This window comes from Pelodiscus sinensis, unplaced genomic scaffold (assembly GCF_049634645.1).
Source record: "Pelodiscus sinensis isolate JC-2024 unplaced genomic scaffold, ASM4963464v1 ctg36, whole genome shotgun sequence".
NCBI lineage: Eukaryota > Metazoa > Chordata > Testudines > Trionychidae > Pelodiscus > Pelodiscus sinensis.
The window spans coordinates 1,055,271-1,198,936 of record NW_027465931.1 but is presented as its reverse complement, the minus strand read 5'-3'; positions in this window follow the sequence as shown (position 1 = coordinate 1,198,936).

The following is a 143,666-nucleotide window of genomic DNA, read 5'->3' as shown; positions in this document are numbered from 1 at the left end:
TCCATGATTTCTGTGATAGAAATGTAGCCGTGTTAGTCTCGTGTAGCTGAAACAAAAACCAGGACTATGTAGAACTTTAAAGACTAACAAGATGGTTTATTAGGTGATGAGCTTTCGTGGGCCAGACCCACTTCCTCAGATCAAATAGTGGAAGAAAATTGGCACAACCGTATATACCAAAGGGATACAATCAAAAAAATGAACACATGAAATTTGATTTGTCCTTTTCATATGTGTTCATTTTTTTGATGGTATCCTTTGGTATATATGGTTGTGTCAATTTTCTTCCACTATTTGATCTGAGGAAGTGGGTCTGGCCCACGGAAGCTCATCACCTAATAAACCATCTTGTTAGTCTTTAAAGTGCTACATAGTCCTGTTTTTTGTTTCATGATTTCTGTGACCTCCATGAATGATTCACAGCCTTATTCATAATCACTTTCTCCCAAATAGGCCTCTACCTACAGGTTCACAACCATCTCCTCCCTGTTGGTCAGAATCAATTCTTAAATGCCTATGCCCTGGGTTACTTCCTTCAGTTTCTGAAACAAAGCATTGTCCCCATGACATTCCAAGAACTTAGTGGATATTTTGTGTTTTATCATATTACTTTTCCCACTGATGCCTAGGTAGGTAAAGTCCCTCATTACTATAAGGGTCTGGATATTTGTTTTATTTGTTCTAGAAATGCCTCATCTCCCTCCTCCTCCTGGTTTGGATGTGTTTTCCCCACTTCGTCTTTACCCAGAGACTTTCAGCTGGTCTGCCTCTTGCCTCTTTCTGGAACTCAGAACAAGTGTACAATACAACACCACCTCCCTTTTATTCCTACATGCTCTTCCTGAACAAGATGTACCCCTCTATGCCAATACTGCAGTTATGAGATTTATCCCATCAAGTATCTGAGATGCCACTTAAGCTCAGTTATGACTTGTCTATTAGTACTCCCAATTCTGACTGCTTATTCCTGTTATTCCTTGAATTTGTGAGTAGACGTCTAAAGCAGTGACACTCAAAATGGTCCATGAAACCACTTTGAGAAAACTGCTAACTGGCTACACTGGTGTGTTTATTTACTGGTGCCGCAGCCACAAAGCCTCGTGGCTCCCATTGGATCCGATTTGCTGTTTGCAGCCAAAGGGAGCCATGGGAAGCAGCAGCCACAGCTCCTTTTGCTATGACTGGCTAACCAGAGCCAAAGGGACCTGCAAGGCTCCGTGGCCTCAGTGCTGGTAAATTGTAGGGTAAACTGAGGCAGCCCTAAATGTGCTAGTAGGCCTCTAAACAGCATAACTCCATTCTAGGATTAAGGCCTGGGAACACCACAGTCAGGATAAGAACTGCAGACAGTGAAAGACCCTGGGCACCATAGCAACCACGTTCTAAAACACTCGAACTGGGTCTCAGTTGGTAACGTAACACATTTTGCTTGAGATAACATTCATAAAATTTGCTTAAACTGTCTTGCTTCACTCCTAGATAATAAGCCTGAGAACCAAGTGCTGCACCACATCAAGGCCATACCCGCCTCCTATAGCAACATCATCATCTATGGAGACTAAAATGTTATTACTGTTTTGCTGACATGTTTTGGCATTTGAACAATAACCACCTGTATATTAATTAACGAGCTGTTACTTTGCAATGGGCGGAGATATTATGTAATCTTGAGTAGTTCTATTGGCTTATGTGCTCATTTCGTCTTGCTGCTAGACCTATCAAATCATTTTTCCTCCGTCCTCCTGCTGACTATATAATCTATTGTATTGTGTTAATTAACCAGTGTTCACCAGGGTAACCCCTGCGTGTCACTCCATCAGCTGATGTATAATAAATCCTCTGCTTGTTTTCACCTGCATCCAGAGTGTCCTGGCTTATTTCCAACATAAATAAACACACCGGCGCGGCCAGTTAGCAACTTTCTCAAAGTGGTTTCACGGATCACTTTGAGAAACACTGATCTAAGGGATTGATCAAATTCCCCCCAGGGATTTCCCTCTTGTTGCTCCTGTAATTCTACTCTAATTTTCCATATCTGATTCTCCCCAAAGAACTAGTCCTCTATTAAAGATACCTTTTGAACCTAGTTGCCTTTTGTCACCTGCCCCTACTCAACTTAGTTTAAAGCCCTTCTAATAAGATTGGTGAGTCACTGCATTAAGATGTCCTTCCCTTTTGTGGTCAGATCGACCCCATCTCTTCCCAGCAAACCTCCTTCCTGCAACAGTACGCCATGACTAAGGAAGTCAAAACCTCCCATCCATCCATCTTCATCACACTATTATGTGGACATGCTTACCATTTAGTGTAAAAAGCAGAAAAAACACTCAGTGCAGGAAACAAGGGGACTGAAACTGAAGCTGTCAAGTTCACATGCTTCCATTTTCACTAACTGATACATCTGGATCTCTCAAGCTAGTGGGGATGTCCAAGGCAGACAAATATTTCTGTAGATCAGCATGTGATTATTTGTATTGCGGTACTGCCTCATAGTCCCAGTCATAGGCCAGAATCTCATTGCCTTAGGACCTGTACAAACTCAGAATAAGATGGTCCTTAACTGTCATTAAGTAATATTTATTCACAGCACAACAGAGAAGATAATTAAGCAAGAAGATAAGCCTACTTTGACCAGGTACCAACATGAAACTAGTGTAATAATACTACATATTTAGGAAACTTTCTCCCTGATTCAGGGTCTGTTGTGGCTAAGCCCCAGTTCCATACCATTGTGCAAACTGGGGTCTTATACAACTGCGCTAGATAGAAAGTGTACAGCAGTACAGTTCAAGAGTACTCCATATTTAATACATGCACAGGAGGTCACTTCCACAAGAAGCTAAGGGCATGGTCATCACAGAGACACTTCCTGTCTCTGCTAGTTTTATGCATCCCTCACTGTCTACGCCTGCTCCATAAGTTCAGGCCTTTCAAAAACACAGCATCATGTACAGGTAACTGTAACAATGCTTGTTCGTTGTATCTGTTTACATGAGAGCAAGGCATCCAATATCAGTCCACTATGGGTGGATCAGCAATAGGAATAATGTTTGTGCATGTGACAAATAACCCCAGGACCACAGAACAGATTAAGGACACCAATGTGTGTAGCAAAGTCATCACAAACACCGTGCAGACGTCAGGGAACTCATAAGTTAGCATATAACCTTCATTCCGATCTTGGTGCAATAGTATATCCTCAAAAGGAAACTTTACTTATTACTTGGTTGTATTTTACTTATCAGTTGGTTGTATTTTACAAGATAAAAAGCTGAATCGTTGGTTGAATGTTAGTTTATTTGCCCCAGGGCCAGATTTTTACAAAAACAAGTCATGTGCACATACACAACTAAGAGTTCTGCAGCAACGCACACTGTCCTGCAGCAATTAGTAGTGGGATCCTGCCCTTAGCAAGTCCTGGGCTTACAATTCACATGCTTATCTCACTAATAGGTATCAATTGATCAGCCTGTACTGAATATGGCTTGACAATTTGCCATCACTCAAAACACATTACAGTCAGAGAGGATGATAAATATACCATTTATTCACCATTATGTACAAAGTCCAACATGTCCAAGGAGGCAAGAAAACAAAACTGGTGAATACAGAAAAAACATTACAGCCTCTCTCCGACTTACAGACCAAACACTTGGCTGTAACTCGATCAGTTTGTAACTTGGACCCCATTGAGTTACACGTGACCGCGCTGTTTGTAAGCGCGGGTCACATTCGTAACACGGGGACAGCCTTTACGACTGCTCCATGGGAGCTTTGGTCGTAAGTGCAAACGGTCGTAACTCGACCATTTGCAACTCGGGGAGCAGCTGTACTGCAAAAAATAGACTGATAGCAAGAAGCTTTTGTACAATGTGCAGTAAGATGCACACCTTAATCCCGCTCAGTGTTTGACTGACTCTAATTCAACCTAAGTTTTGTCAGAGTAGGGTATGAGGCCCAGATCTTCAAAGGTATTTAGACTAATTTCCATTGAAACCAATGGGAGCCAGGAATCTCAATACCTGGGAGGATCTGAGCAAGGACGGCAGAATTTGATGCAACAACAATATGCATTTCTAGAGAGATTTTCCTTTTTAAATAATTTTACTAACTCTCTGATTCAAATATAAGCCATTATTAGCCAATAATTATATTTTTTCTATCCCTATTAGAGCACAGACAAATAGGAGAGTGGAAATAACCTGATTTATTTAAAAGATTTTAACCAGGTTCTTTCATGGAAAAAAATTAAAGATCCAGCATTGTACAGATCACTCTGCTGAGATGTGAGCCAAATGACTTAAAGCAGAATTCCAATATTACTTCTCTTTTTTGAAAGTTTTCTCACAAACTCCTCAAAATATCTGCCTCCACCTAGTGGTGTGGGTTTGTTATTTATATTCCCTGTTGTAGAAATACATCAAATTATACTCCGCATGATTCTATGATTCTATCTGTAGGGACAGGGACAGGGATAATCCTGGGAAGAGGCTCTTTTTTCCTTCACTACTCTATAGAGGTTCTTATACTGCTTGTTGTCAGCAAGACATGAGAAGTCATTCTTCCACTCTACTCTGCGCTGGTTAGGCCTCAGTTGGAGTATTGTGTCCAGTTCTGGGCACCACATTTCAAGAAAGATGTGGAGAAACTGGAGAGGGTCCAGAGAAGAGCAACAAGACTCATTAAAGGTCTAGAGAACATGACCTATGAAGGAAAGCTGAAAGAATTGGGTTTGTTTAGTTTAGAAAAGAGAAGACTGAGGGGGAACATGATAGCCGTTTTCAGGTATCTAAAAGGGTGTCATAAGGAGGAGGGAGAAAACTTGTTCATCTTGGCCTCTGAGGATAGAACAAGAAGCAATGGGCTTAAACTGCAGCAAGGGAGATTTAGGTTGGACATTAGGAAAAAGTTCCTAACTATCAGGGTAGTCAAACACTAGGGCTGTGTCTAGAATGCATCCTTTTTCCGTAAAAGGGACGCAAATTAGACACATCGCAATTGCAAATGAGGTGGGGATTTAAATCCCCCCTGCTTCATTTGCATAAACACGGCTGCTGCTTTTTTCCGGCTCGGCGCTTTGCCGGAAAAAAGCGCCAGTCTAGACGCGGATCTTTCGGAAAATAAAGCCTTTTCCAAAAGATCCCTTATACCTCTTAAAAAAAGGAATAAGGGATCTTTCGGAAAAGGCTTTATTTTCCGAAAGATCCCCGTCTAGACTGGCGCTTTTTCCGGCAAAGCTCTGAGCCAGAAAAAAGCGGCAGCCATGTTTATGCAAATGAAGCGGGGGATTTAAATCCTCGCTTCATTTGCAATTGCGATGTGTCTAATTTGCATCCCTTTTACAAAAAAAGGATGCAGTCTAGACACAGCCTGGAAGAAATTGCCCAGGGAGGTTGTGGAATCCCCATCTCTGGAGATATTTAAGAGTAGGTTAAATGAATGTCTATCAGGGATGGTCTAGACAGTATTTGGTCTTTCCAAGAGGGTAGGGGCCTGGATTCGATGACCTCTCACGGTCCCTTCCAGTCCTAGTATTCTAGGATTTTATGATTCTTTTCATCCATAAACATTTTTACAGACAAAGGGAACGTGATGCAATTGACCTGGCCTTGGGATCCCCTCCTGGAGGCCCTATGGTCTGACCATACCCTAGAGACACAATAGAAAAGTCCTCCAGACAGACTGGAGTGGCTGTGGGAGAAGCAACCAATCAGGGCCAGGAAAGTCCTATAAAAGCAGCGGAAAGACCAGTATCAGTCAGTGTCTCTGGAGGCCACAAGGTATGCAGAACCAGGAGACAGGCTGCCTGAGAGAGTGGCAGCACTGCAGACAGCTCCTTGGCTATGTCTAGACTGCAGGCTTCTTTCGAAAGAGCCTCTTTCGAAAGAGCGCGTCTAGACTACAATACGCGGATCGAAAAATCGATCCGCTTTTTCGAAAAAGAGAATTCAGACTGCTGGACGCTCTTTCGAAATTGAAAGCCACCCGGAACTGCTTCTGCCAGGGCATGGGGGCAGCATTTCCTTCCGGGTGCTGCCTGCCTGCCCTTTGCAGAGACGCGTGGTGAGAGGGACACTCCTGAACACCCGTTGCTCTGCTCCTGCAGCTGCCTTTGCTGTCCCTCGAGGAAGTAAGCAAGGCATTGCAGTGCTGCTTTGGAGTGCTCAGCTTCCTGGGACACCCCAGCAGCTTTTTTCTTTTGAGGTTTTTCGCTTTGAGACCCTTTTTTTTGGCATGGAGCCAGAGCTGCCCCTGGGCAGGCGATGGCCCCACACCACCATACTGCAGCTGTTGCTGCATCTGCATGACACTGTCATGAGGCTACTTCCCGAGCTGGACCCAGACCAGAGGTACGAGGGGCTCCTCCGTCAAGCAGCCGCACTGCTCTTGCCTCCAAACTTTTTCGTGGACAGGCGTGTTTGGAGGTTTGACACCAGCTCTGACTGGTGGGACCGGCTCGTGATGGAGATCTGGGATGACCGAGACTGGCTACGCAACTTCCGGATGCGAAAGACCACTTTCCAGGAGCTGTGTACCTGGCTCGCCCCTGCTCTGCAACGGCAAGACACCCACCTGCGGCCCGCCATCCCCCTGGAAAAGAGGATCGCCATTGCCCTCTGGAAGCTGGCAACCCCCGACAGCTACCGCTCCGTGGGACACCAATTTGGCGTGGGCAGGTCTACCGTAGGATCCATCCTGATGGAGGTAAGTCATTGTCTGGGGACAGTCACAGTTTGGGGTGGGGGGAAGGGAGACTGTCAGGAAGGGCCAAGTGGAGTGGGAGTGGGAGGGAGCTCCTCCACTCACCCTGAATTGTTGGGGGGGGGGGGGGTTCTGAGGAGGGGATTCCCGGGGTGTTTGAGAGGGAAGGTGGGCGGTGGGTTCTCCTCCTAAGAGATAAGGCACCCCTTCTAACATTTTGTTGTCTGTCTCGTTCTGCAGGTGGTGAGGGCCATCAATTCAGAGCTGCTCAACAGGCTCATCTGTCTACCAGATCTGGACAGCGTCATGGCCGGCTTTGCTGCCCTCGGCTTCCCGAATTGCGGAGGAGCGCTCGATGGGACACACATTGCAATCCGTGCACCGCCCCATCGAGCAGCCCAATTCATCAACAGAAAGGGCTACTTTTCTATGGTCCTCCAGGCCCTGGTCGACCATCGTGGCCAGTTTTCGGACATTTGTGTTGGGTGGTCAGGGCGGGCACATGATGCCCGCATCTTCAGGAACTCGTACCTCTACCGGAGGCTTCAGGCAGGAACATTTTTCCCGCATCGTGAGTTTGCGGTTGGGGATGTGCACATGCCGGTGTGCATAGTGGCTGATGCCGCCTATCCCCTGATGCCATGGCTGATGAAGCCCTACACCGGCCACCTGGATGCGAGCAAGGAGCAGTTTAATGCTCACCTTAACCGGGTTCGCAACCAGGTGGAATGTGCGTTCGGACGTTTAAAAGGCAGATTCCGGTGCTTGCTCACACGCCTCGACATGGGGGAGAGCAACATCCCTGAGGTGGTGGCCGCGTGTTGCGTTCTCCATAACCTGGTGGAGAGGAAAGGGGATGCCTTCCTACCAGGGTGGGGTAGAGGTGCTGATGGCCAGGAGAGGCACTTTGCCCAGCCCCGGACAGCTGCCATCCGCCAGGCTCACCGGTCTGCTGTTGGCATCCGGGAGGCCCTCCGGGAGCAATTCTCCAGTGGAGGCCACTGACTCTACTTAGGGGCTTCTGCCTGGGGACTGGGCCCTGGCCCAATAGAAGCTTCCCTCCACAACCCATCTCCTGACCCTGTTTGGACACATCAGTAACACCAGGGTGTGTTGCAAAATAAAATGTTATGTTTAATGTTTGTACATATTCTCAAACAATAGTATAAATGTAGCAAACATAACACATTTTTTTTTCATTTTTGTTGTTGAAAACACTATTTACAATAAAGAAACATTTTGTTGAACCCTTTGTTTGTGCTTTATCTGGGGTGATGGGGGTGCTTGAAACATGGAGGGGGGAAGGGGACTGGAAACCTGGAGGGGGGAAGGGGACTGGAAACCTGGAGGGGGGAAGGGGATCAGGTTGCATGGTGCTTGCCAGATTTCCCTCTCCTGCCTGGGCCTCGTGTTTGGGGTGCTCCACGGCTACGGGATCGGGTGGTGCACCTGTCGGTTGGCTGGCTGGGGTGCTCTTAGGACGTGGAAGCCTGGGGGAGAGGAGGGCCAGGGGGAGAGAGGGGCTGGGGAGCTGGGGGGGCTGGGGGAGAGGGAGGTCCAAGGAGGGAAAGGGATGCTGTTGTGGAAGGGGGGTTTGGTGGGGTGGGGTCATGGGGTGCTGGAGGAGCAGGACCAGGCACAGGACCAGGCAAGCCGCAGACCTCCCTGAGAGTGGCACACAGGGACGTGCGCTGCAGGACCAGCTCGTCCATGAGCCGGTCACGCCAGCGATCCTCTGCCTCCGCCCTCTCTCTGAGGATGGAGTTCAGCTCCTGCACGGCCTCCACGTGCTGCCTGAGGATGTTCGCATAGACACGCCTGTGTCTACGGCTCCCATGTCCCCGAGATGGAGATGGAGGTGGGGCTGGGGTGCTGCGGCCCTCTTCCACGGCTGGTCTGGCTGTGGAGGAAAAGAAGTACACACAATCAGTCCTAAAAACTGGACTCTGTAGCACTTAAAATACTAACAGGATGGTTTATTAGGGGATGAGCTTTCCTGGGCCAGACCCACTTCCTCAGATCAGAGTAACACGGCTACATTTCTATCACAATCAGTCATGTGTGCAACAGCTGTCCAAAAGGGCATGCCCTCTCCCTTGAGACAGGGGAATCAGACATTCTGAAGGTTACACTGTGTGTGTGTGACCTGCGCATCAGCATGAGCATGACAGGTTTCCCTTGTGCATCACCCACTGTGCACCCACCTACCTCCCCCCCCCCCCCCCGGGTGTTACACAACCTCACTGCACTCACCTGCTGCTTCCTCTCCTGCGCCAGATGACGCCTGGGAGGCCTCTGGGGTCTGGGTGACTGGCTCCAGGGTGAGGGTCGCCGTCTCCTCACTGTCCTCCTCCTCTGGGACCATGTCCCCGTCTCCAGACTGCTCTGGGTCCTGCTCGGGAGCGTCCACCATGGGGTCTGCCAATCCAGACTGTACGAACCGCCGTGGTGTGCGTGCTTCTCCACTGCCACCCAGGATCTGGTTCAGCTCGGGGTAGTAGGGGCAGTAGTGGGGGGCTGCCCCAGAACGGGAGCTCTCCTCCCTGGCTTTGACGTACCCCTGGTGCAGCTCTTTTACTTTGGGGCGCACCTGGTCCTGGGTGCGGGGGTAGTGGCCCTTCTGGGCCAGGGCTTCAGCCATGCGGCCATAAATATCTGCGTTTCGCCGCCGGCTTTTGAGGGCCTGTAAGGCCTCCTCCTCTCCCCAGAGCTCCAGCAGGCTCTTGATCTCTGCGCCAGACCAGGATGGTGCCCGGCGCTTGGAGCCCTTGGCTGGGTCCCCAGAAGGCTCTCTGGAAGGGCCAGGACGCTCTTGGGGCTGGGACATGCTGCAGCAAAGTAGCCGTGTGCTCTGGCTCCTTCTCTGCAACAAGTGGCTGTGAGGTGCCTGTCCCTTTAAGGAATGGCTGCAGCCAGGAACCACAGACATGCAACCCATGGCCCAGATTGTCCTCCAGGGCTTCTTCCTGGAGGCCAATACTTTCGAAAAAAAGGGCTCCCCCCGTCCACACTCACTTACTTTCGACGGATCTCCCTCGAAAAAGGCGTTCTTCCTTGTAGAATTAGGTGTACCGCCGTCGAAAGAAAAGCCGCGTTCTTTCGATTTACTTTCGAAAGAACGCGGCTTGAGTCTGGACGCAGGGGAAGTTCTTTCGAAAAAAGGCTACTTTTTTCGAAAAAACCCCTGAGTCTGGACACAGCTCTTGTGAAGAGCTATTGGCGAGTGCTGGACTGTGATGGGACTTTGAAATAAAGCCCTGAGGTAAGGGCAAAAATGCTGTATTTTGGTGGGGTAGCTCTGGGGACACCACTCTCTTTGAGTGGGGAACAAACTTAAAAGGACATAAGAGAGCTAACCAAGATAGGCTCCGATTAGATGTGTACCCTGGAAGGGGTTTTGATGAGCACACACAATAAGTGAGACTCGGCCAGAGACTGTGTCACCGAAGTCAGACAAGAGAGTGCAGGCACGTGTGCTTAGCCAGAAGGGGTACTCAAGAGAGGTGAATGCTGCTCTGTTACAGAGAGCAGTCCAATATTGTCATTAATTCCTGTTCATGGCTTGTTCCTTCATTAAAACCAGTTGTGTCTCTGCATATGATGTCCTTTGTGGACCCCGGGTGAGGTGAAGGGACATGGCTTCGCGCATAAGGGGTGTGGCACTTCCTCCCTCCGAGCTACCCAAAGTGTGTGGTGCTCCAGCAGCAATTGACTAGGGCCAGGACACTCTGCTTCCCGGCCACCACCATAGTGAAGTAGAGCAACCCAGCTGGGAGATGGTGGAGCACAGTAGGCTGTTGGTTGTTCCAGGTCCCACCACTGTGGTGTGTGCTTGGGGGCATGACCCCCTCTGACTGCCCTGTGCTAGATTTTCCCAGATAATTACCTGGGCACCATGGGTCCCATCCATCTGATGGTTGAGGCATCCACTGTGGGGCCTGGACAGCTCGGAGAGGCCTATATAACCGTGTCTCGCATGGGCCAATACAAACTGCCTCCTGTGTTGCATCATTTAATGAAGCATCTCTTGTACACAGGCAAGACTAGGAAGAGCTGACAATTAGGCTTACCATTTATCCCAACTGGATGGACTGGACGCCATTTACAGCAATGGTGTCCCATCCCTCTGGTCAGGAAAGATGATAACCCTAAGCTGACTCAATGCAATGGTAGCCACGTCAGGTGACAGAACAGTAGCACAAAAGAGTGGCAGGGGAAACTCAAAACAATATTTTTTTTTTAAAAAAAAGAGAAAATTGAAAGTTTCAGCAACAAGACAAAAAACAGGAGAAAATGACTCAAGTGGAGAATTAGGCGGGAGTGAGGGAGTGTCATGTCTTTCTTAGTATACCTGCGGGGCAGGAAACCCTATTCAGACCTAAAGGGAAGACACCAAGTCTAAGGGCCTTATGCCCAGAACCTCAGAGGTATTTCGGCTCTTAGGGTATGTCTACACTGCAGTGTTTTTCCAGAATAACTGCCGTTAGTCCAGAAAAAAATACTTGCGTCCATACTGCTATTGCATTCTTTTGACAAAAAGTTGAAAGAACCAAGGGGTTCTTTCACGAGGAAGACGTCTTTGTCTGAAAGAGCAGAAGAGGGAGTTCTTTTGAAAGAAGAGGCCTCCAGGAAATAGCACAGGTGCCCTGGTGGCCACTCCGTCCAAACTAATCAGAACTCTATAGTCCCTGTCTCCGGCCAGCTCTTAAAGCTGCAGGCACCTGGGACAACACTTGTGGCAGGGGGCTGGCCCAGAGAGCTGCACCTCACTGCGTGGCTGTGACTGCCACACTAATTGGGACCCATGGCCCAGCCACAAGCCTCCTGAGACCTCTCTGGCCCTCACAGGGAGCATGACCAGGGCTCCCAGGACTCAGCCAGAGGCCCGAAGAGGTTTGTGCCATAGTGGTCCGGGGCAGAGATCCTGGCCTTCCTGTAGGTGTGGGGTGAGCAGGAGATCCTGCAGGATCTCGGCTCCCAGTGGCACAACGCCGACATATACGGTCGGATGGCCGAGGCTCGGGCCACAAGAGGCCACCACTTCCAGAACCTCATACAAGTATGGAGCAAAGTGAAGGAGCTCTGCCAGGGTTATGCGAGGGCAAGGGAGCACAGCTCTCTCTCTGGGGCAGGACCCCACTCCTAGCCCTACTACGCTGAGCTCCACCACATCCTGGGGGGTGGTTCAGCCCCTTCCTCACCCCTGGTGGTGGACTTGGGGCTGGAGATGCTCATCTTTGCCAACCCAGGGCTCCCAGGCCAGGAGGAGGAAGAATCCGACGACGAGCTGGAGGAGGGGGAGGAGACAGCCAGCACAGTCACCCTCACCCTCAAGCCCGTACCCCAGGGCCTGGATGTCTTACACGCATTCTCTGAGGACGGGGAGGAATCATCAGGTGAGTGCTCTGTTTTTCACACACACAGGGCAGGGAAGGCGGGCGCAGAGGGGATGGGATGCAATCGTCGCTTGGTCATCTTGGCCTGGATATTGTGCTACACTCCGTGCACGTGGAACTACATGCAGTGCCAGTCTGCAACATGCAGCCCCAGGAGGCAGCCGCAAAGCACCTCAAGGCAGGGCCAGCCCGAGCCCTTTGGCACCCTGGGCCCAGGCATGCGGCGCCACCCCCAGGCGCAGGGTGCATGCGTGGGCCTGCCCCCCAGGGCGCTCGGCGCATGCGCGAGCTGGTCACGGCCACTGGCGCGCAGCCCGGGGCCGCCCCCAGGGTGCACAGCACATGCGCTGCCCAGCCTGGTCCGGCCAGCGCTGCTGGCACGCACGCTGGGCCGTGCAGGGCCCCGCAGCCATGGGTGGAAGGGTGCTGTTAGCCAGCGCCGCGGGGCCGGTGCTGCGGGATCCGGGCACGTGGCTCCTGATGGCAGCTGTAAGGGACGCCATGCACCCCTTACAGCTGCCATTAGGCGCCCCTCATCGGCTGGCGCCTTGGGAAGCTGCCCGGCTCACCCATGCCTCCATCCGGCCCTGTCCCCAGGGTCCTGTTCACGGGCTCTGGGGAGGCCACACACACATCTGACCCCTGTGGGAGATTCCCTCCCACCACTAACCACTGCTGGAAGCAGGCTGGGGACAAGGGCACACACGTGGCTGCACACAGACTTAGGAGTGCTGCACACGACACACGGGAATGCCTGCACACTTGAGGCACCACCCACTTCCACGGACAGCGCTGGCAGGTGTGCGTGCCGCCCCCAAGGAAGAGCAGACTGCTCCAGGCCCCTCTCCTGCCCATGGCATCCCACTGTGGCCGACCACTTCCCTTGCCCTGCCTGTCTGTGGGATGAGGATGGGGGGGAGCAAGAAGCATGGTCCCCTGGGCACCTCAGGGCCTCTGTGAGGCAGGGCCGATGTCCAGGCCACACATAGCCTTGCTCCTGGAACATCCCTGCCCTCTAGCCTGAGGACTCTTGTTCTCAGCTCACAGAGGAGGGCACGGACTCAGGGACAGTGTCTGCATGGATGACTGACCGCCTCTTCCTCTTTATTCTCCACAGCCGGACTAGCATCACTAATGGGCGATCACCGCCAGCTGAGGCAGCCGCCTGACCCTGGGGGAGCTACAAGTGCAGGAGGGTTCAGGGGGACCTGATGAGACAGCACGTGGTCATCCTCCAAGGCATGCAACGGATCCTGGCCCAGAAGGACCAGGAGGACGCTCAGGGGCCGTGTCTACATTTGCGAGATTTTGCGCAAAAACTTGCCGCCTGTCTACACTGGCCGCGAGTTCTTGCGCAAGAACTATGATGCGCCCGCTCAGGAATAAGCCCTCTTGAAGAAGTGTTCTTGCGCAAGAGGCCAGTGTAGACAGGCAACATGAATTTCTTGTGCAAGAAATCTCGATGGCTAAAATGGCCATCGGAGCTTTCTTGCGCAAGAGAGCGTCTACACCGGCACGGATGCTTTTGCGCAAAAGCACATCTCTTGCACAGAAGTACATGCCAGTGTAGACGCTCTCTTGCACAAATACTTTAATGCAAAAACTCTTGCGTTAAAAGTATTTGTGCAAAATCTTGCCAATGTAGATGTAGCCAGGGTGTGTCTAGACTACAGGGTTTTTTCCAAAAAAGTGGCCTTTTTTTGAAAAAACTTCCCCTGCATCTAAACTGCTGCCATGTTCTTTTGAAAGTAAATCGAAAGACCATGGCTGGTTTTTTAACTATGGAAAACCTCCTTTTACGAGGAATAACGCCTTTTTTCAAAAGTGCTCTTTCAAAAAAAGGCACTATGTATTGCAAACTGTGCTTTTTCGAAAGCGAGCATCCAGACTGTCTCGGTGCTCTCTTTTGAAAAAGTGGCTTGCTTTTTCAAAAGTACCGGTTGTAGTCTAGATGCTCTTTCGAAAGAGGCTTGCAGTCTAGATGGGACCCAAATATGGGCTCAGATGGTGCAGCAGAGCCAAAACATGTGTGCTACCATATATGAAATGATGGCACACCCAGCTCCTGTCCCTGTCCCTGTCCCCGCTGCTCCCACTGCCCTCCCTGCTCCTCCTTCTCCTGTTGTCCCAGGCCCCACCCACCTCCCGAGGTTGCCGAGGTCCTGAGACCTGAGGTGGCACTTCCAGCTGCACCACGCACCACTCCCAGCCCTGAGTCCCCCTCCTCCTTGGCCCTATCCAGGGAAGAAAAGGAGGAGTTGCACTATATGTAAGAGAGCACTATGACTGCTCTGAACTCCAGTTTAAAGAGGGAGAAAAACCTGTTGAGAGTCTATGGGTTAAGTTTAGAGGAGCAAACAACAGCAGTGATGTTGTGGTGGTGTCTGCTACAAGCCACCGAATCAGGTGGATGAGGTAGATGAGGCTTTCTTCGGACACCTGAGAGAAGCTTCCAGATCTCAGGCCCTGGTTCTTGTGGGGGACTTTAATCACCCTGACATCTGTTGGGAAACCAATATGGCAGTACACAGGCAATTCAGGAAGTTTTTGGACAATATTGGGGATAACTTCTTGACACAAGTGCTAAAGGATCCAACCAGGGGCCATGCGCAGCTTGACCGTCTGCTCACAAACAGGGAGGAACTAATAGGGGAAGTAGAGGTGGGTGACAACCTTGGAGGCAGTGATAATGAGATGGTAGATTTCAGGATCCTGACCAAAGGAAGAAAAGAGAGTAGTCAAATACACACCTTGGACTTCAAAAAAGCAGATTTTGACTCCCTCAGAGACCGGATGGGCAGAATCCCCTGGGATGCTAACATGAAGGGGAAAGGAGTCCAGGACAGCTGGCAGTATTTTAAAGAAGCCTTATTGAAGGCACAGAAAGTAACCATCCCGACACGTAGCAAGAGAGGCAAACATGGTAGGAGACCGGATTGGCTTACAGGGGAAATCCTTGGTAAACTTAAGCACAAAAAGGAAGCTTACAAAAAGTGGAAACTTGGACAAATGACCAGGGAGAGCTATAAATGTATAGCTCAAGAATGCCGGGGGGGTTATCAGGAAGGCGAAAGCGGAAATGGAATTGCGATTGGCTACGGATGTGAAGGATAACAAGAAAGGTTTCTACAGGCATGTTAATAATAAGAAAGTGATCAGACAGGGTGTGCGGCCCCTACTGGATGAAGGAGGTAACCTAGTGACAGATGATGTGGGGAAAGCTGAAGTACTCAATGCTTTCTTTGCCTCTGTATTCACGGACAAGGTGGGCTCCCGGACTAATGCGCTAAATGACACAAGATGGGATGAAGATGGACAGCCCTTGGTGGGTAAAGAACAGGTTAGGAACTATTTTGAAAAGCTAAACGTACACAAATCCATGGGTCCAGACTTAATGCATCCGAGGGTACCGAAGGAGTTGGCAAATGTCATTGAGGAGTCTTTGGCCATTATCTTTGAAAAGTCGTGGAGGTCGGGAGAAATCCCGGATGATTGGAAAAAGGCAAATGTAGTGCCCATCTTCAAAAAAGGGAAGAAGGACGATCCAGGGAACTATAGGCTGGTCAGTCTTACCTCGGTTCCTGGAAAAATCATGGAAGCGATCCTTAAGGAATCCATTTTGAGGTACTTGGAAGAGAGGAAACTGATTAGGAATAGTCAGCATGGATTCACAAAGGGCAAGTCATGCCTGACCAATCTGATTAGCTTCTGTGATGAGGTAACTGGCTCTGTGGACGTGGGAAAGTCAGTGGATGTGATATACTTGACTTTAGCAAGGCTTTTGATACCGTCTGCCACAATATTCTTGCCAGCAAGTTAAGGGAATGTGGATTGGATAAATGGACGGTAAGATGGATAGAAAGATGGCTAGAAGGCCAGGCCCAGCGGGTAGTGATCAATGGCTCAATGTCAGGATGGTGGTTGGTTTCTAGCGGAGTGCCCCAAGATTTGGTTCTAGGACCGGTTTTGTTCAATATCTTTATTAATGACCTGGATGAGGGGATGGATTGCACCCTCAGCAAGTTTGCAGATGATACTAAGCTAGGGGGAGAAGTAGATACGCTTGAGGGCAGAGATAGCGTCCAGAGTGACTTAGACAAATTGGAGGATTGGGCCACAAGAAATCTGATGAGGTTCAACAAGACGGAAGAATCCAAAGCATAGTTACAAGCTGGGGACCAACCAGCTAAGTAGTAGATCTGCAGAAAAGGACCTGGGGGTTACAGTGGATAAGAAGCTGGATATGAGTCAACAGTGTTCCCTTGTAGCCAAAAAGGCTAATGGCATATTAGGTTGCATTAAGAGGAGCATTGCCAGCAGATCCAGAGATGTCATTATTCCCCTTTATTCGGCTTTGGTGAGGCCACATCTGGAGTATTGTGTCCAATTCTGGGCCCCCCACTACAAAAAGGATGTGGACGCATTGGAGAGAGTCCAGCAGAGGGCAACCAAAATGATTAGGGGGCTGGAGCATATGACTTATGAGGAGAGGCTGAGGGAGTTGGGTCTGTTTAGGCTGCAGAAGATAGGAGTGAGGGGGGATTTGATAGCAGCCTTCAACTTCCTGAAGAGAGGTTCCAAAGAGGCTGGAGAGAGGCTGTTCTCAGTAGTGACAGATGGCAGAACAAGGAGCAATGGTCTCAAGTTGTGGTGGGAGAGGTTCAGGTTGGATATTAGGAAAAACTATTTCACTAGGAGGGCAGTGAAGCACTGGAATGGGTTATCTAGGGAAGTAGTGGAGTCTCCATCCCTAGAGGTGTTTAAGTCTTGGCTTGACAAAGCCCTGGCCGGGTTGATTTAGTTGGGATTGGTCCTGCCTAGAGCAGAGGGCTGGACTTGATGACCTCCTGAGGTCTTTTCCAGCTCTATGGTTCTATGATTCTATGATTCTAGGTTCTGAATCCTGCTCCTCCCTAGTTACTTTTATTATGGACAAAATACAAAGTTCGTGGTTTTCAACACAAAACTGGTATCTGTACTGATACCAAGGAAGGGGGGAAGGGAAAGATTGTTGTGGGAAAGGCAGAGAGGGGCAAGGCACAGGCCTCTAGTGGGGAGGGGGGGGTCATGGGGAGAGTTGGTGGGGTCTTTCAAAGAAACTCTCCCTCAGAGCTTCCCAGATGTGCACCCTCATTTGATGGGCCTGATGGATGGCAGCTGTGCACGGCGCATTCCACATGGATACAGGCCCTGTTTAGGTGGGTATTAAATTGGTCCCTGCTGAGGTCCAGGTGGCAGGTGTATAGCTTCATCAGCCATGGCATGAGGAGTAGGCCACATCCCCCATGATGCATAGTGGCATCTATGTTATACCAAATAAAAGCAAGCAGGATCTTATGAGGGGGATAAGGTAAAAAGCCACGTTTATTGTAAAGATAATAATAAAAAATAAAGAAAAGATAGAAGCAAACAACGTTGTTTAACTACTTAACCCTTATACATATACACATTCATTCATCCATTTATTCAGGTTCTGTGTATTTGTTATAGTTACCAGCCTGGAAGTTGCTTGTGACAGAAAAATGGCCAGGTATTCTGTACACAAGTGATGGTAGTGGGGAGCGAAGTCCTGATCAGATGTGCATCTGAAGCTCCTGGTAGGCTGGCAGCAGAACCTTGGACTCTGATTCCATAGTTTTTTAGTCCAGTTCTTATAGGAATTTTTTCCTATGCCAGTCTATGGAAATTGCTGCATCATGCTGATGTCTCCAGGGTGGCTGCCAGGTGCTTGACAGTGATCTCATCGGGTGGACCTTCAGTATTTGACACCTTTTGGTTGCACTGGCACCTGACGCCTTTTTCAGCCCTTTGTTGCTGTATTCTCAGGCTGGCACCTCTCAGAACCATTCACTCATCATCCAAGCACTCTCTCTCTTACATACATTCCTTAATTAATGTTTCCCATACAATATTTTTGTATAATAATAACTTTACATATCTCAGAGTTGTAGTTACAAAAAGTTTCTGGATGGTATTGCTTAAAACATTCTCTGAGTGCTGAATAAAGTTACAATGTTTTAAAGAGAACAGGCGTTAAGTAAGTAATAATGCCCTTAGTCAATTACAGGGCTTGGCTCCCATAGCAGAGTTAGTGGATTGACAGTGCATTGTTACAATGTATCTCGGCAATGTCAATTTCAAGCAGCCCCTTGCACAAGCTTGAGCATGCCCTGGAGCACAGAGGGGGGGCTGTTTCTGGCTACATAGGATTATATTCTTAACAGTTCTAAATTACATAACCTAATACATTATATTCTAAAGGGGCAATAATAATGATAAATCTAAACATTTAACAATCTTAACAAATAATAATAATAATAATAATAAGAAGAAGAAGAAGAAGAAGAATTAATAATAAATCTAAACACTTTAAGTTGTGGGGAACAAATTATGGGGAGTCACTTTCATTTGGGGGAATCATTTTCAATATATTAATATGTTATCCCTACATCTGCACATCCCCAACCTGACAGTCACGCTGGGGGAAGAATGTGCCAACCTCCAGCTAGTGGTAGAGGCTGGAATTCCTGAAAATGTGTGCATCGTGAGCTCTGCCCAACCACCCAACAAAAATGTCCATGAACTGTCCATGGTGGTAGACCAGGGCCTGCAGCACCATGCAGAAATAGCCCTTGCAGTTGATGTATTGGGCGGCTCGAAGCTGTGGTGCATGCATGGGAATATGGGTTCCATCTATGGCCCCACCGCAGGTGGGGAAGCCCAGGGTGGCAAATCTGGCCATGATGGGGTCCAGGTCTCCCAAGCAGATGACCCTGTATAGCAGGATGGAGTTAGGCCTTCACCACCTGCAGAAGGAGACAAAGAAATACAGAAAACAGAGAATGAGAGGGGGTGCCTGAGCCCTTGGGAGGTTCCGGAGTCCCTCTTCCTCCTTTCCCCCTCAAACACCGCAGGAGCCACCCCCTATGAGTCGTCCCCCACCCCCTGCAGGGCTGTGTGAGGGCGGGATGGCACATCCCCCCCAGGGATGGGACTTTCCCTCCACTCCCAGCCCACCCCCCACAGCCTCGCACCCCTTTCCCTAGGGTCCCCTTTTCCAAGACTTCCCCCCCCCCCCAGAGATTCTGAGAACACCTTACTTCCATGAGGAGGGCCCGGACAGTGGACTTTCCCATGCCAAACTACTTGCCCATAGACCACTAACTGTCTGGGGTGGCGAGCTTCCAGACAGCGATGGTGACCCACTTGTCCAGGGGGGTGGCGGGTCGTATCTGGGTATCCCGTCAATGGAGGGCAGGGGCAAGCCAGGCACACAGCTGCATGAAGGTGGCCTTCCTCATACGAAAGTTATGGAGCCATTGCTGGTTGTCCCACCACTCCATGACCAGCTGGTTGCACCAGTCGGAACTGGTGTCCAGCCTCCAAAACCGTCTCTTCACTGTGGGATGCAGTTGCCAGGGCCTTGCTCCGCACACAGGGAGAGGGTCTCAATGATGAGCTCGGTGTCGAGCTCGTGCAGGGCCAGGAAGCAGCCTGCACAAACAGAAGCTGCAGCAGTGTGGGGCCATCGCATGCCCACAGGCAGCTTCGGCTCCATGGCAAAGAGTATGCTGTGGTGTCCAAAAGCCGGGCAAGCAGAGCACACACTGCAAAAGCTTTGCTGTCCCTCGGAGAGGTAGGCAAGCAAGCAGCAGGGTCCCTTTAAGCACATGTCTCAGCTAGCCTTAGGCAACAGCACCCAGAAGCAACTACTGGTAAACCTCATTGCAGGAGGAATAACAGCTAATTCAATGTAGGGCTTTAATTTGGAATCCCGTTTCACTGCCGCGTGTAGACGCGGGCAGTTACTTCGGCCTAGTCAATTTCTAAAATGGCGACTGGACGGGAACATGCTAATGAAACGCGGGATATTTAAATCCTGCGCTTCATTTGCAATTTTGGTCACCCTCATTAGCCTCCCTAGATCGAACTAGGGGGCTAGTGTAGACATACCCTTCCAGAAAAGCTTATTCCAAAAGAAGCTTGCAGTCTAGACGTAGCCCTAAAGTCCATTGCTTTCAATGGATGTTAGAAGGCTAAATACCTTTATGGATCTGGGCCCTACTCCTACAAAATGATCCACACAGATAGATCTGTGTGTCTGCATTCATGTCAATGGTACTCTACACAGACACAATGAAAGATTAAGGAGTAAAGGATATTTATTTGGGATATATCTCTTCAGACACGCACATACATGCCTGCATACACAGTAGCCCAACAGTTAGTTTGTTCTTTTAAAGAAATGATGTGACACACATAAGGCTGACTCAAAGGCAGGGACTCATAAAAATGTGTAGTGATATATGCCTGTCAACTTGTACAACTATAATCATTAGGAAATACAACTTAAACCCGTTTTATTTCCTAACATGCAGAGCACATGTAGGCAGGGACTAGCAAGCACTTTGAAATGTATCCACACACTTGCTGAGCTGTCTATGGAGAGCGACAGTCTACATCCATAAACTCCAAGGCTGGCATGTCGGATCCAAAGCAATGAGCAAAAGTCTTAGTGTCATCAACTTCCACAGATGTCAGTGGGAGCTACAGATACTGAGAGCTTCTCAGCACAGTATGATTATCTATGTGTGTGGCCAACTTTAGCAGGATTTTGTTTTGTTTAGTTTTGTTTTTCCTCCAAGCCCTAGCTCTTGGATTCATGATTATGTACAACTCAGTTTTTGCCTTCCAAAAGTAAGTTTCTATCCGTCATGATTACAGAGAAGTTTAAAATATGACATGAGTTCACCCAAATGACTCAGAATCCAGAAAACAGTCCAAAAATAATATTTTTTTAAAAAACCTCATGATTTTTAAGCCAAATGAATGACTTTTTTCAGGCCTGACCTGAGATATTTGTTATGCTTGGGTTTAGAAATATTAATAACATGTTAGAAGTAATTTATATGCTGGGCTCTTGCAGTGCATTAGAAAGCCTGATGAGTGCTATCCCAGGAGAAGTACTGTTTTCCAACTGAACAGGGGAGAGGATCTGTGGGATCACGTGAGGATTACTTGCATTCCCTCCCTCTGGGGTATCTGGTGTTGGCCACTGTTGGCAGACAAGATACTGGGTTAGATGCACCTTTGGTCTGACCCAGTCTGGCCATTCCTTTGTTCGTATTAAGCACCCATGCTGAGTGAGAATGTGAATGGAGCAGACAGAGTATGTCTACTAGGGATGTTAAAAGTTGATTAAATAGGTAACTATGTGACCACTGAAAATCTCATGGGCAACATGCTGCATGCTCTTAAATAAGCATTATATTGCTGAGCCCACAGCGATGCCTCCCTGAGAGCAGGCCTGTCAGCCCCTGCTGGCCTGGCTCCCAGGGAAGTGGTTTCCCTGCCACAGTGAAGCTACATCCCTGGGAACTGCCTACATCCCTAATGTCTTCACCAGTGGCCTCCAACCTTTTTATGCACAAGAACATTTTTTAAGTATTAGGGCAACTCCCACCCTACCCCTGAGGCTCCACAGACTTCATTCCCCGCTCTCTCCATCACTTGCTCCCCCCACACACACACTTTCATTAGGCTGGGACAGGGGGTGCAGGCTCCAGGCTGGAACCAAGAGTTCTGGGAGCAGGAGGGGGTAAGAGATGCAAGCTCTGGGAGGGAAACTGGGTGCAGGAAAGGGGCTCTAGGCTGGAGCACAGTGTTAGGGTGCAGGTGAGGTATAGAGTACTGAGCAAACACCCAGGCCAAGGAGAAAGTCTCTGAATGCTTATGGGAAGCAAGGCTTTGCATTTCCCCCCTCAGTGACCCCTAGCATGCAGGACAGCTGCCTCCCAGGCTGGAGGCCCAAGGAAAAAGCCTGTGTGGGTGGGCGCACAACAGGGCTTGGTGCAGTAATTTGCTTGACCACAAGCCCTCTCATGGGGTGGTCTCGGCTACTGCCTAACTCCATCTGCACTGCTAGCCAAGGCAGCACCTTCTCCTCAGTGCGCACAGGCTCCAGCCTCAACTCCCCTGGGCAGGTGGATAGCCAATCTGTTATCATCTCCACTCCCTCCCCATCCTATCATTCCAGACTCCCTGCTGAATGCACAGGGGCAATCCCATCCCCTGAGTCTGTGGGGGCCGTTCTCAGACAAACACCTTCCTGCTGGCCAGATCCACCATATGCCACAGCAGCTGGATCAGCTCTTATCAGATCCCAATCTAGACCCCCCAGCATCAGCAGTCTTCCTGGACAAGATCACAGAGTAGTTAGGAAGGGAGGAGGGAGAAGCCTGTGGTAATAGCAGCAGCAGAAGGCAGCAAATTGACGGTGGAGACAGCTAAAAGTGGGAGAAAGCACCAGCAAATGGGTGAAAGGGCAGGAGCAGAGGTGGCAGCAGCAGGAAGGATGAACATTAGATGGGTCCCAAGAGAAGGGGGAGGAAAGAAATAGCAAAAGAGAGGGATAAATGGATGAGAGGCAGCAGGAGACAGAGGAGCCAATAGCATGGGCAAGGGCCAGCAGTACTTGGTAGGAGAAGGCACTTCTAGCAAATGGCAAAGTTGTTTATGAGATCAACATGTCTTCTAGTGCCCAAAGGAGCTCAGCTGAGACCTGGCCATCCAGGCTCTCGCTCTGCATGGTCATTGCAAATGGCCCTTCTCCCTGCTGGAGAAATGTGAACAGCTCTGACACCGCTGTGTGATCATTAAATACTGCCAATGCTGTTCTCTCCTGGGACTCTAGGGGTATGTCTACACTACCCTCCTAGTTGGAACTAGGAGGGTAACGTAGGCATACCGCACTTGCAAATGAAGCCCGGGCTTTGAATTTCCCGGGCTTCATTTGCATAAGCCGGGCGCCGCCATTTTAAAATCCCGGCTCGTTCGAACCCCGTGCCGCGCGGCACGGACTAGGTAGTTCGGACTAGGCTTCCTAGTCCGAATTACCGTTACTCCTCGTGGCCACAACTTCCCCCACAGAGTGAGGGAAAGCGAAGGGGGAAACTGAGGTTCCAGGCTTCCCATAGACCAGACTTATTTTTCTGGAGTTCTGGAGTTAGTGGATTAGACTCTGGCGTAGGGATAAAAATGAGGCTTCAGAGGTAGGTACCTTATCCACTGTGACACTGAAGGAGCCCTCCAACCTCCCTACCTTCAGGGCCCCCTTTATCCTTCCTGTGTTCAAGGGTGCCAGGTTGGTTCTCTGTGACACTGGTGGTGGCTGTCCCCAAGGGGACAGTGTGTGAGACAAGACTCCCAGCAAGTAGGATAGGGACAGGGTGCAGGATCTGGGAGGTAGCTGGGGTGCAGAAGCAGGCTGGGAGTAGGGTTTCTGGCCAGTTGGAGGGAGCAAGAACGAGGGAGGGTGCAGTGTGTGGCCAGGAGAGAGGGTTAAAGAACAAAGGAGGGTGTCGGAGTAAGCTGGGGATGCTGGGTGTTGGTGGGGAGGTAAATGACAGGATTAGGGTGTAAGTGAGGGGGTCTGGACATGAGGGGGAACCTTACCTGGCTTCGTGCTCCCTTGCAGCAATGGCTGCAGCCACGCTGTCCTTGCTGCCCCAGAGGGAGGCCCTGCTTCTGCGGGCCACGTGGTTCCGAAGGCCGGAGACACTGCGGCTGTGGCCATGCGATCCAGGGCTGACCCCGAGGCACTGCAGCCACAGGCCACCCCAGAGGCTGGAGGTGCCACTGCCGCAGCCACGCGGCCGGACCCCAGGTACCACCTGCCACAGAGGCACCATGGCCTGGGGCTGGCCCAGGAGGTGCCACTGTCATGGCTACACAGCAGGCCCTACAGGCTGCCCCAGAGGCACTGCAGTCACATGGCCCGGGGCCAGCCCCAGAGGTGCCACTACTGCGGATACATGGCCTGGGGCTCGCCCTGGAGTCACTGCTACCACAATTATGTGACCCAGGGCTGGCCCTGAAGGTGCTGCTACTGTGTCTTAGGGCTGGCCTGGAGGCACCACTACTGCAGCCAGGCCGTCCGGGTCCAGCCCTGGAGGTGCCGTGGTATCAGCGTCTCCATCCTCCGGAGCCAACCCCAGACTGTGTGGCCGCAGAAGCAGTGTCTCCTGGGCTGGCCCCTGGCTGCCTGGCTGCGGTAGCAATGCTTCCAGGCTGGCCCTAGAGAGGTGCTTGAGTCCTGGCGCTGCCTCCTCTCCAGTGGCAGTGTGGGGCATGTAGGGGCTCAGCTGAGCTCCTCCCCATCATGAGTCCTGTAATTAGGAGGAGGGGTCTGTAATTGCCTCGCGGGCCGGATCAAAGCCCAAAGCGAGCTGGATCCAGCCCGCTGAGAGACTTTTGTCCACCCCGATCTAAAGAATAGCCACATCTCCTCAATAGGAGTGAAACCCTTATGAATTTGTAGACAAAAGACATTTTCTGTGAAAAATCACTTTTTGTGAAAAATGTGATGTAATTGAGAGTCCAGCTTTCCATTAATGATTAGATTAGAGAGAAGTTTTTGACCTGCCCTAGTGAAAATGAATAGCCATTCAACATTTGAGGGAACATGTAGGCTGTGTCTGCATTGGCACGATCTTGCGCCAAAGTGGCCGCTTTTGCGCAAAAACGTGCTGCCTGTCTACACTGGAGGGGAGTTCTTGCGCAAGAACACTGACGTTCTAATGTGTGAAATCAGTGCTTCTTGTGCAAGAACTGTGATGCTCCTGCTCAGGAATAAGCCCTCTTGCGCAACTGTTCTTGCGCAAGAGGCCAGTGTAGACAGGCAACATGAATTTCTTGCGCAAGAGAGCGTCTACACTGGCACGGATGCTCTTGTGCAAAGGCACATGCCAATGTAGACATAGCCGTACTTTTTTTGCAGTATTCCACCAACTCTGCTTATACACGGAAAACATGTAGGAATCACTGTGCTAAATCAAACTAGTGATTCATGGACTCTAGTACATGGTCTCGTTTAAGGAATAAGTTGCACATAAATGAACTTCTTCCTAACCTCAGGCAGTTAGGGCACATCTCTACTTACCAGAAGATCAAGGCTCCGGAGGTCAATCTTCATAGAATCATGGAATCCTAGAGTTGGAAGAGAGCTCAGGAGGTCATCAAGTCCAATTCCCTGCTAAAAGCAGGACCAACCCCAACTAAATCATCCAAATCAGGGCTTTATCAGAGCAGGACTAAAAAATCTCTAGGGACGAAGTCTTCCACCACCTCCCTAGGTAACTGATTCCCATGCTTCACTGCCCTCCTAGGCCACGTGTAGACAGCGACATTATTTCGGGATACTGGAAGTATCCCAAAATAGTTATTCCGTGTCTTTAAATGTGCCTGTTATTTCAAAATGTACCCTTATTTTGAGGGTACGGTGCAGTGTAAATGCACCTCTAGTGAAATAGTATTTTCTAATATCCAACCTAGACAGTCCCCGCTGCAACTTGAGACCATTGCTCCTCATTCTGTCATCTGTCACCATTGAGAACGGACACATTCCATCCTCTTTCGAATCTTCCTGCAGGTATTTGAAGGCTGCTATCAAATTCCTCCCTTCCCCCTCATTCTTCTGTAGACTAAATAAAGCCAGATTCCTCAGCCTCTCCTCCTAAGTCATAAGTCATTTTGTTGCCATTTGATGGACTTTATCAATTGCATGTAAATCCTGTCTGTAATGGTGGGCCCAGAATTGGACACAATACTCCAGATGTGGCCTCACCAGTGCTGAATAAAGGGGAAGAAACACTTCCCTAGATCTACTGGAAATGCTCCTCCTAATGCATCCCAATTATCCTGCTTGGCACCATGGGCACATTCTTGACTAGTATCAGCTTCTTATCCACTGTAATCCTAAGGTGTTTCCCTGCATAACTTCTGCTTAGCCAGTTGGTTTCCAACTTAGGGAATGTCTACATTGCATTCCTCTTTCGAGAGAGGAATGCAAATGCAGACTAATGAAATTGCAAATGAAGCACGTATTTGAATTTCCTGCACTTCATTTGCATAATCGTACCTGGCTGCTTTTTCAAAATACCCTATTTCAAAAAAAGAAATGCTGTCTAAACGTGGTTATTTTAAAAGAAAACCCTTCTTTCGAAATAATCCTTACTCCTAAAAAAATGAGGTTTAACAGTTATTTTGAAAGAAGGGTTTTCTTTTGAAATAACCGTTTCTAGACAGCGTTTCTTTTTTTGAAATAGGGTATTTCGAAAAAGTGGCCAGATGCAATTATGCAAATGAAATGAGGGAAATTCAAATCCATGCTTCATTTGCAATTTTGTTCATCTGCATTTGCATTCCTCCGCCTTGCTCCAGCACCCTTCCCCCAGCCAGACACCTTCCCCCAGCTGGCTCCTGCACCCTCCCCTGCTACTGAACCCTCCTTCCTGGCCACACACTGCAACGTTCCTTGTTCTTGATCCCTCCCCCAGCCAGGCACCCTACTCTCAGCCTGCTCAGGCACCTCACCTCCCACCCAGACCTTGAACCACCATTCCTCTCACTGGAAGCCCTGTCCCACACACTGACTCCCCATTTTTGTCCTAAACCCAGGGGCTGAGGGGGGGGGGGTCACAAAATCCACTAACTCTGGAACCCCAAAGGAGTAAATCTGGGTTATGGGAAGCCCTGAACCTCAGTCCTCACTGTCCTCCTCCGCCCCCTCCCCACGCATTGGGGCTGGAGCACCAAAGAAGTGAAGCCTCTCAGTTGGGGGCTGCATCAGTGGGGGGGTTTTTTGTTTATTTGGGGTTGTTTTGGGGTTTTTTGCTTTTCACTTGTGTAGTTCCCAGTTGATTTTTCTGTGGGTCAGTGGACCCCAACCCAAAAAAAGGTTCCCCACCCCTGCCATAAATAAAGAAAACATGGGAATCTTTTGTGTTGGACATAAATGAATATGTTACTTTCTTTAAAATGAAGCTTGATAAACTAACTTAAGAAAATTGCAGTGCTTAATCAGTTTAATAATTGAAATGAATAGTTCCTTTTTACTCGTTAAATTACACTGTTCTCCCTTGCTGCAGCACTAGCAAAATGGCTTGGACATAATTATGTAATTAACAGCAAGTTTCCATTAGCAACTGGTGGCCCTTGGAAAGGTTTGTGTTGAGCCAGGTGGGTCACGGGCCAAGAGAATTTGGGAACCATTGTGTTAGAGAGATGGGAGAATGCAGGGTTGCAGTGGGGCAAGGCTAGTGGCAGGGCGGCAGGGCTAGGAGAACAGTGCCTCCACCTATGAGGTAAGGCCCAGGCCCAGGTCCAGCCCCACTGGCTGGAAGCCCCACCCACATTTGCCGAGCAGATAGAGCAGCAACAGACAGAGGCAGCCGAGGGAGAAGGAGGGCCATGGTCTGCCATGATCCCAGAAGGTATAACAAAATCATTTTACCAATTACTGTTTCCACTCAAATTCTCCATTGCATGACTATTTTGAACTCCTTTATCATTTAAAAGAATTGTTGTCCACATGTCCAAAAAAAGTACCCCTCTAGAGAAATTCCTACAGACCAGCCTGTAATGCACACAAGTGCAAGGGTACTTGGCATAACTTTGAAATAACTTTTTTAATAAAACTGCCAGGCAATAAATCTATTGTTGTTTCCTATGCAGATTTCCTCACCTAGCTTCTGTCACATTTGTTGCAGCGCAATGGTTCACGTGCAGAAAAGCACACTTATCCTTTAACACACAGACACTCAGTCCCCTCCGATCTTCTCTGAGATGACTTCCAAGTCTCTGTAATGTGGCCTCAATGTATGGGCATTCTCTAGAGCAGTGGTCTCAAACCTTTTTATGTCCAAGAATACTTTCTGCGTTTAAGGGCAACACAGAATCTACCCCTACCCCAAGACCCCATCCTTCCCCCAAAGCCCCACTGACTCCACCCCCTCCCTTGGTTGCTTTCCCACACACACTTTCATCTGTCTAGGACACAGGGTTGGGGTGCAGGAGGGAATGATGAGTGTCAGTTCTAGGAGCAAGTTTGGATGTAGGAGGGGGCTTCAGGCTGGGGCAGAGTGTTGGGTACAAGATGGGATGAAGAGTGTGGGCTGTGGGAGGGAGTTTGGGTGGGCTCAGGGCTGGCACAGGGAGCAGGCGTGCAGGCTGTGGCTGGGAGATACTTACCACAAGTGGCTCCCAATCAGCAGTACAGAAGGACTCAGGTAAGCTTAACTCTTTCTAGGCCATGGGCCACACAAGCATATGAGTTACACATATTTGCCATATCTGGACTGTATTTATGTTCTTAAAACAAAAACATCCGTAAAACATTTTTTTCGAATAAGATTTCTCATCCCTGGGATTCACAGTCAAGAACAGTTTCTAGAGAGGAATTAGAAAGAAATGTCCTCTGATTTTAAAATTATCTTAATTAAAAAAACATTCACACACATAACAAGGAAAATTGCCAAGAAATAAGGGTATGTCTACACTACAAAGTTAGTTCGAACTAACGGACGTTAGTTCGAACTAACTTTCATAGGCGCTACACTAGAACTCCGTTAGTTCGAATTTAAATCGAACTAGCGGAGCGCTTAGTTCGAACTAGGAAACCCTCATTTTACGAGGATTAAGCCGAGTTCGAACTAGCTAGTTCGAATGAAGGGGTGTGTAGCCCCTTAATTCGAACTAGTGGGAGGCTAGCCCTCCCCAGGTTTCCCTGGTGGCCACTCTGTACTATGTACTTTAGAAAGGTGTGTCTGTCTGTCTATTCTTCCGTCCATCAGTGAGTCTATGTGTTCAAGAACCTCTCCTAAACCGTAACAACTAGGACCACCAAATTCGGTAAACTGCTTTCTCTTCTTAAAGCTAGGTCAGGGTTTGATTATCTCAGGACAAGGGGATAAGCCTGGAATTCGCTTGTTTCTCATAAAATGGAAAGGGAAAGGTCTAGCAGGAGGGAGTTGTGCTGCGGATTGAGCCAGGGGACAAGGGTGGAGAAAGGGACAGCTATCCAATATATATTTCTCTGTCTGTGTGTCTGTTTGTCTGTGTGTCGGTCTGTCCCACACCCAGGGAACATGCACTGTTTTCCGGGTTGTGTGCTCACTGTAGCAGCAGCGACTATGGGTAGGCACTTCTTACCTCTCCCTCTCTTCCCCACCCAAGCTGCTGCAGTGAGAGGGGCTGGGGTTATTCTCTTCCCCTGGGGCAGCCTGCATACTGAACCCCCCACTTCCCAGATCCACCCCAGAACAATAATTTAAACGAAGAAAAATGCAATGCTCAGTCAAACTTCCAGTAATATATAATGTAATATATAATATATCCTTGCCTCTAATTTCTACTCCAACCTTTTTTACCCATGGAAGTTTATGCCCAATTACATCTGTTAGACTTTCTATCCCTGTGAGACTTGTCTCCACAAACAACAACATTCTCAACCCACTTTACAGGGGATTTGTTTGGGACCCTTTGTTCTCACTTCTTGTCCATTTTATCAAATCGGCACCAGTAGGTAAAAAGAGGAATTTTATTTATTTCTTCACATAACACATGAATTAGCGGGCACCCAATGAAATCAGTAGGTGGAAGGTTTAAAGCAAACGTAAGGAATACTTCTTCTCCACAGTCAACCTGTGGAACTCCTTGCCAGGGGATGTTGTGATGTTCAAAGTAGTAATAGGATTCAAAAAAGAAGTTCATGAAAGTCAAGCCCATCAATGGCTGTTAGCCAAGATGGTTAGGGATGCAACCTCATGCTCTGGGTGTCCTTAAACCTCCACCCATCAGAAGCTGGGACTGGATTACAGGGGATGGATTATTCCCTCTGAAGTTCCTGGCATTGGCGACTGTCGGAAGACAGTGTACAGGGTTAGAAGAACCATTGGTCATTTTGATGTAGCCCATTTGGATTGCTCTAATATTGGAGAATATTTGTATAATTAAGGCAAGTTTAGTGTCTTACCTGTCACATCCAGGTTCTGGGAGTCACTTAGAAGTGAATTCTTTTCCTGATTCTGATCATCCTTGTGCTGATACAGACAGGTAAATCTCCCTGTGTTGTTCACACTCACTCGATAGCTGTAGGCAAATTTGGTTTCCTGCATTGGCCAGCTTCCAAGATCCTTCCCATCTTTGCAGAAAATAACACGTGAAAAAGGAGAGAGGGCAGGTACTTTGCACTTCAGGACCAAGATGACTCCTTCCTCAGAGGATGTCTTGTCTAGAAGTAGCTGAGGAGCAGAGTGGTTACCTGAGTAATAAAAACATTCGGCTAAAGACAATGGGTCTATTTCCTTAATGATGGAACCTGCCAGTGCTCTAAGGACATTAGCAGAGATTTTGGCCCAATATATAAGGTCACCTGCCTGGTTTTGGGGCCTTTACAAAATCCCAATGGAAATGTTGCCCCAAAGAGCCCATAGAAGGAAAGGAAATGGGGGGTCAGTCTGTTGCCTCTGTCTCTACACAACCAGTTATTTCAAAATCATGTTGAAATACTGTCAAGCTAGAGGAGTGTTTACTCCAACTCTTGTAACCTTCAGACTGTGTCTAGACTGACAAGTTTTTTCTGCAAAATCAGCTGCTTTTGCAGGAATACTTGCCAGCTGTCTGCACTGGTCACTTGAATTTCCACAAGAACACTGACGATCTTATGTAAGAAATCAGTGCTTCTTGCGGAAATACTATGCTGCTCCCATTTGGTAAAAGTCCTTTTGCGCAAAAGCTTTTGCGCAAAAGGGCCAGTGTAGACAGCTCAGATTTGTTTTCCGCAAAAAGCCTCGATCGCGAAAATGGCGATCTGGGCTTTTTTGTTCAAAAGCGCGTCTAGATTGGCACAGATGCTTTTCCGCAAAAAGTGCTTTTGCGGAAAAGCGTCCGTGCCTATCTAGACGCTCTTTTCTGCAAATGCTCTTAACGGAAAACTTTTCCGTTAAAATCATTTGCGGAAAATCATGCCAGTCTAGACGTAGCCTCGTTGTATAAGGAGTCGGATGAGGAGAGCTCTATTTTGAAATAAGTGCTGTGTAGATGCTCCCAATTTTGAAATAAGCTGCGCAATTGATGTAGCTCAGTTTGTGTAGCTTTTTTGAGTTAAAAAACCAGCTGTGTAGATGCACCTTCAGAGTTACTTATCCAACTGCAACAAATAGTTCCAATTTATCAGCGGCCACTAAAACTAAGTGCCTTGATTTTAATTGTGCACTAGTCACACCAATTCATAAAGTCAGAGACAGCCCAGAATTATAAATTCCTGGTTAGACAGACTATGGACAGTGTTCCATACTCCTTCTTACAAGTCAGGTTCTTTCTCCCTAATTTTCCAAATGACACTGATCTATCCTTGCATCATGGGAAGTTTGGGGAGGAAATTTTTTATATAGGCACCATCTAAGACGAGCAAAATAACATATCCGGGCCCTTGTGACTGCAGAAGCTTGCAATAGGTTGGGTTTGCTGACCCGGTGCATTAACCACTATTTCCAAATGGGGTTGAAAGGCTCTTATGAAAAAGTCTGCTATATCCCAGTTCCCTATATGGGTTGCCAGAGCCATCCAAGGGGTTCAGAGCAGGTGTGGAAAACAGGCTGGACTTGGATCCGGAAAAGAAGCCTGAGGCCTTGGTTTCGGGAAAAAATTCCAGTGATTCATCTTTTTCATTATTTTTATTTTTATTCCTGCATAGACCAGGCTTTACCTTTTAGTTTTACTGCATCCTTTGGTTGTTTATACTCAAGAGCATATGTTCATTAAGAGCAATTCGCAAACTAATACTGCTGATCAGCTTTCAATCACTGTGCTGTTTGGTCAATTACGCCATTGCTATTAAATTAATTATCTGCCAAAGTATTTTGCACAGTATTTTTCTATATGTTCCTGTGGAATTTGGTAAATAAATTAATTTCCCTCAATATAGAGACCTTCATCTAATAAACAATTAATATTTTTAACCCAGTCTACATAACCCCACCCAGCTCCTCACAATTTCTGTCCCCGGAATTCATTGCTAGTCTTTCAGAAATTGCAGGCTTTTTCTGCAGTGTCAATTTATTTCTGCTCTAGGAATGTGGAGGAAATACTCACCTGGAGAGCTGCAGATTTCTTGATTTGTGAAATGAACCCCTTTAAAATAAACACACGATTTTAGTTTTAGGCACAGGCTCAAGCTTTGTTCTATCCTGCTATTGGGTAAATCCAGACTCACCTGTTGCTGGAATGGGTCAGGGCACATTCTGAGGAGAGATAAATAATACCTTTAGCTGCATATTATTTTCTCTTATGAGATATAAAGGAAATGAAATACAATGGTGGTTTATAGCCTATGATCCAGGGTCCCTTGTGGATTTGCAGATTAAATCTAAGGCTTTGTTTATGTTGCCAATTAAACAACAAAACATTTGTCATTCACGGAGGCTTAACACCCCATTCATTTGAAAGACAAATTTTTCAGTGGCAAATGGGTCATTTTCCGCAGGAGCGCTCTCCTGTTAACAATACAAATCCTTCTCATAGGTGGTGGAATGATTTTGTCAGGAAAAGGGCTCACAAACAGCAGCGTTTGCATTACTCGACTTTTATCGACACAACTGTACTGACACAGCTGTGATAGTAAAAGCTGTGTAATATTATGGACAAATCCTAACATTTCCAAAGGGATCTGCAGCTGCATTTGAATTATTTTAGGGGTCCACAAATGAAAAAAAAATGAAAATCGCTGTAATGCAGACATGATAGAGTGGTTGAGCAATATGACACCTGGATATTTCAAATACAAAAAAAGAAAGGAAATGCATTCTGCCGCTTTAACATTTTCATCATATGACACATGATGTTGAGTAATATCACATACTAGCAGGTAAATGCAGAGATATAATAACATTATATAAAGAGGCACCAATTCTCTTCAAGCCTAGATTAAACTAAGATCTCAGTCCCAATTTAACTGACTTTATACTAGTGCAAAAATTTAACTCCCTGGGAGCTCCTTGCAGTACTCTAGACAATGCATTGCCTATTAAACTCTAGAGGTGCGTCTGCCCAGCAATGTTTTTTCGAAATCTACACAGCCGGCAGTTATTTCAAAATAATGTTGAAATGCTGTAAGCTGGAGAACTTCTTAGTCTGACTCCTGTAACCTTCATTGTAATCGGAATAAGGAAAGCCAGAGGAAGGGTGCTCTATTTCAGAATAAGTGCTGTGTAGATGCTCCCCATTTCGAAATGAGCTGTTTTGAAATAAGATACGCAATTGACCTAGCTCAATTTATGTAGCTTATTTTGAGGTAATCTCTGCTGTGCACCCTAGTAGAACTTCTTCCATGTTGAAACAAAAAACAGGACTGTGTAGCACTTTAAAGACTAACAAGATGGTTTCGTGGGCCAGACCCACTTCCTCAGATCAAATAGTGGAAGAAAATTGTCACAAACATATATACCAAAGGATACAATTAAAAAAATGAACACATATGAAAAGGACAAATATCTGAAATTTGATTTGTCCTTTTCATATGTGTTCATTTTTTAAATTTGTATCCTTTGGTATATATGGTTGTGACAATTTTCTTTCACTATTTGATCTGAGGAAGTGGGTCTGGACCACGAAAGCTCATCACCTAATAAACCATCTTGTTAGTCTTTAAAGTGCTACACAGTCCTGTTTTTTGTTTCAGCTGCACCAGACTAACACGGCTACATTTCTATCACTATTCTTCCATGTTGTCTGCTTTGAAAAAAATTGAGCCATTCTGAAATTATTTCATATCAGACAAAGGCCAAGTCACCTGCAAAATTGCTGCTTCTAAAATTCCATTATATATGAATTGTCCATGTGAAAATTAGTCAGTCGTATTTTGTTTTATTGCTTGGAAAGACATGCCTGTTTTTCTGCTCTCACATAGATGATTAAAGGGATTTAAGACAAACAATTGAAAATAAAAAAATTCCTTCTAGACTGTGACTAAGAAGAGATTTGAATTTGAAAAGGAGATTGTTTTAAGGAAATTCTGAGTATGTGAACGGAGGAAGATTTTAAAAATGTGAGGCTGTTTTTAAATGAAGTCAGAACATATTCTCAACTACTGGAACTTTCACTACCATGAAAAATTCCCATTCTGCTCTCTCTTTAAACTCAGCAACTAAAGTCATGATGCTTGCCGACTAGACCACTGAAAGCATGTAAAAGGGAAAGAATGGTGCTTAAAATAATAAATACAATGTAGGTACAACAATTATTTCCAATGATTTAAATAAATATTTGGCATGGTATTTTTTCTTACTTGCCAAATAAAACTGATCATATTATTTATTATAAGAATTGGACTCCTTGTTTCTTAGATCACAAATAAATATATGTGGAAACCAGCCACCTCTAATCACTGAGGTATTCCTACACTGCAGAGCTTACCTCAAAATAAGCTACCCAAACTGAGCACTTGTACAATGAGGATTACAGGAGTTGGAGTAAGAAGTCTTTCAACTTGACAGTATTTAGATACTATTTTAAAAAAACAGCCTGCTGTGTAGATGCGGACTAAGTTATTTCGGAATAGCACTAGTTATTTTGAAATAGGGTTGCAGTGTAGACGTACCCTATGACTTCTTTTGAATTCCATTTTGGATTATTCAAGAAGATTTCACGCTCTTTATTCATGTTTGCATATTGTAGGTGTCCCAATGGAAAAGAAATTCTGGCATTTACAAAACATTAAATGATTATATCTTCAATTTATAGGTTATTAATCTTCCAAAATAAGTTCCATTCTATAGTGGTGGATCTTAAACAGAGATATCTTGATTAAATAAGTGATATTTCCTTACGGTCTCATTCTGCCCCAAATTTGCACAGTTCAAATCAAAAGTAAGTCAAGTGGAGTTACACTGAATTTGCAATGGTAGAATCTTATCCTTTATAAGTGTGTCTCAGTATGTGTATAAAATTAAGGCTGAGATTTTAAGTGTGCCCTAAAGGATCTGGACTCTCAATTCCTGTTAAGGTGAATGAGAATTGTGTGTTGAAATCCCCTAGGTAACTTGGCAAACCTTACCCTTAAATTCAATTTTAGACCAGTTATTAAAATGTTGCCTTTTAATTAAGGGGACTAGGCTCAAATATTTTGCTCTCAGTCTCAACTAAAAATAAAAGGTGGAATATCCACACTACTCACAGCAAAGCCAGAGAAGCAGCAGTGGGATCATCAGGAGATTTGGTGAGGAGAGGCGACAAGGAGACCAGAATCTGTTCTGGGTTTCCTCTTGCCCACTGGGATTCACAGAAGATCAGACACAGCCCCTCCCAACTGAGTTGCTTCTGGTAGCAGGTACAGGAAGCTGCTGCATTCACCTCTGCATCTCCTTTTGCTTCTCAGGGCTGTGGCAATAGGCAGGTCGGTTTGTTATCTCCTGTGGACTGTGTTGCTGCTGTCTGTATGAAACGAGGGTTCACTACATTCTCCCTGCACCATCCCTCAGCCCCAGCTTCCTGTTTGAAACTGAAAAACCAAGGAGTTTCCTTTGATCTGAACCACAGACAATGACAATGGACTGTGGAGGCGTCAGTCCCATGTTCTGAATGGCCAAATAAACAGGAGAAGACACATTTCAGCCAATTTTCACATTTAACAGCCCTTCCTTTCCGAGGGTGTGTAGGGGGTGTTTTAAAGTCACTTCTGCTATAAATTAAGAAAGCCTTTGGCTGTGCTTGAAGAAAACAACCTAAATTCTTTCTCTGATACCAGTGTACCTAAAAGCAGCTCTACTGAAAAGTTTCCGAAAAACTTTTGAGCAAAAGGGCCAGTGTAGACAGCAAAGATTTGTTTTCTGCAAAAAAGCCCCGATCGCAAAAATGGCGATTGGGGCTTTTTTGTGGAAAAGCGCGTCTAGATTGGCCATGGGCACTTTTCTGCAAAAAGTGCTTTTGCGGAAAAGCGTCCTGCCAATCTAGACGTGCTTTTCCAAAAATGCTTTTAAAAGAAATCTTTTCCGTTAAAAGCATTTCCGGAAAATCATGCCAGTGTAGACGTAGTCTGAGTGTGTTGGTGTGTAAAAACAGTTTGCTCCTGCTTTGCTTAGATTTGTTAGATAGTTTGCAGATTTGAGTGTTACTTTGTTTATTGTAATTAACTTAATTTGTCACTCTACCCCAGCTATTGTTTTATTAAATGCAGGGAGAGTTAAAATATGGTTACCAATGTTTGTAATTTTGTGGGAATACAGAAAAGCAGGATCTTGCTAAATTTGTTCCAAAGGGAAGGGCTCATAATTATCAAAAAGAACCTTGCTAAGCAGGGACATGACTTTCAGAGCTCTATGGCTATGGCTACACTACAGAGTTTTTCTGGGATACCCTGAAAAAATTCTGCCACATCCAGGGAAAGCATCCGCTTTTTTTGGACCAATTTCCAAAAAAGCGGGCACATGCATTGGGAAGCCCTGTATTCCTCATTTTATGAGGAATAAGGGCTCTTCTGAAAGAGGAGGTTTTTCCCGCATTTCGCCCAATGTAAACAGGCCAAATAATGGAAAAGTCTCTTCCGAAAAAAGAATCAGAAAAAGGTACACAAATTGCGATTCGCAATTTGCGTACCTTTTTCCAAAAAGCCCCCCCTGCAGTGTAGACATAGCGTATGGGAAAAAAGGGGTGAGGGAAGGTTATTCTAATCTAAATCATATTTATGTTTTCTCCAGCCTGCATGGGTTAGATGTGTTCTCCCCCACTGTTCAAAGAGAAGAGCTAAATAGGCATCTTTAGGAATCTTTTTAGGTTAAATGTGTTTCTTCTGTCCTGCTTGCTAAGAGTTGAAATCACTTGAGACTGATGGGAAGAAAAGTCCCAGCCAAGAGGTAGATGGCAGCAGATGATGTCTGATACCCATCAAGGCATAGTGGACCAGTCAGAACGAGTAAGATGCCTCTTTACCTCCCTCCGAGCTCAGAGTGGGAGGTGAAGTCTGCAGATGGGTCTGCCCTGACCGAGGGCAGCAATGGAGAGAGGGGTTCAGAGAAGGGTTGAGCATATGAAGGGGACAGTCTTGGTGAAGTAATGAAATAGCGGATTGATTCATAGTAACTACATATTCTGATCCAAGAAATATTGTCCAAGAAGTAAAAGTAGGCATTCAGAGAAGAGAACACACAGTTAGAATCAATAAGCTAATGTTCCCTGCATTCAGTAAAAGGGGTTCTCTTTCTTAAATCCCATTTAAATATTGGCTATAACAGGGATCCATTTGGCATATCTAGTTTATTGGACTTCTGCTCATAAAATGTATAAATAGACTCCCATTCATGCTTATGTAATTTGTGTTTTTGGTAACAATTTCATTTGGATTTAAAAAATGATTTTTTTTCATTTCCTCAAGTCTGAATTTACTTTCATTTCCTCAAGTCTTTTTTTAAAACTTGTCATTGTTGAAAAATGTTGGTATTTTTGACCCATTGGCTTGATTGGGGATGGAAGAAAATGTCAAAATAATGCCATTTTCCATGGGATGGAAATTCATTTTTCTAACCAGTTGCTGGGTAAAAAGAGTCACTTTGGTGCTTTGACAGTTTTGTCCAATATGTAATACTGGTGACGAGATGAAAACTATGTACCCCAAATATCAACTACCCAGATGAGAATGTATATAGCTAATGAACCCTTTTAGGGTAGCAGCAGAAATGTATTTCTTCACTTCTAGGCTTCTGTATGAGAAAGCAGGACTAGCTCATCAGCTTCAGAAAAGTTGTCTGGAGCCTGTGATAATCAGAGTTTTGATGCCTCATGAACAGAATGGGAGGGGGAAATCCTGAACCTCAAAAATACATACCCAGTTTTATTGGGTATACAATAGAGCAGTGTTTCTCAAAGTGGTCCACGGACCCACTCTGCCTTTGAAGCTTAGCAATAGCCCTTCAAAGGTGAAAGTGCCGTGTGGAGCCCAGGATCAGCTGGGGACTCCTCCACTGACCCCAGGCTCCATACAGTGCTGACACTTTGAAACTCCACAGGGAGCCTGGAGTCAAGCTCCTTGCAGCATTTCAAAGTGGCACTGCTGTGTGGAGCCCAGGACTCCCCAGCTGATCCCTTCAGTGGTTCAAAGCGGGAGCACTGCACGGTGCCCGGGGTCGGCAGGGTAGTCTCCACCGCTGACTGCAGGTTACATGCGGCACTTTCACCTTTCAAGTGTAGCATCAGCCCTAGGACTGTTGCTACACTTCAAAGGCAGAGGTGCCCTACCAAGTAATTGAATAGTCAATGCAAAACGCATTCACTATTCGATTAGTCAATTGGTCAATATTTAACATCCTTAATACTCACTTTATGTGAAAATACAGATGTTAAAGGTGGGAGAAATTGGCTTTCTAATGCGCCAATCAGATAATGTTGTTGTTCAAGACTAAGGTACCAGTGTCAGATCTGTAGATGAATTTCAAGTTCTGCAGAGTGTCTCTGTAATTGGTTAGTGAAATTCCTTTGTCAACGAATGGCTACTTTTAAATCTGTGATTGAGAGACCAGGCAGGTTAAAAGGTTCCCCTGCAGGTGTCAGCCTGCATTTTCACAAGCATTACGAGGGTTTGTCCACTGAGTCAGGCTCAGTCAATTTAGCTACCGGGACTGGAAGCCAGGCCTTTTCTGAGGTCACCACCTGGCCACAGAGTTCATCAGGTCTTAGCTAAATGAGCAGAGCTCAGTCTGTGCAGACCAGGCAGAAAGGAACATGCTTGATTGCTTCAGCAGAGCCAGTAGGTTGGCTCCTTTCGCTCGTGCAACTAGCAGTAAACTGGTCAGAGCCCAATCTGGGCCTGGCTATGGTGTGACTCCTTTAGAAAGCATGAGTAGCTGCACCCAGAAAGGCCTGTCTTCTTGGGTGCCCATCACTGTGGAATGGCCAGCGCCGGCCTGCTGCAGCCTGTAAAGGCCCCATACAGATGTAGTGCCTATAAATAGATCTGAGCTGTACAGTGGTTTTGTAGAACTGATGTAGAACCCTGTCTTTGACCTCACATTAACCCCGCTCAGAGACCCAGCCACAGGATATGGTGAGAGGAACACTAAAATAGACCGTGAAGAGATTTTGTCCAGCCATCTCCTGCCTCCAGCCACCCTCCCCCTCGTAGCATGTGTAGCTATAGGGCAGTATGGTCACGTACTGTACGGACTTGATGGTACATTCTGTGTTTCTTTCATTTGCTAGAGAAATCTGGTCTCTTTTTTCTTTAAAGTTGCTCCTTAACACACAAACTTTTCCAGGAGGCCTATGGAATGTCCACCCCATCTCAGGAGTTTTTAAACAAGAGTCAGTGGGAAATGTACTTGAATTTACAATATCATGGATCAAGCTGAACTTCACAGTTGCATCACTCTGATCCTGTGAAAACCTTCATTGGGAAACAAAAGACAGGACTATGCAGCGCTTTAAAGACTAACAAGATGGTTTATTAGGTGATTAAATGGGCAAAAATGGTTTACTGGGCAGCTTGAACCCACCCCTCCACCTTACCGTGGGTAGGCCCTTTATCCCTCCTGCCCCAGTGCCTACCGACCCAACGCCGGTGGACCAGGGACTGTATGGGCTACATGGCCAATGTGAGCACGACACACAGAGAGAACACATACGCAGACGACAACTGACAGCAGTTTTATATTCTGGAATGCAACATTAAAACATTAGACAGAAAGCCACTTTAGGAGGGAAAATAGAAAGGTTCCCTTTCAACCTGATGGCGACAACCCATTTACCTTTTTTTTTTTTTTTTTTTGTTACCCAGAATTTTGTGAAAATTGACAAGTTTCTTTGAGGTGTTTCAATTTTGATGAAACTGCATTTTCCAGTGGAAACACATTCCACTGGGAAAATTCCAGCCCTCTCTAGGAAATAGGTAATACACCAATAAATGGATCTCAGGAATATGTAGCATGGCTCATGAGTGTACTAGGACTAATAAAGCTGCCTTCTCATACATTGCAAGAGGCTTTTTGTGTGCAGCTCATATTACCATTTTTAAAAAGCCCTTCACCCCAGACAGTTGCTGCTTCCGTCCATGCGGGATTCTGCTGGAGAACACACAGCACGTTGGCTGCCCAAGTTTATCGTCCACATGATGCCCCCTCTGGGAAAGGTGAGAAGGTTGCTCTGTGGCTGTTTTGTCCTCTGGTCTCAGCTCCTCACTGGTTCCCCTGCACAGACATCACGCTCTGAAGAGCTACACAGCCCTTAGATTGCAACATTTCTGCCACTTCACCTAGCAGCATGGCCTGATATATCTTGATTTTCATCTGGCTTTTGGCATTGTCCCTCATGACATTCATATTGTAAGACTAGGGAAATGTGGTCTAGATGAAATTAGGATAAGGTGAGAGCACAACTGTTTATAGAATTTGCAGATGACACCAAATTGGGATGGGTTGCAAACACATTGTAGAATGGGATAACAATTCAAACAGATCTTGAGAAACTGGAGAATTGGGCTGTTTGAAATTTAATAGACAAATGAAAGTAGTACACTGTGCAACAACAAATCGAGTGGACAGCTACAAAACTGTGAATAGCTGGCGAGGTGGTGGACTGATGAAAAGGGGTATAGTAGGCAAGAAATTGTTTTAGAAAACCCGACCCATGGAGGAAGGTTAATAATATGGGGCATGTTTACTCTTGAGAAAAGAAAACTGAGAGGGGACCTGATCACAACCTTCAGATATGTTCAGGGCTGTTGTGAAAGGATGGGGATCAATTGTTCTCAGTCTCACTGAAGGTAGGATAGTGATAGAAATGTAGCCGTGTTAGTCTGGGGTAGTTGAAGCAAAATGCAGGACAATGTAGCACTTTAAAGACTAACAAGATGGTTTATTAGGTGATGAGCTTTCGTGGGCCAGACCCACTTCCTCAGATCAAATAGTGGAAGAAAGTAGTCACAACCATATATACCAAAGGATACAATTAAAAAAAATGAACAAATATGAAAAGGACAAATCACATTGCAGAACAGAAGGGGGATGCGGGGGGGGGGGGGGGGTGGGAAGGGGGAGGAAGGAAGGTAAGTGTCTGTGAATTGCTGATATTAAAGGTAGGGAGAGTGGGATGTTTGTGAGTTAATGGTATTACAGGTGATAATTGGGGAAACTGTCTTGGTAATGGGTGAGAAAGTTCAAATTCTTGTTAAGTCCTTGTTGGCAAGTGTCGAATTTTAACATGAATGACAGTTCAGAGGATTCCCTTTCAAGTGCAGATGTAAAAGGTCTTTGTAGCAGAATGCAGGTGGCTAAGTCATTTAGAGAGTGTCCTTTCTGGTTAAAGTGGCAAGAAACTGTTTTCTCTTTGTGATCTTGTCTGATATCTGTTTTGTGGGCATTAATCCTTTGGCGAAGTGTCTGAGATGTTTGTCCAATGTACATAGCAGACGGACACTTTCGGCACATGATAGCATAGATTATATTTCTGGATGCGCAGGAATATGTGTTCTTGATCTTATAACTCACTTGGTTAGGTCCAATAATGGTATCAGCAGAATGAATATGTGGACAAAGCTGGCAACAGGGTTTGTTGCAAGGGAAGGTACCAGGGTTGGTATTAGTGTGGTATGTCCTGTGGTGGTTGGTAAGAATCATCTTGAGGTTAGATGGTTGTCTATCGGAGACTATGGGTCTGTCTCCCAGAGCCTCTTTGAGTATGGTATCCTGTTCCAATATAGGCTGTAGTTTATTGATAATGTGTTGGACAGGTTTAAGTTGGGGGTTGTAGGTGATGACAAGTGGTGTTCTATTGTTGGTTTTCTTGGGTCTGTCTTGAAGTAGATGGTTTCTAGGTATTCGTGAAGGTAGGACACGAACTATTGGAGTTAATCTGCAAGAAAAGTGATTTAGGTTAGATGTGAAGAAAAAATGCAAACTGTAAGAATAATTAAACTGTGGATCAGGCTTCCAAGGAAGGTTGTGAAATTCCAGTCACTGGAAGATTTAAAAAACAAGTTGGAAAAACAGCTGTCAGGGATGGTCCAGGTTTATTTGGTTCTGCCTCAGTCCAGGGGGCTGGACTTGATGACCTCTCGAGTTCCCTTCCAGCCTGAGATTTCTATGAATGCAAAGTCCAGGGGGAGTGGATCACTCACAGAGCTCAGAGGTTACAGAGGAAGGCGTGACTCTCACAGGAAGTGTAGAGTAAGGGGTATTCTCTATGGTGGTGGCTTTTAAACTTTCATATGATCCAGCAGTGTCTTTGTCACTTTGTGGTGCCTTCAAAAAAAGAAAATAAAACAAAATCTAAAAGCCAATTTCCCTACCAAATGTTTGGCAACCAAAAGCTTATTTTAAATACAATACTTGAAAACCAATGTGTTTTCAAAGAGAAATCTGAAAAAAATAACAAAGACTAGCTCATTTCATGTCTACATTGTTATTTCTGTTAGATGTTTGTTATAGTAAATATTAAATCTATCTATCTATCTATCTATCTATCTATCTATCTATCTATCTATCTATCTATCTATCTATCTATCTTAGGGTACGTCTAGACTACCGCGTTTTGTCAACAGAAGTTTTGTCGACAGTATCTGTCGACAAAACTTCTGTCGACAAAGAGCGTCCAGACACATTGAGTTCTGTCGACAAAGCAGCTTGCTTTGTCGACAGAACCCTGTAGTCTGGACGCAACCCTACAGGCAATAACACCTTCTGTCGACAGAACTCTGTCGACAGAAGGTGTTATGCCTCGTAAAATGAGGTTTACCAGCGTCGACAAAACTGCTGAGTTCTGTCGACGTTATGTCGACAGAAGTCAGCGGTAGTGTAGACGCTGGTATAGTTTTGTCAACAAAAGTCCACTTTTGTCGACAAAACTCAGTAGTCTAGACACACCCTTAGAGACTTTTCTTTCTGTCTGCACATCTGTTTGTTCAAGAATGCCTCCAAAATGCTAAGAGCTAAGTCCACCAAATTTGGTATTCAGCTTCCTCTTACCCTAATTTGATTGTGCCAGAAAATGGAATGTGCCTGGAATTCGATTGTTTTCATAACATGGAATGGGAGGGGGCTGAGTGGAGGGATGCGATACTCACAGTCTCCACTAGGGGCAGTGCGACAGCGATAATGCACAGTGACCACTGGGTCCAACTGCACCATCAAGGAAGTGGCCAGCTGGGGACAGGGCCACTTCCTTCCCATGCTGACCGATCTGCGTATAGACTGCCGCACTGTGCTAGATTAGCTGATTTTCGGCACAGCACGGAGGCCATTTATATTTTAATGAAGCGGGGATTATTTAAATCCCTGCTTCATTGACTATGTCACGTAAATTAGTTTACATGGCTCCGTCGATGGAGCCATGTAGTCTAGACGTACCCTATGTGCTACCACAATAGAAATGTTACTGCACCTCAATACAGAGAATCTGGGTGAAAGGCCCTGACTATTTCAATTAGTTGGGTTTCTCCTGTTAGTTTCCCCGGATTTTACTTACCCATCAGTGAGTGTAAGGCTCAGATCAGATCAATCAATGGACAGCTAGTCAGAGAACAGAGACTGGGGCTGACCTGTGTGAAGCGCTAGGAAGTTCCCTACCACTGGAAAGGTCTCCTTGGATATTTCACATCTACACAAGGCCTTCAGTGAGACACACTTTAGCTGCATTTCATATCTGGCAATGTGCCAGGGCTCCATTGTGGGTTTTATAGACAATGTGTAAGTCTTAAAATAGGGCATAAGAGATAATATGAAATTCCTGGAAATATTTCATCTTTGACCTCTGCAATGTTAGCCAGAAGAAGGCACTTTCCCACCCGCTAAGAAGGGACTTTGTAAAATCCATTGTTTCTGTTACCTCATGCCACTAGCTATAAGCCAAAAATTATGAAGGCCAGTGTGGACCCAGACTTTCAGTAGAAACCTCCTGGCATTGGCCATTTCTGGAAAACTGGCTACTGGGGTAGGTGAAACTTTGGTCTGACCCACAATGTCCATTCTTATTTTCTTAATGTAAATCCCAGCTTTGGGGATTCTTGTAACCTTTATGCACCCCTGAATCCTCTGCTATTTGGCCTCCAGAGGTTCATGCATCACATACCCCAAAGTAATGCAATTGCTTCATGCAAAACTGCTTTCCAGAGAGCTAAATGCTCTCATCAGGTTCTCTTGCAGCCACACGGCTGCAATATCAGGCTGATGAAAACAAATGTGGTTTCACCAAGGCATGGTTGATGACAAATAGCTTTTGTTTGATATTTAAATTCCATATTTTCATATTACCCTATTTTGTAACTTCCCCACAAGCCAACAAGGCACAAGACAGGGACACAAACACTGCCAATTCCAAGGTGACCCTAACACTGTGGTCAGTGTTGCTGATTTAGCAGCAACTCACAAGATCATTTCTGTGTTTCTTAGAGCCCCAGCTCTTGGGGGATTCGGATTAGGTGAGCGTTTTGTTTCAAAAGTTACGTTTCTAGCCCTCTTGATTGTGGCAAAATCTTGGAAAAGGCTCAAACACCAGAAGGCAAATCAAAGGATGGAAAAAACATATTTAAAAAAAACCCTCATGAATTCTTAAGGCAAAATTGGGATCTGGGGAGAAGGCCACTTTGGGTTGGCAGTGGAATCTCTGCATAGAGAGGACAGGACTTGAGATCTGAGCTGTCGATATATAGAGTCAGGGCATGAGAATACAGAGTTTGGGCATCTTCCCCAATTTTATTCATAGGAAACATTTTTTTCTAAAAGGCAGGCAGGCAGCACTTGCCCTAAGAACATCCCATCTCTCCAAGAGAGCTTCAGGGTGCTGTGTACTGTCCAGCTGTGGCACCAAAATGGTTCCCCACGTTCTGGCCTTAAGGCAGCCTGTGATTTGGGGAGGTTGTGTGATGTGACTGCGCACCGACGAGCCCTGCATTTCAGCAAGTGAAGCATCAGTGACATCTTGTCCCATTGCAGAGTGTGGCCATGTACGTCGGTGTCTGTTCTCTCTAGCGCTGTGGATGCTTTACTTTCAAACATGGAGATGTTACTTTTCTGCTGAGCCAACCTAAAACCAAAAAAAGCCCTTTTGACAACACGGCTGTTAGGGGTGTGAATGGGCGCAGAACTGCTCTGGCCCTGCTGAGCCCACCGCACCATGGACTGGGAGACGGCAGCCAAGAGCCAGCAGCCATGTGGGGCCAGCAGCTGGCAGCCTCACAGAGCAGGGAGCAGCAGCTTACAGCCCAATGGGACCAGCAACCAGAGAGGGCAGCCAGGAGCCCTGTGGACAAGGGGACTATTCCAGCCAGGCTGGAGTAGCTCCCCGCCCACAGGACCCCACTTAATGGGTTAACCAGTTAAACATAAAATGTAATGTTAATTGATTACACAGGATTGTACATGCCTAACTGCTGTAGAAACAGCCCGAGCAGTTCTACTGCATGTCTAGGCCAGGAAACACCAATATCCCCACTTCCTACATAATCTCTCTCCATCTGATCCTTTTCTGCCCCTGATTAGGTCACTTTGGGGTTTGCCTTGACACCCGCCGGCTAGGCAAAAGAGCCCTTCTCCCTCTCTCCACGCCAGTCACCCCTGATGAGGTGGTGATGCCCAGTTCTCCCTGGGATGGGGCATTATTATGTAAAATAAGGACTCTTCTGTGCTGCAGGCAATTTTGTTTTTTTCTGTCCTGTTTCATATTTTAATCAATGATGTGGTTAAGGCCAATATTTATAACAGTTCTGGGCCATTTTTAGTATCCTATTGTTATCAGGGAGAGTGGGTAAAGCCCAGCAAGTGTGTCTTTGATCTATGGACAATCCCAGCACCTTGTTGAATTTGGTGGCCGTGAGAAGCACCTTCCATTCAAGCTAAATAAGGGAACCATGAAATGCCCTTTTATTCAATTCCAGCTGAAGCAATGGGAAACTACCAACCAGGAACTAGACCGCAGGCATGTCTGGGAATGGCAGGGCCAGGCTATCCAAAGGGGTTCCTCAGGGTCTGGACAGAAACACAGGAGTGGGGAGGGATGTGTGACAAAAGTAGCAGATACACCTCAGACACCACTAGAAAGACAGAGTGAGAGGAGCACTTGGAGCAGGACTCTGAGCAAAAGCTTTTGGGAAGAGATTTGGAGCCAGAAACACATGAAGCTCTATGGTTCTATGACTAAGTATTTTGTTGTTGTTGTGTGGCTCTTGTTGTGTCCAAGGAAACACGACTGTTTCGACTTTGTAAGCGAATCCACCAAGATCCCTCACACTCTTTCATCACTCTCAGCTTCTCATCCCTGTTGGAAGTGAGCCTCCTCCAACCTGACTGAATTTGCACTGATGTGACATTCCCGTCTCTGTATCCCTGCCTTTCTTTCTCTTCAAGCATCTGAGGAAGTGAGCTGTACCTCACAAACGCTTCTGTCCTAATAATTTGGTAGTTTTTAAAATGCCACTGGACCCCTTGTTGTTTTGACCTGAAGCCTGGAAACCCTGAATAAATCCACGTTCCAAGTCCACAGGTCCCTGCCGATCTGGAACAGGGAAACCAATCTTTCTTTTTTCTCTCATGACTTTGTCCTTAATAAAAGCTGCGACTCACCGTGGCTCTTCCCGGCCAAACCACTAAGGCATCTGAGGAGAGAATAACAGGTACACATCATCACGTGGCTGTAAATGCCCTTAAAGGAAGGCACCTCCTGAAAAACCCTACAGCTCCTGCCTCCCCTAGCCAGGGCAAGGCTCCCTGCTGCTGATCAGGGACACTCGAGGATACTTTACAGAAGGATTTAATTCAACTTTTGAAGATTCCCAATGGAAACTGCCTGTCTGAGTTTTCAACAGAGCTATTTTGTCACGGGCAGAGTCGACTTTTGGCAGAAAAGGTCAATGTTTTATTCAAAAAATGAGCAGCCTAAAAATGAAATATTTTGGACAGGCCCCAAAAATATTCTGACCAATAATACCAACATGGTGTCTCATGAGACTTGTAGTTTAATGGCCTTGTGTTGATAGTCTGTCTGGACTTCAATAGGCTGTCTGGACTTCAATTCCCAGGATGCACTGCAACCCAGAACAGCTTATACTGGCTACTGAGACCGAGTGGGATGCGTCCTGGGAGAGCCAGAGAGCCCAGCTCAAAGAGAAGACCAGGAGCAGGAGGTAGCTGAATGACAGCTCCCATTGTAGCTGAATGACAGCCCTTTTGCACCCAATTCAAATCTAAATATTTTATTTTACTGTTGAAATATTTCAATTTTTGATATTCCATGGAAAAGTTGAAATTTCCCACAGGAATTTTTGAGAAAAATTAATATAGATAGATAGATAGATAGATAGATTATATATAACGGTTTATCCTTTCAGGTAGGAAGAAGAGATCCTCCGGAAAAGGGCTTTATTCCGGAGGATCGGGCCAGTCTAGACGCTTTTGTCCGGCTTTTCCCCAAGCCGGAAAAAAAGTGGCGGAAATGTTTATTTAAATCCCGCGGAGGCCCTAGGGAAAATGGCACCCCGGCCCTGTGGACATGGTGCCCTCTCTGTTTCCCTTGCCCCGTAGGCACTAAGCTCCACTCCTGCCGCCCAACTACTACAAGGCCCGACGGATTTCTCTGTGGCCCCCGACCCAAAAAAGGATCCCCCCAGCCCTGTGTTAGGGGATACGAGGGAGTCTGGCTGGGACGTAAGTGCAAATAACTCTGCTCTTAGCAGCTCTGAACCGATGGGCTCTGCCCTGTGCCCCAACCAAGAACCCTAACATAAGAACGGCAGTACTGGGTAGCCTGTCTGCTGACAGTGGCCAGCACCAGGTGCCCCAAAGAGGGTTGACCAAAGACAATGATCAAGCGATTTGTCTCCTGCCATCCTTCTCCAGCCTTCCACAAACAGAGGCCAGGGATACTATTTCTATCTCCTGGCTAATGGCCTTTTATGGACCTAACCTCCGTGAAATTATCTAGCTTCTCTTTAAATCCTGTTATAGTTCTAGCCTTCACAGTCTCCTCTGGCAAGGAGTTCCACAGGTTGACAACACGCTGTGTGAAGAAGAACTTTCTTTTATTAGTTTTAAACATGCTACCCATTAACTTCATTTGGTGTCCTCTAGTTCTTCTATTATGGGAACTAATAAATCACTTTTCTTTATTCACCCACTCCACACCACTCATGTTTTTACAGACCTCTATCATATCCCCCCTCAATCTCCTCTTTTCTAAACTGAAAAGTCCCATCGCTTTAACCTCTCTTCATATGGGACCCGTTTCAAACCCCTAATCATGTTAGTTGCCCTTTTCTGAACCCTTTCCAAGGCCAAAATATCTGTTTTGAGGTGAGGAGACCACATCTGTACACAGTATTCAAGATGTTGGTGTCCCATAGTTTTATACAGGGGCACCCTGAGTTACCAAACCACATGGCAGTGCCCATTAAAAACCCACCAGGACTTACCCAGCGTTTATATGCAGAGGTCCCGCACCAGCAGCGGTCTGCACTGGACAGGAAACCATCCGCCCAGCACGCGCGGGAAATCACAGGAACCCAGCCTGGACGGTCCGATGCCCCAGCCCTGACAGAAGAAAATCAAGGTGTGCTTGAAGTGCCACGCCCACCATCCCTTGGTCCCCTGGGGCATTCGGCACATCCTGCTGGGTGAAAGGGCCGGTCACAGCTCCAGGGTCTGTCACACTTCAGGGCCTTTGGCAGCTCCTATTCACCGGGGTCAGGCAGATAATCGCCCCGAGCTTTCCCAGCACTTTTCAGCATCAGCTCTCAAAGGGGGGCAGCGTGACCCCCATGGGAGCAGGGGAATGTCAAAGAAGGAATGGGGCGGGGCAGAGGAGGCAGCCAATGGCTTCTCCTAATGCAGTGGTCCCCAACCATTTGAGGTTGCCGGGCGCCAAGGAGTGTGGCTGTTTGCCCGCAGGGCGCCCTGGAGCGGAGCCCCCCATTGCGCACCCGGGGGCGGGGACCCCCCATAGCCACATTCCCAGGGCCGCCCCCCCCCCACAAGTACCGCATGCCCAGGGCCGGGCCTCCCACCAAGCGCCGCGCGCCCGGGACCGGCGCTCTCCCCCCAAGCACCGCGTGCCCGGGGCCGGCGCACCCTGCAAGCGCCACGCGCCCGGGACCGGCACTAGCGCTGGCACTCTCCCCCCGCCAAGCACCGCGCGCCCGGGGCCGGCGCTCTCCAAGCGCTGTGCGCCCAAGGCTGGCGCACCCTGCAAGTGCCGCACGCCCGGAGCCTGCGCTCCCCCCATGCACGACGTGGCCATAGCGCGGGCAGCCAATCTGCGGCGCCCCCGGGGCCGGCGCTCACCGTGCACCATGCGCCCGGGGCCAGCTCCGGCACCGCACATGCGCCACGTGCCTGGGGCCAGGCCAGCCCTGAGCACTTGGCGGGCGCATACAAATGCGGGCACCGTGTTGGGGACCACTGTCCTAATGTTAGCAGTGGGGACACCAAGTTCGGAAGTGAACGGTTAACCAGTAAGCCGGTTATGGTTAACCAGAGGGGGCTGGAGCAGCCCTCCACCAGCCATAGGCAGAGGGCACTCTGGCACGCCACGGGTAGGGTTGCTCAGCAGTCACAGCAGTGTGCCACGGGGGTAGGTGTGTGGGCTGCTCCAAGCCCATCTTTAACACGTCCTACGTGTCCCATTTAATCGGTTAACTGGTTCAACATATTGTTTAACTGGTTAGCTAATTAAATGAGATTTTACATCCCTGGCACCAAGGTGGTTAAAAGTAGGGTTGAACTGGGACTAGAAATTCCAGGATTTTGACTTTTTTTCCTGATCACACACAGTTCTGCAAATAAATTCACGTTTTGTTTAGATTTTGACTTTTTTTAAATGTAGTACAGTGGATTACGGAAGATAAACTTTAAAGAGACCAAACAAAGAGTCATTTCAGGAATGGAAAACTACATTTTAATGTTCTGAAATGGTGGAGTTTTCCCCTTCCAAACAAAAGGTCACTAAAATCAGCATTTTCCAATGGAAAAACATCCCCTCTGAAAACTTCCTTCCAGCTGTAGTTAAAACGAAGTGTATAATCAACCTCTGGAACTCACTGCAAAAGGATATTAATGATGGTGAAGGAAAGGGGAGGGAATCATAGAATCATAGAGCTGGAAGAGACCTCAGAAGGTCATCAAATCCAGCCCCCTGCTCTAGGCAGGACCAATCCCAACTAAATCAACCCGGCCAGGGCTTTGTCAAGCTGAGACTTAAACACCCGCTGTGTACAGCCTGTCTGATCCCTTCTGGGGAAGCATGGGTGGGAAGAAAGAATTAGACAGGGTTAGACAAACCCGTAGGTCTTGGTTGACTTCGTCCTGCTTCAGGGCAGGGCGCTAAACTTGGGGACTACTCTAGTCAGACCAACATTTCAATCAATCTTGTCAAGAAACAGGCAAAAAAAACCCCCAACCCAAACCAGGGAGAAACACGTTCCTTGGTTTGTAAACACAGACACAGAGAACAGCTCCTTCCGTTAGGGGGGGTGGGAATAAAGAAAATAATCCCTCGCCCCCTCCCCTTCCTATTTGGTCCTAAAGGATGAAGATTTGTGCAGGCTGCGGGGGCAGGACTGATACTCAGGGAACGGGGAGCATGGGGGAGAAGGGGGCAGCTTGCTTACAATCCAGGGGCAACCCCGTGTCTCGGGGCTGGCCCAGCAGAGGCGGGATTTCTGCAGCGCAGGGGGACACGAGGTGAAACAAGCAGCGACTCGGCCGATTGGGGCTTGTTATTGTAGGGTCGCATTGAAGCAGACACTGGCACCAGCGTCGCCTCCAAGAGCGAGGGGAGTGCGCGGCCTGGTAACCCCGGACGGACCCGGACCTGGACCCCCCTGCGCTGCGGGGCCAGGAGTCACCGCCCCCCGCCCCTCACCTCCGCCTCCTGCCTGCTCGCAGCTCCCGGGCCCGCGGCAGCAGCTGTGCCAGCCGGCTCCGAATGTTGAAACACCAGCAACATTAGCCCTCGCTTCCCATTGGCTGCAGGGCCCCAGGGGCAGGCGCAGGAAAGGGGAAGCTCCGCCCTTCGAGGGCCACGTGGGCCGGCAGTGGAAGTTGCAAGTCAGCTGGAGGAGAGAGGGGCCCGGCCCGGCCTGCGCACGTGGCTTTCACCGCAGCGCTCACCTGCCCTCACGCCTCACGCTCCTGCTTTTCCCTCCCTGCGTTGTTCGACCCAACCCTCACCCAGGCATCCACCCAGTTCACCCCGATTCTCACCCCTTTTTAAACTTGTTCCTAAGAAACCCCGATCGGTTCCTGGGAAATTCCCAACAACTCTTATCAGTGGTGCCCGTTACATACCAGCTGGGTTTTCCCTTTGATACTTACATACCCCCTGCCTCCTTTTTTCGCCCCTCCCATTTTTTCCTCCCCTGTTCATTTTGGTTCTGGACATACAACACTCCAGTCGTCTGAAGAAGTGGGCTATGCCCAGGAAAGCTCATGATCCCATCGACACGGTTTGTTAATCTTTAAGGTGACTATATGTTGTGTTTTAAGTTTTTCCTGTTACAGACTCACTCAGCTACCCCTCTGAAACTCGTGGGCTCTGTCTACACTGCAGGCTTCTTGCACAAGAACTGTTTTGCAGAAGAGTTCTTGTGCAAAAGGTCTTCCATACGAGCGCGTCCACACTGCCATGTGCTTTTGCAGAAGAGATGTGCTTTTGCACAAGAGCATCCATGGCAGTGTCGACACTCTCTTGCACAAGAAAGCTCTGATGGCCATTTTAGCCGTAGGGGTTTTTTGCGCAAGAAATTCATGTTGCCTGTCTACACTGCCGCCTTCTGGAAGAGCTCTTGTGCAAGAGGGCTTATTCCTCGTGGGGAGAGGAATAACTCTTCCGGAAGAAGCCCTGTTTGCTGATGCTGTACTGTAATACTTGTGCAAAAACACGCACGCAGTGTAGACACTCTGCAAGTTTTTGCGCAAGAACAGCTGTTCTTGTGCAAAAAGCCTGCAGTGTAGACATAGCCTTAGAGGGGCAACCCCAACAGTCATTACTAACAAGGAGTCCTGTGGCACCTTGAAGATTTATTTGGGCATCAGCTGTTGCGGAGGAAAAGCAGGTCCAAGTGTTTTTTACCCCTGGAAGCGGATGCCCAAATACACGTGTTAGTCTTTAAGGTGCCCCAGGGTGCCTCTGTTTAAACAAGTGGAAGAGAAGGGCCTGTGTGCACCTCATAGGATGCCAGGCTAGACTGAAGATCACAATGGCCCTCTCTGGCCTGGAAGTTAATGAATGGTTGCATCTGGCCAGGCTGCCTCTCTTTATGCTTGCATTAACTAACTGGGTTATTTGCAGGTGTTGTACTCAGTCCAGCTGTGTCGGAGCGCCTGCTGCTGGAGGAGAACGCAAAAGTTCTGTTACCTGGTTTGTAAGTCTGGAGCCTTCTCTACTGCATGAGGTACAAGCCACCTGGCTCTTCGCTAAAGTTGCAGAGCCAAGTCACTATCGCTGGATGTGGTCTCCGTGCCCAGAGTCCCCAGAGACCACAAACCAGATAAGATTCGAAATCGCCCAAGCAGATTTTTTGCGTAACAACATGCAATAATAGTTGCCAGCGAACAGACTCAGCGCTGCGCCACTACACTTTATGGAAGCCGTGGCAATGTCCTAACACCCACTGAGCACCATCCAGTGCCCCCACACAGTCAGCTGGTGAACACCATTTGAGGTGAACTTTTATACATTCCTGATGTATCAGGTTGCTACCCCCTGTTACCTGGTTACCGTCCCTTACCTTGCAGAAGGGGGCTTACTTCCTAGTCTTCATACTGTCAACTTACTATCTGTTATGCTGTCAACTTTGACCTGGTCCTGAACATAGGTCGGTATGTACTTTATTTGTGGGAGGTAAATGGTACCAAGATGTTCCTTAGGACAATCCACAGAACTACAGACCGGTCAGCCTCACCTCACTCCCCGGAAAAATCAGGGAGGGGATCCTCAAGGAATCCATTTTGAAGCACTTAGAATAAGGAAAGGGATCAGGAGCAGTCAGCATGGATTCACCAAGGGCAAGTTATGCTTGACCAACCTGATTGCTTTCTATGACGAGGTAACTGGCTCTGTGGACATGGGGAATTCAGTGGATGTGATATACCTGGACTTATTCTTGCCAGCAAGTTAAGGAAGTATGGATTGGATTAATGGACTGTAAGATGGATAGAAATTGGGCTAGACTGTTGGGCTCAATGGGTAGTGATCAACAGCTCGATGTCGGACTGGCGGTCAGTTTCAAGCAGAGTACCTCAAAGACCGGTTCTACGGTCGGTTTTGTTCAACATCTTTATTAATGACTGGATGAGGGGATGGATTGCACCCTCAGCAAGTTTGCCTATGTCACTAAGCTAGGGGGAAAGGTAGATACATTGGACGGTAGGGTATATGGTGCAGAGTGTCCAAGACATATTGGAGGATTGGGCCAAAAGAAATCTGATGAGGTTCAACAAGGACAAGTGCAGAGTCCTGCACTTGAATGAAAGAATCCCAAGAATTGTTATAGGCTGGGACCGACTGGCTAAGTAGCAGTTCTGCAGAAAAGGACCTGGGGGTTACAGTGGATGAGAAGCCGGATATGAGTCAACAGGGTGGCCTTGTAGCCAAGAAGGCTAATGGCATATTAGGGTGCATTAGGAGGAGCATTGCCAGCAGATCTAGGGAAGTGATTATTCCCCTTTATTCGGCTCTGGTGAGGCCACATCTGGAGTATTGCGTCCAGTTCTGGGCCTCCAACTACAGGAAGGATGGGGACGCATTGGAGGGGGTCCAGGGGAGCTTGACCAAAATGATTCGGGGTATGGAGCACATGACCTATGAGGAGAAACTGGGGGATTTGGGTTTGTTTAGCCTGCAGAAGCAAAGAGTGAGGGGGGATTTGATAGCAGCCTTCAACTTCCTGAAGGGAGGTTCCAAAGAGGATGGAGAGAGGCTGTTCTCAGTAGTGAGGGATGGCAGAACACGGAACAGTGGTCTCAGGTTACAGCGGGGGAGGTCTAGGTTGGATATTAAGAAAAACTATTTCCCTAGGAGGGTGGGGAAGCGCTGGGCTGGGTTCCCTAGGGAGGTGGTGGAGTCTCCATCCCTAGAGGTGTTTAAGTCTCCGTTTGACAAAGCCCTGGCTGGGATGAGTTAATTGGGGTTGGTCCTGCCTTGGGCAGGGGGCTGGACTTGATGACTCCTGAGGTATTTTCCAACTCTAGGATTCTATGATTCATCCGTGCGATGTCACTGGAGACGCAGGGAGGTACACTGTGGGCGAAAACCCCGATCTTGCTTCTGGTTTTGTACAGGCGGCCGTGAAAGTAACTTTACAGTTTCTCACTGGTACTGTCCTGTTGCAGCCCAGGTCTTTGCAGTTCTTGCTGGAGCTGCGCACCAGGGCACTTTCACCTCTGTGTTCAGGATTCAGAGTTATCTCTTTTCCCAAAGATCTTCCCTGGAGCTGTTCAGAGAGAGCTTGCTCCCTCTCGCCACAGTCTCTCTTAAGGCAACCATGTTCTTCAGAGCCTCTGGCCTGACGTGGAACGGGACGGGGGACACCACAGAAGAGGCCAAATTCGCCGGGGGAAACACTCCAAGGAAATGGATGCTAAAGAGGGTCCATTCGCCAAGACTCATGTGCAGGGCCTCTTTGATTTCAGTGTTGTCACTGTAGACCAGCGCGCGCCCGTTGAGATTATGGTCCCTGAGCCTCTGTTTGTACAGCGGGACGTTTTCCTCCTTCAAGCCGATTGTGTCCATCTGGAAGAGAAGTGGGAGCACCCGTTAGTGCCGTGCATCTACTGAACAGGTCGCCAAACACGTTTTTAGGAAGGGTCCGCTATAGCTCCCGAGAGGAACCTGTCTGGGCTTGCTCAGATTCTAGCAAACAAGGCGGGCCGGCCGGCTGTGGGGCCAGGTAGGGTACCCTGCACACCCCACTGCCATGTGCTTGGATTCTGCTAGGGGCACCGCTGAGCAAGTTGGCACGGCAGGGGAAATAGCATGCTCTCTGCAGGCAAAAGCTAGCAATGCAGGGACCACTGGAGGGGTGTGTTGAAATGAAGAGGGAAGGTTTCCTGACCCTGCTTGTAGGCTGGAGGGAAGCATGCAGTCAGCCTGACGGGGGTGGAGTTGGGCCTCTCGACCTAAGGCTATATCTACACTGCGGGCCTTTGCAGGCAGAGAGTATGCTAATGAAGCACTCATTAGAAACTTCTTGGCACTCATTAGCATGCTCTCTGCAGGCAAAAGCTAGCAGTGTAGACATAGCCTCAGGGTTCTTGTGTGTTATTCTGGATAAGGGGTATTACGCTGCAGGCCTCCAGCAAGAGTATTTATGTTTTTGCCTCTCTTCTCTCTGGAGTGCATAACAGACAGCTACGGGTCTCCCAGTCTTAAAACCGACCAGTCACTTCAGAGCGTAAAGGATGAACCCGGGGAGAGCCAGCCAATGGCTTTGGGGTTGGAGGAAAGAGCTGCAAGGAACCGAGTTGTTCCAAGCAGAAATTTTTTGTGCAAACCAAGAGTCAGGAGCAGCAGAAAGTGGGGGAACTAGCAGAGCCCGGACTGTGGCCTTGCCCCCTACATCACCCTTTCCCCCTCATCCTCACTCTGCCCATTCCCCCTCATGTGCCCCCCCTACTCCTGAGGCCTCAAACCCACACTGTGCCTTCCCCGAAAGCCCCCATCCCACACCGCCTGTTCCCCTCAACATCCTACCCCCACTAGTTCTCGCTCCTCTCCCTCCAGTTATGCACCAGTTATGTGGGACAGTTTTCTCTCAGCTCTGGGGCCCGTAGTCAGGGCTGTCCCTAGGCCCATGGGAAATATGTAGCTGCATAGGGCACCGGAAAATTTGGGCACCAAATTTTTGAGTTCCCCAATGCAGCAGCCATGTGTTCTTGTATGTCTGAGGATATGCCTCTGCCGGTTCGTCTCTGGGGACGCTCTGTTCTGTCTGCTGCAAGGCTTTTCCCTTCGCTCTCCCCCACGTGCTCCTCTCAGCTGGCAGTGTAATCCACACACCTAGTGTGTGTGGTTCACTGTCCCTTCGTGTGGCAATTGGACCTCTTACAGCCAGAGATAAGAACAAGGGAGCTCTACATCCTAAGCTGGGAGCCAGCTGCCTTCATGGCTCCAGCTGTCGAGGCCTCTAGGGGTGTGTCTAAACTACATGGCTCCATCGATGGAGCCATGTAGATGAGGCTGATCGGCAGAGGGAAATGAAGCCGCGATTTAAATAATCGCGGCTTCATTTAAATTTAAATGGCTGCCGCGCTCTGCCGACCAGCTGATGATCAGCTGTTTGTCGGCAGATCGGGGCAGTGTGGACGCTCCCGTCGACATGAAAGCCCTTTGTCGACCTCCCCCTGATGCCTCGTGGGATGAGGTTTACCGGGGAGGTCGACAAAGGGCTTTCACGTCGACGGGGAAGCGTCCAGACTGCCCCGATCTGCCGACAAACAGCTGATCATCAGCTGGTCGGCAGAGCGCGGCAGCCATTTAAATTTAAATGAAGCCACGATTATTTAAATCGCAGCTTCATTTCCCTCTGCCAATCAGCCTCATCTACATGGCTCCGTCGACGGAGCCATGTAGTTTAGACACACTCCTAGAGGGCCTAGGTTCAAATCTGCTACGGGTTTCAAATCAGCAGCAGCAGCAAGCTAGCAAGCAGAGAGGATCTGCAACTCAGCTCTAGTTCCTGAGCCCTGCTTGGGGTAGGGAGGTAGTAGGAACGACCAGACCTCCAGCAGAAGCTGCATGAGGGGAAAACGCCCAGGCAATCCTGCAGAAGGGCCCTCAATTATTCAGGGCCCCACGATTTGCAAAGATGGCTCTGCCTGTAGCCATCATCTGTGGGCAGCTGCTGTCACATGAATGACATGCTTCTTGCGATGAAGAGGCATGGACATTCTATCGACAGCTGGCCCTGCTCGAAGGAAGGAAACCCAAGGGTGACCCACCTCTCGGCAGACATCCTCCACCGTCATACCCAGCAGAGTGCAGGGGCTGAGCTTGTCGAATTTCTTTGTCCGTTTCAGTCTGTGGCTGCCACGTTGCAGCTCCATCTGTCTTTTCAGGGATGGGTCCAAATTGACCGTGAAGGGGAGGTAGAAGAGGGCCTCCTCCACCCGAAACCTGCCGCACAGGAAAGTGTGGAACAGCTCGGGATCCTGGTCCAGTTCCAGCAGCTTTTCCATCTGGCCTTTCAGCATGTCCAGCTCTTCCATGTACTTCTCGTAGACCTCCCACAGAGACATGTCGGGGCGGAGCGGGCTTCCATGGCAGCTGCCCATTCGGCTCCTCTGCTCCTCATCCTCGATGCACTGCAAGAGCCAGCTCAGACGGCACGGCCACTGGTTGGCAAGGAGCACCCATTCCACCACCTTCTTCGGACACACTTCATCCTTGGGGATGTTACTCGCCAGCAGCCTGATGGTGATGGTGACGGTGTTCACGATGCTCCACATCTGCACCACGTTGTCTGTCATGAATTCCTTCAAGGCGTCATCCAGGAGGTAGTCGAAAGCATCTTGAATGAGGTCTTTGGCTCGGATACCTTTCCCGCAGCTGCCGGTTCCCAGCGCTGGGGTTCCAACCATGAGAGGTATCTGGCTGTCCTCTGCAACTGGATTCTGGGCATCGTGGTTGGCCGAATGGTAGCGAGAGATGTTGAGGAAGTCAGAGCTGGCTTCCATCTTGCCATCCTGCCGGAAGCCGACCTCTGCCTCTAGCTGCTCCTTGCGCGCGATGATATTCCTGATCAGCCTCCGCTTGGTGTCACAGTCCATCCGAGGGACAGAGAAGGGCAGGGTGACGATGCGGTTTAAGAACTCGTAGCCGTTGTTGGCCATACCTCTCATATACTTGGAGCTTTCCACGCAGTCGACAATGATGCTGGAGTCAACAGCCAGGATGGAGATGAAAGGGGCGTCATCGTCTGAGAGGAGAATGTTCATGGCATCAAGGACGCCCACCACCTTGTCAGGGCTGCATGTATCCAAGTGGGTGATCTCCAGCACCACCCGCAGCTTCCGCCGCTGGAAGATCTCCATGTACTGCAGGAACCCAGTGATTGTCCTGACTTCGCTTTTCACGCAGCTCATGAAGCCCAGCTGTGCGCTGAGAGCCGTCTGGTTCATCTGTCTCTCCAGCTGGCTCTTCTGGGTGACGATAATGTTTCGTACCACTGTGATAGTGAGCCGTATGGCAGCTGCTGCAGAGACGCTGACAGCCGTCACCCCAATGCCTTCCACGACAGCTATGGCGTCTCCTGAGGCATCCCCGATGGGGATCCCAAACACTAGGAGGAGACCACCCACCCCAATAGCTACCATGATCAAAAGGATCACAGCCACCCACAGCGGGAGGAAGAGGAACTTCTTGCTAACCCATTCCTGATCCCCTGGTCTTTCGATGATGCTACATTTCCTGTCTATGGTCCTGTAAATGCTCATGGGTAGGAGACCAAAGTGGCTTTCGATGCCGTCGCACAGTGTGGTAATGAGGCCTGCCCAGAGCTGGTCGCAGCCCGCGTACTCCCAGGCGCTGAAATGGATGAAGACGTGTTTCACGTTCCTTCTCCACTTCTGCTGCTCCGTCAGGACCGGGCGGTAGAAGATCATGAGTAACAGGAGCTTGAGTAGATCCCGGCCAGTGTTGTCACGCTGCATCTTCTGCGTCCGCTGAAATTCCTCCTGGTCTTTCTTCTTCGATTCGTTTTCCATGTTCTCTGAGATAAAAGAGGAAGATATGTTAGGTACCTGGCAGTGCCTTAAATCTCTCCTCCTGAAGGGTCTTCCAGCTTCACAATCCCTCCCTTCTGGGAAGCAATCAAGAATGGGTAGCTCTTGGCAAAGCCATCCTTAGGATTGATGGGATCCTACGCCGTACTAGTAAACTGGTGCCCATCTGCCCAACAGCAGCCCAGATGGATTTTTAGCGATGTGATTTTATAATCCTCATCCACACACTAATAAACAAACACATTTTAAACTAAGGTCCTGTCGACTCTCACAGTAAATTCAGCAAACATTTAGCAGAGGTTGGCAAATGTCTGTTAAATGGCTTCATTACTATGTCGTCAATGTTCTGCCAGTAGCTCGAGCAGACTTTGTCACTTGTAAATTAACTAGATCTTCTAGAACTTCTGCTGCTGGAGGAAGCAGAGCCACAGACCATGGATAGGAAGAGGCAGGTGGGTGGAGTGGACATGAAAACCCAGTGCTGCTCCAAATTTTCAGGTCCCCTATGCGATTGCATAATCGGCAAATGAGTACGGGTGGCTCTGGCTCTTTGGAGATAGTTGTCATCCACTAATCCCCATCCCCACAAGGTTCCTTCCCCGTCTTACGTGCCCCGGGGCAGTACTCACCCTTGATTTTGTGTAAGAGCAGGTTTTTGCAATGTCCCCATGGTGCATAAAACCCAGCAGTCACTGGCGTGGGCACAGTGTACAGGGCCTTCGCTAAAGCGAGGCAGTAGATATCCTCCTTGGTCTGGAACCCTGCAACGGGGATGAGGTAAAACACGAAGATTAGCCTCACCGAGCGCATCCGCAGTGGATGCTCAACAGTGTCTCCGCTAATATTTTTCGGCTCAAGGTACTAGGTACAAGGGGAGGGAGCAAACAAATGTCCGAAACCAGACAAGTTTATTTTAGGCTATAAATATTGGGGTGCCTGGCCTTACCCCCTTTGCATGGCCGAAGGGACAACAGAGACTTACTGACTGAATTGCTCCTCGTCCTGGGGCACTCATGAGTTGGTGCACGTGTAACCGCAAATCCAGGGCACTAGATCTGTGACTACACAGCTATAAACATGGCCAAGTGCCTCTGTCACCAGACGGTGCCTGTGGTCGGTCTTTGTGCATAACAGCGAGATCTGCAGCAGGAGCAGGCTGCGTTACCTGCACTGACCACTGATAACACCAGAGCTCCAAGAACAGAAGCACTGAGCCACGCTGCTGAGGCAACCACATCACAGCTCTTAACACTAGGAGCCCGTAAGTACTCCTGTAGACCCTGCTTTCGCTGGCATTAAGCCAAACAGCGTCCACAAAGCCCCCTGGCACTCCTGCGCCCTGCTGTGCAATGCAGAGGGAGAGATGGAGAAGAGAAAGGCCCACGTGTTCCTTTGCCCTGGCCCAGGCTAGCCTATGCCACTTCCCATGGTTCTGTGCGCCAGACTTGCAGGGCGGGGAAAAGAGATGTAGAGGTCATGGTGGGTAATCAGCAGAACATGAGCTCCCATTGTGGCGTTGGGGCTTAAAAAGCTATTGTAATTCTGGGATGTATAAACAGGAAACGCTTGAGCAGGAGTAAAGAGGCTGTCTCGCTTCTGTGATGGATGGGAGGCCCACTGTTCTTTTCTGAACATCCCAGTATTCAGTGACTAAAGGGTTAAACCTAGCTAGCTAGAAAGTGTTGGCAGGGAGTTCAGATCTGCATTAAAAGGGAATCTGTCTGCTGTTTTTCTTTGTGAGTTTAATCCTGGAGCTGCGGAAGGGGATGAGCGGGGGGGGGGGATGAATTGAACTGGGCAGGGACATCATGCCTAAAAAAAAGAATACCTGGGCCTAGAATTGGACTGGACCTTGGAAGTGTGGATACTTGAGTAGATAGAGAATGTTTATTTAGATGCGATCAGGTTATTTTTTTGTTTTGTTGTTTGGTTAAACTCCTCTGTGCTAAATCCATATCCCCTCCTCTCCCCACTATAACTTTAAACTGAATCCCAGGGATGCAATTGTCTGTGTTTTAATCCGTTCTTTTCTCAGTTGCGCTATAACTCCTAGCAGCCAAGTCAGCTTTACAAATGAATACCTTTTTGTTTTCTTAATATAATCACCTATTTTAAGGCTATGATCTGATTTTGTATCCTGGAAAGTAATAGGAGGTCTGTGTATACCTGCCTAAGACTAAGAGGACAGCTATCAGAAATTACAGTTTGTTTTCATTTTTCTTTTTTTCTTTCCAAGTGCTAAATAAAAGGGAATAATGACATCTCTGGATCTGCTGGCAATGCTCCTCCTAATGCAACCTAATATGCCATTAGCCTTCTTGGCTACAAGGGCACACTGTTGACTCATCTCCAGCTTCTCATCCACTGTAACCCCCAGGTCCTTTTCTGCAGAACTACTACTTAGCTGGTTGGTCCCAGGCCTGTAACAATGCTTGGGATTCTTCTGTCCCAAGTGCAGGACTCCGCACTTGTCCTTGTTGAACCTCATCAGATTTCTTTTGGCTCTTGTGTAAAAGAGTTTGGGGTACCCTTCTGGAATACGTTCCCAAGTGACTTCTTCCTGCGTTCAAGAAGAAAAAGTTTTTTTCCACTTGGTTAGAGGCAGCAACCCTCCTAAGCTCAGGGAATCTGTGACCTTGGGGAGTTTTGAAGCAGAAGCCCATAGAGACACGGTATTTTAAGGTCTCTTTTGGGCCCACACCTTCTGCACTCCAAGTGCCAGAGTGGGGAACCGACTTAGCCTCTTTATTCGGCACTTGAACTTCTGCTGCTGGAGTTCTGTGCCCAGCTCTGGTGACCAGAATTCCAGATGGATGTTGATAAATTGGAGAGGGGTCATGTCAAGGCTGTTTCCCACTTTGGCACTCCAAGTGCAGAAGGTGGGGGCCCACAAGAGACTTTAAAATACCCTGCCACTGGAGGCTTGTGTTGGTGTTGCTGCCATCATCCAAATGCACAAACCCCTTTGAGAACCAGACAGGCGCATTTCAGAATTCCCTCCTGTGGGGTACCTTCCTTGTCCTTGACACTCCCTCCAGAGAGAGCTTGAAAACCTGTAATTTCTCCTAGAAGTATGGCTTGCTGTCTTAGGCACGTGCATACAGAACCTTCCGCCCTCTAGGATGCAGGAATCAGATCATGGTTTTAAAAATGTGACGTCTATTAACAAAACAAATACACTTGGTGAAACATTACTTAGAATCATAGAACCATAGAGCTGGAAGAGACCTCAGGAGTCATCAAGTCCAGCCCCTGCCCAAGGCAGGACCTATCCCAACTAAATCAACCCATCCAGGGCTTTGTCCAGCCGAGACTTAAAAACCTCTAGGGATGCAGATTCCACCACCTCCCTAGGGAACCCATCTCAGTGTTTCCCTCCCCTCCTAGTGAAATAGTTTTTCCTAATATCCAACCTAGACCTTCCCCATTGTAACTTGAGACCATTTCTCCTTGTTCTGCCATCCGTCACTACTGTGAACAGCCTCTCTCCATCCTCTTTGGAACCTCCCTTCAGGAAGTTGAAGGCTGCTATCAAATCCCCCCTCTCTCTTCTCTTCTGCAGACTAAACAAACCCAAATCCCTCAGTCTCTCCTCATAGGTCATGCGCTCCAGCCCCCTAATCATTTTGGTCGCCCTCCGCTGGACCCTCTCCAATGCGTCCACATCCTTTCTATAGTGGGGGCCCCAGAACTGGACACAATACGCCAGATGTGGCCTCACCAGAGCCGAATGAAGGGGAATAAACACTTCTCTGGATCTGCTGGCAATGCTCCTCCTAATGCACCCTAATATGCCATTAGGTTTCTTGGCTACAAGGTCACACTGTTGACTCATATCCAGCTTCTCATCCACTGTAACCCCCAGGTCCTTTTCTGCTGAACTGCTACTTAGCCAGTCGGTCCCCAGCCTGAACTATGCTCGGGATTCTTCCATCCCAAGTGCAGGACTCTGCACTTGTCCTTGTTGAACTTCATCAGATTTCTTTTGGCCCAATCCTCTAATCTGTCTAGGTCACTCTGGACCCTATCCCTGCCCTCCAGCATATCTACTGCCCTCCAGCGTATCTACCTGGTTGCTAGGTGTTACAAAGAAACTGGAAAAAGAAAGATTAAAACACAGAAAATCGCTTCCCTGGGATTCAGTTTGAAGAGTTCCAGGGTAAAGGGGGATAGTTACATGTGCTTAGCAAAAAGAAGTCCAACAGACTAAAAAAATAAAGAAAATAACCTAGTAGCGTCTGACTAAAAATTCCCTGTTCTACTCACATCTCTCTTGTTCCAAGATTTAGTCTTTCCCTAGCCAAGAACGTCGCTGGATTCTGCTTGCCCAGGTTCCTGGCTTAATTCACATCTTCCAGGCATGATCACACAACAGGCACATCACTGCTTCCAATTCAAAACCTCAAATTCTGTTTCCATTTTCTTTCCTGGCCTCCTGTCAACTCGCTTCCTGCTTCTCTAGCATTCCTGGAGACTTTCTAGGACCTTTTGTCTATGGTTTCAACCTTTCCAGGCAAGACAGTTAGGGTTAAGTCCCAAGACTTTCAGGCAACCGTCTGCTTTTGACACGACCTGTCTGTTTCTCTTCAGCTAACTCTTGCTTACTTTGGTTCAGGCCTCAGGCCTTACACCAGGCCCATGCTTCAGGCCCATCCTTTCTAGTACAGGATATAGCCTGGTAACAAAGCCCTGAATGTGGTATCAGGAAACCTGGGTTCTATTCCTGCCTCTCCCACAGGGTGCTCTTTGGAGAGGTTATTCCCTGTCTGTAAAATAAGACTAATGATACTAACCTTCCCTTTTTAGACCTACACACAGCAACTAGGGATTTTTATTAACTACTCAAATATCGGTGAGCCTGGCTCGCTAGATGAACCATCCGGTTCCTCTTGGAATCATGTTAAATGCTTGATCCCCATGACCAAAGTCTCAGATACTGGGAGAAGTGACACGGGGGAATAAAAGCTGCTGTCTGAGGTAAACTACCTGGCACGAATCCCCTGGAATGGGAGCCATCGCTACCAGGAGCCCAGGAATAACAAGACTCCAAAAGTCCAGCTGCCAGGCAGTTTGTCCATCTCCTTCAGGCCAGTGGCCCAGAATTCCAGGACATCTTTGGGCCTGAGTTTAAAAAGAGGCAGTACCGTGTGCTCAGCCCCTTTTTATCCATCCCCTTTCCCTCCATTGGCACGCAACCCTCAAATGGCCAAAGGTTTCCCTTTCCCTCCCTCCTTGGTTAAACAAGCTGGTTAAACAGCTCGAGGTGATGGAGTGATAAGCACCCACTGACAGAGTCGCTCGGGTTGCAGGGCCAGCGTAAGTCCGCTTTTAAAACTGCCGGCCATAGCTGCAGCTACGGGAGGGGACTCTAGCAAGGGCCTGGAACAAGGAACAGGACTCCACTCCTGCATGGGATTCGGGCTTCCCCCAGGCAGATGCTCTGTTGCTGCTTTCCTGTCTCTCCCTTCTCCAGGTGGAAGGGGACGGTTAGCCAGTGTTCCCTGCAAGCTGAGCTCTTGGGCGGCCAGCCAGGAGACATTCAAATGCTGCCCAGTTTGCTAGCCGGTAGCATGTGTTTCTAGTGGTGGTGCATGTGGTGTACTGGGTGTAGACATAGATCTTGTTGTTATAGTAACTGCGTTAGGTCACTGGGGGTCAGCCCAGCTGGTTTGGGTTTTTTCTAGCTAGCTCCGTGCTATGCAATAAAATGGACACTTGCAACTACTCAAGCTCTCTGTATTTCCACTGATTTCTTCCCATGCTGTGAAACTCCACGTGACGTAACAGTGCACATCCGTGCATGCCTTGGTGCACATAACAAAATGTATTCCGCACAGGAGTGGGGGAAAAAGTAGAGGCATTATTGCTGCTAGCTCCTTACTGAAACTCAGTGAAAGGCAGGGGAAATGAGAGATCAAGATCCTGAGACTGACAGTCCCCAGGAACAACGGGGAGAGGCTAAAGTCCCAGTTCAGCCTGACTGGCAGAGCAGGGAGCCAGGAGGGAGCAAGGGTCGGCAGAGTGGGACTAAGCTAAGGAGAGAGCAGGGGCCCGCACTGAGCTGGGGAGCAGGGCTGGCCTCGGGGAGGGAGAAGGGGAGGCCGGGGTCAGGATCGGGGGCAGTGCGACTGGCCTCAGGGAGGAAGGGGGTCAGAGGCAGCATGACTGGCCTCGGGGAGGGAGAAGGGGGGGCCTGGGTCAGGATCTGGCCCTTCCCCCCCAGAGCTGCTTCCCATCCCCTCTTCCTTCCAGCCAGTTCCTGCCCCCCCCAGCCAGTCCCTCTTCCTCCCTCCCCCCTGCCCAGGATCAAGTGTGTCCGTTTTTTGGGGGGAGGGTCTACCTCGCAACCCTACGAGTCAGACGCAGCGCAGGCACCAAGTGATGGGGACTGCCAGAACTTTGGGAACCTGAGTCTGCGGGGTGGGGGTTTGTGGCAGGTCAGGAGATGAAAGGGGAAGGCACTAAGGGACAGGGTGTAGGAGACAGACAAATGCCAGGGGGCCAAGTGGAGACAATGAGGAAAAGGACAGGAGGGGAGGTGTCAGTGGGGGGGGGGGGGACAGGATGATGCTAGGAGAGGAGAGGGGAAGGGCTTTGGGGGCTAGAGGGGAGAAGGGGAGGTGCTGGGAGAAGGCTTGAAAGAAGGGGTGGGCATGAGGAAGGCGGAGATGGAGCAAGGCACGTGTAAAGGCACAGGGGCATGAGGGGAACGGGGGCAGAGGGTGGTGAGGGAGTGGGCAAAGTGGGTAGGGGCAGTGAGGGAAGGGGGAGGCACCAAGAGGGTGCAAGGGTAAGGGAAGGTGCAGGTGCCAGGGGAGTCCGGGGGGTGAAGCAGAAGGGCAGACACCTGCAGGGGAGGGACCAGCACCAGAGGAGAGAGGCAGGACAGGTGTGTAGAGGGGGGTGTTAGGAGAGGGGATGAGGAGGGGTAGCTCACATGGTCAGAGTGGGGCTACTGGAGGAGTGGGCACAGGGGGGGAGAGAAAGGCTGCTGGAGGGGGCAGGTCTCGGGAAGGCTGAGGGCAGTGAGGAGGGCAGGAGTCAGGACAGCAGAGGTGGGTGAGGGATTGGGGGGCAGCAGGCACCAGGGGAGCTGATGGAGGAAGGGAAGGAGACAGGGCAGCAGAGGGGAAAGGTAAGTGGTTCATAAGATATTTATGAATAACTTGGGTGCCACCATGGCACATCCAAACAAGCCACAAACTCAGTACTGGTGCACAACACAAAATGTATTGTGCTCATGGGAGGAAACTCTTAGAGGGAACACTTCCCCCAGCCTCTCCACCCCCCGAGTTAATGTCTCACACATTGGGTTAATGCAATTGCAGGATCGTTGCACAGGGGGGGTTGGTGAGGGCCAAACTAATCCCTATTGGTAAGTGGATGGTGGGAAAAGTCCTTGGGGGGGGGGGGAGGTCACATGACACCTTTTATTTCTGGTCATGTGTCCATATTGCCCTGAAAGTGTTACCTCCAGAGGCGTGGCTAATGGGAGTCAGGGGGCGTGGCTAATGGGGTCAGGGGGCGTGGCTAATGGGGGTCAGGGGGCGTGGCTAATGGGAGTCAGGGGGCGTGGCTAATGGGGGTCAAAGAGTACATTTAAAAACATTCTTTGGCTGCACACCCTAATGAAATGTGCTGCGCACGCCTATGGGCAGAGAGCAGATCCAGTCCTGGGAGCAGGGCTGCAGCCACAGAGTTATAGACGCCGCCCAGAGAGCAGATCCGCATGCTGGGAGCAGGCCTGCAGCTGTAACCCACACACCTGATGTGGGTCACTATCCTATGGAGTGGCACTGAGACCACGTCCAGCAAGCAATTATTACAAGGGAGCTCTTCAGCTTATGCTGAGAGGCAACTGGCTTATAACTCAAGCTGTAGCAGCTCCTGCCCTAAGCTCCAAAAGTCCCAGGTTCTAATCCACCTGGTGGCAGTTGCACAGCCATGGAAGCAGAGGGGCCAGGGAACCCTCTGTACAGGACTTCCCCCCCCCCCCCACACACACACACCCTTGCTTCCTGGAATCAGCCACCTAGGTGAATAAAGCTGGAAACCCCCATGCCTATAGCTGTGCACCTTTGCTAAATAGCTACAGCCATTCTAAAGTGCCCAGATCTCACAACAGAAAGGAGACGTCCCAATGAGCTGCTAAGCTGTGCTCCCTGCCATGGACAAGTAGCTCCAAGAGGAGCAAGTGCTGTTGACTCTGGAGCCTAATGATGGTGGTGTCTTCCAGCCATTTTCAGATTAGTACAGCTGCCTCCCTGTGAACCAGGTGCCAGCTGGCCATAGGGTCCCATAGACCTGGCTTGTGCAGCCTAACCTGATAACCAAGCAGCCCATCCATTACTAGCCAGCCGATTACCTTGGGCATGGGAGACCATCGCACTCGTAATTCCTGGGGCCTTCACGCACTGACAGGGTTTGACTTGATCGGCCAGCTAGGGAGAAAGAAATAAACAGAAGGCAGAGGAGTCACCAAGAGATCAGAAGACCAGCACGGTGCCTTATAGGCCGTTCAGCTGTGAAGAGTCACCAAGACAGGGCAGGTGATGCTAACCTGAGTTAGTCCATTAGCTGCGGCTAGGCTGGGCCACGAGAGGAGAGACAGGCAGTAAATCTGCAGCTGTCAGACCATAAGGAGGACACGGAGGTTTCGAAACCAGCTCAGAGAACAGGGCTGGGTAAGATGCAACCCACCAAACACTGTGATCTGGCCGCTTTCTGTTTAGATCCTGCTGCCCATGCCGCCGAATTCTAAGTGGGGACTCAGGCAGCAGGATCCGATTTTAAATGATTCACGGCTCATGGTTACAGCAGGGGCAGGAGCCACGAGCCCTTTAAAAAGCTGTAGCCACGCTGGACAGCTGCCAGTAGTGGCAAAGCTGTGAGCTCTTTTCTGTGCTTTTAATTGAAAGCCTCAGCCGCGGAGAACTCTGAGGGTGGGCTAGTCCACAATACCGCCCCTTCTGCCTCAGGCTCCGCCCCTTCTGTGGGTGGAGCCGGCCTATGACCCCATACCAAAATCAATTAAGTGGCCCCCTTCTGAAAATTATCGCCCACCCCTGTCACAGAATCATAGAAAAGTCTGAGTGGAAGGGACCATGATAGGTCCAGTGTTTCGCAAACTTTTTTTATAATGTACCCCCTTTAAAAAAAATGTGTAAGTACCCCCAGTACCTACAGTTTTCAGACACACACAATTTTTCTCTACCGTTGCAACACATTTGTTTAAACAACTGCATCGTAGCCGGGCGGGCGATGGCATTTTTGGGTGTAAAAGGTACAAAAAGAATAAAGCGCTGTCAAACTGAAAACTAAAATTCAGTTTTCTCCAAATTTCAGTTGTGTTGACGTGTCCCCCAGACATCTCTTGAGTACCTTTAAGGGGACTCGTACCACTGGTCGAGAAGCACTGATCTAGTCCACCCCTGCACCGAGACAGGACCAAGCATGTTTGTCTCACCTCTTGGCTCCTAGGACACGGCTTGAACTAACGCACTTGGAAAGACATTATCGTATATACGCCCAAAGTGCTTCGTCTCAGTGTATTACCATAAAATCTAACGGACCAAACTCTGACCTTTCATTTCCCTGTCACTTGGCCAGCCACAGCCTCACAAGCCTTCGGCATCGATCTCAAAGCCTTCGTCACGCTTTTACACACCTGTGCTGACACGCTTGTGAGCCAGGCACACTTGTGCGACACGTCCCAAAGCACTTGCTCCAGGGCATTACATCGCACTTGCCTGCCTTTGATGGACAGGGAAAGGGAGACCTGAAAGGCCTCTCCAAGGTCACCAGCGCGAGAGTGAGCGCAGAATTGAGGAGCAAGGGTCTAACACACAACTCTGTGCCTTAGTCACTAGGTGGCATTAGATTAGAACCCGGGAGTTCTTACACCCAACCCCCTGCCCCCTCCACTAGGCCATGCTGCTGGCCTCCCGCCTCTCCCCCAGGGCTTGGAGACAGATGGGAGGCTGGAGCCAGCCTGCGCAGAAGGGGCTGTAACGCTTACAGCTCGTTCATGACACTGCCCCTGCGCAGCCCCTCTCAGATCCACACTCGGAACCCACAAGAAACACCCCAAGAGCAGAGATGAAACTGCCACTCACCTGCAGCCCAGCTTCCAGGAAGGGCAAAGCAAAAGCGGAGCTCGCGGATTCCAGCCCAGCCTGGCACCTGCTTCCTGAACTTTGGCCCCTTTCCTCCAAGATAGCAGGAGGCTGCTCTGGGCCTTTTGTGCCCACGACGGGGCAGAAAAGCAAACTCAGCTGTTGGTTCCATCTTGCGGGCAGAGCCCCGGCAGACAGTGGCAGGCGGGGGTATCGACTGACCCTCCAACCCAGGATATTCCCCCCACACCTGGATTCGCTTCCTAGTCATCCCCATCTCCCTGCACGATCCTTGTTTCTCATCCCGCCGGTCCGAAAAATTGTCAGAGCAGGTTGATCCCGACCTTGCCAAGGGCTTAGGTTACATCACAAGGCTTTGCCGCCACAGCTGGCTTGGCTTGGGTGTGTGGCAAAAGCCCCCCCCCCCCGCTGGCACAGCTATTCTGGCAAAGCCGCCAGGGCAAATGGCAACTCTGCCGAAAAGCATCTGCTGGCTTTAAGCTCCCTGCGAGCTGTTCTCATCGCTCAGCCATCACCACCACTGCCCTGCCTCTGTCCTGCTCCTCATCCCCGCCCCCACTCCTATCCCCTGCTCTCCTCCATCTCCTCCCCCTTCCCTTCTCCTGCCCCTCCCCATTTCCACCTGCCCTGCCCATCCCCGTCCTCTCCCTCCCCCCGTCTGTCCCCCTCTTATGTGAGGGCTTTGCTCCACAGTATTTCCTCCATTCCCCACAGTTGAAAATTGAGCTCCCCCATCCCCTCAGGTGACAGTCGGGCTCCCCCATACGCAGCTGCCTAGGTAGGCACCTCCGCAGCCAGAGCCTGCCCCTGGCGCCCACGTCCCCTCCCCGACTGCCTGTCCCAGGCGACCACCTGAACCTGCGTCCCCCATTCCCTCAGATCACAGCTCCCTCCCTGACCCTGCACCCCCCGACACCCCTCCCCCAGGCCAGACTCCTCTCTGGCACCCGCACCCCCTCCCCCAAACCCTCTGCTCCCCCTTCACCCAGGTCACAGCTCCCTCCCTGACCCTGCACCCCCCCGACACCCCTCCCCCAGGCCAGACTCCTCTCTGGCACCCGCACCCCCTCCCCCAAACCTTCTGCTCCCCCTTCAACCAGGTCACAGCTCCCTCCCTGACCCTGCACCCCTCTAGAGCCCCTCCCCCAGGCCAGAGTCCTCTCCTGCGCCCATACCCCCTCCTGGACCCTGCACCCCTATCCACCGCCCCAGATCATACCCCCCCCCCCCGCACCCAGGCTCCACCCCTAAGCTCCCTTCTGCACCCAACCACCCCGTCCCAGACCCCAAAGCCCTCGGTAGAAATGTGGCCCTTGATCAGTTGCCAAAATGGCCCCCCCATTACAAATTATTGACCAAGCCTGATCCAAATGTTTTTTGAAACATTGTTTAATGAGAATGTAAATACAATTCAATACAATTGGGAGGGTTGGGGGGAGGGGGACGCAGCTGCAGGCTCCTCAGCTCTTGCTGCTCTCACTGGGTGTCTTCCTGCTGCAAGGGAAGCAGAATCCGTCACATTCATCCCTGGGGACTCAGGGGAACTGGCCCCCCAGCATTTCCACCCTCCTCCCCCCTGCTCTCTGGTCACCCCCCGTCAGGCCCGCAGGGTGAGCTCCTGACCCCCCCCCCCCCCCAGAGCTCCTGACACCTCGGCCCCCTCCCGCCTCCTAGGACAGTTTCTGTGTTCAGAGCCTCCCCCACCCCCAGGGACGCTCGCAGGGGCAGGAGGGATTCTGCCAGCAGGGACGTGGGGTGGGGGCAGCCTGAGGAAAGGGGCGGGGGACTCCCTGAGGGGATGGGAAGGAGACCCTGGCCCTGCCCCACTCTCCTGATCTGCTCCGGCTGCTCACCATGTATTCCAGGAGCTGATGGGCCTGCCCATGCAGGGCGTGGGCCAGGACCAGCCCGGCCTGGCTGGGGCGCCGCAGGGGGGAGCGGGCAGCGAGCAGAGCCTTGTCCAAAAAGCAGTTCTCCTGCTCTGGTGTAAAGAGCTGCCCAAAGACCTGGAATCAAGAGCACAGGAGGTTTCAGCTGACGGCCCAGAGCCCGGCCCCAACTCCTGGGGCTAAAACAGCTTCCTCCTCCCCCAAACTCCCTTCCAGACCCTGCACCCAGACGCTCTCCTCACCCGGCACCCCAACCCCTGCCCCAGGTCACAGCTTCCTCCTGCCCCCAAGACCCTCCTACCCCCACGAGGGCCCCAGCCAGCCCCACCCCCGAGCCCTGCCCTGCCCTGGCAGCGCGTCCTTACCTCTCCCACCCGCACGCTGTTGCTGTGAGCCAGGACCCATCTTTCTTTGTAGTAGTGTCTGCACCACAGGTCCTCTGCCTGGTGGATGTTGAGGCCTGCAAGAGACACAACAGGGTCATTCTGCTGGCAGGTCTGAGCCCTTCCCCTCCCACGGGTCCCTGCAGGCATCCCTGGGCAAATGGAGGGGCACAGGGGGCAGAAGGGGAACACAGAGGGACGCATCCCCCCTTGGGCCAGTCTGGGGGAAAAGGGCTGGGTCCCCTCCCCCCGCCGCCGGCACCCTCAGGGTGTCCCTGGGGCCCAGGTCCCGGCTGGGTTCCTTACCCCTGTGGTGCAGGAGGAGTTGATACAGGCTGTGCACCCCCTCCCGGGCCAGCCGGCTGACGTCTTCGGATGGGTCCGAAATAAAAAGGCCCAGCTGGGCCACGTGGTGACCCATCCTCGGCCAGTCGGCGGAGTTCTGAGGGGAGAGAAGAGGGGGGGTCCCTCAGCATCCTGGGGCTGCACGTCCCATGCAAACGGCCGCCGAGGCGGGTCTGAGCTCGGGGGACGGACAGAGACACCTCCCGGGGCGGGGGCGGGGCCGGCCTTGCGAGGAGACAACCCTGAGCAATGGCCCCGACTGAAGGGTCACTCCGGGGGTGGAACAAGGGGATCCACTGACGGCCACTCCCCAGTCCCCAGGCCCAGTCCCTCAAGAGCCCCCCTGAAGGGCCCAGGGTCGCCCCTCCCCGGGGAAAGGAGAACGCGGCCCATTCCCGGCCCATTCCCGGCCCTGCCTCTGCCTCCCGGGGACGCTCCCAGCCCCGCGCCCTGCAGCCCCAGACCCCCCGGCTCCGAGGTCACTTACGTCAAACCCCGGGAGGGTGGTGGCGACTCCCAGCAGGGCCGTGGTGCTGCCAAGGGCCCTGGCTCGCTCCTGGGGCAGGCGGGACTCCAGCCACGGGCTCAGGTGCTGGGGGGGAAAGAGGCAGGTCAGGACCCGTAGGGAGGTGCCGGTTCTGGGCAGAGCCTGGGGCTCCTCTCGGACTGTGCCCCCCCCAGCCACTGACACTGCTCCTCTCTCGGCCCCCCCCCGAGGAAGCAGGGACAATGGCCCCGTCCCCCCCACGGGGCTCACCTCCATTATGAGCTGCAGCCGGGCGGTGTCTGGGGACTCGGCGAGGAGGCTCGCCAGTAGGGCCTGGAGGTCGTAGGGAAGGGCCCGGATGAACTGCTGCAAGACAAGGGGGAGCCCTGGGTCAGAGGGGGGTTGGGGGATCCAGTCCACCCGCTGGCTCCGGGGTGCAGCCTAGAGCAGGGTCTGAGCCGCCTCGCAGAGCAGGGAGGAGCCCAGGCTGGGCATGGAAGGGACGGGCCCCCCGGGAGAGCAACGGGAACCCTGGAGGGAAGGATCCAAACCTGCAGCTTCTTCTCTCCCTCTGCCACCCCCCCCCCTCCTCTCTGGAGCTCCAGCCCAGCCCGGGAGCAGGGCCCGGAGGGACGTAGCTGAGTGTGGATGGGCTCCTGCTGCCAGTCCCCAGACACTGTCTGTCCCACGGCCGCCGTCAGCAGGGGGCTCAGGAGCTGGGCCCGCAGGGGAGGCTGCAAGGTGCTGGCAGGAGAGAGGGGCAGAGACTGTTAATTCAGCAGCAGGAGACAGAGACTTTCCCACTCCCTGGCCAGGGGATCTGCTCTGGGGGGAGTCTGCGGGGGGGGGGGGGTCGGTACCTGAGGCTGCAGGCGGCGTTGAGGCAGTCGGCCAAGACCAGCGGGGGGGGCGAGTCCTCCATGATCTCCTGGGAGACCCAAGGAGACAAAGGGGCGTGTGAGGCTGGGGCCCCCAAGAGACGCTCACGCGGCCAGCGCCCCCACCCAGCAGGATCCAACCCCACTGCCTCCCGCTGCCCTGTAGCCCCCCTGCCCGGCACAGGGCCCCTCCCAGCACCCCCCTCCCAAACCGGGACCAGCTCAATCCTTGTCCCCAGGCCGTCTCCTGCCCCTCCCTGCCCTGGTGACCAGCCTCTGAACCTCCTCATCCCTGCTCCCCAGGCGCATCCCCAGCAGCCCGCTCGGCTCCCTTCCAGCCCCACATGGCCCGGGGAGACCCCTCCCTGTCCCGAATCCCCCTTCCTGTCCGGCACCCCACACCTGCCCCATTTCTGTGTCCCTCCCTCCTCCAGCATCCCCACCCACCCTACCCATGTCCACCTCCAGCCCTCCTGGCTCCACCCATCCCGTTTCCAGCACCCCCACCCGCCGCCATGGCCCAAGCAGACCCGCGTCCACCCCACGTATCCCCTCCCCTCCTCCCGGCTGCCGCGACTCGCTTACAACGATCCTGGCCATCATGGTGTCCTTGCAGCAGCGCGGCGCCAGGGTGTCCTCGCCCCTTTGGAGGGCGGCGAGGCAGGCGAGGGGGATGGCCAAGAGGAACCGCTGCAGGGCGGCTGGGCTCTGCACCCCAGAGAGAGTCTGTGAGCCTGGGGCCTGCCTGCCCCCCACGGACAGCTGCAGGGCTCAGGTCTCCCAGGAGTGGAGGTGGGAGCTGCTGGTTGTCCAAGCACCCACACTCCCCCCCCAACTGCTGCCTCAGGCTTGTGGGGGCCCAGCTGGTGCATGACAAGAGCCCCCAGCTTGGGGGGTCCAGGTCATGCAGGAGAAGGGGCCCCAGGGGGATCCCCAGGGACAAGCCCCTCCCGGAGGGGGGGGGGACGTGCTGGGAAGGGGCCGGACAATCTCGGGTCCCCCCCGTGTGGAGAAGGTTCCTACCGTGTCCCGGGTGTGGAGCTGCTCTTCGATGTCATAGATGGCCCCTTCCTCCACCCAGGAGTCCATCCGCTCCTGGCAGAGCTCCGCCGAGGCGCAGGGGGGCTCTGTGCGGGAGGGAAGGGACCAGGGTGACTCCAGCGGCCAGCAGGGGTCACGCGCCCCCATGTCAGGGACCCAGGGCAGGTTGGGCCCCACACACCCCTCGCAGGGACCCATCCCCCTTCCACCCTCACATCTGCCAACGCCTTCAGCAGAGCCCCCACCAGGAACAAGAGAGCCAAGCAGCCCCCCCCCATCCATTGCCCTGGCTGCGGGGCAGACACTGGGGCTGCCCCTCCCCGCCCCCCCCCGGGTACTGGGTGAGCCCCTGGGCCCAGCGTGTTCACGGCCCCTCACCTGGGTCTGAGCGGCTGCAGGAGGTGGCCCGGCTGCAGCTGGAGGCCCAGGCGCTGCTGCTGACGGACCTGGACCCACAGCTGCAGGGCCTGGTGCGGGGAGCGACGGGCTGGGGGCTCCCGGAGACTGGCAGGTCCCCGGGGGCCGGGCAGGGCGATGCCCCCTGGTGGTAATGGGGGCTGGGCTCCCGGGGCAGGTGTTTCTCTCCACAGAGGAGGCCCCGGAGCCACCCTACCCGGCTCCCCCGCTGGGCTGGGTCCCGCCTGCCCAGCCGCCTCTGGAGCCAGGTCCGGGGGGGCCTGGCCGGTGGGCGAGTCGCCCCGAGCTGGTGGGATTCAGCTTCCCCGCCCGCGGGGACGGAGGAGCTGCTCCCCACCGGCCCTGGGGCCATCTTCAGGGCTTTCTTGAACCACAGCCTGATGCGTTTGGCCATGCTGCAAATGAGGGGAGCAAAGGGGAGCTTGGGGCGCAGCCTGCAGAGCGAAATCCAGGGGTTCCAGCTCCCCAGAGCGACTGCCCCCAGCCCCCAAATGGACCCTTGCTTATCGGCTCGGTCTTGCACAGGCACTGCAAGGACCTGAGGGAATGTCTACACTCGTGGAATGAGGAGTAACGGTAGTTTGAACTAGGAAGCCTAGTTCGAACTACCTAGTTCGAGCCCCGTGTCGCCGCGCTGCACGGGGTTCGAACCAGCGGGGTTTTAAAAATGGCGGCTCCCCGCTTATGCAAATGAAGCCCGGGAAATTCAAATCCCGGGCTTCATTTGCAAGTGCGGTATGCCTACATTACCCCGCCAGTTCGAACTAGTGGGGTAGTGTAGACGTACCTTGAGTCTCCTGCCCATCAACAGCCCCTGCTCAGCCAATCAGGGGAGAGTCTGTTGGGTCACAAGCTGGGGGGGGGGGGCAGCAGGGGAAGGTCACAGGAGAGGCAAGAACAGAGCAGAAATGTGGGGGGATGGAGGAAAAGGGAAACCAACCAGGAGAAAGCCCCAGTGGCGCTAAGGACGCAGCCCAGGTGAGGAATCACCTTCTGGCCCTTGACCGAGGGCTGGGCCTGCCTGGAACCCAGCCGGCCCCGGGCGGGATCCAACCCCTGGGGGCTCTTACCTTCGTCACAAAGGTGTCGGGATGTGGAACTGACAGAACGCGAACGAACCGTGAGGAGGAGACGCACCAGAGCTAAAGCAACCGGGGGTCTCCAAAGTCCCCTGGGCCCGCCCCCCGCTTTTATCAGCCTGAGACGTGGGTCCCTCTGTGAGGTCACCACCTCCCCACCTGCCCTTTGCCTTATATGCTGAGGGCTGCCCAAAGCCCCTGTGAGGTCACTGCCCCCCCACCTCACCCCTGCCAGGCAAATGTCCTGCCTCTGGCCACCCCCCTGGGAAGTTGGAGCCATTCCTAGGGGTCCCTCCCCTCCCTCACTGGGCACCCTGCAGCCAGCAGCTCCAGTAGCCCCATAGGCTGCTCCCTGCCCTACACTGCAGGCTTCTTGCACGAGAACTGTTTCACGCCGGAGTTCTTGCGCCAAAGGTCTCGTGCAAGAGTGCCTCCACCCTGCCATGGGCTTTTGCACAAGAGCGTCCATGGCAGTGTGAACGCTCTCTTGCGCAAGAAAGCTCTGCTGGCCATTTTAGCCAGAAAAGTGTCTTGCTCAAGAAGCCCCTGGTGCCCGTCCACGCTGCCTTCTTGCACAACAGCTCTTGCACAAAGGGGGCTTAGTCATCGTGGGGAGAGGAATAACTCCTGTGCAAGAAGTCCTGTTCTCTGATGCTTTACTGCAAATTTACTTGTGCAAGAACACACGTACAGTGTAGACGCGCCACAAGCTGCTGCTCAGGAACACTTGTTCTTGTGCAAAATGCCTGCCGTGCAGACGTGGGCTTGGTGTCACCCAGCACTGGACTTCCTGGCCCAGGAGCAAGAGTTAGAGCCTCCCACCCGCCCCGCTGCCTCTCATGGGTTCCTGTCCGGTCCCGGCCCTGGATTTTGCCCTAGCTCATCCCAGCGAGGCCTCTGGCCTGCACTAGACCCATCGACACGCGGAGAATCCACCACTGCCCTGGGGCGCTTCTGTCTATGGGGACTCGAACTCACAGCTGAGCATGGAGCCTGATTTCTCCCAGGACTTCACCCCCTGTCCTGCTCGTGGCTCCGTTGTCCCCCTTCCCCACAACTGCCCCCCCCCAACCTCTAAATGCTCCTCACGTCAGTTCCCGCTTCCCCGCACCCATGGCCAGGCCCTGCAGGGCTCTGGGGGCTGCTTTGCTGCCCTCAGCCCTGCTCCCCAGTTTGCAGCCTCTCCCATCATGTGTGGGGTCTCCTGGTACCGGAGGGAGGACGGGGGCAGACCAGGAGGGTTAATTTGATGTTGCAGCGGCAGGAGAAGGGGGGCGGGTGGCAGAGAAGAGCTGTCAGTACATTATCCCAATACACCATCCGAGGACAGGCGTCGCACTGGTTCCTGCAGCCGATGGAGAGTAACACACTCCTCCTGGGGGGAGGAGCAGCCAAGAGAGGGACCCACTCAGACCGGTCTGGCAGTGTGATGTAGTGGAACCAGCGCTGCCTAGGTGGGGTTCTACCTCCCCCCCGTCTGCTTCTGAGACCGAGTTTCCCCCTCTGCCCCATAGGCTAACAACAAGGCACTTTACAAACATTCTCGGTGTCATCAGCATTGTATGAAGGGGGAAACTGAGGCATGGAGCGGCATCTGATTTATACAGCCCAACCCATTCCCCACCCCCTCAGTCTGCAGGAAAAGAAGCCAAGTGCTCTTGCTACTTGGCCCCACTATCCCTCCATTGCCCTGCTTCTACCTGATGTCAAACACACTCAGCTTGCACTACTTCTTCTTTCCTGTGCTGAAGCCAAGCAGATCAGGATAGGGAGGAGACATGAGGGAGCCCCCAAGCACTTGCTCTCTCTCTCTCTCACAAACACACACAGGTATATATTACTTTAGAAAATGCCAGGCGTGAGCTAGAGGAGAATCCCCATTAACTGTTAGCACTATAGGGCATATGATACATACATTGATCATTTACAGTCCATCCAGCAGAGGGCAACAATACACCCCGCACACATGTAGCTCCCCCTCCTTTTCCAAATGCCCCAAGTCTTAAACTACTGCGGGGCTACATCTACACTGGCATAATCTTGCGGAAAAACTCTTTAGCGCAAGAGTTCTTGCGTTAAAGTAGTTGTACAAGAGAGTGTCTACACTGGCCTGTGCATTTGTGGAAGAGATGTGCTTTTGCCCAAAAGCATCCATGCCAGTGTAGACGCTCTCTTGCGCAAGAAAGCTCTGACGGCTCTTTTAACCATCGGGCTTTCTTGCGCAAGAAATTCATGTTGCCTGTCTACACTGGCCTCTTGCACAAGAACAGTTGTGCAAAAGGGCTTATTCCTGAGCGGGACCATCATAGTTCTTGCACAAGAAGCCCTGATTTCATACAGTAGAACATCAGGGTACTTGTGCAAGAACACCCGGCCAGTGTAGACAGGCAGCATGTTTTTGCACAACTGTTCTTGCTCAAGAGGCCAGTGTAAACAGGCAACATGCATTTCTTGTGCAAGAAAGCCCTATAGTTAAAATGGCCATCAGAGCTTGTGCACATATGCAAATGAAGCACGGGATATTTAAATACTGGCTTCATTTCCAATTCTGCATGTCTACATTTGCATTTCTCTCCTGAAAGAGGAAGCAAGTGTAGACACACCCCACGGTAACTGCTGCTCCTGGAAGGGCTGGCATGTCCCTGCCACCCCAGAGAAAGTCACTGCTGGGGGGGTCTCCAGACACTGTCCTTGCTGCAGACACCGCTCCGGCAGCCCCCACTGACCAGTAACGGGGAACGGTGGCCAGTAGCGGCTGTGGGCTCAGTGCGTGTAGAGGAGGGGCACCGAATGGCATCATGCTAGTGGCTGTCCGGAGCGGTGCAGGGCCCGGGCCGAAGGAAGCCGCCCTAACCTCACTGCTGAAGCACCAGAAGCCATCGCAGTTCAACAGCCCAGCTGGAGCCTGCTTTCTGAACCCCCGTCCCAGCCCTGAGACCAGCCTCTTGCTGCAGATACGAGTCTCCCTGCACCCAAACTCAGTGCCAGAGCCTGCAACTTGAAGAGCTTCCTGGACCCCATTGTCCCACCCTGGGCTAGGACCAGAGCCCCTCCTACACTCCAAGCACAGGGCCTTCTCCCCAAACCCCTACCCCAGCCTGGGGCAAGTGACTGAGGCTGGGGGAAGAAGAGGGCTGCAGGGAGCATGGTGAGGCCTCAGAGAAGGGGCTGGTTCTGTCCAGTCCAAACCCTGCAAAACCAGCTGGGGGTGCAAGTCCCCATGGGGGGCCCTGCCCCCGCCCTTCGCCCCAGGAGCTGGGGGTCTCGTTAACTCCGCTCCCCGGTGGCTCCAGCAGAGGGACGTGGGGAGGGAGGCGCCTGGCCCAGGGGGGTTGGGAGCTGGGAGCAGGACACTGATGGGGCCCTGTCTCCTCCCTTCCATCCCAGTTCAGCACAGCCCCCCCTAGGGAGCTTGGGGCCCAGCTGGCCCTGTCCCTCGAGTGCCTCATCGGACTAGTGAATCCAACAGCCCCACCTGCTCCCGGAGGGGATGCTCAAAGGCAGCACCACAGATCTCATCAGCTGGTCCAGCTGCCAGGTGTGAAGATTTTCTACCTGTTAACTGCATCCTGTATCATCAGTGCACACACAGCCCACCACTGCCTGTGCCCCCCTGCCCAAACCCCACCCCCATCTCCCGCATCCTAGAAACTTCCCCCCCCAGACACCCCCACAGACCAGCTAGTCTCCTGTCATCAGTCATCAGCCTCCCCATGGACCAGACTAACTGCCAGTCTGTGCCCCACAGAGCCCCCCCATCATCCCCTCCCCCATTTCCTTAACTACCTGCCAGTCTGTCCCCACAGACAGAGCCCCCCTCTGCCAGCCTCTGCCCCACATCCCTGACTGCCAGTCTGTGCCCTAGAGAGCCCATCGTTCCAGCACCTGTCCCATGTCCGTGACTTCCAGTCTGTGCCCCACACGTAGAGCCCCCTTTCCACCTGCTAACCCACATCCCTGACTAACTGCCAGTCTGTGCCCCACGGACAGACCCTCCCTCTGCCAGACCCGGGTGGAACAGGGTGTTCGGGGCTCATGGTCAATTTTCCCTCCCCCCGGCTTCTCTCCATGGCTGGTGAGGGGCTGCCCCTGCCCCCTCCCACATCGGGCCCAGCTCCCAGGGACAGGCTGCGATGGGAGACGGGGTCACCGCTCCCTGCTGTGTCCTGTCCAGGCGCAGGCCGGGGGGGAGCCGCACCCGGCAGGAGTCCTCCCGCCCTGAGCCGGAGCTGAGCCGGGGGGTCAGATGCTCCCTGCAGCACCCAGCGCCCAGAAGAACGTGGACGGTAAGTGGGGTCGGGGCCACGGTTGTGGGGAGCTGCCGCACTCAGGGGAGCTGGGGAATTCCCGGTACCTCGGCCCCCAGAGAAATCTCCCCCGACATTCCCAAGAGGAGCAGGCAGGGAGAAATCTCTGTTGTCCTGCTTATGGGCATGGAAACCTCAGCCCTGCCCCCCCCCCCCCCCACACACACAGTGGGAACCCAGAAAACATCTCTTCCTCCCCTCTCAGTTTATGCAGCCAGTATTTTCTCTATTTGTTTCCCAGACACAAAGTCCAGCTACCGGACTGTCCGGTTCAGTGCCAGACACTGGCAGCCCTACCCGCGCCGCGGAGCCAGCCCAGCCATTGCACCTCTCAGGGACAGGGCCGGGGATCTCGTATTGGACCAGCTTGTGCAGGGAGAGAGCCAGGCTGGGAAAGGGCCCAGCCGCACGGCTAACCGCAGGGGCAGCAGGCTGTGTGGCCGGAGCTAACCCAGCTTGCAAGGGCTCTGTGGGAGAAGTGGCCCAGAAGGCCGGCAGGACAAAGGCAGGGCCCCTAGGCTGCCGGTTGCAGGAATAAGCCATAAACCCAGGGGCATAGGAAGGCCGCAGGAGTTCTGGCATCTGGCGATGCTGGCGTCATGGCTTTGGCCCTGTGACTGTTAACAGGCCACGTCCCCTCGGCTGGTTCCTGGCAATCTAAGCTAACGCTGGGGTAACCCGTCTGCATCGCCCTGGGTTTACCTGTGGGGCTGGGAGTCCATTTCCCAGCCTGCCGGAGAGCTCTGTGTCAGCGCGAAACCTCGTCTGCCTCGCCCGCCCGCCCGCCGGTGCTGTCCAGTGAGAGTCACGACCCAGCCACCTCGTCTCGCTGATCCCCTGGGGCCGACTGGGCGCCCACACACTGCCGATATCTATCTAATGATCTGTCTGTCCCTGTGCACCCTCTGCCTGTCTGTCTGTCTGTCCCCATGCACCTCATCTATCTACCCATCCCCATTACACCTCCTATCACAGAATCCTAGAACCCTAGGGCTGGAAGAGACCTCAGGAGTCATCGAGTCCAGCCCCTGCCCAACGCAGGACCAACCCCAACTAAATGAACCCAGCCAGGGCTTTGTCAAGCAGAGACTTAAAAACCTCTAGGGATGGAGGTTCCACCACCTGCCCCCCACCCTGTCTCCAAACACCCCCCCTCTCTAACTACTCCCACAGGTGGAGCACACACGCAGGGACACAAACATAAACACCCCTGCAGAGACACGGAAAGATTCAGAGATGTTCACTCACACGGTCACGCGCACACACAGACACGCACACACACACAGTGCACACACAGACACGCACACACACACTGTGCACACACAGGCACGCACACACACATGCAAGGACACACAAAAATACAAAGACAGTGTACACATACATACAGGGACACACCAACATACACAAACACACACTCGGCCAGTGGCCAGTCAGGGGCCAGTGTGCTCTGCAAGCTGTGTGCATGGGCAGCCGCTCGGGTGAAATTCAGGTGCCACTCAGCTGATCAGCAGAGCCCCCAGAGGAGGCAGCCTGTGTTACTGGTGGTGCACATCCGCACATGCCTTGGTCCAGCCCCGCACTGGCCAAGGGAGGAGCAAACTGGAGTGCTGGGCTGAGCAGGCCCCGCCCCCACAGCAGTGCTGGGCATGCTCCAACTGCGGGCCAGGTACAAAAGCCAGGGAGACAGCTCAGTTGTGGCTGGCCTCGGGGCGGAGGGGCCAACTGCCTCTGCCGCTACAGTCCCCGGGCCGAGCTCGACCGCAGCGCCCGCTGATGATCCCCTGTCGCTGCTGCCCCAGACCTCGGGCCTGCCAACGTCAGTGCCACCGCCAGCCCAGCGCCGGGCGGGATCTCCGTCGGCCAAAGGGCTGGGGTAGGAAGCAACCTGGGGCAGGAAAAGCCCTGGCGGGCTTGGCACGTTTCGGGGAGAACTCCCCACTGAGCCAGTGGTAGGAACCGCCCACCACTGATAGGGCCCGGGGTCGGGGCCGGTGGAGAGGGAGGGCCCGGGCCCCCTACCCGTCCTTCGGACAACTGAGGGATCATTTGAGAAAATGACAGACACGGGGTTTTCCGCCACCGCTCTCCCTTTCTTTTATTTCCCTGGGCTAACTGGCTTGTTCCTCTTTGGCTAAGGATGGAAGAGAGGAGCCAGCAGGGGTAGAATGAATTGTGTACCAGGTCCTGGAAACAAGAGCATCTCCTCCAGATCGCCCATCCACACCTGAACTGTTCAAAAGCCTGGATGAGCGAGACCAGCTTCTTAAATTCACCCTATAGTGGCTGCCTATAAAGACACCTAAACCCGGCTTCGTTTAGCCCAGCGAATGCCAAGCCAGGCACCGACGGGACGTTTCCTTCCCTGTGTTTGGACACGAGGGGTGCACAGGGATGTGAGAACCAGGAAGGCTGATCTGTGAATTCACCCCCAACCGTCCCAGTACAAGACAGACGCTTGCGCCAACCAGCAGGGGTCACTGCTCCTCGGATTTGGCTTGGACAAAGGTGCCCATCTGTTTGGTGTTCGCGTCTCGGAGCTGCGCCAGCTGCCTCTGGCCACGGCGGAGCAGATACTCGATGTGCATCACGTCGGCCCGGGGGATGCTGGCGTTCTTCCGGAACTCGGCCTGGATGCGAGGCAGGAATCCCGGGTTCTCCCGGCCGGTGCGCAGGAACTGCCTGTACAGGCTCAGGACGTGCTTCTGCAGCTTGCTATGCCGGGCCATGGTGCGCCTGGGGGGCCTGCCCAGGCCACGGGGGGGCCAGCGCCACGAGGCAGGGGCTGGAAGTGAACAGAGGCGGAGATGTTAGAGCAGCATCTCATTCCCAGACGCGCCTGTGCGGGCATTTCCATGCACTTTTCACCCCCACCTGCTAGGGTTACCAGATGGTTTAAAAAAAATACCGAACAGCAGGGGCCGGGGGGGGCGGGACTGGCTGGAAGAGAGGGGGTGGGGGGGAACCGGCCGCCGGGAAGCAGGGCTGGCTGGGAGGGGGCTGGAGGGAGCGGGGCTGGCCGGGGGGCAACCAGCCGTCGGGAAGCGGGTCTAGTTGGGTTGAGGACCAAGAGGTGGGGGAACCGGCCGGCAGCGCTGCAGAGATGTACCAGAGCCTGGGTCGGATTCATCTTTGGTGGGCCCTGGCTCCTAGACCATAGACACACTCCCCCCCCCCCGCCCTCCCGGAGGCCCTAGGGAAAATGGCACCCCGGCCCTGTGGACATGGTGCCCTCTCTGTTTCCCTTGGCCCCGTAGGCACTAAGCTCCACTCCTGCCGCCCAACTCCTACAAGGCCCGACGGATTTCTCTGTGGCCCCCGACCCAAAAAAGGATCCCCCCAGCCCTGCGTTAGGGGATACGAGGGAGTCTGGCTGGGACGTAAGTGCAAATAACTCTGCTCTTAGCAGCTCTGAACCGATGGGCTCTGCCCTGTGCCCCACCCAAGAACCCTAACATAAGAACGGCAGTACTGGGTAGCCTGTCTGCTGACAGTGGCCAGCACCAGGTGCCCCAAAGAGGGTTGAGCAAAGACAATGATCAAGAGATTTGTCTCCTGCCATCCTTCTCCAGCCTTCCACAAACAGAGGCCAGGGACACTATTTCTATCTCCTGGCTAATAGCCTTTTATGGACCTAACCTCCATGAAATTATCTAGCTTCTCTTTAAACCCTGTTATAGTTCTAGCCTTCACAGTCTCCTCTGGCAAGGAGTTCCGCAGGTTGACTACACCCTGTGTGAAGAAGAACTTTCTTTTATTAGTTTTAAACCTGCTACCCATTAACTTCATTTGGTGTCCTCTAGTTCTTCTATTATGGGAACTAATAAATCACTTTTCTTGATTCACCCTCTCCACACCACTCATGATTTTATAGACCTCTATCATATCCCCCCTTAGTCTCCTCTTTTCTAAACTGAAAAGTCCCATCGCTTTAACCTCTCCTCGTATGGGACCCGTTCCAAACCCCTAATCATGTTAGTTGCCCTTTTCTGAACCCTTTCCAAGGCCAAAATATCTTTTTTGAGGTGAGGAGACCACATCTGTACACAGTATTCAAGATGTTGGTGTCCCATAGTTTTATACAGGGGCACCCTGAGGGTACGTCTACACTACAGCGCTAGTTCGAACTAACTTAGTTCGAATTAGTTAATTTGAACTAAGCTAATTCGAACTAACGCATCTAGAACTAAAAACTAGTTCGAATTAGCGTTTTGCTAATTCGAACTAGCAAGTCCACATTGAGTGGACTCTGAACACAGCTTAAGGATGGCCGGAAGCAGTGCCGGCAGGGCATCAGAGGAGGACTTATAGCGTGGAGATGCTGTCTCAGGCTAGCCGAGGGCTGCGCTTAAAGGGTCCCGGCCCCCACCCCGGACAGACAGTTCTAAGGGGTGCCCCGCTTGCAAAGCAGTCCTGGCTTGGATTGCCCGGAGTACCCACACTGGGCACATCACACCACTCGGCCATCAGCCTGGCTGCACTTGCCGCAGGCTGGCATCTGGGGAGAGGGGGCAATCGGGGGGCTGCAGGAGAGCTTCCACCCCCAGAAGCCCGCAGAGCCAGCCCAGTCCTCCCCATCGGGGGCTCGTACCCCATTCCTCCCTCACCTCCTTCCACTTACCCTTCCCTAGCCCCCCTTCTTATTGATGTACAAAATAAAGATAATGTTTCTTCCAAAATTGACTCTGTCTTTATTGAACAAAACTGGGGGAGACTGGGAAAAGGAGGTGGGAGAGGGGAAGAGAAAGGCTGGGAGAGGGGAGGGCAACTAACATGATCAGGGGTTGGGAACAGGTCCCAGATGAAGAGAGGCTACAGAGACTGGGACTGTTCAGCTTAGAAAAGAGGAGATGGAGCGGGGACAGGCTAGAGGTCTCTAAAAGCAGGGGTTGGGTGGAGAGGGTGCATTGAGAAAAGTTCTTCATGAGTTGCCATAAAGAAGGACTAGAGGAGACCAAAGGAAAGGAATGGGTAGCAGGCTTCAAACTAGTAAGAGAAAGTTGTTCTCCCCCCCCCCCCAAAAAAAGAGAGAGAGAGAGAGAGAGAGAGAGAGAGAGAGAGCGAGCAAAGAGTTAACCTGTGGAACTCCTTGCTGCAGGAGGCTGTGAAGGCTACAACTAGAACAGAGTTGAAAGGGAAGTGAGATCAAGCCATGGAGATTGGGTCCATAGAGTAGTCTTAGCCAGGGGGTAGGAGTGGTGTCCCTGCCCAAAGTTTGTGGAAGGCTGGAGAGGGATGGCACGAGACAAATGGCCCAAGAGTCACTGTCTTCGGTCCATCCCCTCCAGGGTCCCTAGGGTTGGCCGCTGTCGGCAGACAGGCTACTGGGCTAGATGGACCTTTGGTCTGACCCAGGACGGCCATTGTAAGCTCATGGCTCAGGGTCGGGGGTCTCAGTGGACCCCCTTGATTTTCATGCACACCTGCTCCTGGGTGGCCAGGCTGGCAGCTCTCCTGCCCTAGACGGCCACTTTCCTGTGCCTAGTGCGGAGATCGTGGACCAGGAAGGTGCCCGCCTCTTGCGGTCCAGGGCAAGCTCCCGGGAGCCGCCAGCCTGGTCCCGGGAAGAGAGGGTGGGCTGGGGGACATCGGGTGGGTGGCTCTGTGCCGTGCCAGGTGCAGGGTCTGCTGGCTGGGTGCTGGCAGGCTTGCACCTGGCACGGGCACCGTAGCCAGCCAGTGACCCTTTAAGGGGTCCGGGGCCGGGAGAGGGGCATAGAGTTTCCCTGGTGTTGGCCAGAGTGGCCACCAGGGAAACCTGGGGAGGACTACACAGCCCTTAATTCAAACTAGCTAGTTCGAACTAGGCTTAATCCTTGTAAAATTCAAATTCGAACTAGCGGAGCGCTAGTGTAGCGGCTATGAATGTTAGTTCGAACTAACATTGTAGTGTAGATATACCCTGAGTTACCAAACCACATGACACTGCCCATTAAAAACCCACCAGGACTTACCCAGCGTTTATATGCAAAGGTCCCGCACCAGCAGCGGTCATTTCCATGCACTTTTCACCCCCACCTGCCAGGGTTACCAGATGGTTTAAAAAAAATACCAGACACAATTAATCTCAGATGGGGAGGTTGGGGAGAGTGGGGCTGGCTGGAGGAGATGGGGGGGGGAACCGGCCGCCGGGAAGCAGGGCTGGCTGGGAGGGACTGGAGGAGCGGGGCTGGCTGGGGGGGAACCAACCGCCAGGGAGAGGGGCTGTTCGGGGTGGGGACCAAGAGGTGAAGGAACCAGCCGGCAGCGCTGCAGAGATGTACCAGGGCCTGGGGCGGATTCATCTTTGGTGGGCCCTGGCTCCTAGACTATAGCCACGCTCCCTGCCCTTCCCTGCTTGGCCTCTCCCCCCCCGGAGGCTCTAGGGAAATGGCACCCCTGTCCCTGCGGACATGGTGCCCTCTATTTCCCTTGGCCCCGGTGGGCTCCCCAACCCTGCACCCCCTTTGCCACTAAGCTCCACTCCTGCCACCTATCTCCTACACTGTTCCCGACTGATTTCCCTGTGGCTCTGTGGCCCCCGACCCAAAAAGGGATCCCCAGCCCTGCCTTAGGGGATACGAGGGAGTCTGGCTGGGACGTAAGTGCAAATAACTCTGCTCTTAGCAGCTCTGAACCGAGGGGCTCTGCCCTGTGCCCCACCCAAGAACCCTGAGTTACCAAACCACATGGCAGTGCCCGTTAAAAACCCACCAGGACTTACCCAGCGTTTCCATGCAAAGGTCGTGCACCAGCAGCAATCTGCACTGGACAGGAAACCATCCGCCCAGCACGCGCGGGAAATCACAGGAACCCAGCCTGGACGGTCCGATGCCCCAGCCCTGACAGAAGAAAATCAAGGTGTGCTTGAAGTGCCACGCCCACCATCCCTTGGTCCTCTGGGGCATTCGGCACATCCTGCTGGGTGAAAGGGCCGGTCACAGCTCCAGGGTCTGTCACACTTCAGGGCCTTTGGCAGCTCCTATTCACCGGGGTCAGGCAGATAATCGCCCCGAGCTTTCCCAGCACTTTTCAGCATCAGCTCTCAAAGGGGGGCAGCGTGACCCCCATGGGAGCAGGGGAATGTCAAAGAAGGAATGGGGCAGGGCGGGGCAGGCAGCCAACGGCTTCTCCTAATGTTAGCAGTGGGGACACCAAGTTCGGAAGTGAACGGTTAACCAGTAAGCCGGTTATGGTTAACCAGAGGGGGCTGGAGCAGCCCTCCACCAGCCATAGGCACAGGGCACTCTGGCACGCCATGGGTAGGGTTGCTCAGCAGTCACAGCAGTGTGCCACGGGGGTAGGTGTGGGGGCTGCTCCAAGCCCATCTTTAACACGCAGGGGGACCACTCGCCCTACGTGTCCCATTTAATCGGTTAACTGGTTCAACGTATTGTTTAACTGGTTAGCTAATAAAATGAGATTTTACATCCCTGGCACCAAGGTAGCTAAAAGTAGGGTTGAAGTGGGACTAGCAATTCCAGGATTTTGACTTTTTTTCCTGATCACACACAGTTCTGCAAATAAATTCACGTTTTGTTTAGATTTTAACTATTTTTAAATGTATTACGGTGGATTACGGAAGATAAACTTTAAAGAGACCAAACAAAGAGTCATTTCAGGAATGGAAAACTACATTTTAATGTTCTGAAATGGTGGAGTTTTCTCCTTCCAAACAAAAGGTCGCTAAAATCAGCATTTTCCAATGGAAAAACATCCCCTCTGAAAACTTCCTTCCAGCTCTAGTTAAAACGGCCGTATGTTTGAAGTGTATAATCAACCTGTGGAACTCACAGCCAAAGGATATTACTGATGGTGAAGAAAAGGGGAGGGAGATCCTCTGTGTCCAGCCTCTCTGATCCCTTCTGGGGAAGCATGGGTGGGAAGAAAGAATTAGACAGAGTTAGACAAACCCGTACGTCTTGGTTGACTTCATCCTGCTTCAGGAGAGGGCGCTAGACTTGGGGACTCCTCTAGCCAGCCCAACATTTCAATCAATCTTGTCAAGAAACAGAAAAAAAAAACCCAAAACAGGGAGAAACACGTTCCTTGGTTTGTAAACACAGACACAGAGAACAGCTCCTTCCGCTAGGGGGGTGGGAATAAAGAAAATAATCCCTCGCCCCCTCCCCTTCCTATTTGGTCCTAAAGGATGAAGATTTGTGCAGGCTGAGGGGGCAGGACTGATACTCAGGGAACGGGGAGCATCGGGGAGAAGGGAGCAGCTTGCTTACAATCCAGGGGCAACCCCGTGCCTCGGGGCTGGCCCAGCAAAGGCAGGATTTCTGCAGCGAATTCAGACCCCCAAATTCTGTTTCCATTTTCTTTCCTGGCCTCCTGTCAACTCGCTTCCTGCATCTCTAGCATTCCTGGAGACTTTCTAGGACCTTTTGTCTATGGTTTCAACCTTTCCAGAGAGGGGAAGGGCTTTGGGGGCTAGAGGGGAGAAGAGGAGGTGCTGGGAGAAAGCTTGAAAGAAGGGGTGGGCACGAGGAAGGCGGAGATGGAGCAAGGCACGTGTAAAGGCACAGGGGCATGAGGGGAACGGGGGCAGAGGGTGGTGAGGGAGTGGGCAAAGTGGGCAGGGGCAGTGAGGGAAGGGGGAGGCACCAAGAGGGTGCAAGGGTAAGGGAAGGTGCAGGTGCCAGGGGAGTCCGGGGGGTGAAGCAGAAGGGCAGACACCTGCAGGGGAGGGACCAGCAGCAGAGGAGAGAGGCAGGACAGGTGTGTAGAGGGAGGTGTTAGGAAAGGGGATGAGGAGGGGTAGCTCACATGGTCAGAGTGGGGCTACTGGAGGAGTGGGCACAGGGGGGGAGAGAAAGGCTGCTGGAGGGGGCAGGTCTCGGGAAGGCCGAGGGCAGTGAGAAGGGCAGGAGTCAGGACAGCAGAGGTGGGTGAGGGATTGGGGGGCAGCAGGCACCAGGGGAGCTGATGGAGGAAGGGGAGGAGACAGGGCAGCAGAGGGGACAGGTAAGTGGTTCATAAGATATTTATGAATAACTTGGGTGCCACACTGACACATCCAAACAAGCCACAAACTCAGTACTGGTGCACAACACAAAATGTATTGTGCTCATGGGAGGAAACTCTTAGAGGGAACACTTCTCCCAGCCTCCCCACCCCCCGAGTTAATGTCTCACACGTTGGGTTAATGCAATTGCAGGATCGTTGCACGAGGGGGGGTTGGTGAGGGCCAAACTAATCCCTATTGGTAAGTGGATGGTGGGAAAAGTCCTTGGGGAGGGTCACATGACACCTTTTATTTCTGGTCATGTATCCATATTGCCCTGAAAGTGTTACCTCCAGAGGCTTGGTAATGGGGGATAGGGGGCGTGGCTAATGGGGGTCAGGGGGCGTGGCTAATGGGGGTCAAAGAGTACATTTAAAAACATTCTTTGGGTGCACACCCTAATGAAATGTGCTGCGCACGCCTATGGGCAGAGAGCAGATCCAGTCCTGGGAGCAGGGCTGCAGCCACAGAGTTATAGACGCCGCCCAGAGAGCAGATCCGCATGCTGGGAGCAGGCCTGCAGCTGTAACCCACACACCTGATGTGGGTCACTATCCTATGAAGTATAGTGATAGAAATGTAGCCGTGTTAGTCTGGTGTAGCTGAAACAAAATACAGGACTATGTAGCACTTTAAAGACTAACAAGATGGTTTATTAGATCATGAGCTTTCGTGGGCCAGACCCACTTCCTCAGATCAAATAGTGGAAGAAAATAGTCACAGCCATATATACCAAAGGATACAATTTAAAAAAATGAACACATATGAAAAGGACAAATCACATTTCAGAACAGAAGGGGGATGCAGGGGGATTGTTCTATCTACTTCCCAAGATCCATAAACCTGGGCACCCCGGACGTCCCTTCATCTCTGGTATTGGCACGCTCACTACTGGTCTATCCAGCTATGTAGACACTCTTCTCAAACCCTTCGTAACCAATACCCCCAGCTATCTCCGAGACACTACTGACTTCCTAAGGAAACTACAAAACATCGATAACCTCCCCAATAATACCATCCTTGCCACCATGGATGTAGAAGCTCTATATACCAACATCCCACATGAAGACGGATTACAAGCAATTAGAAACACTATCCCAGAGGACACTACTGCCAACCTGATAGCAGACCTATGTAACTTTGTTCTCACCCACAATTATTTCCAGTTTGAGAACAACTTATACCTCCAGATCAGCGGCACAGCCATGGGTACACGCATGGCCCCACAGTATGCTAACATCTTTATGGCTGACCTAGAACAACGTTTCCTCAACTCCCGTCCCCTTTCACCCCTCCTCTACCTACGGTACATCGATGACATCTTTATGATCTGGACGCATGGCCAAGAAACGCTGGAGATATTCCACAGAGATTTCAACAACCTACACCCCACCATCAACCTCAGCCTGGACCATTCTACACCAGAGATCCACTTCCTGGACACCACCGTACAAATCAACAATGGAAAATTAGACACCACTCTCTACAGAAAACCCACCGACTCATACAGTTACCTACATGCTTCCAGCTCCCATCCAGAACACACTACACGATCCATCGTCTATAGCCAAGCCCTTCGATACAACCGCATCTGCTCTAATCCCACTGACAGAGACCAGAAGCTTCAGGATCTCTACCAAGCATTTATAAACCTCAACTACCCACCCAGAGAAATAAAAAAGCAAATTGAAAGAGCCAGACGAATACCTAGAAACCATCTACTTCAAGACAGACCCAAGAAAACCAACAATAGAACACCACTTGTCATCACCTACAAACCCCAACTTAAACCTGTCCAACACATTATCAATAAACTACAGCCTATATTGGAACAGGATACCATACTCAAAGAGGCTCTGGGAGACAGACCCATAGTCTCCTATAGACAACCACCTAACCTCAAGATGATTCTTACCAACCACCACAGGACATACCACACTAATACCAACCCTGGTACCTTCCCTTGCAACAAACCCCGTTGCCAGCTTTGTCCACATATTCATTCTGCTGATACCATTATTGGACCTAACCAAGTGAGTTATAAGATCAAGAACACATATTCCTGCGCATCCAGAAATATAATCTACGCTATCATGTACCGAAAGTGTCCGTCTGCTATGTACATTGGACAAACATCTCAGACACTTCGCCAAAGGATTAATGCCCACAAAACAGATATCAGACAAGATCACAAAGAGAAAACAGTTTCTTGCCATTTTAACCAGAAAGGACACTCTCTCAGGGTATGTCTACACTACCCTCCTAGTTCGAACTAGGAGGGTAATGTAGGCATACCGCACTTGCTAATGAAGCCCGGGATTTGAATTTCCCGGGCTTCATTAGCATAAGCGGGGAGCCGCCATTTTTAAATCCCCGCTGCTTCGAACCCCGTGTAGCTGCTTCGAACCCCTGTGTACAGCCTGTCTGATCCCTTCTGGGGAAGCATGAGTGGGAAGAAAGAATTAGACAGGGTTAGACAAACCCGTAGGTCTTGGCTGACTTCGTCCTGCTTCAGGGCAGGGCGCTAAACTTGGGGACTGCTCTAGTCAGACCAACATTTCAATCAATCTTCTCAAGAAACAGGCAAAAAAAACCCCAACCCAAAACAGGGAAAAACACGTTCCTTGGTTTGTAAACACAGACACAGAGAACAGCTCCTTCTGCTGGGGGGGTGGGAATAAAGAAAATAATCCCTCGCCCCCTCCCCTTCCTATTTGGTCCTAAAGGATGAAGATTTGTGCAGGCTGAGGGCGCAGGACTGATACTCAGGGAACGGGGAGCATGGGGGAGAAGGGGGCAGCTTGCTTACAATCCAGGGGCAACCCCGTGTCTCGGGGCTGGCCCAGCAGAGGCGGGATTTCTGCAGCGCAGGGGGACACGAGGTGAAACAAGCAGCGACTCGGCCGATTGGGGCTTGTTATTGTAGGGTCGCATTGAAGCAGACACTGGCACCAGCGTCGCCTCCAAGAGCGAGGGGAGCGCGCGGCCTGGTAACCCCGGACGGACCCGGACCTGGACCCCCCTGCGCTGGGGGGCCAGGAGTCACCGCCCCCCGCCCCTCACCTCCGCCTCCTGCCTGCTCGCAGCTCCCGGGCCCGCGGCAGCAGCTGTGCCAGCCGGCTCCGAATGTTGAAACAGCAGCAACATTAGCCCTCGCTTCCCATTGGCTGGAGGGCCCCAGGGGCGGGCGCAGGAAAGGGGAAGCTCCGCCCTTCGAGGGCCACGTGGGCCGGCAGTGGAAGTTGCAAGTCAGCTGGAGGAGAGAGGGGCCCGGCCCGGCCTGCGCACGTGGCTTTCACCGCAGCGCTCACCTGCCCTCACGCCCCACGCTCCTGCTTTTCCCTCCCTGCGTTGTTCGACCCAACCCTCACCCAGGCATCCACCCAGTTCACCCCGATTCTCACCCCTTTTTAAACTTGTTCCTAAGAAACCCCGATCGGTTCCTGGGAAATTCCCAAAAACTCTTATCAGTGGTGCCTGTTACATACCAGCTGGGTTTTCCCTGTGATATTTACATACCCCCTGCCTCCTTTTTTCGCCCCTCCCATTTTTTCCTCCCCTGTTCATTTTGGTTCTGGACATACAACACTCCAGTCGTCTGAAGAAGTGGGCTATGCCCAGGAAAGCTCATGATCCCATTGACACGGTTTGTTAATCTTTAAGGTGACTATATGTTGTGTTTTAAGTTTTTCCTGTTACAGACTCACTCAGCTACCCCTCTGAAACTCGTGGGCTCTGTCTACACTGCAGGCTTCTTGCACAAGAACTGTTTTGCAGAAGAGTTCTTGTGCAAAAGGTCTTCCATACAAGCGCGTCCACACTGCCATGTGTTTTTGCAGAAGAGATGTGCTTTTGCACAAGAGCATCCATGGCAGTGTCGACACTCTCTTGCACAAGAAAGCTCTGATGGCCATTTTAGCCGTAGGGGTTTTTTGCGCAAGAAATTCATGTTGCCTGTCTACACTGCCGCCTTCTGGAAGAGCTCTTGTGCAAGAGGGCTTATTCCTCGTGGGGAGAGGAATAACTCTTCCAGAAGAAGCCCTGTTTTCTGATGCTGTACTGTAATACTTGTGCAAAAACACGCACGCAGTGTAGACACTCTGCAAGTTTTTGCGCAAGAACAGCTGTTCTTGTGCAAAAAGCCTGCAGTGTAGACATAGCCTTAGAGGGGCAACCCCAACAGTCATTACTAACAAGGAGTCCTGTGGCACCTTGAAGATTTATTTGGGCATCAGCTGTTGCGGAGGAAAAGCAGGTCCAAGTGTTTTTTACCCCTGGAAGCGGATGCCCAAATACACGTGTTAGTCTTTAAGGTGCCCCAGGGTGCCTCTGTTTAAACAAGTGGAAGAGAAGGGCCTGTGTGCACCTCATAGGATGCCAGGCTAGACTGAAGATCACAATGGCCCTCTCTGGCCTGGAAGTTAATGAATGGTTGCATCTGGCCAGGCTGCCTCTCTTTATGCTTGCATTAACTAACTGGGTTATTTGCAGGTGTTGTACTCAGTCCAGCTGTGTCGGAGCGCCTGCTGCTGGAGGAGAACGCAAAAGTTCTGTTACCTGGTTTGTAAGTCTGGAGCCTTCTCTACTGCATGAGGCACAAGCCACCTGGCTCCTCGCTAAAGTTGCAGAGCCGAGTCACTATCGCTGGATGTGGTCTCCGTGCCCAGAGTCCCCAGAGACGACAAACCAGATAAGATTCAAAATCGCCCAAGCAGATTTTTTGCGTAACAACATGCAATAATAGTTGCCAGCGAACAGACTCAGCGCTGCGCCGCTACACTTTATGGAAGCCGTGGCAATGTCCTAACACCCACTGAGCACCATCCAGTGCCCCCACACAGTCAGCTGGTGAACACCATTTGAGGTGAACTTTTATACATTCCTGATGTATCAGGTTGCTACCCCCTGTTACCTGGTTACCGTCCCTTACCTTGCAGAAGGGGGCTTACTTCCTAGTCTTCATACTGTCAACTTACTATCTGTTATGCTGTCAACTTTGACCTGGTCCTGAACATAGGTCGGTATGTACTTTATTTGTGGGAGGTAAATGGTACCAAGATGTTCCTTAGGACAATCCACAGAACTACAGACCGGTCAGCCTCACCTCACTCCCCGGAAAAATCATGGAGGGGATCCTCAAGGAATCCATTTTGAAGCACTTAGAATAAGGAAAGGGATCAGGAGCAGTCAGCATGGATTCACCAAGGGCAAGTCATGCTTGACGAACCTGATTGCTTTCTATGACGAGGTAACTGGCTCTGTGGACATGGGGAATTCAGTGGATGTGATATACCTGGACTTATTCTTGCCAGCAAGTTAAGGAAGTATGGATTGGATTAATGGACTGTAAGATGGATAGAAATTGGGCTAGACTGTTGGGCTCAATGGGTAGTGATCAACAGCTCGATGTCGGACTGGCGGTCAGTTTCAAGCAGAGTACCTCAAAGACCGGTTCTACGGTCGGTTTTGTTCAACATCTTTATTAATGACTGGATGAGGGGATGGATTGCACCCTCAGCAAGTTTGCCTATGTCACTAAGCTAGGGGGAAAGGTAGATACATTGGACGGTAGGGTATATGGTGCAGAGTGTCCAAGACATATTGGAGGATTGGGCCAAAAGAAATCTGATGAGGTTCAACAAGAACAAGTGCAGAGTCCTGCACTTGAATGGAAGAATCCCAAGAATTGTTATAGGCTGGGACCGACTGGCTAAGTAGCAGTTCTGCAGAAAAGGACCTGGGGGTTACAGTGGATGAGAAGCTGGATATGAGTCAACAGTGTGCCCTTGTAGCCAAGAAGGCTAATGGCATATTAGGGTGCATTAGGAGGAACATTGCCAGCAGATCTAGGGAAGTGATTATTCCCCTTTATTGGGATGTGGTGAGGCCACGTCTGGAGTATTGTGTCCAGTTCTGGGCCCCCCACTACAGGAAGGATGTGGACGCATTGGAGAGGGTCCAGTGGAGGGCAACAAAAATTATTAGGAGGCTGGAGCACATGACTTAGGAGAGGCTGAGGGAGTTGGGCTTGTTTAGTCTGCAGAAGAATGACGGGGGATTTGATAGCAGCCTTTAACTATCTGAAGGGAGGTTCCAAAGAGGATGGAGAGAGGCTGTTCACAGTGGTGACGATGGCAGAACGAGGAGTGATGGTCTCAAGGTGCAGTGGGGGAGGTGTAGGTTGGATATTAGGAAAAACTCTTTCCCTAAGAGAATGGGGAAGCACTGGAATGGGCTAACTAGGGAGATGGTGGAATCTCCATCCCTAGAGGTTTTTAAGTCCTGATTTGACACAGACCTGGTTGGGATGATTGAGTTGGGATTGGTCCTGCTTTTGGGCAGGGGGCTGCACTCGATGACTCCTGAGGTCTCTTCCAGCCCTGGGATTCTATGATTCTAAGGCAAGGGACTTCTTTTATTTGAGAGCCCCAATTCCTTCAACAGCAGTATAGGTCTAATCCATGGAGCTCCTGAAGAGCAGCTCTGCATCCCTTTCTATGGCAGCCCAACTGTCCTTGGAAGTGGTCAGACCAGTGTGACATCCCCCTGTGTAGGCATAATGAGCTAACGTGTCCTTCACTCCCATGCACCAACTTTGCCACTTATCAACTATGTTTTTAATTTGTTCCAAGGGAAAGCTGAATGAAGCCAAAATTAATGAGTGTTTTAACTTGTAACAAAATACAGGACTGTGTAGCACTTTAAAGACTAACAAGATGATTTGTTAGATGATTAGGTTTCGTGGGCCAGACCCACTTCCTCAGATCCACTATTTGATCTGAGGAAGTGGGTCTGGCCCACGAAAGCTCATCATCTAATAAACCATCTTGTTAGTCTTTAAAGTGCTACATAGTCCTGGATTTCGTTTCAGCTACACCAGACTAACACGGCTACATTTCTATCACTGTTCTAACTTGTGTTTCTGTTCCCAGGAAATGTTGAAACGGTAGATTCCTAGGGACTGTCAAGTAGAAAGATTGACCCAAATTAGTTACTTGTTTACTTTCTTTGGCTCCACTGGAATCTTACAACAGGGATTAACTAGCTCCATTCATATCTATAATTAACACAAACACAAAATCTATGTTTAGTGACAGGTAAGGTTTCCTGAGCACATGTCTAACAATCCAGACATTTAAAATCAGAAGTTAGTGGAAGGAGGCTGAAAAAGGTGAGGCTTTCGAGAGAAAAATTGCCCGAGAAAGGGTTATTTTGAACTCCAATTTACTCTGTATCAACCCATTTTTCCATTAAACCAACCTAAAGTACTATAAATAGGACTCAAAGTTTATGTCCTATGTTTTAGTTTTTGTCATAAACACCACAAGAAAAAAATATAAAGCAAATGGGAAAAAAGGGAGGATGCGAGTTATGAAAAAGCAAACAGTTGATAGGAGAAGCTAAAATTGGGGGAAAAAATCTATAACCAGTAACATAAAGGATAATTAGGAAATGTTTAAATATATCGGGAACAAAAGAAATCAGAGGAATGGTAAAGATCCATTACTGTATAAGGCTGGTCAAATTGCCAATCATGATGAAAAAAAGAAACTTCAGCAACCTGCTTGGAATTTAATGCGTTGAACTACACACAAGCCATAAAGATTGGATGTCTTTCTAAAACATATGTGGTAGCTCAACCGAGGGATGTTAAATTGCGCTTAATCAGCTAATCCAGTAGTTGGTGGAATTTCCATCGACTACTCAATTAGTCAATAAGGGTATGTCTACATTAGCTCGTTAATTTGAGCTAGGTAGGCAAAGCAGGCAACCGGAGTTGTAAATGAAGCCCGGGATTTAAATAGCCCAGGCTTTATTTGCATGGTCCCGTCCGGTCGCCATTTTGAAATTCCACTAGCCGCGCAGCTATAGAATGAGATGTAACAGTTAATTCGAACTAAGGACTTAGTTCGAGTTACCGTTTCATTGCCACATGTAGCTGGCAGGAAGGGACCTCGAGAGGTCGAGTCCAGTCCCCTGCCCTCATGGCAGGACCCAGTACTGTCTAGACGAGTGTTTCTTAAACTTTTTAAGACCGAGGAACATTCTTTGTTGACTCCTGAGGTCTCTTCCATTTATAGGATTCTATAAATGTGCTTGGTACCTGTGCCTGGACCTTTATGCTTGATCTGGCTTATACTATTTCTCTTTCCTGCCTGCGGTTCCACTGAGCCAAAGTCTTGCTTCCTAGATTTCAGGCCTGTTGCTGTTTTTATGTTACCGGCCTTTATTCGGGCCTGCTGATTTTATGTTACCAACCCGCAACTTACTACAGAGGCAACTGAGTCCCAAAAAGGAGGAGCAGCTTGTTCAAAAACACAGCAAGCCAGTGGCAGCGCTAGGAATAGGACCCGTATGTCCCAACTCCCTGTCCCCTGCTGTACTAACCAGACCAAAATACTTTGACCACCAGGGTCTGAAGCCCCACAGACAGGGGCCACGGATGGGGAGGGGGAGAGGCAAAGGGGGCAGTTGTCTCGGGAGCTGATGATTTAAAAGGGTCCAGGCCTCTGGGTCACTGTATCGACTATTATGGCAGCCGCCACTGCCAGAGACCCGGGCAAATGAAATCAATCCTAGAGCTCTGTCTGGTGCAGGGTGGGTGGCGCTAAGGCCTGATTGGCCCTCGCCTTGCCCCTCCTACCTTTAGCTTTGCCCCTTTGAGGGGGTCTAGAGCCGACCCCCTCCCATACATTACCCAGGGCCCGACAACGTCTGTCACCAGCCCCGTTGACATGAATGTGCCCCAAATCCCTCAGACCCAGTACAGTCCCCCCCTCCTCCCCCCCCCGGATCCTTAATTCTTCTCTTGTCATCTGATTGCTTCAAGCATTGTTACAGGCTGGGGACCGACTGGCTAAGCAGCAGTTCAGCAGAAAAGGACCTGGGGATTACCGTGGATGAGAAGCCGGAGATGAGTCAACAGGGTGGCCTTGTAGCCAAGAAGGCTAATGGCATATTAGGGGGCATTAGGAGGAGCATTGCCAGCAGGTCTAGAGAAGTGATTATTCCCCTTTATTCGGCTCTTGTGAGGCCACATCTGGAGTATTGCGTCCAGTTCTGGGCCCCCAACTACAGGAAGGATGGGGACGCATTGGAGGAGGTCCAGGGGAGCTTGACCAAAATGATTCGGGGTATGGAGCACATGACCTATGAGGAGAAACTGGGGGATTTGGGTTTGTTTAGCCTGCAGAAGCAAAGAGTGAGGGGGGATTTGATAGCAGCCTTCAACTTCCTGAAGGGAGGTTCCAAAGAGGATGGAGAGAGGCTGTTCTCAGTAGTGAGGGATGGCAGAACACGGAACAGTGGTCTCAGGTTACAGTGGGGGAGGTCTAGGTTGGACATTAGGAAAAACTATTTCCCTAGGAGGGTGGGGAAGCACTGGGCTGGGTTCCCTAGGGAGGTGGTGGAATCTCCATCCTTAGAGGTGTTTAAGTCTCCGTTTGACAAAGCCCTGGCTGGGATGATTGAGTTGGGATTGGTCCTGCCTTGGGCAGGGGGCTGGACTTGATGACTCCTGAGGTCTTTTCCAACTCTAGGATTCTATGATTCATCCGTGCGATGTCACTGGAGTCGCAGGGAGGTACACTGTGGGCGAAAGCCCCGATCTTGCTTCTGGTTTTGTACAGGCGGCCGTGAAAGTAACTTTACAGTTTCTCACAGGTACTGTCCTATTGCAGCCCAGGTCTTTGCAGTTCTTGCTGGAGCTGCGCACCAGGGCACTTTCACCTCTGTGTTCAGGATTCAGAGTTATCTCTTTTCCCAAAGATCTTCCCTGGAGCTGTTCAGAGAGAGCTTGCTCCCTCTCGCCACAGTCTCTCTTAAGGCAACCATGTTCTTCAGAGCCTCTGGCCTGACGTGGAACGGGACGGGGGACACCACAGAAGAGGCCAAATTCGCCGGGGGAAACACTCCAAGGAAATGGATGCTAAAGAGGGTCCATTCGCCAAGACTCATGTGCAGGGCCTCTTTGATTTCAGTGTTGTCACTGTAGACCAGCGCGCGCCCGTTGAGATTATGGTCCCTGAGCCTCTGTTTGTACAGCGGGACATTTTCCTCCTTCAAGCCGATTGTGTCCATCTGGAAGAGAAGTGGGAGCACCCGTTAGTGCCGTGCATCTACTGAACATGTCGCCAAACACGTTTTTAGGAAGGGTCCACTATAGCTCCTGAGAGGAACCTGTCTGGGCTTGCTCAGATTCTAGCAAACAAGGTGGGCCGGCCGGCTGTGGGGCCAGGTATGGTACCCTGCACACCCCACTGCCGTGTGCTTGGATTCTGCTAGGGGCACCGCTGAGCAAGTTGGCACGGCAGGGGAAATAGCATGCTCTCTGCAGGCAAAAGCTAGCAATGCAGGGACCACTGGAGGGGTGTGTTGAAATGAAGAGGGAAGGTTTCCTGACCCTGCTTGTAGGCTGGAGGGAAGCATGCAGTCAGCCTGACGGGGGTGGAGTTGGGCCTCTCGACCTAAGGCTATATCTACACTGCGGGCCTTTGCAGGCAGAGAGTATGCTAATGAAGCACTCATTAGAAACTTCTTGGCACTCATTAGCATGCTCTCTGCAGACAAAAGCTAGCAGTGTAGACATAGCCTCAGGGTTCTTGTGTGTTATTCTGGATAAGGGGTATTACGCTGCAGGCCTCCAGCAAGAGTATTTATGTTTTTGCCTCTCTTCTCTCTGGAGTGCATAACAGACAGCTACGGGTCTCCCAGTCTTAAAACCGACCAGTCACTTCAGAGCGTAAAGGATGAACCCGGGGAGAGCCAGCCAATGGCTTCGGGGTTGGAGGAAAGAGCTGCAAGGAACCGAGTTGTTCCAAGCAGAAATTTTTTGTGCAAACCAAGAGTCAGGAGCAGCAGAAAGTGGGGGAACTAGCAGAGCCCGGACTGTGGCCTTGCCCCCTACATCACCCTTTCCCCCTCATCCTCACTCTGCCCATTCCCCCTCATGTGCCCCCCCTACTCCTGAGGCCTCAAACCCACACTGTGCCTTCCCCGAAAGCCCCCATCCCACACCGCCTGTTCCCCTCAACATCCTACCCCCACTAGTTATCGCTCCTCTCCCTCCAGTTATGCACCAGTTATGTGGGACAGTTTTCTCTCAGCTCTGGGGCCCGTAGTCAGGGCTGTCCCTAGGCCCATGGGAAATATGTAGCTGCATAGGGCACCGGAAAATTTGGGCACCAAATTTTTGAGTTCCCCAATGCAGCAGCCATGTGTTCTTGTATGTCTGAGGATATGCCTCTGCCGGTTCGTCTCTGGGGACGCTGTGTCCTGTCTGCTGCAGGGCTTTTCCCTTCGCCCTCCCCCATGTGCTCCTCTCAGCTGGCAGTGTAATCCACATACCTAGTGTGTGTGGTTCACTGTCCCTTTGTGTGGCAATTGGACCTCTTACATCCAGAGATAAGAACAAGGGAGCTCTACATCCTAAGCTGGGAGCCAGCTGCCTTCATGGCTCCAGCTGTCGAGGCCTCTAGGGGTGTGTCTAAACTACATGGCTCCATCAATGGAGCCATGTAGATGAGGCTGATCGGCAGAGGGAAATGAAGCCGCGATTTAAATAATCGCGGCTTCATTTAAATTTAAATGGCTGCCGCGCTCTGCCGACCAGCTGATGATCAGCTGTTTGTCGGCAGATCGGGGCAGTGTGGACGCTCCCGTCAACATGAAAGCCCTTTGTCGACCTCCCCCTGATGCCTCGTGGGATGAGGTTTACCGGGGAGGTCGACAAAGGGCTTTCACGTCTACGGGGAAGCGTCCAGACTGCCCCGATCTGCCGACAAACAGCTGATCATCAGCTGGTCGGCAGAGCGCGGCAGCCATTTAAATTTAAATGAAGCCACGATTATTTAAATCGCGGCTTCATTTCCCTCTGCCGATCAGCCTCATCTACATGGCTCCGTCGACGGAGCCATGTAGTTTAGACACACTCCTAGAGGGCCTAGGTTCAAATCTGCTACGGGGTTCAAATCAGCAGCAGCAGCAAGCTAGCAAGCAGAGAGGATCTGCAACTCTGCTCTAGTTCCTGAGCCCTGCTTGGGGTAGGGAGGTAGTAGGAACGACCAGACCTCCAGCAGAAGCTGCATGAGGGGAAAAGGCCCAGGCAATCCTGCAGAAGGGCCCTCAATTATTCAGGGCCCCACGATTTGCAAAGATGGCTCTGCCTGTAGCCATCATCTGTGGGCAGCTGCTGTCACATGAATGACATGCTTCTTGCGATGAAGAGGCATGGACATTCTATCGACAGCTGGCCCTGCTCGAAGGAAGGAAACCCAAGGGTGACCCACCTCTCGGCAGACATCCTCCACCGTCATACCCAGCAGAGTGCAGGCGCTGAGCTTGTCGAATTTCTTTGTCCGTTTCAGTCTGTGGCTGCCACGTTGCAGCTCCATCTGTCTTTTCAGGGATGGGTCCAAATTGACCGTGAAGGGGAGGTAGAAGAGGGCCTCCTCCATCCGAAACCTGCCGCACAGGAAAGTGTGGAACAGCTCGGGATCCTGGTCCAGTTCCAGCAGCTTTTCCATCTGGCCTTTCAGCATGTCCAGCTCTTCCATGTACTTCTCGTAGACCTCCCACAGAGACATGTTGGGGCGGAGCGGGCTTCCATGGCAGCTGCCCATTCGACTCCTCTGCTCCTCATCCTCGATGCACTGCAAGAGCCAGCTCAGACGGCACGGCCACTGGTTGGCAAGGAGCACCCATTCCACCACCTTCTTCGGACACACTTCATCCTTGGGGATGTTACTCGCCAGCAGCCTGATGGTGATGGTGACGGTGTTCACAATGCGCCGCATCTGCACCACGTTGTCTGTCATGAATTCCTTCAAGGCGTCATCCAGGAGGTAGTCGAAAGCATCTTGAATGAGGTCTTTGGCTCGGATACCTTTCCCGCAGCTGCCGGTTCCCAGCGCTGGGGTTCCAACCATGAGAGGTATCTGGCTGTCCTCTGCAACTGGATTCTGGGCATCGTGGTTGGCCGAATGGTAGCGAGAGATGTTGAGGAAGTCAGAGCTGGCTTCCATCTTGCCATCCTGCCGGAAGCCGACCTCTGCCTCTAGCTGCTCCTTGCGCGCGATGATATTCCTGATCAGCCTCCGCTTGGTGTCGCAGTCCATCCGAGGGACAGAGAAGGGCAGTGTGACGATGCGGTTTAAGAACTCGTAGCCATTGTTGGCCATACCTCTCATATACTTGGAGCTTTCCACGCAGTCGACAATGATGCTGGAGTCAACAGCCAGGATGGAGATGAAAGGGGCGTCATCGTCTGAGAGGAGGATGTTCATGGCATCAAGGACGCCCACCACCTTGTCAGGGCTGCATGTATCCAAGTGGGTGATCTCCAGCACCACCCGCAGCTTCCGCCGCTGGAAGATCTCCATGTACTGCAGGAACCCAATGATTGTCCTGACTTCGCTTTTCACGCAGCTCATGAAGCCCAGCTGTGCGCTGAGAGCCGTCTGGTTCATCTGTCTCTCCAGCTGGCTCTTCTGGGTGACGATAATGTTTCGTACCACTGTGATAGTGAGCCGTATGGCAGCTGCTGCAGAGACACTGACAGCCGTCACCCCAATGCCTTCCACGACAGCTATGGCGTCTCCCGAGGCATCCCCGATGGGGATCCCAAACACTAGGAGGAGACCACCCACCCCAATAGCTACCATGATCAAAAGGATCACAGCCGCCCACAGCGGGAGGAAGAGGAACTTCTTGCTAACCCATTCCTGATCCCCTGGTCTTTCGATGATGCTACATTTCCTGTCTATGGTCCTGTAAATGCTCATGGGTAGGAGACCAAAGTGGCTTTCCATGCCGTCGCACAGTGTGGTAATGAGGCCTGCCCAGAGCTGGTCGCAGCCCGCGTACTCCCAGGCGCTGAAATGGATGAAGACGTGTTTCACGTTCCTTCTCCACTTCTGCTGCTCCGTCAGAACCGGGCGGTAGAAGATCATGAGTAACAGTAGCTTGAGTAGATCCCGGCCAGTGTTGTCACGCTGCATCTTCTGCGTCCGCTGAAATTCCTCCTGGTCTTTCTTCTTCGATTCGTTTTCCATGTTCTCTGAGATAAAAGAGGAAGATATGTTAGGTACCTGGCAGTGCCTTAAATCTCTCCTCCTGAAGGGTCTTCCAGCTTCACAATCCCTCCCTTCTGGGAAGCAATCAAGAATGGGTAGCTCTTGGCAAAGCCATCCTTAGGATTGATGGGATCCTACGCTGTACTATTAAACTGGTGCCCATCTGCCCAACAGCAGCCCAGATGGATGTTGAATTTTTAGCGATGTGATTTTATAATCCTCATCCACACACTAATAAACAAACACATTTTAAACTAAGGTCCTGTTGACTCTCACAGTAAATTCAGCAAACATTTAGCAGAGGTTGGCAAATGCCTGTTAAATGGCTTCATTACCATGTCGTCGATGTTCTGCCAGTAGCTCGAGCAGACTTTGTCACTTGTAAATTAACTAGATCTTCTAGAACTTCTGCTGCTGGAGGAAGCAGAGCCACAGACCATGGATAGGAAGAGGCAGGTGGGTGGAGTGGACATGAAAACCCAGTGCTGCTCCAAATTTTCAGGTCCCTATGCGATTGCATAATCGGCAAATGAGTACGGGTGGCTCTGGCTCTTTGGAGATAGTTGTCATCCACTAATCCCCATCCCCACAAGGTTCCTTCCCCGTCTTACGTTCCCCGGGGCAGTACTCACCCTTGATTTTGTGTAAGAGCAGGTTTTTGCAATGTCCCCATGGTGCATAAAACCCAGCAGTCACTGGCGTGGGCACAGTGTACAGGGCCTTTGCTAAAGCGAGGCAGTAGATATCCTCCTTGGTCTGGAACCCTGCAACGGGGATGAGGTAAAACACGAAGATTAGCCTCACCGAGCGCATCCGCAGTGGATGCTCAACAGTGTCTCTTCTAATATTTTTCGGTTCAAGGTACTAGGTACAAGGGGAGGGAGCAAACAAATGTCCGAAACCAGACAAGTTTATTTTAGGCTATAAATATTGGGGTGCCTGGCCTTACCCCTTTTGCATGGCCGAAGGGACAACAGAGACTTACTGACTGAATTGCTCCTCGTCCTGGGGCACTCATGAGTTGGTGCACGTGTAACCGCAAATCCAGGGCACTAGATCTGTGACTACACGGCTATAAACCTGGCCAAGTGCCTCTGTCACCAGACGGTGTCTGTGGTCGGTCTTTGTGCATAACAGCGAGATCTGCAGCAGGAGCAGGCTGCGTTACCTGCACTGACCACTGATAACACCAGAGCTCCAAGAACAGAAGCACTGAGCCACGCTGCTGAGGCAACCACATCACAGCTCTTAACACTAGGAGCCCGTAAGTACTCCTGTAGACCCTGCTTTCGCTGGCATTAAGCCAAACAGCGTCCACAGAGCCCCCTGGCACTCCTGCGCCCTGCTGTGCAATGCAGAGGGAGAGATGGAGAAGAGAAAGGCCCACGTGTTCCTTTGCCCTGGCCCAGGCTAGCCTATGCCACTTCCCATGGTTCTGTGGGCCAGACTTGCTGGGCGGGGAAAAGAGATGTAGAGGTCATGGTGGGTAATCAGCAGAACATGAGCTCCCATTGTGGCGTTGGGGCTTAAAAAGCTATTGTAATTCTGGGATGTATAAACAGGAAACGCTTGAGCAGGAGTAAAGAGGCTGTCTCGCTTCTGTGATGGATGGGAGGCCCACTGTTCTTTTCTGAACATCCCAGTATTCAGTGACTAAAGGGTTAAACCTAGCTAGCTAGAAAGTGTTGGCAGGGAGTTCAGATCTGCATTAAAAGGGAATCTGTCTGCTGTTTTTCTTTGTGAGTTTAATCCTGGAGCTGCGGAAGGGGATGAGGGGGGGGATGAATTGAACTGGGCAGGGACATCATGCCTAAAAAAAAGAATACCTGGGCCTAGAATTGGACTGGACCTTGGAAGTGTGGATACTTGAGTAGATAGAGAATGTTTATTTAGATGCGATCAGGTTATTTTTTTGTTTTGTTGTTTGGTTAAACTCCTCTGTGCTAAATCCATATCCCCTCCTCTCCCCACTATAACTTTAAACTGAATCCCAGGGATGCAATTGTCTGTGTTTTAATCTGTTCTTTTCTCAGTTGCGCTATAACTCCTAGCAGCCAAGTCAGCTTTACAAATGAATACCTTTTTGTTTTCTTAATATAATCACCTATTTTAAGGCTATGATCTGATTTTGTATCCTGGAAAGTAATAGGAGGTCTGTGTATACCTGCCTAAGACTAAGAGGACAGCTATCAGAAATTACAGTTTGTTTTCATTTTTCTTTTTTTCTTTCCAAGTGCTAAATAAAAGGGAATAATGACATCTCTGGATCTGCTGGCAATGCTCCTCCTAATGCAACCTAATATGCCATTAGCCTTCTTGGCTACAAGGGCACACTGTTGACTCATATCCAGCTTCTCATCCACTGTAACCCCCAGGTCCTTTTCTGCAGAACTACTACTTAGCTGGTTGGTCCCAGGCCTGTAACAATGCTTGGGATTCTTCTGTCCCAAGTGCAGGACTCCGCACTTGTCCTTGTTGAACCTCATCAGATTTCTTTTGGCTCTTGTGTAAAAGAGTTTGGGGTACCCTTCTGGAATACGTTCCCAAGTGACTTCTTCCTGCGTTCAAGAAGAAAAAGTTTTTTTCCACTTGGGTAGAGGCAGCAACCCTCCTAAGCTCAGGGAATCTGTGACCTTGGGGAGTTTTGAAGCAGAAGCCCATAGAGACACGGTATTTTAAGGTCTCTTTTGGGCCCACACCTTCTGCACTCCAAGTGCCAGAGTGGGGAACCGACTTAGCCTCTTTATTCGGCACTTGAACTTCTGCTGCTGGAGTTCTGTGCCCAGCTCTGGTGACCAGAATTCCAGATGGATGTTGATAAATTGGAGAGGGGTCATGTCAAGGCTGTTTCCCACTCTGGCACTCCAAGTGCAGAAGGTGGGGGCCCACAAGAGACTTTAAAATACCCTGCCACTGGAGGCTTGTGTTGGTGTTGCTGCCATCATCCAAATGCACAAACCCCTTTGAGAACCAGACAGGCGCATTTCAGAATTCCCTCCTGTGGGGTACCTTCCTTGTCCTTGACACTCCCTCCAGAGAGAGCTTGAAAACCTGTAATTTCTCCTAGAAGTATGGCTTGCTGTCTTAGGCACGTGCATACAGAACCTTCCGCCCTCTAGGATGCAGGAATCAGATCATGGTTTTAAAAATGTGACGTCTATTAACAAAACAAATACACTTGGTGAAACATTACTTAGAATCATAGAACCATAGAGCTGGAAGAGACCTCAGGAGTCATCAAGTCCAGCCCCTGCCCAAGGCAGGACCTATCCCAACTAAATCAATCCATCCAGGGCTTTGTCAAGCCAAGACTTAAAAACCTCTAGGGATGCAGATTCCACCACCTCCCTAGGGAACCCATCTCAGTGTTTCCCTACCCTCCTAGTGAAATAGTTTTTCCTAATATCCAACCTAGACCTTCCCCATTGTAACTTGAGACCATTTCTCCTTGTTCTGCCATCCGTCACTACTGTGAACAGCCTCTCTCCATCCTCTTTGGAACCTCCCTTCAGGAAGTTGAAGGCTGCTATCAAACCCCCCTCGCTCTTCTCTTCTGCAGACTAAACAAACCCAAATCCCTCAGTCTCTCCTCATAGGTCATGCGCTCCAGCCCCCTAATCATTTTGGTCGCCCTCCGCTGGACCCTCTCCAATGCGTCCACATCCTTTCTATGGTGGGGGCCCCAGAACTGGACACAATACGCCAGATGTGGCCTCACCAGAGCCGAATGAAGGGGAATAATCACTTCTCTGGATCTGCTGGCAATGCTCCTCCTAATGCACCCTAATATGCCATTAGGTTTCTTGGCTACAAGGTCACACTGTTGACTCATATCCAGCTTCTCATCCACTGTAACCCCCAGGTCCTTTTCTGCTGAACTGCTACTTAGCCAGTCGGTCCCCAGCCTGAACTATGCTCGGGATTCTTCCATCCCAAGTGCAGGACTCTGCACTTGTCCTTGTTGAACCTCATCAGATTTCTTTTGGCCCAATCCTCTAATCTGTCTAGGTCACTCTGGACCCTATCCCTGCCCTCCAGCATATCTACTGCCCTCCAGCGTATCTACTTGGTTGCTAGGTGTTACAAAGAAACTGAAAAAAGAAAGATTAAAACACAGAAAATCACTTCCCTGGGATTCAGTTTGAAGAGTTCCAGGGTAAAGGGGGATAGTTACATGTGCTTAGCAAAAAGAAGTCCAACAAACTAAAAAAATAAAGAAAATAACCTAGTAGCATCTGACTAAAAATTCCCTGTTCTACTCACATCTCTCTTGTTCCAAGATTTAGTCTTTCCCTAGCCAAGAAAGTCGCTGGATTCTGCTTGCCCAGGTTCCTGGCTTAATTCACATCTTCCAGGCATGATCACACAACAGGCACATCACTGCTTCCAATTCAAAACCCCAAATTCTGTTTCCATTTTCTTTCCTGGCCTCCTGTCAACTCGCTTCCTGCTTCTCTAGCATTCCTGGAGACTTTCTAGGACCTTTTGTCTATGGTTTCAACCTTTCCAGGCAAGACAGTTAGGGTTAAGTCCCAAGACTTTCAGGCAACCGTCTGCTTTTGACACGACCTGCCTGTTTCTCTTCAGCTAACTCTTGCTTACTTTGGTTCAGGCCTCAGGCCTTACACCAGGCCCATGCTTCAGGCCCATCCTTTCTAGTACAGGATGTAGCCTGGTAACAAAGCCCTGACTGTGGTATCAGGAAACCTGGGTTCTATGCCTGCCTCTCCCACAGGTTGGAGAGGTTATTCCCTGTCTGTAAAATAAGACTAATGATACTAACCTTCCCTTTTTAGACCTACACACAGCAACTAGGGATTTTTATTAACTACTCAAATATCGGTGAGCCTGGCTCGCTAGATGAACCATCCGGTTCCTCTTGGAATCATGTTAAATGCTTGATCCCCATGACCAAAGTCTCAGATACTGGGAGAAGTGACACGGGGGAATAAAAGCTGCTGTCTGAGGTAAACTACCTGGCAGGAATCCCCTGGAATGGGAGCCATCGCTACCAGGAGCCCAGGAATAACAAGACTCCAAAAGTCCAGCTGCCAGGCAGTTTGACCATCTCCTTCAGGCCAGTGGCCCAGAATTCCAGGACATCTTTGGGCCTGGGTTTAAAAAGAGGCAGTACCGTGTGCTCAGCCCCTTTTTATCCATCCCCTTTCCCTCCACTGGCACGCAACCCTCAAATGGCCAAAGGTTTCCCTTTCCCTCCCTCCTTGGTTAAACAAGCTGCTTAAACAGCTCGAGGTGATGGAGTGATAAGCACCCACTGACAGAGTCGCTCGGGTTGCAGGGCCAGCGTAAGTCCGCTTTTAAAACTGCCGGCAATAGAGCTGCAGCTACGGGAGGGGACTCTAGCAAGGGCCTGGAACAAGGAACAGGGCTCCACTCCTGCATGGGATTCGGGCTTCCCCCAGGCAGATGCTCTGTTGCTGCTTTCCTGTCTCTCCCTTCTCCAGGTGGAAGGGGACGGTTAGCCAGTGTTCCCTGCAAGCTGAGCTCTTGGGCGGCCAGCCAGGAGACATTCAAATGCTGCCCAGTTTGCTAGCCGGTAGCATGTGTTTCTAGTGGTGGTGCATGTGGTGTACTGGGTGTAGACATAGATCTTGTTGTTATAGTAACTGCGTTAGGTCACTGGGGGTCAGCCCAGCTGGTTTGGGTTTTTTCTAGCTAGCTCCGTGCTATGCAATAAAATGGACACTTGCAACTACTCAAGCTCTCTGTATTTCCACTGATTTCTTCCCATGCTGTGAAACTCCACGTGACGTAACAGTGCACATCCGTGCATGCCTTGGTGCACATAACAAAATGTATTCCGCACAGGAGTGGGGGAAAAAGTAGAGGCATTATTGCCGCTAGCTCCTTACTGAAACTCAGTGAAAGGCAGGGGAAATGAGAGATCAAGATCCTGAGACTGACAGTCCCCAGGAACAACGGGGAGAGGCTAAAGTCCCAGTTCAGCCTGACTGGCAGAGCAGGGAGCCAGGAGGGAGCCAGGGTCGGCAGAGTGGGACTGAGCTAAGGAGAGAGCAGGGGCCCGCACTGAGCTGCGGAGCAGGGCTGGCCTCGGGGAGGGAGAAGGGGAGGCCGGGGTCAGGATCGGGGGCAGTGCGACTGGCCTCAGGGAGGAAGGGGGGGTCAGGAGCAGCATGACTGGCCTCGGGGAGGGAGAAGGGGGGGCCAGGGTCAGGATCTGGCCCTTCCCCCCCAGAGCTGCTTCCCATCCCCTCTTCCTTCCAGCCAGTTCCTGCCCCCCCCCAGCCAGTCCCTCTTCCTCCCTCCCCCCTGCCCAGGATCAAGTGTGTCCGTTTTTTGGGGGGAGGGTCTACCTCGCAACCCTACGAGTCAGACCCAGCGCAGGCACCAAGTGATGGGGACTGCCGGAACTTTGGGAACCTGAGTCTGCGGGGTGGGGGTTTGTGGCAGGTCAGGAGATGAAAGGGGAAGGCACCAAGGGTCAGGGTGTAGGAGACAGACAAATGCCCAGGGGCCAAGTGGAGACAATGAGGAAAAGGGCAGGAGGGGAGGTGTCAGTGGGGGAGGGGACAGGATGATGCTAGGAGAGGAGAGGGGAAGGGCTTTGGGGGCTAGAGGGGAGAAGGGGAGGTGCTGGGAGAAGGCTTGAAAGAAGGGGTGGGCATGAGGAAGGCGGAGATGGAGCAAGGCACGTGTAAAGGCACAGGGGCATGAGGGGAACGGGGGCAGAGGGTGGTGAGGGATTGGGCAAAGGGGGCAGGGGCAGTGAGGGAAGGGGGAGGCACCAAGAGGGTGCAAGGGTAAGGGAAGGTGCAGGTGCCAGGGAGTCCGGGGGGTGAAGCAGAAGGGCAGACACCTGCAGGGGAGGGACCAGCAGCAGAGGAGAGAGGCAGGACAGGTGTGTAGAGGGAGGTGTTAGAAGAGGGGATGAGGAGGGGTAGCTCACATGGTCAGAGTGGGGCTACTGGAGGAGTGGGCACAGGGGGGGAGAGAAAGCCTGCTGGAGGGGGCAGGTCTCGGGAAGGCTGAGGGCAGTGAGGAGGGCAGGAGTCAGGACAGCAGAGGTGGGTGAGGGATTGGGGGGCAGCAGGCACCAGGGGAGCTGATGGAGGAAGGGAAGGAGACAGGGCAGCAGAGGGGACAGGTAAGTGGTTCATAAGATATTTATGAATAACTTGGGTGCCACACTGACACATCCAAACAAGCCACAAACTCAGTACTGGTGCACAACACAAAATGTATTGTGCTCATGGGAGGAAACTCTTAGAGGGAACACTTCCCCCAGCCTCCCCACCCCCGAGTTAATGTCACACACATTGGGTTAATGCAATTGCAGGATCGTTGCACAGGGGGGGTTGGTGAGGGCCAAACTAATCCCTATTGGTAAAAGGATGGTGGGAAAAGTCGTTGGGGGGGGGGGAGGTCACATGACACCTTTTATTTCTGGTCATGTGTCCATATTGCCCTGAAAGTGTTACCTCCAGAGGCGTGGCTAATGGGGGTCAGGGGGCGTGGCTAATGGGGGTCAGGGGGCGTGGCTAATGGGGGTCAGGGGGCGTGGCTAATGGGAGTCAGGGGGTGTGGCTAATGGGGGTCAAAGAGTACATTTAAAAACATTCTTTGGCTGCACACCCTAATGAAATGTGCTGCGCACGCCTATGGGCAGAGAGCAGATCCAGTCCTGGGAGCAGGGCTGCAGCCACAGAGTTATAGACGCCGCCCAGAGAGCAGATCCGCATGCTGGGAGCAGGCCTGCAGCTGTAACCCACACACCTGATGTGGGTCACTATCCTATGGAGTGGCACTGAGACCACGTCCAGCAAGCAATTATTACAAGGGAGCTCTTCAGCCTATGCTGAGAGGCAACTGACTTATAACTCAAGCTATAGCAGCTCCTGCCCTAAGCTCCAAAAGTCCCAGGTTCTAATCCACCTGGTGGCAGTTGCACAGCCATGGAAGCAGAGGGGCCAGGGAACCCTCTGTACAGGACTCCCCCCTCTCCCCCCCCCCCCCCCACACACCCTTGCTTCCTGGAATCAGCCACCTAGGTGAATAAAGCTGGAAACCCCCATGCCTATAGCTGTGCACCTTTGCTTTCAATAGCTACAGCCATTCTAAAGTGCCCAGATCTCACAACAGAAAGGAGACGTCCCAATGAGCTGCTAAGCTGTGCTGCCTGCCATGGACAAGTAGCTCCAGGAGGAGCAAGTGCTGTTGACTCTGGAGCCTAATGATGGTGGTGTCTTCCAGCCATTTTCAGATTAGTACAGCTGCCTCCCTGTGAACCAGGTGCCAGCTGGCCATGGGGTCCCATAGACCTGGCTTGTGCAGCCTAACCTGATAACCAAGCAGCCCATCCATTACTAGCCAGCCGATTACCTTGGGCATGGGAGACCATGGCACTCGTAATTCCTGGGGCCTTCACGCACTGACAGGGCTTGACTTGATCGGCCAGCTAGGGAGAAAGAAATAAACAGAAGGCAGAGGAGTCACCAAGAGATCAGAAGACCAGCACGATGCCTTATAGGCCGTTCAGCTGTGAAGAGTCACCAAGACAGGGCAGGTGATGCTAACCTGAGTTAGTCCATTAGCTGCGGCTAGGCTGGGCCACGAGAGGAGAGACAGGCAGTAAATCTGCAGCTGTCAGACCATAAGGAGGACACGGAGGTTTCGAAACCAGCTCAGAGAACAGGGCTGGGTAAGATGCAACCCACCAAACACTGTGATCTGGCCGCTTTCTGTTTAGATCCTGCTGCCCATGCCGCCATGCCGCCGAATTCTAAGTGGGGACTCAGGCAGCAGGATCCGATTTTAAATGATTCACGGCTCATGGTTACAGCAGGGGCAGGAGCCACGAGCCCTTTAAAAAGCTGTAGCAATGCTGGACAGCTGCCAGTAGTGGCAAATCTGTGAGCTCTTTTCTGTGCTTTTAATTGAAAGCCTCAGCCGCGGAGAACTCTGAGGGTGGGCTAGTCCACAACACCGCCCCTTCTGCCTCAGGCTCCGCCCCTTCTGTGGGTGGAGCCGGCCTATGACCCCATACCAAAATCAATTAAGTGGCCCCCTTCTGAAAATTATCGCCCAGCCCTGTCACAGAATCATAAAAAAGTCTGAGTGGAAGGGACCATGATAGGTCCAGTGTTTCGCAAACTTTTTTTATAATGTACCCCCTTTAAAAAAAAATGTGTAAGTACCCCCAGTACCTACAGTTTTCAGACACACACAATTTTTTTCTACCGTTGCAACACATTTGTTTAAACAACTGCATCGTAGCCGGGCGGGCGATGGCATTTTTGGGTGTAAAAGGTACAAAAAGAATAAAGCGCTGTCAAACTGAAAACTAAAATTCAGTTTTCTCCAAATTTCAGTTGTGTTGACGTGTCCCCCAGACATCTCTTGAGTACCTTTAAGGGGACTCGTACCACTGGTCGAGAAGCACTGATCTAGTCCACCCCTGCACCGAGACAGGACCAAGCATGTTTGTCTCACCTCTTGGCTCCTAGGACACGGCTTGAACTAACGCACTTGGAAAGACTTTATCGTATATACGCCCAAAGTGCTTCGTCTCAGTGTATTACCATAAAATCTAACTGACCAAACTCTGACCTTTCATTTCCCTGTCACTTGGCCAGCCACAGCCTCACAAGCCTTCGGCATCGATCTCAAAGCCTTCGTCACGCTTTTGCACACCTGTGCTGACACGCTTGTGAGCCAGGCACACTTGTGTGACACGTCCCAAAGCACTTGCTCCAGGGCATTACATCGCACTTGCCTGCCTTTGATGGACAGGGAAAGGGAGACCTGAAAGGCCTCTCCAAGGTCACCAGCGCGAGAGTGAGCGCAGAATTGAGGAGCAAGGGTCTAACACACAACTCTGTGCCTTAGTCACTAGGTGGCATTAGATTAGAATCCGGGAGTTCTTACGCCCAACCCCCTGCCCCCTCCACTAGGCCATGCTGCTGGCCTCCCGCCTCTCCCCCAGGGCTTGGAGACAGACGGGAGGCTGGAGCCAGCCTGCGCAGAAGGGGCTGTAACGCTTACAGCTCGTTCATGACACTGCCCCTGCGCAGCCCCTCTCAGATCCACACTCGGAACCCACAAGAAACACCCCAAGAGCGGAGATGAAACCGCCACTCACCTGCAGCCCAGCTTCCAGGAAGGGCAAAGCAAAAGCGGCGCTCGCGGATACCAGCCCAGCCTGGCACCTGCTTCCTGAACTTTGGTCCCTTTCCTCCAAGATAGCAGGAGGCTGCTCTGGGCCTTTTGTGCCCACGACGGGGCAGAAAAGCAAACTCAGCTGTTGGTTCCATCTTGCGGGCAGAGCCCCGGCAGACAGTGGCAGGCGGGGGTATCGACTGACCCTCCAAACCAGGATATTCCCCCCACACCTGGATTTGCTTCCTAGTCATCCCCATCTCCCTGCACGATCCTTGTTTCTCATCCCGCCGCTCCGAGAAATTGTCAGAGCAGGTTGATCCCGACCTTGCCAAGGGCTTAGGTTACATCACAAGGCTTTGCCGCCACAGCTGGCTTGGCTTGGGTGTGTGGCAAAAGCCCGCCCCCCCCCCTCCCGCTGGCACAGCTATTCTGGCAAAGCCGCCAGGGCAAATGGCAACTCTGCCGAAAAGCATCTGCTGGCTTTAAGCTCCCTGCGAGCTGTTCTCATCGCTCAGCCATCACCACCACTGCCCTGCCTCTGTCCTGCTCCTCATCTCTGCCCCCACTCCTATCCCCTGCTCTCCTCCATCTCCTCCCCCTTCCCTTCTCCTGCCCCTCCCTATTTCCACCTGCCCTGCCCATCCCCGTCCTCTCCCTCCCCCCATCTGTCCCCCTCTTATGTGAGGGCTTTGCTGGAAACGCCCCCCCCCCCAAGCCAGGGAGATCTCCCCTCCGGGAACAATTCAGCCCCCCCCATCTCGCTCCCTCCACTCCACAGTATTTCCTCCATTCCCCAGTTGAAAATTGAGCTCCCCCATCCCCTCAGGTGACAGTCGGGCTCCCCCATACGCAGCTGCCTAGGTAGGCACCTCCGCAGCCAGAGCCTGCCCCTGGCGCCCACGTCCCCTCCCCGACTGCCTGTCCCAGGCGACCACCTGAACCTGCGTCCCCCATTCCCTCAGATCACAGCTCCCTCCCTGACCCTGCACCCCCCGACACCCCTCCCCCAGGCCAGACTCCTCTCTGGCACCCGCACCCCCTCCCCCAAACCCTCTGCTCCCCCTTCACCCAGGTCACAGCTCCCTCCCTGACCCTGCACCCCCCCGACACCCCTCCCCCAGGCCAGACTCCTCTCTGGCACCCGCACCCCCTCCCCCAAACCTTCTGCTCCCCCTTCACCCAGGTCACAGCTCCCTCCCTGACCCTGCACCCCTCTAGAGCCCCTCCCCCAGGCCAGAGTCCTCTCCTGCGCCCATACCCCCTCCTGGACCCTGCACCCCTATCCACCGCCCCAGATCATACCCCCCCCCCTGCACCCAGGCTCCACCCCTAAGCTCCCTTCTGCACCCAACCGCCCCGTCCCAGAGCCCAAACCCCTCGGTAGAAATGTGGCCCTTGATCAGTTGCCAAAATGGCCCCCCCATTACAAATTATTGACCAAGCCTGATCCAAATGTTTTTTGAAACATTGTTTAATGAGAATGTAAATACAATTCTATACAATTGGGAGGGTTGGGGGGAGGGGGACGCAGCTGCTGGCTCCTCAGCTCTTGCTGCTCTCACTGGGTGTCTTCCTGCTGCAAGGGAAGCAGAATCCGTCACATTCATCCCTGGGGACTCAGGGGAACTGGCCCCCCAGCATTTCCACCCTCCTCCCCCCTGCTCTCTGGTCACCCCCCGTCAGGCCCGCAGGGTGAGCTCCTGACCCCCCACCCCCCCCCAGAGCTCCTGACACCTCGGCCCCCTCCCGCCTCCTAGGACAGTTTCTGTGTTCAGAGCCTCCCCCACCCCCAGGGACGCTCGCAGGGGCAGGAGGGATTCTGCCAGCAGGGACGTGGGGTGGGGGCAGCCTGAGGAAAGGGGCGGGGGACTCCCTGAGGGGATGGGAAGGAGACCCTGGCCCTGCCCCACTCTCCTGATCTGCTCCGGCTGCTCACCATGTATTCCAGGAGCTGATGGGCCTGCCCATGCAGGGCGTGGGCCAGGACCAGCCCGGCCTGGCTGGGGCGCCGCAGGGGGGAGCGGGCAGCGAGCAGAGCCTTGTCCAAAAAGCAATTCTCCTGCTCTGGTGTAAAGAGCTGCCCAAAGACCTGGAATCAAGAGCACAGGAGGTTTCAGCTGACGGCCCAGAGCCCGGCCCCAACTCCTGGGGCTAAAACAGCTTCCTCCTCCCCCAAACTCCCTTCCAGACCCTGCACCCAGACGCTCTCCTCACCCGGCACCCCAACCCCTGCCCCAGGTCACAGCTTCCTCCTGCCCCCAAGACCCTCCTACCCCCACGAGGGCCCCAGCCAGCCCCACCCCCGAGCCCTGCCCTGCCCTGGCAGCGCGTCCTTACCTCTCCCACCCGCACGCTGTTGCTGTGAGCCAGGACCCATCTTTCTTTGTAGTAGTGTCTGCACCACAGGTCCTCTGCCTGGTGGATGTTGAGGCCTGCAAGAGACACAACAGGGTCATTCTGCTGGCAGGTCTGAGCCCTTCCCCTCCCACGGGTCCCTGCAGGCATCCCTGGGCAAATGGAGGGGCACAGGGGGCAGAAGGGGAACACAGAGGGACGCATCCCCCCTTGGGCCAGTCTGGGGGAAAAGGGCTGGGTCCCCTCCCCCCGCCGCCGGCACCCTCAGGGTGTCCCTGGGGCCCAGGTCCCGGCTGGGTTCCTTACCCCTGTGGTGCAGGAGGAGTTGATACAGGCTGTGCACCCCCTCCCGGGCCAGCCGGCTGACGTCTTCGGATGGGTCCGAAATAAAAAGGCCCAGCTGGGCCACGTGGTGACCCATCCTCGGCCAGTCGGCGGAGTTCTGAGGGGAGAGAAGAGGGGGGGTCCCTCAGCATCCTGGGGCTGCACGTCCCATGCAAACGGCCGCCGAGGCGGGTCTGAGCTCGGGGGACGGACAGAGACACCTCCCGGGGCGGGGCGGGGCGGGGCCGGCCTTGCGAGGAGACAACCCAGAGCAATGGCCCCGACTGAAGGGTCACTCCGGGGGTGGAACAAGGGGATCCACTGACGGCCACTCCCCAGTCCCCAGGCCCAGTCCCTCAAGAGCCCCCCTGAAGGGCCCAGGGTCGCCCCTCCCCGGGGAAAGGAGAACGCGGCCCATTCCCGGCCCATTCCTGGCCCTGCCTCTGCCTCCCGGGGACGCTCCCAGCCCCGCGCCCTGCAGCCCCAGACCCCCCGGCTCCGAGGTCACTTACGTCAAACCCCGGGAGGGTGGTGGCGACTCCCAGCAGGGCCGTGGTGCTGCGAAGGGCCCTGGCTCGCTCCTGGGGCAGGCGGGACTCCAGCCACGGGCTCAGGTGCTGGGGGGGAAAGAGGCAGGTCAGGACCCGTAGGGAGGTGCCGGTTCTGGGCAGAGCCTGGGGCTCCTCTCGGACTGTGCCCCCCCCAGCCACTGACACTGCTCCTCTCTCGGCCCCCCCCCCCCGAGGAAGCAGGGACAATGGCCCCGTCCCCCCCACGGGGCTCACCTCCATTATGAGCTGCAGCCGGGCGGTGTCTGGGGACTCGGCGAGGAGGCTCGCCAGTAGGGCCTGGAGGTCGTAGGGAAGGGCCCGGATGAACTGCTGCAAGACAAGGGGGAGCCCTGGGTCAGAGGGGGGGTTGGGGGATCCAGGCCACCCGCTGGCTCCGGGGTGCAGCCTTGAGCAGGGTCTGAGCCGCCTCGCAGAGCAGGGAGGAGCCCAGGCTGGGCATGGAAGGGACGGGCCCCCCGGGAGAGCAACGGGAACCCTGGAGGGAAGGATCCAAACCTGCAGCTTCTTCCCTCCCTCTGCCCCCCCCCCCCTCTCTGGAGCTCCAGCCCAGCCCGGGAGCAGGGCCCGGAGGGACGTACCTGCGTGTGGATGGGCTCCTGCTGCCAGTCCCCAGACACTGTCTGTCCCACGGCCGCCGTCAGCAGGGGGCTCAGGAGCTGGGCCCGCAGGGGAGGCTGCAAGGTGCTGGCAGGAGAGAGGGGCAGAGACTGTTAATTCAGCAGCAGGAGACAGAGACTTTCCCACTCCCTGGCCAGGGGATCTGCTCTGGGGGGAGTCGGCGGGGGGGGGGGGGTCGGTACCTGAGGCTGCAGGCGGCGTTGAGGCAGTCGGCCAAGACCAGCGGGGGGGGGCGAGTCCTCCATGATCTCCTGGGAGACCCAAGGAGACAAAGGGGCGTGTGAGGCTGGGCCCCCAAGAGACGCTCACGCGGCCAGCGCCCCCACCCAGCAGGATCCAACCCCACTGCCTCCCGCTGCCCTGTAGCCCCCCTGCCCGACACAGGGCCCCTCCCAGCACCCCCCTCCCAAACCGGGACCAGCTCAATCCTTGTCCCCAGGCCGTCTCCTGCCCCTCCCTGCCCTGGTGACCAGCCTCTGAACCTCCTCATCCCTGCTCCCCAGGCGCATCCCCAGCAGCCCGCTCGGCTGCCTTCCAGCCCCCCATGGCTCGGGGAGACCCCTCCCTGTCCCGAATCCCCCTTCCTGTCCGGCACCCCACACCTGCCCCATTTCTGTGTCCCTCCCTCCTCCAGCATCCCCACCCACCCTCCCCATGTCCACCTCCAGCCCTCCCGGCTCCACCCATCCCGTTTCCAGCACCCCCACCCGCCGCCATGGCCCAGGCAGACCCCCGTCCACCCCACGTATCCCCTCCCCTCCTCCGGGCCGCTGCGACTCGCTTACAACGATCCTGGCCATCATGGTGTCCTTGCAGCAGCGCGGCGCCAGGGTGTCCTCGCCCCTTTGGAGGGCGGCGAGGCAGGCGAGGGGGATGGCCAAGAGGAACCGCTGCAGGGCGGCTGGGCTCTGCACCCCAGAGAGAGTCTGTGAGCCTGGGGCCTGCCTGCCCCCCACGGACAGCTGCAGGGCTCAGGTCTCCCAGGAGTGGAGGTGGGAGCTGTTGGTTGTCCAAGCACCCACACTCCCCCCCAACTGCTGCCTCAGGCTTGTGGGGGCCCAGCTGGTGCATGACAAGAGCCCCCAGCTTGGGGGGCCCAGGCCATGCAGGAGAAGGGGCCCCAGGAGGATCCCCAGGGACAAGCCCCTCCCGGAGGGGGGGGGGGGACGTGCTGGGAAGGGGCCGGACAATCTCGGGTCCCCCCCGTGTGGAGAAGGTTCCTACCGTGTCCCGGGTGTGGAGCTGCTCTTCGATGTCATAGATGGCCCCTTCCTCCACCCGGGAGTCCATCCGCTCCTGGCAGAGCTCCGCCGAGGCGCAGGGGGGCTCTGTGCGGGAGGGAAGGGAACAGGGTGACTCCAGCGGCCAGCAGGGGTCACGCGCCCCCATGTCAGGGACCCAGGGCAGGTTGGGCCCCACACGCCCCTCGCAGGGACCCATCCCCCTGCCACCCTCACATCTGCCAACGCCCTCAGCAGAGCCCCCACCAGGAACAAGAGAGCCAAGCAGCCCCCGCCCCCATCCATTGCCCTGGCTGCGGGGCAGACACTGGGGCTGCCCCTCCCCGCCCCCCCCCCTGGGTACTGGGTGAGCCCCTGGGCCCAGCGTGTTCACGGCCCCTCACCTGGGTCTGAGCGGCTGCGCGAGGTGGCCCGGCTGCAGCTGGAGGCCCAGGCGCTGCTGCTGACGGACCTGGACCCACAGCTGCAGGGGCTGGTGCGGGGAGCGACGGGCTGGGGGCTCCCGGAGACTGGCAGGTCCCCGGGGGCCGGGCAGGGCGATGCCCCCTGGTGGTAATGGGGGCTGGGCTCCCGGGGCAGGTGTTTCTCTCCACAGAGGAGGCCCCGGAGCCACCCTACCCGGCTCCCCCGCTGGGCTGGGTCCCGCCTGCCCAGCCGCCTCTGGAGCCAGGTCCGGGGGGGCCTGGCCGGTGGGCGAGTCGCCCCGAGCTGGTGGGATCCAGCTTCCCCGCCCGCGGGGACGGAGAAGCTGCTCCCCACCGGCCCTGGGGCCATCTTCAGGGCTTTCTTGAACCACAGCCGAAAACGTTTGGCCATGCTGCAAATGAGGGGAGCAAATGGGAGCTTGGGGCGCAGCCTGATGAACGAAATCCAGGGGTTCCAGCTCCCCAGAGCGACTGCCCCCAGCCCCCAAATGGCCCCTTGCTTATCGGTTCGGTCTTGCACAGGCACTGCAAGGACCTGAGGGTATGTCTACACTACCCCGCTAGTTCGAACTAGGAGGGTAATGTAGGCATACCGCACTTGCAAATGAAGCCCGGGATTTGAATTTCCCGGGCTTCATTTGCATAAGCGGGGAGCCGCCATTTTTAAAACCCCGCTCGTTCGAACCCCGTGCAGCGCGGCTACACGGGGCACGAACTAGGTAGTTCGAACTAGGCTTCCTAGTTCAAACTACCGTTACTCCTCATTCCACGAGTCTCCTGCCCATCAACAGCCCCTTCTTGGCCAATCAGGGGAGAATCTAAGGTGTGGGGGGTGGAGCGTTCTCCCCAAAGACACCGGCATAGACTTGTTCCAGCCCCACCTCCCCAGTCCCCACAATGGGGGCTGCATCCCCCACCCCACGGCTCCTGCAAACCACCCCCCGTCCTTCAGCTAGTCTGTTGGGTCCCAAGCTGGGGGAGGCAGCAAGGGAAGGTCACAGAGGAGGCAAGAACAGAGCAGAAATGTGGGGGGATGGAGGAAAAGGGAAACCAACCAGGAGAAAGCCCCAGTGGCGCTAAGGACGCAGCCCAGGTGAGGAATCACCTTCTGGCCCTTGACCGAGGGCTGGGCCTGCCTGGAACCCAGCCGGCCCCGGGCGGGATCCAACCCCTGGGGGCTCTTACCTTCGTCACAAAGGAGTCGGGATGTGGAACTCACAGAACGCGAAGGAACCGTGAGGAGGAGACGCACCAGAGCTAAAGCAACCGGGGGTCTCCAAAGTCCCCTGGGCCCGCCCCCCGCTTTTATCAGCCTGAGATGTGGGTCCCTCTGTGAGGTCACCACCTCCCCACCTGCCCTTTGCCTTATATGCTGAGGGCTGCCCAAAGCCCCTGTGAGGTCACCGCCCCCCCCCTCACCCTGCCAGGCAAATGTCCTGCCTCTGGCCACCCCCCTGGGAAGTTTGAGCCATTACTAGGGGTCCCTCCCCCTCCCTCATAGGCTGCTCCCTGCCCTACACTGCAGGCTTCTTGCACGAGAGCTGTTTCACGCCGGAGTTCTTGCGCAAAAGGTCTCGTGCAAGAGTGCCTCCACCCTGCCATGGGCTTTTGCACAAGAGCGTCCATGGCAGTGTGAACGCTCTCTTGTGCAAGAAAGCTCTGATGGTCATTTTAGCCATAAAAGTGTCTTGCTCAAGAAGCCCCTGGTGCCCGTCCACGCTGCCTTCTTGCACAACAGCTCTTGCACAAAGGGGGCTTAGTCATCGTCGGGAGAGGAATAACTCCTGTGCAAGGAGCCCTGTTCTCTGATGCTTTACTGCAAATTTACTTCTGCAAGAACACACGTAGAGTGTAGACGCGCCACAAGTTTTTTCGCAAGAACACGCAAAAACAAGCCATGTGGATGTTTTCTTTTTAGGCAAAAGCCCCTTTTTGCACAAGATCGGTCGGCCTTTTTGCAGGCATAGGGATCTTGTGGGAAAAGGGGGTTTTTTGCACAAAAAGTAAACATCCACACGGCTTGGTTTTGCGCACAAACCCCGAGCACAAAAACGGATCGGCAGAAAATATGCAAATGACATTGCGTGTCATAGAGTCCCTCGTTAGCATATTTGTTGCCAAAAAAACTCGTTGTGTAGACGTAGCCTAGGAGAGAATCGATCTCAGACACAAAGCCCTTCAGTAAGAGGGCATAGCCCTGGGGCGTGGTAGGAGACGTACGGCAGACATGGGAGGTCACTCTCCTAGCTATTTGGCACGGAGGAGGCCTCAGCTGGAGCACTGTGTCCAGATCTCAGGGCCATGCTTTAGGAGAGAGAGTCCAGAGGGGAACTATGAAAAGGGATTAGGGACGTTAGATATTCACTGAGTAGTCAATTAACCTCATGATTTCTTATCGGTTACTTGACTTTTCGATAGTCCCCAGGGGCCAGCTGTCTCAGTCCTGGCTCGCGCTGGGTCCGGGACCTACCTCCTCTGCGGCTCTGCATTTACAGTGTGTTAGGAGCCAGGCAGGCAGGCAGCCTCGCTCAGTTCCAGTTTGCACCAGGTCCAGAAGCTCAGACCCAGCCCCCAGGCAAGGGCTGCTGCCAGCTTGTGCTGCTGCCTCTGATACAGAGGCAGCAGTACGGAGTGCCAGGAGGGAACTGGTCTAAAAAGCACCTCCCCTTGCGACCTGGCTGCCTGTCATCCCACGCTGCTGCCTCCGTTTTTGGCGAGAGAGAGCCGCCTGTCTTCAGACACCGGTGGGGAGTCGGATTTTCAAAAGGCAGGTCTCTGTCCTTTGTGAGCCTTCCAAAGCGCTTCGGTGGGGGGAGGGGGCAGGAAGGTGGACGACACTCAGGAATTGTAGCACCCAAATCCACGGAGTGTTTCGCCAGCACCTCCTGCAACAGAGCCCAATCCCTGACAGGCTTTTAGGCAAGATAGATCATTTGAAAAAATGAGACACAGGGTTTTCCGTCACCGCTCTCCCTTTCTTTTATTTCCCTGGGCTAACTGGCTTGTTCCTCTTTGGCTAAGGATGGAAGGGTATGTCTACACTACAATGTTAGTTCGAACTAACGGACGTTAGTTCGAACTAACATTCATAGCCGCTACACTAGCGCTCCGCTAGTTCGAATTTGAATCGAACTAGCGGAGCGCTTAGTTCGAACTAGGAAAACCTCATTTTACGAGGCTTAAGCCTAGTTCGAACTTACTAGTTCAAATTAAGGGCTGTGTAGCCCCTTAATTCGAACGAGTGGGAGGCTAGCCCTCCCCAAGTTTCCCTGGTGGCCACTCTGGCCAACACCAGGGAAACTCTATGCCCCCCTCCCGGCCCCGGACCCCTTAAAGGGGCACGGGCTGGCTACGGTGCCCGTGCCAGGTGCAAGCCTGCTAGCACCCAGCCAGCAGACCCTGCACCTGGCACGGCACAGAGCCACCCACCCGATGTCCCCCAGCCCACCCCCTCTTCCCGGGACCAGGCTGGCGGCTCCCGGAAGCTTGCCCGGGACCTCAAGAGGCGGGTACATTCCTGGGCTAGTGCGGACATCGTGGACCTCGTCCACGATCTCCGCACTAGGCACAGGAAAGTGGCCATCTAGGGCAGGAGAGCTGCCAGCCTGGCCACGCAGGAGCAGGTTTGCATGAAAATCAAGGGGGTCCACTGAGACCCCCGACCCTGAGCCCTGAGCTTACAATGGCCGTCCTGGGTCAGACCAAAGGTCCATCTAGCCCAGTAGCCTGTCTGCCGACAGCGGCCAACCCTAGGGACCGTGGAGGGGATGGACCAAAGACAGTGACCAAGCCATTTGTCTCGTGCCATCCCTCTCCAGCCTTGCACAAACTTTGGGCAGGGACACCACTCCTACCCCCTGGCTAAGACTACTCCATGGACCCAACCTCCATGACTTGATCTCACTTCCCTTTCAACTCTGTTCTAGTTGTAGCCTTCACAGCCTCCTGCAGCAAGGAGTTCCACCGGTTAACTATTTGCTTTGTCAAGAAGAACAACTTTCTCTTACTAGTTTCAAGCCTGCTACCCAGTCCTTTCCTTTGGTGTCCTCTAGTCCTTCTTTATGGGAACTCATGAAGAACTTTTCTGAATGCACCCTCTCCACCCAACCCCTGCTTTTAGAGACCTCTAGCCTGTCCCCCCTCCGTCTCCTCTTTTCTAAGCTGAACAGTCCCAGTCTCTGTAGCCTCTCTTCATCTGGGACCTGTTCCCAACCCCTGATCATGTTAGTTGCCCTCCCCTCTCCCAGCCTTAATCTTCCCCTCTCCCACCTCCTTTTCCCAGTCTCCCCCAGTTTTGTTCAATAAAGACAGAGTCAATGTTGGAAGAAACGTTATCTTTATTTTGTACATCAATAAGAAGGGGGGCTAGGGAAGGGTAAATGGAAGGAGGTGAGGGAGGAATGGGGTACGAGCCCCCGATGGGGAGGACTGGGCTGGCTCTGCAGGCTTCTGGGGGTGGAAGCTCTCCTGCAGCCCCCCGATTACCCCCTCTCCCCAGATGGCAGCCTGCGGCAAGTGCAGCCGGGCTGATGGCCGAGTGGTGTGATGTGCCCAGTGTGGGTACTCCGGGCACTCCAAGCCAGGACTGGTTTTCAAGCGGGGCACCCCTTAGAACTGTCTGTCCGGGGTGGGGGTCGGGACCCTTTAAGCGCAGCCCTCGGCTAGCCTGAGACTGCATCTCCACGCTCTAAGTCCTCCTCTGATGCCCTGCTGGCACTGCTTCCGGCCATCTTTAAGCCCTGTTCAGAGTCCACTCAATGTGGACTTGCTAGTTCGAATTAGCAAAACTAGTTTTTAGTTCTAGACGCGTTAGTTCGAATTAGCTTAGTTCGAACTAGCGCTGTAGTGTAGACATACCCGAAGAGAGGAGCCAGCAGGGGTAGAATGAATTGTGTACCAGGTCCTGGAAACAAGAGCATCTCCTCCAGATCACCCATCCACACCTGAACTGTTTAAAAGCTTGGCTGCCAATAAAGACACCTTAGCTCAGCAAATGCCAAGCCAGGCACCTGTGTTTGGACACGAGGGGTGCACAGGGATGTGAGAACCAGGAAGGCTGATCTGTGAATTCACCCCCAACCGTCCCAGTACAAGACAGACGCTTGCGCCAACCAGCAGGGGTCACTGCTCCTCCGGTTTGGCTTGGACAAAGGTGCCCATCTGTTTGGTGTTCGCGTCTCGGAGCTGCGCCAGCTGCCTCTGGCCACGGCGGAGCAGATACTCGATGTGCATCACGTCGGCCCGGGGGATGCTGGCGTTCTTCCGGAACTCAGCCTGGATGCGAGGCAGGAATCCCGGCTTCTCCCGGCCGGTTCGCAGGAACTGCCTGTATAGGCTCAGGACGTGCTTCTGCAGCTTGCTATGCCGGGCCATGGTGCGCCTGGGGAGCCCTCCCAGGCCACGGGGGGGCCAGCGCCACGAGGCAGGGGCTGGAAGTGAACAGAGGCGGAGATGTTAGAGCAGCATCTCATTCCCAGACGCGCCTGTGCAGGCATTTCCATGCACTTTTCACCCCCACCTGCTAGGGTTACCAGATGGTTTAAAAAAAATACCGAACAGCAGGGGCCGGGGGGGGGGGGGGGGGGCGGGACTGGCTGGAAGAGAGGGGGTGGGGGGGAACCGGCCGCCGGGAAGCAGGGCTGGCTGGGAGGGGGCTGGAGGGAGCGGGGCTGGCCGGGTGTCAGCCGACGGTCAGGGCAGTGTGTGTGGGTATGTCTCCTAAGTCTTTAACTGCTAAGACACGAAGTCTCGTCGCAGCGGGCAGCCCAGAAGGCTGAAAGGAGCCTCGAGTGTTTAACGTCTGTGACTTTACTGCTAGGACCAAGGTCCTGTCGCAGAGGGTAGCCAAACAGGCTAACAGACGCCCTAGTGTGTAGGAAGAGCTTATTACACTTTAGATTTTAACTGCTAGAACACAAAAGTTCCTTCGCAGCGGGCAGCCTGGGAAAGGCTGGAAAGGTGCCCCAACGGATCTTGTCACCTGGGAGTGACACAGATCCAAACGCCTAAGCTCTCCCTATGTCTGTCCTTTTATGACTGGCTGAAGTTCTTTTAAATTGTGCTTGGTTCTATTACAGCAACTGAAGGAGTCAGGTTAAAAACTTAAACAGTTACAGGTTTATTAAAGGAACTTATAAATCATATGGTTACAATGGCTATTGCTCTATTTCTTAATTATTAACAAAATATAGATCTTAAAATGGTTACAGGAAAAAGGTAAAGATAGAAAATAGAAAATAATGGTACCAAGTGACAGCTTAATCTTTAAAGAGCTCTAACACTATGTATATATACTTAAACAAAGGACCACATCCAGGTACAATTTTTACCCCCTTCTGTGCCTCTCGACTCCAGCGTGTCAGGCCAGGGCCGGTCTCTCAATTCCTCGGAAAGACGAATACGAGGTGGGCGTCCCCTCTGGAACCTCGGGAGGTCAAACACCAAACCCGACTAGCAGATAGATGGTAGATTGACACACAAAGCAAATGTGCTGCTGGGCTCATCTTTTATACCCCTGGGGGCCCGTATTCTCTTTCTTATCTTCAGAGGCCAAATTTTACTGGTCCATTTTGTGGTGCCAGTTCTTACAAGCAGGTTACAAGTTAATTTACACTTGTAAGAGAGGAAGATAACTAAATTAGGACTGCCGGATGTTCTTGTTGGGCGGGAGATTCCTTCTCCCGTGGACGGGTATGTGTTCGTATCAATATGGGTTTCAGTCAAGGGCACGATGTACAGCCTCTTGGTCAACAATTAGTTCGACCACCCTCTTATCTCTGCTTACAGTTGGTCACGGTCACTGAGCCAGCATATCTAAACCTCCTGCTCCAAGGTTTTCAAAGAATATGCTGTTTTCCAGCTCTTATGTGCCCTGCATGGTTTTAAGCAGACAAAGATGGATGTTAAAATGGGGCTTTATGTCTGGCTACCCCGGGGGGCAACCAGCCGTCGGGAAGCGGGTCTAGTTGGGTTGAGGACCAAGAGGTGGGGGAACCGGCCGGCAGCGCTGCAGAGATGTACCAGAGCCTGGGTCGGATTCATCTTTGGTGGGCCCTGGCTCCTAGACCATAGACACACTCCCCCCCCCACCCCCCCGGAGGCCCTAGGGAAAATGGCACCCCGGCCCTGTGGACATGGTGCCCTCTCTGTTTCCCTTGGCCCCGTAGGCACTAAGCTCCACTCCTGCCGCCCAACTCCTACAAGGCCCGACGGATTTCTCTGTGGCCCCCGACCCAAAAAAGGATCCCCCCAGCCCTGCGTTAGGGGATACGAGGGAGTCTGGCTGGGACGTAAGTGCAAATAACTCTGCTCTTAGCAGCTCTGAACCGATGGGCTCTGCCCTGTGCCCCAACCAAGAACCCTAACATAAGAACGGCAGTACTGGGTAGCCTGTCTGCTGACAGTGGCCAGCACCAGGTGCCCCAAAGAGGGTTGACCAAAGACAATGATCAAGCGATTTGTCTCCTGCCATCCTTCTCCAGCCTTCCACAAACAGAGGCCAGGGACACTATTTCTATCTCCTGGCTAATGGCCTTTTATGGACCTAACCTCCGTGAAATTATCTAGCTTCTCTTTAAATCCTGTTATAGTTCTAGCCTTCACAGTCTCCTCTGGCAAGGAGTTCCACAGGTTGACTACACCCTGTGTGAAGAAGAACTTTCTTTTATTAGTTTTAAACCTGCTACCCATTAACTTCATTTGGTGTCCTCTAGTTCTTCTATTATGGGAACTAATAAATCACTTTTCTTTATTCACCCTCTCCACACCACTCATGTTTTTATAGACCTCTATCATATCCCCCCTCAGTCTCCTCTTTTCTAAACTGAAAAGTCCCATCGCTTTAACCTCTCCTCATATGGGACTCGTTCCAAACCCCTAATCATGTTAGTTGCCCTTTTCTGAACCCTTTCCAAGGCCAAAATATCTTTTTTGAGGTGAGGAGACCACAGCTGTACACAGTATTCAAGATGTTGGTGTCCCATAGTTTTATACAGGGGCACCCTGAGTTACCAAACCACATGACACTGCCCATTAAAAACCCACCAGGACTTACCCAGCATTTATATGCAGAGGTCCCGCACCAGCAGCAATCTGCACTGGACAGGAAACCATCCGCCCAGCACGCGCGGGAAATCACAGGAACCCAGCCTGGACGGTCCGATGCCCCAGCCCTGACAGAAGAAAATCAAGGTGTGCTTGAAGTGCCACGCCCACCATCCCTTGGTCCTCTGGGGCATTTGGCACATCCTGCTGGGTGAAAGGGCCGGTCACAGCTCCAGGGTCTGACACACTTCAGGGCCTTTGGCAGCTCCTATTCACCGGGGTCAGGCAGATAATCGCCCCGAGCTTTCCCAGCACTTTTCAGCATCAGCTCTCAAAGGGGGGCAGCGTGACCCCCATGGGAGCAGGGGAATGTCAAAGAAGGAATGGGGCGGGGCAGGGGAGGCAGCCAATGGCTTCTCCTAATGCAGTGGTCCCCAACCATTTGAGGTTGCCGGGCGCCAAGGGGTGTGGCTGTTTGCCCGCAGGGCGCCCTGGAGCGGAGCCCCCCATTGCGCACCCGGGGGCGGGGCCCCCCCATAGCCACATTCCCAGGGCCGCCCCCCCCCCCCCCACAAGTACCGCATGCCCAGGGCCGGGCCTCCCACCAAGCGCCGCGCGCCCGGGACCGGCGCTCTCCCCCCAAGCACCGCGTGCCCGGGGCCGGCGCACCCTGCAAGCGCCACGCGCCCGGGGCCGGCACTAGCGCTGGCACTCTCCCCCCCCCAAGCACCGCGCGCCCGGGGCCGGCGCTCTCCAAGCGCTGTGCGCCCAGGGCTGGCGCACCCTGCAAGTGCCGCGCGCCCGGAGCCTGCGCTCCCCCCATGTGCCACGTGGCCATAGCGCGGGCAGCCAATCTGCGGCGCCCCCGGGGCCGGCGCTCACCGTGCACCATGCGCCCGGGGCCAGCTCCGGCACCGCACATGCGCCACGTGCCCGGGGCCAGGCCAGCCCTGAGCACTTGGCGGGCGCATACAAATGCGGGCACCGTGTTGGGGACCACTGTCCTAATGTTAGCAGTGGGGACACCAAGTTCGGAAGTGAATGGTTAACCAGTAAGCCGGTTATGGTTAACCAGAGGGGGCTGGAGCAGCCCTCCACCAGCCATAGGCAGAGGGCACTCTGGCACGCCACGGGTAGGGTTGCTCAGCAGTCACAGCAGTGTGCCAAAGGGGTAGGTGTGTGGGCTGCTCCAAGCCCATCTTTAACACGTCCTACGTGTCCCATTTAATCGGTTAACTGGTTCAACATATTGTTTAACTGGTTAGCTAATTAAATGAGATTTTACATCCCTGGCACCAAGGTGGCTAAAAGTAGGGTTGAATTGGGACTAGAAATTCCAGGATTTTGACTTTTTTTTCCTGATCACACACAGTTCTGCAAATAAATTCACGTTTTGTTTAGATTTTAACTATTTTTAAATGTATTACGGTGGATTACGGAAGATAAACTTTAAAGAGAACAAACAAATAGTCATTTCAGGAATGGAAAACTACATTTTAATGTTCTGAAATGGTGGAGTTTTCCCCTTCCAAAGAAAAGGTCACTAAAATCAGTGTTTTCCAATGGAAAAACACCCCCTCTGAAAACTTCCTTCCAGCTCTAGTTAAAACGGCCGTATTTTGAAGTGTATAATCAACCTCTGGAACTCACTGCAAAAGGATATTAATGATGGTGAAGGAAAGGGGAGGGAATCATAGAATCATAGAGCTGGAAGAGACCTCAGAAGGTCATCAAATCCAGCCCCCTGCTCTAGGCAGGACCAATCCCAACTAAATCAACCCGGCCAGGGCTTTGTCAAGCTGAGACTTAAACACCCGCTGTGTACAGCCTGTCTGATCCCTTCTGGGGAAGCATGGGTGGGAAGAAAGAATTAGACAGGGTTAGACAAACCCGTAGGTCTTGGTTGACTTCGTCCTGCTTCAGGGCAGGGCGCTAAACTTGGGGACTACTCTAGTCAGACCAACATTTCAATCAATCTTGTCAAGAAACAGGCAAAAAAAAACCCCAACCCAAACCAGGGAGAAACACGTTCCTTGGTTTGTAAACACAGACACAGAGAACAGCTCCTTCCGTTAGGGGGGTGGGAATAAAGAAAATAATCCCTCGCCCCCTCCCCTTCCTATTTGGTCCTAAAGGATGAAGATTTGTGCAGGCTGCGGGGGCAGGACTGATACTCAGGGAATGGGGAGCATGGGGGAGAAGGGGGCAGCTTGCTTACAATCCAGGGGCAACCCCGTGTCTCGGGGCTGGCCCAGCAGAGGCAGGATTTCTGCAGCGCAGGGGGACACGAGGTGAAACAAGCAGCGACTCGGCCGATTGGGGCTTGTTATTGTAGGGTCGCATTGAAGCAGACACTGGCACCAGCGTCGCCTCCAAGAGCGAGGGGAGTGCGCGGCCTGGTAACCCCGGACGGACCCGGACCTGGACCCCTCTGCGCTGGGGGGCCAGGAGTCACCGCCCCCCGCCCCTCACCTCCGCCTCCTGCCTGCTCGCAGCTCCCGGGCCCGCGGCAGCAGCTGTGCCAGCCGGCTCCGAATGTTGAAACACCAGCAACTTTAGCCCTCGCTTCCCATTGGCTGGAGGGCCCCAGGGGTGGGCGCAGGAAAGGGGAAGCTCCGCCCTTCGAGGGCCACGTGGGCCGGCAGTGGAAGTTGCAAGTCAGCTGGAGGAGAGAGGGGCCCGGCCCGGCCTGCGCACGTGGCTTTCACCGCAGCGCTCACCTGCCCTCACGCCCCACGCTCCTGCTTTTCCCTCCCTGCGTTGTTCGACCCAACCCTCACCCAGGCATCCACCCAGTTCACCCCGATTCTCACCCCTTTTTAAACTTGTTCCTAAGAAACCCCAATCGGTTCCTGGGAAATTCCCAACAACTCTTATCAGTGGTGCCTGTTACATACCAGCTGGGTTTTCCCTTTGATATTTACATACCCCCTGCCTCCTTTTTTCGCCCCTCCCATTTTTTCCTCCCCTGTTCATTTTGGTTCTGGACATACAACACTCCAGTCGTCTGAAGAAGTGGGCTATGCCCAGGAAAGCTCATGATCCCATGGACACGGTTTGTTAATCTTTAAGGTGACTATATGTTGTGTTTTAAGTTTTTCCTGTTACAGACTCACTCAGCTACCCCTCTGAAACTCGTGGGCTCTGTCTACACTGCAGGCTTCTTGCACAAGAACTGTTTTGCAGAAGAGTTCTTGTGCAAAAGGTCTTCCATACGAGCGCGTCCACACTGCCATGTGCTTTTGCAGAAGAGATGTGCTTTTGCACAAGAGCATCCATGGCAGTGTCGACACTCTCTTGCACAAGAAAGCTCTGATGGCCATTTTAGCCGTAGGGGTTTTTTGCGCAAGAAATTCATGTTGCCTGTCTACACTGCCGCCTTCTGGAAGAGCTCTTGTGCAAGAGGGCTTATTCCTCGTGGGGAGAGGAATAACTCTTCCGGAAGAAGCCCTGTTTGCTGATGCTGTACTGTAATACTTGTGCAAAAACACGCACGCAGTGTAGACACTCTGCAAGTTTTTGCGCAAGAACAGCTGTTCTTGTGCAAAAAGCCTGCAGTGTAGACATAGCCTTAGAGGGGCAACCCAAACAGTCATTACTAACAAGGAGTCCTGTGGCACCTTGAAGATTTATTTGGGCATCAGCTGTTGCGGAGGAAAAGCAGGTCCAAGTGTTTTTTACCCCTGGAAGCGGATGCCCAAATACACGTGTTAGTCTTTAAGGTGCCCCAGGGTGCCTCTGTTTAAACAAGTGGAAGAGAAGGGCCTGTGTGCACCTCATAGGATGCCAGGCTAGACTGAAGATCACAATGGCCCTCTCTGGCCTGGAAGTTAATGAATGGTTGCATCTGGCCAGGCTGCCTCTCTTTATGCTTGCATTAACTAACTGGGTTATTTGCAGGTGTTGTACTCAGTCCAGCTGTGTCGGAGCGCCTGCTGCTGGAGGAGAACGCAAAAGTTCTGTTACCTGGTTTGTAAGTCTGGAGCCTTCTCTACTGCATGAGGTACAAGCCACCTGGCTCTTCGCTAAAGTTGCAGAGCCGAGTCACTATCGCTGGATGTGGTCTCCGTGCCCAGAGTCCCCAGAGACCACAAACCAGATAAGATTCGAAATCGCCCAAGCAGATTTTTTGCGTAACAACATGCAATAATAGTTGCCAGCGAACAGACTCAGCGCTGCGCCGCTACACTTTATGGAAGCCGTGGCAATGTCCTAACACCCACTGAGCACCATCCAGTGCCCCCACACAGTCAGCTGGTGAACACCATTTGAGGTGAACTTTTATACATTCCTGATGTATCAGGTTGCTACCCCCTGTTACCTGGTTACCGTCCCTTACCTTGCAGAAGGGGGCTTACTTCCTAGTCTTCATACTGTCAACTTACTATCTGTTATGCTGTCAACTTTGACCTGGTCCTGAACATAGGTTGGTATGTACTTTATTTGTGGGAGGTAAATGGTACCAAGATGTTCCTTAGGACAATCCACAGAACTACAGACCGGTCAGCCTCACCTCACTCCCCGGAAAAATCATGGAGGGGATCCTCAAGGAATCCATTTTGAAGCACTTAGAATAAGGAAAGGGATCAGGAGCAGTCAGCATGGATTCACCAAGGGCAAGTCATGCTTGACGAACCTGATTGCTTTCTATGACGAGGTAACTGGCTCTGTGGACATGGGGAATTCAGTGGATGTGATATACCTGGACTTATTCTTGCCAGCAAGTTAAGGAAGTATGGATTGGATTAATGGACTGTAAGATGGATAGAAATCGGGCTAGACTGTTGGGCTCAATGGGTAGTGATCAACAGCTCGATGTCGGACTGGCGGTCAGTTTCAAGCAGAGTACCTCAAAGACCGGTTCTACGGTCGGTTTTGTTCAACATCTTTATTAATGACTGGATGAGGGGATGGATTGCACCCTCAGCAAGTTTGCCTATGTCACTAAGCTAGGGGGAAAGGTAGATACATTGGACGGTAGGGTATATGGTGCAGAGTGTCCAAGACATATTGGAGGATTGGGCCAAAAGAAATCTGATGAGGTTCAACAAGGACAAGTGCAGAGTCCTGCACTTGAATGGAAGAATCCCAAGAATTGTTATAGGCTGGGACCGACTGGCTAAGTAGCAGTTCTGCAGAAAAGGACCTGGGGGTTACAGTGGATGAGAAGCTGGATATGAGTCAACAGTGTGCCCTTGTAGCCAAGAAGGCTAATGGCATATTAGGGTGCATTAGGAGGAACATTGCCAGCAGATCTAGGGAAGTGATTATTCCCCTTTATTGGGATGTGGTGAGGCCACGTCTGGAGTATTGTGTCCAGTTCTGGGCCCCCCACTACAGGAAGGATGTGGACGCATTGGAGAGGGTCCAGTGGAGGGCAACAAAAATTATTAGGAGGCTGGAGCACATGACTTAGGAGAGGCTGAGGGAGTTGGGCTTGTTTAGTCTGCAGAAGAATGACGGGGGATTTGATAGCAGCCGTTAACTATCTGAAGGAAGGTTCCAAAGAGGATGGACAGAGGCTGTTCACAGTGGTGACGATGGCAGAACGAGGAGTGATGATCTCAAGGTGCAGTGGGGGAGGTGTAGGTTGGATATTAGGAAAAACTCTTTCCCTAAGAGAATGGGGAAGCACTGGAATGGGCTAACTAGGGAGATGGTGGAATCTCCATCCCTAGAGGTTTTTAAGTCCTGGTTTGACACAGACCTGGTTGGGATGATTGAGTTGGGATTGGTCCTGCTTTTGGGCAGGGGGCTGCACTCGATGACTCCTGAGGTCTCTTCCAGCCCTGGGATTCTATGATTCTAAGGCAAGGGACTTCTTTTATTTGAGAGCCCCAATTCCTTCAACAGCAGTATAGGTCTAATCCATGGAGCTCCTGAAGAGCAGCTCTGCATCCCTTTCTATGTCAGCCCAACTGTCCTTGGAACTGGTCAGACCAGTGTGACATCCCCCTGTGTAGGCATAATGAGCTAACGTGTCCTTCACTCCCATGCACCAACTTTGCCACTTATCAACTATGTTTTTAATTTGTTCCAAGGGAAAGCTGAATGAAGCCAAAATTAATGAGTGTTTTAACTTGTAACAAAATACAGGACTGTGTAGCACTTTAAAGACTAACAAGATGATTTATTAGATGATGAGCTTTCGTGGGCCAGACCCACTTCCTCAGATCCACTATTTGATCTGAGGAAGTGGGTCTGGCCCACGAAAGCTCATCATCTAATAAACCATCTTGTTAGTCTTTAAAGTGCTACATAGTCCTGGATTTCGTTTCAGCTACACCAGGCTAACACGGCTACATTTCTATCACTGTTCTAACTTGTGTTTCTGTTCCCAGGAAATGTTGAAACGGTAGATTCCTAGGGACTGTCAAGTAGAAAGATTGACCCAAATTAGTTACTTGTTTACTTTCTTTGGCTCCACTGGAATCTTACAACAGGGATTAACTAGCTCCATTCATATCTATAATTAACACAAACAAAATCTATGTTTAGTGACAGGTAAGGTTTCCTGAGCACATGTCTAACAATCCAGACATTTAAAATCAGAAGTTAGTGGAAGGAGGCTGAAAAAGGTGAGGCTTTCGAGAGAAAAATTGCCCGAGAAAGGGTTATTTTGAACTCCAATTTACTCTGTATCAACCCATTTTTCCATTAAACCAACCTAAAGTACTATAAATAGGACTCAAAGTTTATGTCCTATGTTTTAGTTTTTGTCATAAACACCACAAGAAAAAAATATAAAGCAAATGGGAAAAAAGGGAGGATGCGAGTTATGAAAAAGCAAACAGTTGATAGGAGAAGCTAAAATTGGGGGAAAAAATCTATAACCAGTAACATAAACCAGTAACTTTGGGCTTAAAGTGCAGCAGGGGAGGTTTAGATTGGACATTAGGAAAAAATTCCTAACTGTCAGGGTGGTCAAATATTGGAATAAATTGCCAAGGGAGGTGGTGGAATCTCCCTCTCTGGAGATATTTAAGAACAGGTTAGATAGACATCTGTCAGGGATGGTGTAGACGGAGCTTGATCCTGCCTTGAGGGCGGGGGGCTGGACTCGATGACCTCTCGAGGTCCCTTCCAGTCCTATTATTCTATGATTCTATGATTCTATGATAAAGGATAATTAGGAAATGTTTAAATATATCGGGAACAAAAGAAATCAGAGGAATGGTAAAGATCCATTACTGTATAAGGCTGGTCAAATTGCCAATCATGATGAAAAAAAGAAACTTCAGCAACCTGCTTGGAATTTAATGCGTTGAACTACACACAAGCCATAAAGATTGGATGTCTTTCTAAAACATATGTGGTAGCTCAACCGAGGGATGTTAAATTGCGCTTAATCAGCTAATCCAGTAGTTGGTGGAATTTCCATCGACTACTCAATTAGTCAATAAGGGTATGTCTACATTAGCTCGTTAATTTGAGCTAGGTAGGCAAAGCAGGCAACCGGAGTTGTAAATGAAGCCCGGGATTTAAATAGCCCAGGCTTTATTTGCATGTTCCCGTCCGGTCGCCATTTTGAAATTCCACTAGCCGCGCAGCTATAGAATGAGATGTAACAGTTAATTCGAACTAAGGACTTAGTTCGAGTTACCGTTTCATTGCCACATGTAGCCGGCAGGAAGGGACCTCGAGAGGTCGAGTCCAGTCCCCTGCCCTCATGGCAGGACCCAGTACTGTCTAGACGAGTGTTTCTTAAACTTTTTAAGACCGAGGAACACCAAACAATTTTTTTTTAATGAGGATTTTTTGTTGACTCCTGAGGTCTCTTCCAGCCCTAGGATTCTATAAATGTGCTTGGTACCTGTGCCTGGACCTTTATGCTTGAAATGGCTTATACTATTTCTCTTTCCTGCCTGCGGTTCCACTGAGCCAAAGTCTTGCTTCCTAGATTTCAGGCCTGTTGCTGTTTTTATGTTACCGGCCTTTATTCGGGCCTGCTGATTTTATGTTACCAACCCGCAACTTACTACAGAGGCAACTGAGTCCCAAAAAGGAGGAGCAGCTTGTTCAAAAACACAGCAAGCCAGTGGCAGCGCTAGGAATAGGACCCGTATGTCCCAACTCCCTGTCCCCTGCTGTACTAACCAGACCAAAATACTTTGACCACCAGGGTCTGAAGCCCCACAGACAGGGGCCACGGATGGGGAAGGGGAGAGGCAAAGGGGGCAGTTGTCCCGGGAGCTGATGATTTAAAAGGGTCCAGGCCTCTGGGTCACTGTATCGACTATTATGGCAGCCGCCACTGCCAGAGACCCGGGCAAATGAAATCAATCCTAGAGCTCTGTCTGGTGCAGGGTGGGTGGCGCTAAGGCCTGATTGGCCCTCGCCTTGCCCCTCCTACCTTTAGCTTTGCCCCTTTCAGGGGGTCTAGAGCCTTGCCCCTTTGAGGGGGTCTAGAGCCGACCCCCTCCCATACATTACCCAGGGCCCGACAACGTCTGTCACCAGCCCCGTTGACATGAATGTGCCCCAAATCCCTCAGACCCAGTACAGTCCCCCCCTCCTCACCCCCCCGGATCCTTAATTCTTCTCTTGTCATCTGATTGCTTCAAGCATTGTTACAGGCTGGGGACCGACTGGCTAAGCAGCAGTTCAGCAGAAAAGGACCTGGGGATTACCGTGGATGAGAAGCCGGAGATGAGTCAACAGGGTGGCCTTGTAGCCAAGAAGGCTAATGGCATATTAGGGGGCATTAGGAGGAGCATTGCCTGCAGATCCAGAGAAGTGATTATTCCCCTTTATTCGGCTCTGGTGAGGCCACATCTGGAGTATTGTGTCCAGTTCTGGGCCCCCAACTACAGGAAGGATGGGGACGCATTGGAGGGGGTCCAGGGGAGCTTGACCAAAATGATTCGGGGTATGGAGCACATGACCTATGAGGAGAAACTGGGGGATTTGGGTTTGTTTAGCCTGCAGAAGCAAAGAGTGAGGGGGGATTTGATAGCAGCCTTCAACTTCCTGAAGGGAGGTTCCAAAGAGGATGGAGAGAGGCTGTTCTCAGTAGTGAGGGATGGCAGAACACGGAACAGTGGTCTCAGGTTACAGCAGGGGAGGTCTAGGTTGGACATTAGGAAAAACTATTTCCCTAGGAGGGTGGGGAAGCACTGGGCTGGGTTCCCTAGGGAGGTGGTGGAGTCTCCATCCCTAGAGGTGTTTAAGTCTCGGTTTGACAAAGCCCTGGCTGGGATGATTGAGTTGGGATTGGTCCTGCCTTGGGCAGAGGGCTGGACTTGATGACTCCTGAGGTCTTTTCCAACTCTAGGATTCTATGATTCATCCGTGCGATGTCACTGGAGTCGCAGGGAGGTACACTGTGGGCGAAAGCCCCAATCTTGCTTCTGGTTTTGTACAGGCGGCCTGTTACCCACCAGCTCTGTGATTATTGGGGAACCAGAACATGGTCACCTGTCAGCCTTGTGCTCTTGGGGAGTCAGGGAGTGATACTCATGGAAAACCATCCCCCTCCCTCAGGCCTCTGCTAGAATCAAAGACAAAGCAAAGAAAAGGCCAGGGAAGACACACCTAAACTGCTTCAGACAAGGGTGATACAATTAAGGAAACACCCCAGCCTCATTTACATTAAAGATGGAACAGAGGGACATCTCATTAGCATACAGAATGGAGAGCAGCTCTTCCAAGGCAGGAACCGCACTGAACTATGGGACACCGAAAGCAGAGAAGCACTGCCTGATGGGAAATCCCTGCTCCAGATGCTAATGAACCTAGGCCTGCTCACACCCAAATTAGTCATTATCAGACCAATTCTAGTAACGATCCTATTGACATCTAAAATACTGAAACTGCCAAGTTGCATTGTGAGCTCGTTCAAGGAACATCACCCATAACCAGGTGTGATCAGTCTCTAGTGTCTCTCCTCTTTCTCTTTGAACTATCTCTATAAAACTCCTATCCTTGCCCCAAGAAAACTGTTCTGATACCTGGACTTAAACTGCATCAGTTCCATTGAGACTTCTTCATCTCCTGTCTGATCGTGCTGGGGGCTCTGTCCTGCTTTTCTCCTGCCCTCTGGACCCCCGGCTACCATCATCATCTGGGAACCCCGATCAGTGCAAGCTCCGTGGAGTGGTGAGGTCTCTCTCTCTTTCTCTTTCTCTCTCTCAACTATCTCTCTAAGCATAGCCTCCTGACCCTGCCCTGTGTAAACTGTTATATGGTTACCTAACATGTGTAATCAGCTTCAATTTAGATTTAATATTGTAATTGTTAGATTTAATATTGTAACTGTTTGATATCTATTCACTACTCAGAAATAAATCACTTTCATTGTTAAGCTGGTTGCTTCTCTCTCTTTCTTTCTCTTTTGCTCACTCTTCCTTAAGGGGTGTTGTTTTGGCTTCCCCATTCGCTCTGCAACAACGCTTCTTGTACCCAAGCAAAAGATCCCTGTAGTGCCCAAAATCCTGTGGGGTTTGCTCATCGTGTGGTTTACCTGTGAATGACTGTGGTGTGAAAGTGGGGATAAGGGGTGCTGAACCTGGGGGCTTATGAGGATGGCAGCTTAAAGTGCTGTTTAATCCAGCCCACGGAGTCCAAAGGCACATGAGGGTGCAGTGTGGCATTGCTGTGAAACCCAGCCAGCTGAGTCCAGAGACATATGAGGGGGTCAGCTTGTGAGTGCTGAGTACCCAGTCCTCTCAGACGTGCTCTGATTAGTGGGTGTGAGTGTCTGTGTGTGTTGCTAAGGTGGGAAGAACCCCATCCTGAGGAACCTAGTTCCTGCAGGAGAGCTCCAGTGGGAGGGGGAATTGGCAGCAGGGAGAATTCAGCTCCATATGAGAGCCCAAGTAAGCACCAACAGCACACTGATAGAACTGTTAACCTTCCCCCAGTCCCATAAGGGTAACCCTGATAAATGAGCATACCCCAGGGTATTGGGCAAATCTGGTAACAGCCGTGAAAGTAACTTTACAGTTTCTCACAGGTACTGTCCTATTGCAGCCCAGGTCTTTGCAGTTCTTGCTGGAGCTGCGCACCAGGGCACTTTCACCTCTGTGTTCAGGATTCAGAGTTATCTCTTTTCCCAAAGATCTTCCCTGGAGCTGTTCAGAGAGAGCTTGCTCCCTCTCGCCACAGTCTCTCTTAAGGCAACCATGTTCTTCAGAGCCTCTGGCCTGACGTGGAACGGGACGGGGGACACCACAGAAGAGGCCAAATTCGCCGGGGGAAACACTCCAAGGAAATGGATGCTAAAGAGGGTCCATTCGCCAAGACTCATGTGCAGGGCCTCTTTGATTTCAGTGTTGTCACTGTAGACCAGCGCGCGCCCGTTGAGATTATGGTCCCTGAGCCTCTGTTTGTACAGCGGGACGTTTTCCTCCTTCAAGCCGATTGTGTCCGTCTGGAAGAGAAGTGGGAGCACCCGTTAGTGCCGTGCATCTACTGAACAGGTCGCCAAACACGTTTTTAGGAAGGGTCCGCTATAGCTCCCGAGAGGAACCTGTCTGGGCTTGCTCAGATTCTAGCAAACAAGGCGGGCCGGCCGGCTGTGGGGCCAGGTATGGTACCCTGCACACCCCACTGCCGTGTGCTTGGATTCTGTTAGGGGCACCGCTGAGCAAGTTGGCACGGCAGGGGAAATAGCATGCTCTCTGCAGGCAAAAGCTAGCAATGCAGGGACCACTGGAGGGGTGTGTTGAAATGAAGAGGGAAGGTTTCCTGACCCTGCTTGTAGGCTGGAGGGAAGCATGCAGTCAGCCTGACGGGGGTGGAGTTGGGCCTCTCGACCTAAGGCTATATCTACACTGCGGGCCTTTGCAGGCAGAGAGTATGCTAATGAAGCACTCCTTAGCAACTTCTTGGCACTCATTAGCATGCTCTCTGCAGGCAAAAGCTAGCAGTGTAGACATAGCCTCAGGGTTCTTGTGTGTTATTCTGGATAAGGGGTATTACGCTGCAGGCCTCCAGCAAGAGTATTTATGTTTTTGCCTCTCTTCTCTCTGGAGTGCATAACAGACAGCTACGGGTCTCCCAGTCTTAAAACCGACCCAAGTCACTTCAGAGCGTAAAGGATGAACCCGGGGAGAGCCAGCCAATGGCTTCGGGGTTGGAGGAAAGAGCTGCAAGGAACCGAGTTGTTCCAAGAAGAAATGTTTTGTGCAAACCAAGAGTCAGGAGCAGCAGAAAGTGGGGGAACTAGCAGAGCCCGGACTGTGGCCTTGCCCCCTACATCACCCTTTCCCCCTCATCCTCACTCTGCCCATTCCCCCTCATGTGCCCCCCCTACTCCTGAGGCCTCAAACCCACACTGTGCCTTCCCCGAAAGCCCCCATCCCACACCGCCTGTTCCCCTCAACATCCTACCCCCACTAGTTCTCGCTCCTCTCCCTCCAGTTATGCACCAGTTATGTGGGACAGTTTTCTCCCAGCTCTGGGGCCCATAGTCAGGGCTGTCCCTAGGCCCATGGGAAATATGTAGCTGCATAGGGCACCGGAAAATTTGGGCACCAAATTTTTGAGTTCCCCAATGCAGCAGCCATGTGTTCTTGTATGTCTGAGGATATGCCTCTGCCGGTTCGTCTCTGGGGACGCTGTGTCCTGTCTGCTGCAGGGCTTTTCCCTTCGCCCTCCCCCACGTGCTCCTCTCAGCTGGCAGTGTAATCCACACGCCTAGTGTGTGTGGTTCACTGTCCCTTCGTGTGGCAATTGGACCTCTTACAGCCAGAGATAAGAACAAGGGAGCTCTACATCCTAAGCTGGGAGCCAGCTGCCTTCATGGCTCCAGCTGTGGAGGCCTCTAGGGGTGTGTCTAAACTACATGGCTCCATCGATGGAGCCATGTAGATGAGGCTGATCGGCAGAGGGAAATGAAGCCGCGATTTAAATAATCGCGGCTTCATTTAAATTTAAATGGCTGCCGCGCTCTGCCGACCAGCTGATGATCAGCTGTTTGTCGGCAGATCGGGGCAGTGTGGACGCTCCCGTCGACATGAAAGCCCTTTGTCGACCTCCCCCTGATGCCTCGTGGGATGAGGTTTACCGGGGAGGTCGACAAAGGGCTTTCACGTCGACGGGGAAGCGTCCAGACTGCCCCGATCTGCCGACAAACAGCTGATCATCAGCTAGTCGGCAGAGCGCGGCAGCCATTTAAATTTAAATGAAGCCACGATTATTTAAATCGCAGCTTCATTTCCCTCTGCCAATCAGCCTCATCTACATGGCTCCGTCGACGGAGCCATGTAGTTTAGACACACTCCTAGAGGGCCTAGGTTCAAATCTGCTACGGGGTTCAAATCAGCAGCAGCAGCAAGCTAGCAAGCAGAGAGGATCTGCAACTCTGCTCTAGTTCCTGAGCCCTGCTTGGGGTAGGGAGGTAGTAGGAACGACCAGACCTCCAGCAGAAGCTGCATGAGGGGAAAAGGCCCAGGCAATCCTGCAGAAGGGCCCTCAATTATTCAGGGCCCCACGATTTGCAAAGATGGCTCTGCCTGTAGCCGTCATCTGTGGGCAGCTGCTGTCACATGAATGACATGCTTCTTGCGATGAAGAAGCATGGACATTCTATCGACAGCTGGCCCTGCTCGAAGGAAGGAAACCCAAGGGTGACCCACCTCTCGGCAGACATCCTCCACCGTCATACCCAGCAGAGTGCAGGCGCTGAGCTTGTCGAATTTCTTTGTCCGTTTCAGTCTGTGGCTGCCACGTTGCAGCTCCATCTGTCTTTTCAGGGATGGGTCCAAATTGACCGTGAAGGGGAGGTAGAAGAGGGCCTCCTCCACCCGAAACCTGCCGCACAGGAAAGTGTGGAACAGCTCGGGATCCTGGTCCAGTTCCAGCAGCTTTTCCATCTGGCCTTTCAGCATGTCCAGCTCTTCCATGTACTTCTCGTAGACCTCCCACAGAGACATGTCGGGGCGGAGCGGGCTTCCGTGGCAGCTGCCCATTCGACTCCTCTGCTCCTCATCCTCGATGCACTGCAAGAGCCAGCTCAGACGGCACGGCCACTGGTTGGCAAGGAGCACCCATTCCACCACCTTCTTCGGACACACTTCATCCTTGGGGATGTTACTCGCCAGCAGCCTGATGGTGATGGTGACGGTGTTCACTATGCGCCGCATCTGCACCACGTTGTCTGTCATGAATTCCTTCAAGGCGTCATCCAGGAGGTAGTCGAAAGCATCTTGAATGAGGTCTTTGGCTCGGATACCTTTCCCGCAGCTGCCGGTTCCCAGCGCTGGGGTTCCAACCATGAGAGGTATCTGGCTGTCCTCTGCAACTGGATTCTGGGCATCGTGGTTGGCCAAATGGTAGCGAGAGATGTTGAGGAAGTCAGAGCTGGCTTCCATCTTGCCATCCTGCCGGAAGCCGACCTCTGCCTCTAGCTGCTCCTTGCGCGCGATGATATTCCTGATCAGCCTCCGCTTGGTGTCGCAGTCCATCCGAGGGACAGAGAAGGGCAGGGTGACAATGCGGTTTAAGAACTCGTAGCCGTTGTTGGCCATACCTCTCATATACTTGGAGCTTTCCACGCAGTCGACAATGATGCTGGAGTCAACAGCCAGGATGGAGATGAAAGGGGCGTCATCGTCTGAGAGGAGAATGTTCATGGCATCAAGGACGCCCACCACCTTGTCAGGGCTGCATGTATCCAAGTGGGTGATCTCCAGCACCACCCGCAGCTTCCGCCGCTGGAAGATCTCCATGTACTGCAGGAACCCAGTGATTGTCCTGACTTCGCTTTTCACGCAGCTCATGAAGCCCAGCTGTGCGAGCCGTCTGGTTCATCTGTCTCTCCAGCTGGCTCTTCTGGGTGACGATAATGTTTCGTACCACTGTGATAGTGAGCCGTATGGCAGCTGCTGCAGAGACGCTGACAGCCGTCACCCCAATGCCTTCCACGACAGCTATGGCGTCTCCCGAGGCATCCCCGATGGGGATCCCAAACACTAGGAGGAGACCACCCACCCCAATAGCTACCATGATCAAAAGGATCACAGCCACCCACAGCGGGAGGAAGAGGAACTTCTTGCTAACCCATTCCTGATCCCCTGGTCTTTCGATGATGCTACATTTCCTGTCTATGGTCCTGTAAATGCTCATGGGTAGGAGACCAAAGTGGCTTTCGATGCCGTCGCACAGTGTGGTAATGAGGCCTGCCCAGAGCTGGTCGCAGCCCGCGTACTCCCAGGCGCTGAAATGGATGAAGACGTGTTTCATGTTCCTTCTCCACTTCTGCTGCTCCGTCAGGACCGGCCGGTAGAAGATCATGAGTAACAGGAGCTTGAGTAGATCCCGGCCAGTGTTGTCACGCTGCATCTTCTGCGTCCGCTGAAATTCCTCCTGGTCTTTCTTCTTCGATTCGTTTTCCATGTTCTCTGAGATAAAAGAGGAAGATATGTTAGGTACCTGGCAGTGCCTTAAATCTCTCCTCCTGAAGGGTCTTCCAGCTTCACAATCCCTCCCTTCTGGGAAGCAATCAAGAATGGGTAGCTCTTGGCAAAGCCATCCTTAGGATTGATGGGATCCTACGCCGTACTATTAAACTGGTGCCCATCTGCCCAACAGCAGCCCAGATGGATGTTGAATTTTTAGCGATGTGATTTTATAATCCTCATCCACACACTAATAAACAAACACATTTTAAACTAAGGTCCTGTCGACTCTCACAGTAAATTCAGCAAACATTTAGCAGAGGTTGGCAAATGCCTGTTAAATGGCTTCATTACCATGTCGTCGATATTCTGCCAGTAGCTCGAGCAGACTTTGTCACTTGTAAATTAACTAGATCTTCTAGAACTTCTGCTGCTGGAGGAAACAGAGCCACAGACCATGGATAGGAAGAGGCAGGTGGGTGGAGTGGACATGAAAACCCAGTGCTGCTCCAAATTTTCAGGTCCCCTATGCGATTGCATAATCGGCAAATGAGTACGGGTGGCTCTGGCTCTTTGGAGATAGTTGTCATCCACTAATCCCCATCCCCACAAGGTTCCTTCCCCGTCTTACGTTCCCCGGGGCAGTACTCACCCTTGATTTTGTGTAAGAGCAGGTTTTTGCAATGTCCCCATGGTGCATAAAACCCAGCAGTCACTGGCGTGGGCACAGTGTACAGGGCCTTCGCTAAAGCGAGGCAGTAGATATCCTCCTTGGTCTGGAACCCTGCAACGGGGATGAGGTAAAACACGAAGATTAGCCTCACCGAGCGCATCCGCAGTGGATGCTCAACAGTGTCTCCGCTAATATTTTTCGGTTCAAGGTACTAGGTACAAGGGGAGGGAGCAAACAAATGTCCGAAACCAGACAAGTTTATTTTAGGCTATAAATATTGGGGTGCCTGGCCTTACCCCCTTTGCATGGCCGAAGGGACAACAGAGACTTACTGTCTGACTTGCTCCTCATCCTGGAGCACTTGAGTTGGTGCACGCGTAATCGCAAATCCAGGGCACTAGAACTGTGACTACACAGCTATAAACCTGGCCAAGTGCCTCTGTCACCAGACGGTGCCTGTGGTCGGTCTTTGTGCATAACAGCGAGATCTGCAGCAGGAGCAGGCTGCGTTACCTGCACTGACCACTGATAACACCAGAGCTCCAAGAACAGAAGCACTGAGCCACGCTGCTGAGGCAACCACATCACAGCTCTTAACACTAGGAGCCCGTAAGTACTCCTGTAGACCCTGCTTTCGCTGGCATTAAGCCAAACAGCGTCCACAGAGCCCCCTGGCACTCCTGCGCCCTGCTGTGCAATGCAGAGGGAGAGATGGAGAAGAGAAAGGCCCACGTGTTCCTTTGCCCTGGCCCAGGCTAGCCTATGCCACTTCCCATGGTTCTGTGGGCCAGACTTGCAGGGCGGGGAAAAGAGATGTAGAGGTCATGGTGGGTAATCAGCAGAACATGAGCTCCCATTGTGGCGTTGGGGCTTAAAAAGCTATTGTAATTCTGGGATGTATAAACAGGAAACGCTTGAGCAGGAGTAAAGAGGCTGTCTCGCTTCTGTGATGGATGGGAGGCCCACTGTTCTTTTCTGAACATCCCAGTATTCAGTGACTAAAGGGTTAAACCTAGCTAGCTAGAAAGTGTTGGCAGGGAGCCAGGAGCACCAGTGAGAAGAAAGAGTTCAGATCTGCATTAAAAGGGAATCTGTCTGCTGTTTTTCTTTGTGAGTTTAATCCTGGAGCTGTGGAAGGGGATGAGGGGGGGGGGATGAATTGAACTGGGCAGGGACATCATGCCTAAAAAAAAGAATACCTGGGCCTAGAATTGGACTGGACCTTGGAAGTGTGGATACTTGAGTAGATAGAGAATGTTTATTTAGATGCGATCAGGTTATTTTTTTGTTTTG